Source organism: Eretmochelys imbricata, chromosome 19, assembly GCF_965152235.1.
Source record: "Eretmochelys imbricata isolate rEreImb1 chromosome 19, rEreImb1.hap1, whole genome shotgun sequence".
In the NCBI taxonomy this organism is placed as follows: Eukaryota; Metazoa; Chordata; order Testudines; family Cheloniidae; genus Eretmochelys; species Eretmochelys imbricata.
This window is the reverse complement of record NC_135590.1, coordinates 5,654,088-5,756,925: the sequence shown is the minus strand read 5'-3', so window position 1 is coordinate 5,756,925 and position 102,838 is coordinate 5,654,088. Positions and strand designations below refer to the sequence as shown.

Here is a 102,838-nt window from a genome sequence, read left to right as displayed (position 1 = left end):
CAGATTGACAGCTGTCAGTCACCTAGCATCACACCTGGCTGGGACAAGGGGGGAGCTGGGGTGCTGGTTGTTTGCAAGGTGGGGGGAGAAAGGTTTGTTGCTTCCCAAATCTTTACCAGGCTAAAGGTACAAACTTCCTTGGTTCCCTGCATGTCAGATAACCAAGGTGAGGGCTCCCAGCAGGTTAGGTAGGATCAAGGCTGCAGCAGGCTGCAGGTTAGGCAGGATCAAAGCCCAGGCTAGCAGGGAGCTTGATAAAACTGGGACCCATGCTCCCAGCAGATCAGGCAGCGGAAGCCAGCTGCAAGCTCTGTGCACACTTAATATAAGACCAGGCTTTGGCTGCTACTGTTGCCATCTGTCATGGTTCTGTTGCTGGGGTCTTTGCTATTTTCCTTTCCCAGCTCCCGGAGTCAGGTGATTCCCTGAGACGCTCAACTTCTGTTTAGAAAACAATGTAAGTTTCTAGCCCTGCTGGTTGCAGAGAGAAACTGGAAAACGGGACCCCTAAGTGCTCCCCCACCAGGAGAAGCAGCTGCTCTTTATTCTTTGTTAAATCCCACGATTGCGCAGGGCCTGGCTTACGAGGAGGTGATACCAGTTTTGCCTGCAGGGTCAGGCACAGCCCACCCAGGTCAGCAGCAGTGCAAGGCCGCTCCCAGCCTAGCCCGGGCAGCAAGAAGCAGCCAGGAATGTGCTGCAGCATGTTCCCGTTTAATCCCCTCAGACTGGAGAGGGGAAGCAAGAACACGGCGGTGCAGCCAGCTGCCCTTGTGGCCTGCGGTCCACTGACCAAGGCTTTCTCGCATGCTCCTCGGCAGCGACACAGACTCAGAGCAGAATCAGGCCCGACATGCCAACGCCTTGCCCTGCACCACTGCACGGACTCCAGGGCTGCAAGCCAGGGGGGAGTCTGGCCCGCGGTGTGGCATTTGTGTGGGGCTGGGACTGGAGGGGCCCAATCCTGCATCAGGAATCCCCCGCACTGGAATCATCCAGCGCTCCATCCAGCAAGGGGCTGCGGGCCAGATCCCTGCCATGAAAGAACTGCACATATTGACCCCCATTCTGCTCTGGCGGCCTGCCGGCACTGGGGCGTTGTGCACCACTATAACCCCGGGGCCCGATCCTCCAACTCAGGGTGCCCAGCGGAGGCACGTCCACCAGTGCAGAGTGGGTGGGAATCGACACCGCCGTGAGGGGCATCATGTCACACTCACTCCGCCCTGCTGTAAGTGACAGCACAAGGGGCTGAGCGACAGAGACTCAGGCCTCCAGCCGCTGCGCTGGGGTAAAGGCTGCAACGTGGCCAGCCCAAGCCTCTTTCCACGCAGCAGCACCCCATCTACACTAGGGCTTTGCATGGGCGTCACTGCACCATTGCAGCCCCCGCCCGCAGTGACCCAGGTATAACTGCACAGACCCAGGTGTCAACACAAGAATTGGCCCCTGATTTAGTTAAATGGGTGCAAACCCCTGTGGGGATGCTCTGAATCTGGTGTAAGAGCAGCTTATTCCTGTCCATCTCTGGCCCCCATCTCTGAACTCCTCACCATCTTTAATGGATTTATCCCAACTCCCTGTGAGGCAGGCCAGTGCTATTATCCTCCAGATGGGGAAACTGAGGCACAAAGCGACTAAGTGATATTCCTAAGGACACCTAGGGGGTCTGTGGCAGAGCAGGGACTCGAACCCAGGTCTCTTACATCACAGCCTCTTGCCCTAACCGCTGGACATTCCTACTTCTTAACCCTGTGTCTAATCAACGCAAGCTCAAAAAGCCTGGTTGTAACCAAAATCATTGTCCACACACTCATGCACCAGGTCAGTTAAACCAGTTTTAAATTGCCCCTTTTGTTATACCAGTGCAGCAACCCCTGGAGACAAGCCCGGAGCCTACCGACATCTCTGCAATCGCGGGCTAGGCTACACCGAAAACAGAGTCCGTTATTTCTGTGGGAGGCTGTGCCTGGAACATGCTGGTTTCGGATTCAGAGTGTCCTGTTTTGCTGTAGCTTGAGGCCTTTTTTGTTTTGTTTGTTAAAGCTTAAACCATTAAAAACTAAATGACGCAGGATCAACTGGATTTAGGCTCCGAAGTCACTTGGGCACTTTTGAAAATTTTACCCTTCAACTCACTCAAAATATGATGCTTTTAATTCAAAACCAGAGCACCCAGCCCCCGTTTGCACCAGTTTCGCCAAAGCGGGGGATTAAACCGATTTGTTCTTTAGGTGGCAACTTGAGGGTGGATCAGCCCCGAGAGCGGGATTCACCCACCCATCCAGAGTGCAAATAATTGGAAGTGTGTGTGGCTTTTTGCCCCGCAATGCACCATCCCAGGGATGTTCCCTGCAGCTCTTCCCCTCACACCAATCCCTGCTCAGAGGTTTTATTCGCCTTCCTCTCAGCATTGTTCGGGGACATGTCAGAACTTAGCTTCCCTCTCTCTGTCTCTTTGATCTGCAAGGGCCAGTGTAGTATCCCAGACTGCAGGGCAGGACTGGGGGGAACTGGCTGAGCTGTGGGTGGGGAGGCCTGAGCTGGGGAAGCAGGGGGCTATGGGACTAGCAGAGGATTTCAGGGCAGGATTGAGGAGACAGCAGCAGAGCTATGGAGGAGAAATTAGTCCAGTACCTGCTCACGCTGCTCCTGGCTCCAGCCTGCGTTCAATCCTTCCCTCTCTTTCATATTCACTTGGGTTATAGCAGTCTTGCCTGTAACTCCCTGGCCAGTCGTCCTGATAGGGGGGTTGAATGTGCATCTGAATGTATGCAGTGCTGTGATCTAGGACTTAGACAATGTGATGAGTTTTCAGGGCTCAGCAGCTAAATTAGGCAGGGAAGGGGAGGAGAATGGAGGTCAAAAGGCAGGGAAGGAATTTCAGTCTATCTTTGCCAGTGCCTTTGCTTACTGCAAGGTAAGCAAGCTGCCTTCTTTTCGTTAGCTTAACCCTCTGACCTAGCTCTAGGACATCACAGAAACAAGCAGCATGGAGCGTAAATCCTGGCGCAGCAAAGCTAAAGCGGACTCAGGAAAGTGCTTGGAATCTGGTGGCCGGTGGCAATTAAACTCCAGCATACAGTAGCATTGCTGGGCAACCGTAAAACACCAGCGGTGGCTGCATTTCACTGCTGGACAAGCCTTCCCTGGGCAGCATTGCTGTGTGACTGTAAAACAGCAGTTATGTCCCACCCCAGAGGAAGCTGCATTTCAGTGTTGGGTGAAGTCATCCCTGCAAATGCGCGGCCAAATCCGGATCCCATTCCCATTCTTGCAACCCTGCTGAAGTCAAGTAGGGGGTGTAACATGAGGGCAGACCTTGCCCCCGGTCTGTAAAGTGTGGTGCATATCCCCTGGTGGGGAAGGAAGTCTACAAAAGGGGGAAATCAGCTTCCCCCAGCAGCGCAGCAAGGAAAGGCTAGTGGAATTCTGCTTTCCAGCCCCAGCCCAAACATACCCTGCCTTCGGAGCTTAGCAGCGGGCTGTTCGGGGCTGTGTTCTTTCCTCCCAGCTACACCTCTATTAAACACACTAGGGATAAGTTTCAGAGTAGCAGCTGTGTTAGATAAACACCCATTTTTTCATGGTCTATGTGTATATAAATCTCCTCACTGTATTTTCCACTTTATGCATCCGATGAAGTGAGCTGTAGCTCATGAAAGCTTATGCTCAGATAAATTGGTTAGTCTCTAAGGTGCCACAAGTCCTCCTTTTCTTTTTACTAGGGATAAGGAGTCTAGGAGCTCCCCCAGTCCCTCCCAGTAAAAGCCCCCCCCGCAATCTTCCCACGACACACAGCCCCCATCAATAGTGCATCTACCCAGGAACGTATGAAATATTTGCAAAGCCTTCCAAAGTTCACCCCAGCTGAGCCAGCCCCTCTGGGCTGGGACCGGCTGGCAGCTGATCCTCCTGGACTGCAACCAGCTCCGAACCTAAATCAAAAGCTGAATCCAGGTCTTCAAGAAACAAAATCGTCTCTCATCCTGTTCCCCTAAAGCAGTGAGAAATCCATGAAGCTGATTCCTTCCCTCCCCTCAACCTCCCGGCTGCTCCATGCAGAAATCAGCTGCCCACAGCTCCAGCAAAACCCACAGGGAGGAGGCAAAGCCCACTAGAGCCCAGCTCCCTGCCAGGAAAGAAGAGGATTTTACCTGCAACTTGCCTGTCCCCGCACAGCAGCAGTCTGGGCTCGCCAGCAAAAGCCCTGTCGTCCCCCTGCAGGACAGAAACTCCTAACACAGGCAGAGCGGCTGAGCCACTCCTCTGGGCCTGGCTGTCTCTCACACACTGGTGCAAAGGGGCCCGGGCACTCCTTATGTAGCACACGCCTTCCCACCTCCACTCATCGCTGTCAGCCAGCCTTCCCGGGCTCCAGGGGGAAAGGCTGCCGCGTCCACATGCGCAGCCCAGAGCAGGGCTCCACATTCCCAGACAAGGGATGGGGTTTCGGGGAGCTCATTGGCCATTCGCCTTGGCTTAGGGGACGGTAGCTGGGCACGGAGATTTATCTCCCAGTCCCAGCACTCTTTCTTCCCCTCTTCACACCCCAAGTAACCCTCGCCAGCACAGGTACAGAGCAATCACCAGACTGGATCAGAACCAGGCTCCACCTAGCCCAGCACCAGCGGCTGCAGACGAAGGCGCAAGAAACCTGCCTGCACGAGAATCAACCCCCTACGGCATACCCCCTCCGAACCAGGCACAGGCCCCGAAAGCTACACTGCCCTACCACATCACAATAGCCTTGCGCCCAAAATAACGCCCCGGGGTGTGGCCGCGCTGCAGCTTTTTCCTAGATACAGTGACCAGAGGGCAAGTGTGAAAAATCGGGACGGGGCTGGGGGGTAATAGGAGCCTGTATAAGACAAAGCCGCGAAAATCGGGACTGTCCCTATAAAATCGGGACCTCTGGTCACCCTATTCCTAGAAAATATGCAAGGTGGGCAGAATTTCGATGGCTAATCTAGGTGTTTATTTTCAAGCATTTTTTTCTATTTTTATTGATTTAAATTTTCCTAGTCGTGGGAAATTACGGAGGGGCTCGGACAATTAGTGAACGGCTCCAAACGTGACAGCTTTGGAAACTGCTCAAACACAGACGGTCAGCATCACACCTCAAAACACACCCAGCAACTACCCCTAAAGTGACAAATCCGCCCTGGCTTTACTGTTCAGGACCCTGGCCGGTCCTTTTGTAACAAGCCTAGGGCAGACATGGCGGGATTTGGACTCTAAATTCTCAAACAGTGTTTCTCTTCCTGTGCCTGTCTGTAGATTTTGATATTATGTGTCAGTTTGGGGGTGTGCGGCGAAATCGATATTTATCGACATTTACCAAGAAAAATCGAATCCTGCCAAGCCTAAGGATACTCTACGGCAGTGGTCCCGGGGCATGTCTTCACTCCAGGGAACAGCTGCAGATATGTTGCTGTAGCACCCGGAGTGTAAATATTTCCTATATTGATGGAAGGGGTTTTTTCAGTCAATGTAAATAATCCACACCCCTCATGAGCCACGGTAGCAAATATCCACACGAGGGGTTTGCATTTTTTATACCCCGAGCGATTCAGATAGGTCGATCAAGATTGTAAAGTGTAGACCAGGGCCTGGTTAAGAAGGAAGCCCCTTGTGAGAAGGAGCAAGACCCTGCTTCTACCAGTGTAAATCCATTGACTCTAGTGAGGTTATTTCTCATTTACACCAGTGTATGTGAGCAGGCCCACGAGGGGTGAAGTGGTAATTCATGTCCAGACTGCGTGGGGCGTCAATCAACAGAGGGAGCAGCCTCCATCTGTCCATCTACATCCCAGTCTCCAATATGTACCAACAAGTGTCCCCACTTGGATAGGGCCCCTGCAAAGATGGGGCTAGTCCAGTCCCCAAGTGGGGATGCAGCCAGGTTTAGTTGCTAGAGCAGGGGACTGGAAGTCCAGATGCCTAGGTTCTATGCCTCTGCGTGACGTTGGGCACTTCCTTGCTCTGTGGCTCAGTTCCCCCCCCCCCTTTGTGAAACAGGGATATCGTATTTATTTACTCACCTTGGTGAAACACTCTGAGACCCCCAGATGAAACAGGCAAACAGGCCAGCTGGCCCAGAAGAGATGTTAGGGCATGTGAGCGACAAAGCGATGGCCCTTAACGAGACACCGCTCACAGTTAGAGCGAGTAGCAATGATAGCTCTTGTCAGGCTGAGGGGTGTGAGCTGAGCGCGGCTGCTCAGTTCAGAGGCAGTGTGGAAGGTAGGGCTCATGCGTCTAAACGTCTTCCAGCGGCTCACTGTAAATTACATGGACTGATTTTCAGACCAGCTCAGATCCTACTGAGGCTCCACGTGAGGGGGCAGATTTTCAAGAGCACTCAGTACACTGGGTTCTAAGAACCTTTGAAAATCTGGCTCCTAGTGTCCCGTAGGCTCAGGTATCATCAGGTAACTTCCTCCCTTACATGTGTCTTCAGCATCTTTCACTAGACCACCCTTACGGACTGTTAATCCATGCCCCCTGCTAAGCAGCAGGCCATCACCAAGGCAGCTGTGAACAGGAGTGGTGTGGATAACACTGGTCTCCATTTGCTCCCAGCCTCTTAGCCTGTGTCCAGGGATAAAAGGTGTGATGGAAGCAGGTGTTAACCAACATGCTAGAACAGTCCAGTGTAGACAAGGCTTTATCGTGGTCAAGTTATAGTTTAGGGGCAGCTTAGGGTTTTCCTCAACCAGCTAATGTGTTGAAACTATGACCTAAGATCTTGGGACTCAGGAGCCCTGGGTTTCAGTCCCACCTCTGCCACCAGTCTGTTGGGTGACCTTGGGCAAGTCACGCCCCCCTGTGCCTCAGTTTCCACATCTGTAAAATGGGGATAATGATATTGACCACCTTGATCAAGGGCTTAGAGATCTATGGAGGAAAAGCACTATATGAGAGTTAGGTGTTGTTATTAGAGCGTGTTAAAGTCACACCTGCATCCCCACTGGCTCCCTCCCTAGTAACACATTGCCTGTGGCTCCCCTGAGGGGTACGGAATGGGGGACTGCTCGATCCAAGAACAGTCCAAGATCCCCGCAAAGGAGCCAGAAAGCTGTGGTTTCAAGGCAGGGATTCATCTCGACCCCAGCTTGCCCGCCTGCCTGCTGCAGCCACTTTGCCACCATCCCCCTACCTGGCGGCTTGCAGTGCCAGTCTCGGGTTTCAAGGTTCAGGGGAGTGTGTGTGTAACGCCAGGGCACGGCTTGTCTGAATCAGATTCTGTCGTAATAGAATTAACTGCAGTGAGAGGGAACTTGACCTTAGAAATAAACTCCGTCCTTGAGGCAGAGATAGAATGCGGCCGGCTCTGAAAGTGAGGGTCTGAAAGAACTAGCTGGAACCAGGCACAGTGCGGGCAGGAGCCATGCTGGCTTCCTGAAGATAATGCTGCCAATGCACCAAGCCTGGCCTGCAACAGCCTTCGACATAGTCCAATCCTGGACTCCCTACACACAGCTCAGCTGCACCCCAAGCCTCATCTGCACCCCCATGCTATTCCCATCCTGGACTCCCCACACATAGCTCAGCCGATGTGCCCCAACCCTGGCCTGCAGAAGCTCATCCCAGTGGCGAGGTGGCCCAGCTCCTTCACGACCCCAGCCTCTAGATGCCAAAGGTTCGTGCATTAAATCCCCCGGTTTAGCAACCCTTGGGCCCGGGCAGAATGTCACAGAGGGGAGGTGCGCTGCTGTCTCAGCTTCCATGGGTGCAGCTGCTGGGTTTCACTTTCGGTGGTAACTGCTGAAGGCCAGGAAGCCAGCGGGTTCAGTCTGGCTGAGTCTGGCCTGGAGGTGATGCAAGCTACGGAGATGTGCAGATTAGTTCTACTTGTGTCCTTATGTAAGCCTTCTTCCAGGTAGAGCCAGCAGCAACAAGGGCCAGGTTCAGTATCTAGAGGTTCCTTTTCAACAATACAACAGAAAACTGGCTCGAGCCCCCACCCGGTGACCTGGGACAATTACACACCACCCCCTGGGCACCTCTAAGAGGCCATACTTCCCCTCTTGCAAGCACAGAGTCTGAATGTAGCAAAAACTTTTAATAAAAGGGGGGAATTAACACAGCATTAATTTGGGAAAACACTGCAACTAGGGCTCCTAAACACAAACCATGAGCAAAAGACCCACCCTCAGGTAAGTTGGGCAATGTCCTTTTCCCCTCAGGGTCTTAAGTCCAGCAACCCAAAAGTCCCTTTCACATGCCCGTCCCTTCTCCGTACCCCACTCACAGTTGCTGGCCTGCGCCAGTGCAGCCCCAGAGTTCAGAGGTTCATCCACAGAGTTCGCCTCCCACCCTGGGGGGAGGGAAAGCTCAGTGGTTTGAGCATTGGCTGGCTAAACCCAGGGTTGTGAGTTCAATCCTTGAGGGGGCCATTTAGGGATCTGGGGCAAAAATTGGGGATGGGTCCTGCTCTGAGCAGGGGGTTGCACTAGATGACCTCCTGAGGTCCCTTCCAACCCTGATAGTCTATGATGGCGGCAGAAAGGAGGCACCTTACACGCTGCACTGCTCAGGCACTCGCTTGTCACCCCAATGGCTGATTGCCACACCTCTGCAAGGCTCTGCTCTGGCCCTCTCCACCAGCCACCCTGCTGGCCACTTCTCTCCACTGCCCAGCTGGCCCTGGCGAGTGGCCAGCTGGCAGAGAGACAAGATGTATTCAGACCCCCCACACACACACTTAGCACCGCTCTCAGCAATTTCAGCTGTTAGTGGGGGGAGCCTCACTGCTAGTGCATCTTTTGCAATAGAGACAGGTCCCAAAGGAGGTCAATTACCTCGCCCCAGGTATCAGTGATCTCAGCTCTGCAGCAGTAACAAGACTCTCAACTGAAGCTAAATTAGCTCTTTGAATTATACCATGAAGAGAGGAAGGATGAAAGAGTGTCTAGTCCCCTTCAGCAAGACCCACACCACCAACTACAAATCTCTCTCTCTACTCATTGGGCTTTGGAACCCATGTCCCCTGCTAGCGAGTGCCATTCAGCTGAGGGTGAGTCCCTCCATTGGGGTATGCCAGGTACAGTTCTGCAGCCCTTGGTTCACACAACTAGGATAACAACCCTTTATTACTCCTGCCCCAGCAACAAGGAGGCTGGGGATCCAACACTAGCCACAAGTGATCATTAGGCAAGCAATCCCATCATGCTGAGCACCTAGGCTGGGTGAGTGTGTGCATGCAAACGAGATCAGCTTCTGAACCCTTTTTCCACAGCTCACCACTAGATGTGAGGGGAGAGCTCATTCAGACTCTGCTTACACTTACGTCCCACCTGTCATCACCATGGTAATCGAACCCCTAATGAAATCTTAGTAGCACTCAGTTGGACCGCTGCTGTCAGTCTATGAACTTGGCAGCCACAGGAGACCCTGGCGCATGGACCCATACAAGTAACCCTACATAAGCCTCCCTAGACACATCTCTCCCACAGGACACGATCAAGCCATCACCCACGATGCATTGCTGTTTGCACTCCGCGCTGCATTTACATTTCGGACAGTCAGACCTGGAGCCATTTTGGATTTGGAATCCCTGTCAGTTTCGGGGGGCGGGGCGATCTCTACAAAATCCCAGGGGGCTCCCCCACTTCCCAGTGATGATGATGTAATAGCAAAGGCAGCATGGGGGTTCAGCTTAAAGGTTACAAGCAAACAAAAGCATTTGGGGATAGCACAGAAGGGTCCACAAGCCAATCAGAAATAAACGGAAATAACCCTGATCGCGTCTTCCTGGACATTGCTTGATCTACTTACATATCTGAGGCTTCGACAAAACCTGCTGTGGGCTCTTGACTGGTGCAGCCCAACACGAAGCGGCTGTGTGACCCAGTTCTTGCACCGGGACAGCCTCGCTGCCAGTTCACAGCCCTGAGCGACACCCACCGGATCTCGTGTGCACCGCGATGCCCCTTCACTTTGCTGGGCATATGGCAGCTGCGGCGTTGCAGGGCGCTTTAGGGAATAAAATGCAACAAGAGGGGGGCTGGGGATGGGCGTCAGCTGTTGAAACCAGCGATGCTGCGAGCTTTATGGCCTGGGTTCTGCCCGGGGTGAGTGGAGGTGACACACGCCCCACTGAGGAGCGAGCCTCACGCCCCTTGCAGGGGGACTCCCTTATTCCCAAATAAATGCAGAGTCCCTCCTCCACCGGCTAAGGGGGTGCTGAACTATGCACCCTGCTCTCCACGACAGCACTCACTGGAGGCCTCCTGCAGAGGCCTGGTCTCCGATGAGCTCTGAAAGAAAATAGGGGCTGACGGTCTGGGTGGAGGGGTGCAGGGAGCCCGCTCCGGCCTGGACGATAATCAGCTGTGCTGGGTTTGTTGGTACAGCCCCCCCTGCAGCCTTGTCTCTCGTCCGCTCAGGACCCCTCCTGCCTGTCCGGCGCTCGGGCTGCCCCCCACGAGCCATCACACAATGGCCAAGTCACTGGAGCAGCTGCCCCGGCCTGCGCCGTGGGGCGGCTGTTGCACAACGGGCCGGTAACCCTTCGCGGGGGGCGTTACTGTGGAATAAAGAAGGTGATGTGAAACTGAGACCACAGAGGCCCTCTGTAAAGATCAGGGGTGAGCCGAGGGGCCCCGAGACGGCAAAGGAAGCAAAAAGATGAAGCTGAATCATCTCGTGCCAACGTCTCCTCCGCCCAGTGAGTTTGCAAAATGCAGAATGGGCCACACTGAGTCACACAGGGTGGGGGGCAGCACAATGTCCCGTCAGCTGGTGGGTGGGTCAGCCGAGGGCTGTAGGCTGGGTGAGAACAAGCTGCACTCAGTACCCCGATGTGTCACTTCCGGGGGACACTGAACCAGCCTCTGTCAGCCCTCCAGCGCAAGGACAGCCGGGTCAGACGCCCAGTGGCTCCAGTGAGGTGGGGATGGGGTCTGTATTTGGAGCTGGTGACGGAAGGGCCGGGTAGCGAGGTGTCTGGGGGCGTTTCGCAGCAGGGTGACTGGGGCCCTTGCCAGGTATTGCTCTCTGCTGCCACTGGGAGGGGCCTGGCCTAAGAGCTAGGGGGAGAATGAATGAATGAATGAATGAATGAATGGCAGACAAGCCTACAGGATGGAAAAGGTGGCTCAGACCAAAATAATAAATAATAATATGACCAGCTTCTCCATTTTCTGACCATCCTGCCCTGCTGCACCTTGTAACGAACACAGAGCGGTCCACAGGTCAGGTCTGCTGCATGCTACAGCAGGGCGCAATGGCTTGGCCATAGAGCCACGAACCTACAGGCCCCTCCCAAGCACGGGAGCGGAAGGAGACAAAGACATGGAAGCCTCGGGGCCGAGATCCCCTCACACCCGCAGCCAGGCAACAGCTGGAATGAGCAGCATACACAGGGGAAGAGGAAACAGGGGAAGAGGGAGGGTGGGGGCACAGGCATCCAGCTGAGAGGGCAGCCCAGCTGATGGGAGGAACAAATCCAGAGCCTTACTGGGGATCCCAACCCATGGCTAAAGGACTGGACTGGGACTCAGAACATCTGGGTCCAACCTTGTCTCTGCCACTGACTCCCTGCGTGAGCTTGGCCGACTCACTGTGGCCGACTCACAAAAGCAGCTCCCACGCTTCCCTGGCCACCTCCTTTAGATGCCGACAGGGCAGTTGTTGGACGTGGAGCCCTTTAGAAAATCTGGCCCTTAAATGCCTCTGTGCCTCCGTTTCCCCTTGTGTGAAATGGGGATAATAACCCTTCCCTGCCTCATGGGGATACGGGGGAAGGGGACGGGGGTTATGAGGAGGAATGCTCGGGAGGTGCTCGTGTACTCCACTGATGGGGGCCCTCGGTGGGCTAAGCATCTAGACAGACAGGCTGTGGGCCATGCACAGGCCAGTTCGGACCCGACAGGCCCGCTCCCGTGCACTGAGCTAGACAGCTGGCTCCTCGGAGGAACTGCTGGCAGACAACGTGTAATTAACCTGCAAAGTGCTACGGGTGACTGTAAATGCAAAGGCTCCAAAAAGGACCAGGGCTTTCTCTGACTAACGGAGGTGTTGATAACCGGGAGCGCGGCTATCCCTGAAATGGATTTTTACTGGCTCCCGCTGGAGCAGATCACTGTTATATCAGTGAAAAAGGTTCACAGTGATTCTCTTCAGTACACAGCAGTGTACTGAGAAGGAATTACACAAGCGGCAAAGGGTTATATGAATCACATAACTTCTGTGTTCGACATTAAGAGCTACACATTGTTTTAACAAGTGTTTTACTTTTGTTTCTTTACAAACATACACAAACAAGCCCTGCACTAGCCTCACGCAGTTTCTGCTTGGCAAACAGAGAAGGTGGTTACCAATTTTATAGATGGCTTCTTCTCTCCTTGTTAGTTTTTTTTTAGCCCTCTGGTCTGTTTCGGATTCCCCCGAAGCAAGGCCTTGGTTACTTTGAGTCCCCTCTGGTCTACAGTCCTCCTTGAGCCCCCGGAGCAGAGTTTTGGCTACTTTCTGTAGGAGCGTTGCTGTTTTAAGCGTTAATTAAGGAATTCCAGCCACACTAATTTACTTTGCTTGATTTTTATACTTTTTTTTTAAAGCAGTTACACGTCTTAAAAGCATGCCCAGTGGGCGTGTGGTTACTCCTTTTTACTTGATTGGTGTTTTAGAAGGGGCTGGGGCGAGGTACCGAATGAAGATCACCCCACGTTTACTCACTTATGAATTATTCACTCTCTCTCTCTCTGCGTGACATCCTTACTGTAAGGTCACTATGACCAGGTCGACCTGTACTCCATGCTGGAACTTTATACAAGTGATCTTTTCTTTTGCACGGGCCTCTGTTTGTTGACTAATAGATTTAATATCAATCGCGTACACACAGGCTTCGCCAGTTCTTTATCAAATTTGCTTCTGTTTCAAGGGAACCTGCTCCCAGGATCCTCTGCAGCCATTCAGCCATGTTTAAGTTATGTCAAGTTATGCTCACACCATTCATTCAGTATGGCCACAATACTATGGCACCATCCCAACGGGAGGTACCTACAATGACACCAGCGCTGAGAAAATGTATGTGAAAGACCACACCATGGGCATGCTTCAGGGCAGAAGCAGATTGCCCGATGGGGGCAGGAGGAAATGGCCCGCTCCTGGGACAGTATTGCACAATGAGGTGCCTCATGGGAATGCCAGCCCTTTCTCTGCAGCATCCGGCTGCATCCCAGGTACCAGGTTAGATGGGCCTGTTCATGCCTTCCTGAGCTGGCGCCTCGGTGTTCTTTTGGGCTGTGCGTATAAGGGCACCTCCATCCTGGGAGGAAGTTGCATGCTTCGTGTTTGGAGCACAAGGCCAACAGCCCTGGGTCATTCACTTGCCCGATCCTTGACTCTGCTTGCATGCGACAGCACACAGGCCCAGAGCCGCAGATATTTAGGTGCTTAACTCCCGCTGATTTCAGGATCTGGGCCTTAGCTCTTATACAGGCTTGTCTCAGCCACAGATCTCAAAGTGCTTTACAAAGGACGGGACAGTGTCATGAGGGAAACTGAGATACAGAGCAGTGATGTGACTTCTCTGAGGTCGCATGGTGAGTCAGTTGCACAGCCAGGAGCAGGCCACTGGAATTGCCATCTGGCTCAGACCAGTGGGTCCATCCAGCCCTGTTGAGAATCCCCTGCAGTTAGGGGATATGGTGCCCTTCAGGGAATTTCCTCCTGACCTTCTGAATTAGAGATTAGCTCATGCCCTGAAGCATGAAGGTTTAGATCTCTTCCCAAACTCCTGGTTATTTTTTTTAACCCTCACTCTCGTGACTCTCATTAGCCACACAACTGGCCAGTCCCGCTGGGGAATCCTGCTAAATGCTTGGCCCCGAATAAGTCCTGACGCGCAGCCCTGGCTCCCAGATTTAGGCGTGGAGCTGCTTGCTGGAGACAGCCACCCAGGCAGAACGCCCCCTGTGGGAGCTGGTCCAGGTCCCTGCGTTTGAGAGGGGACCTGCTCGGCCACGGGCCAGACGGGGCCCAACGGGGTGCAGCACAACTGCCCGGGGCTGAACTTGGCCCGCCGTGTCTTCCTGCACAACAACAGCTCCTTGAAGTGACTTCCCGTGCCGAGCGCTTCCCGGTCCCTCCCTGCTGCACCGGCCTCGGCCGGCCGAGGACACAGCTCAGGGAAGGGACGGGGTGATCCTGATGGGATGTGCCACAGGAAGGCATGGCAGGCTAGGCCGAGACCCGCAGGCTCCGCCGCGCATACTTTTTCGGTGACAAGGAAGGGATGGGAATCCATGGTGAGTCACGTCTTTCCAGGCGCCCCTGGGGGGACAGAGCAGTCCCTGACTCCAAGGAGATCCCTGGCTTTGCTTTAGTTTAACTCTTTCACTGCTGCTGGGCTGAACTCCATGGCTGTTCCCTATCTGACATCGGTTGGGGGCAGGGGGTGTGCATGTGGGAGATCATCCAGCACACAGGGGGTTAAACAGCTTTAACAAGGAATTTCCCTCAGTCGGCCAAGTCGAATTTATATTCTCCGGACCCAGGACATTCCCAAAGCCTGTTACCAGAATAGCTTTAGGGTCAACGCCTTCCCCCAATGACTGAGATGTCCCTTCCAGAATTCCCCATTATTCTGGATAGCCTGATAGCCTCAATCTGGAGAGCCCTGTCCGGTTCACAACAGGAGCCATTTGATCAAAATCCTGCTCAGCGTGAACCCCTGCTCACACATCCCATAGCAACAACAGCCTTGCCTTCATAAAGCCACGTTCATCCACTGACTCACTGGATCGGCTCATTTCACCCACCACTGAAATGCAGCCACCTCTGGGATGGAAGGTGGCAGCTGTTTCACAGCACACAGCACGGCTGTGTTCCAGGCCAGGAAAGGAAAGGAAGAAGAATTGAATTGAATTGAAATGGCAGGACACTGGGCCGTGGACAGCGCTACGCTGGTGGGAAGTGACATGGGATTTGAATGATCACACCTGCTCGGGATCTTTGTTTTCTGTCTCATTGGAAAGGCAACACCTCTGGTACCACAGCGCCACCCCACTGGGGCTGCTGCAATACCAACTCGGAGGGCAGAGCGCCCCCCTGCTGTATCACCGATCCCACTGCCTCCGGCCGCGGGTTTCCCAGCCAAGTGCCGCCCCAGCCTGTCCAGCTCCCAGCTCGAGCGGCCCCCAGCTGCGGAACGCGTTACCTGGCGTTTACAGCAGGCGCCCGCCGGGACGCAGCAGACTCGTGATTCGGCCCCTGTGCGTGCTGGGGGTGGACAGGTTAACGACTCACACAGAACAGGCCGGGCGCTGGCGTTTCTGCTGAAGAAAGTTGAGGCATCGCCGAAGCATTTTGGCTCTTTCCAGGCCCCTTCCTGCGTTTGTGCCCAGCGCAGAGATCAGTCCAGATACCACCATCCCTGCAAGGGTGTGAGAGCTGGGCAGGGCGCAGGGCTCTGGGCAGGGGCAGGGTGAGTCACGCTTCCTGGCATTTTCCGGACTGTCAGCCAGATCCGTGCTGCTGGGTAGCCCTGGGTACCCTGGGGCCTCTGCCTCAGATCTAGACCCACCTCATCTACTTCCCCACACAGCCTGTCAGCGGGGTGCATGTCTGATACCCGGTGCTGGTCCCAGCCTCTCACTCCCCCGGCCAGCACAGAGGAGGGAATCTCAACAGCGACCCCTCCAGCTGACACAAACAGACGGAACGGCCTCAATGGAAGGTCTAGTCTCCCTCAGTCTCCCTGTCCCAAGGGTCGGTGAAGAGGGTTACAGTCAGAGGGAAACTGAGGCAGGGGAGTCTCAGCCAAAGGAGAAGGAACCCAGGAGACCGACACACCCTGAAGGGAAGCTGGCTGATCCAGGGTGACTCTGGGCTAACAAAGGGCCTTTACGAGCCGCTTCTATCCTGCCAACTTTTCTGCAGAGGCCCTGAGAGTGTGACAGGGAGCATGAGAGAGTGCGTGAGCGAGGGATGGAGGGGTGGATACAGCAATGGATGTGGGGCATTTAAGGCCAGAAAGACAGCTATGATCTTCCAGCCAGGCCTCCTAAATAAGGCCAGAGAACAGGGGACAGTGCTTCCTGCAGCAAGCCCTTCAGTGGAGTACAGCTGGGGACAGACAGACAGACGAATGTACATCGGGCGAGAGAGAAAGTGAGTGTGTGTGATGGGGCTATGCATGCTGGTAGGTGGAAAGCTCCTCTCTGCCCCCCACGCGCCCTGGCCAGAGTGAAGTTGGGGGCCAGACACCCCATCTATATCCCAGCCAAATGGTGTGGTCCCATCTCTCTCCCCCCGCAAGCAGACGCATCCCACGTGGGCAAGCAAAGGTCACTCCCCACCAGGCTCCGGGTGCTGCTCCGGAGCAATCAGGCAGCCTGTTCTCCCCACCCGCGGGCGAGACAGGGATCATAATCTCTGCATGCACCAAGCACCTGGGCGGGCGGGCAGGCTGCGGCCAAACAATGCTGCGTGCGGGGACTAGCTGCTTTGGGGAGGGGCTCTCTGAGATGGCTTGAGACAGTGGCCGGCAAAGGCTCTCATGGGGAGGAGGGCAGGGGGAAGGGCTTTGTCCTCGTCCAGATTCACCCCGGACTTGCCCCTCCATTGCGCCATCTCCTGTGCACTGCTTGCCATCGGACAGACCCCACTCTGCCTCCACCTCGTCCTTTTGCAGCCTCACGCGGGGTCCGTTCCCCCGGCGTGGTCCAGAAGCCCCAGGAGGGGAGCAGAACCAGCCCATCCCAGCACTCCACAGGCTCCAGACCCCTGTGCTTAATGGGGCACCGTGGTGGTGCTCCAAACCCCGCAGTTCGAAGGGCAGCCCCGGCCGGGCTTGCAGAAAAGGGGATGGGGGGAGTAGGCCTTGTGACAGCAAAACGCACAGGGGGAGAGCAAAGGCAAAGGCCCTTCGTGGAAGTCTGGGGAGCTGACGTTTGCCGGGACCCGGGCTAACCACTGTGGGTGAGGGCATCATGGCCACCCGTTCTGGTGGGGAAGCAACTCGCCACCTACTTTGGGGGGTCTGCAAAATGCCCCGCGGGGCACCGGCGAGGTCCTCAGCCTGGGTGTGTCGTTTGGTCCTTGGGCATGTCAGATACGGCCCCCTTCAAGCAAGGCACAGAGAGGAGACAGGGCCATGCAGTGGGGGACGCTTTACTGATCACACCTGCCCAGTACGGCTCTGACCAGCTCTGGCTAAAGGCCCATCCCAGCATGCCCTGCGCTTCCTTTGCAGTCTGGGGTGGAGCACCTCAGACAGCCCCCCGGCTGGCTGCTCCGAAGTCCTCATCCCGGATCGAGAGGGAATATTACAGGAGTTTATCCATTTACCTCCCCAATCTCTCCCCGCCTCCCCCAGAGGGCGGCCCGATGCAGATGAGCCCCACGACACGGTGACTCGGCTCTCGGGAGCATCTAGCACCCCGGCTCTCTGGCCATATTCAGCTTATCCTTACATCATGCAGGATGGGTGTGATACCACACCGCGGCCTCCTGGAGGGCTTAGTGCTCATGCCCAGCTGCTCCGGCTGCACTGAGGGCACCCCGCAGATTTGCTGAGCGCTGCTGGAAAACAACCCCAGCCTCTTCCCGGAGCCCCGGCAAAAGTTCACGGCCCCAGCGGGCTGGTCAAAGGCAGCTATTGTCCCTGCCAGGCCGATCCGCGGACTTGGGGGGGGCGGACGCGGGGGCTGACTAGTTAAGCGAGTTCAGGAAAGAACATTGTTGGAACGTGAAGGACGTGGCATGTGGCAGACTTGTTCCTAAACAAGCGGGGAACATATGTGCTGGCTGGACACACGGCCCCGGACAGGGCGGGCAGGGTATTGACCTGGAATGGTTCCCCTTTGCGAGCCAAGCAAAGGGATGTCTCCTGTGCTCCCCCCAGAGCATCCACCTGCCCTTGGGTTTGACAGGAGTTGGCGCAAGCCAGGCCGAGGCTGGGGGGGGGGGAATTTGCAGTAGCTCTGGCCCAGCTGCTCAAAGGTATTTGGGTGCCTAACTCCCATGAGGGCGGTGGAGGATCTGGGCCTCTGTGCAGCTGTCCAAGCAGGTTGGCGGGAGCTGGTGGCTCGGCCCTTTACGACAGTCTTGGGGCGGGTGTGTGTGTGTGTGGGGGGGGGACGGACGATGACGACGGGGGCTGCGAGGGATGCCCGTGCGGTGCGAGAGGCAGGTGTCTCTCCCATGCAACCGCTGGGACTAACAATTCATGCGGGCCCTGATCCGCCGTGAGGAGCCTTCTGCCCTGTGCTAAGCTCTGGGCTGGTTGTCCAGACCTGCGGGTGGAGCCCCCACCCCCCATCACACCCATGTAAAAGTCAGCCAGGCTGCACGCGTCCAGCTCCGTTCCTACACAGCAGCAGCTGGAGGAAAATAAGGATGGTGGGGGGCATACAGCCCTGCTGCTCTCCATCCTTTGGGGCGGGGGAGGGATTCCACCTCCACCCTGCCTGAATGAGCCTAGAAACTGGAGCCCCTTGGAAAGGCAGGAGGGCAGGGATGAGCTGGAAGCCTGAGCACACCTGGGAAGGAGCTTCCAAGCCTCCATGCTAGGAACAGCCGCCCCCTACCCCGGCTGATTGATCCTGGCTGGTCCGGGGCCTGGTGGGGGGGCCACGCTGCCGGGCGCCAGTCTGGACAGGCAGCTGGTCTGCCCACCTCTTTGCCCCGGGCACTATCCCCCTCGCCAGCAGCCGGCTCTGGGAATGCCAGTGAAACTGCCCCTTGTCTTTGCTCCATCGTGGGAAGCTCTCACTCCAGGGCCGTGGATGCTGCTCACGGCCAGGCACCATGCAAGAGGGAGGGAGAGACTCACAAGGGGAGGTACGTTCTGTTTGTAAAGCAGTACCAGGATCGCACCGTTTTGCTGCATGGTGCCAATGGGTTGTGCACTGCACCATGCATACTGCGCCGCTATGCCACATTGCGTTGCTCAGTGGGGTGTTGCATTGCGTAGCATTGAGTCGCACAGTGAGGTGTTGCTGGGCGTTACAGTGAGTCAACTTGTGTTGCTCAGTGAAGTATTGCTGGGTGTTGCATTGTGTAGCAGTGCGTTGCTCGGTGGGGTGTTGCATTGTGTCGCTTTGCGTTGCTCAGTGCGGTGTTGCATTGTGTCGCTTTGCATTGCTCAGTGCGGTGTTGCTGGGTGTTGCATTGTGTAGCAGTGCGTTGCTCGGTGGGGTGTTGCTGGGTGTTGCATTGTGTCGCTTTGCGTTGCTCAGTGCGGTGTTGCTGGGTGTTGCATTGTGTAGCAGTGCGTTGCTCGGTGGGGTGTTGCTGGGTGTTGCATTGTGTCGCTTTGCGTTGCTCAGTGCGGTGTTGCTGGGTGTTGCATTGTGTAGCAGTGCGTTGCTTGGTGGGGTGTTGCTGGGTGTTGCATTGTGTCGCTTTGCGTTGCTCAGTGCGGTGTTGCTGGGTGTTGCATTGTGTAGCATTGCGTTGCTCGGTGGGGTGTTGCTGGGTGTTGCATTGTGTCGCTTTGCGTTGCTCAGTGCGGTGTTGCTGGGTGTTGCATTGTGTAGCATTGCGTTGCTCGGTGGGGTGTTGCTGGGTGTTGCATTGTGTCGCTTTGCGTTGCTCAGTGCGGTGTTGCTGGGTGTTGCATTGTGTAGCAGTGCGTTGCTCGGTGGGGTGTTGCTGGGTGTTGCATTGTGTCGCTTTGCGTTGCTCAGAGCGGTGTTGCTGGGTGTTGCATTGTGTAGCAGTGCGTTGCTCGGTGGGGTGTTGCTGGGTGTTGCATTGTGTCGCTTTGCGTTGCTCAGTGCGGTGTTGCTGGGTGTTGCATTGTGTAGCATTGCGTTGCTCGGTGCGGCGTTACTGGGTGTTGCATGGGCCAACAGGGAGCTGCGAGGACTCGCGTTCCACCTCACCGTGCACTGCTCACTTGCATGGTGGAGCGTTGCACACGTGACCTTGTGCAGGGCCGTGATGCTGGGTCCGTCGTGCGGTGTTGTGCTCTGGGGGAAGCAGGTTGTGCAGTCTCCTGCTTCTTCCCTCACCCCAGTTCCCAAGTATCCTCCACTCCCTCCCTGAACCATAGCCAGCAATTCGCACCCAGGCAGGCTCCAGGCATGAGGCTGCATACCCCAGCCTGCAGCAGGCCCACGCTCTCCTCACTCTCCCAGCCGTCGCTGGCCGTTCCCCAAAGACCCGATGAGCAGATCGAACTTGCCAGCAGCCCGAGCAAAGGTGCCTCCCCCCGCCCCGGGGGACACAGGCCAGCCTGGTACTTGTGCAACACCCTCTCCGGTGGGATGAGTGGCCCTGACCCCTGCTCAGCAGCGCCAGGCAAGCAGGGCATTATGTGCCAGGGCAAGCCAGAGAAGAGGTGGCGCTCGGGTGAGCCATCTACTTGAGACGCAGACGGCGCCCTCGGGCAGTCAAGGAATGCCAAGTGCCCAGTGACTGCAGCAGGGGATGCTGGGAAGGTGCGGATACCGGGATGGGGTGGGGAGAATTGGTCCAGGTGCCTTTGCACCTGGCCTCCTTGGTGGAGGGAGGCGGGGTTCACATTCTTGAGATTCCTCAGCCCAGCGCAGCTCCCTTGTGGCTAGTCGCTCACCCCGCTGCGAGCCCTGGGGGATGGGTCTGGAGCCCTCCGTGCGCTGCACCAGGGGGACGTGCTTCTTTGCAACAGCCCCGGGCTTCTGGCAGGGCAGGGGCTTGTTAAACAAGACGGGGCATCTCCGAGTTACACCACCAGCTCCTCCGCCAGGTGCTGCCCCCCACCACAGAGCCAATGGTGTCCATGTCCCAATCCCGGCAATGGGGATTGTCCCCCCTGCGGGCGTGGCTGGCTCCGTGTCTCCTCCCCATGCTAGAAATACCCTGATGGCGCGCCCAGCCGCCCCCCAGGTGCGTCACCCCAAGGGAGAAAGGGTGGCCTACCAGAGCAGGGAACGGAGAGACAGGACTTCATGCATCCGATGAAGTGGGCTGTAGCTCACGAAAGTTTATGGTCTAATGATTTTGTTAGTCTCTAAGGAGCCACAAGTCCTCCTGTTCTTTTTTCAGGACTTCTGGGCTCTGTTCTAGGGCTTTCTCGTGTGACTTTGGGTGAGTTACTCTCCATGCCTCTGTTTCCCCATCTGTAGCTCAGGGTCCTGATGCCCCACAGGGGAGGGGGCTTGGGTGGTTAAATCAGCGTCGGCAAAGGGCTTTCAGCGCCCCAGATGCAAGGGGCCGTTATCTAATAAATACAACGCTTACTGTGGCGACGGGGGCTGGGAGTAGCTCAAGACCGGGGGCCTGATTCTCTGGCGGTTCAGGCTACCTGTGACTTCCTTTGGGCTGAGTGACCAACACCCTGCGGGGGCGGGGTGCAGCTGGCCTGGGACCCCGCAGTGTTGCCCTCTTCACTCTGTCCAAAAACAGTATAGGGCCGCAGTGACTCTGCCGTGGGTCTGGGGCGCCACCTACTGGGGGCAACAAAGAAGCGACTGAGGGGAGTCCACCCCCGGCCCCTTCTGGCCCGCAGCACCCCTGTGGAGGGATTGAAGAGGAAGAAGGAGGCAGGCAAGCAGCCGTCTACGTAAAACTTTAATGAAACAAATAAGTTAATAAGTTAGTAAAGTGAGGTAACTATCTTCATCTCGGAAACAAGGGTCGCTGGGAATCGCCTGGAGGGGTTTCCTACTTCTTCTCCTTTGGCCGAAGCCTTGGCCCCCCCGACCGCATCCCCACCCCGTACAGACACGAGACACGTCTGCCCAGGCAAGGGGGCCGGCGTATGCTCTCCTACGCCACAGCGCGATGGGCGCCGCGATCGGGGCAGGGGCACGGGGTGGAGGGTCTCGCTGCACAAGTCAAGAGACATACTAGAGCATGCAAGCAGGTTGGGATGAGACCGGCTCTGGGCAGGGGTCTCCGTGGGGGCAGGCGGCATGCACTACCTAGGCACGAAATGCAAGTGGGACTCAGCTGAAGGGGGAGGGAGCCCCCCATGCCTGAGCTCCGGTGCACGGCCCTGCAGCAGGCGTCTCTCCCACCCCGACGCCGGTAGATCCGGGGAGCTGGCTGGGAGCTGGAAGGTGTGGGGACAGGTTACTCTACTCACGTCCCCCGCCACCCTTTAGATACCCGCTGGGGCGGGCGAAGGGAGAGGGAGGTCCTTTTGACCTACGCCCCCACCATTACAAGAGGGGCTGTGAAGGTCAGGGAGCCCCCAGGGGTGGTGAAAGGAGGCATTGGTGGGGGCAGGGTCCGGCGAGGCCCCCGCTCTGCCAGGGAATGGCACAGCCGCATGCCTGTGCAGGAGGGCGCATTCCAGAGCCAGGCTCTCAGCTGAAGCACTTGCAGGCTGGACAATTGCCCAGCCATTCCCAAGAGCCACCCCTTGTTCTAGCCTCCTTGCAGGCCAGAGCTGCCCCTTAGCAGCCTCTCGGGGAGGGGGGGAGAGGGAGGATGCAAACTCTTCATGTCGAAATTCAAGAGCTGCTCTTGGCCACCACAGAAGGCTGGTGCCTGATGTAATTTAACTGCAGGGAGGGGAAGCGCTGCCCAGCTCTGCAGGGGTTTGCCTTGGACCGAGGGGCAGGGGGACAGAGCGTGCACGGTGACCCTGGAAGACATTTAACTGCACAGGAGGGGTAACGTGCAGGCACGAGAAACGCATCCCACCTCTCCTTCCAGGCAGAGATCCTGTGTTATGGGAAGTCTATTACCCCCCCCCCACGCCTCCTCCAGCCCCAGCCCCAGCCCCAGCCAACCCCATGGCAGCACCAGCAGGTCTGGGAAAACGGTGGTGTTTGGATTGGGAAGAGGGCTCCGGGTTCAAAGCCAAATCAGTTCCTAGATGGATTTGATGGCACTGAAATCTCTGGGCCAAAAAAATCCCTCTTATGCCAGAGCCTGTTCCTGCTGGATTTCAGTCACACCCCCACTAGAAAACAGGCCGGGGAAGGGGTTCTGACTCCAGGCCTGACCCAGTCAGCTCCAATGGATACTGAATATTCCTGACCACAGAGGATGTGCAAGGGAAATGAGGGCTCTTTCAGGAGCCAGAGTGGGGGCTAAGGCCCCCATCCAGTAGTGAACTCCTTTATGGAGCCCCTGGGGGACCAGGGTTTGAAATTAATGGGCTATCAATGGGGGACAGGGTGGAGGGTAGGATCTATGGGCAAAGCCCCAGCGTGCTGAGAGGCACTTAAGCTGGATGACTAAGGACAGCAGGTCCCCAAGTGAAGCCCCGTGCCCAGCTGATGGGTTAGGCAGTAGAAGGGGGCAGAGGAGAGAAGCGATCCAGTTGGGGAACCACCTCTGGGAAAGCGAGGTCTGGAGATATTGGGTACCCTAAGCTACTGATGCCTTCCGTGCCACAAGGAGACGTACGGAAGCCACAGTGGGCAAGGCAGGCTGCCTGAGCTGGGCAGACTAGACGTGGAGGGGGGAAAGAAGAGCTAACACGAAGCTACAGCATCCTTACCCTCCTCCTGGCTGTGCCGACACCCACCTATGCACCTCCCCCCCCCCCCCAACAACAGCCAGGTGCAATGGACCAGATCCAGGCCTGCTGTTAACTCCACAGACTCATGCAACAGGGCTGCATTTGGTCCAACGGGCCAGTTACCCCCTTTCAAGTCAAGGGCCTGATCCAAAGTCCATCCGAGTCTGTCCGCCAGGCTCCAAAGGAGCAGCGTTCGCCCCGTGAAACCTCACTGACTTGAGCAGCCCAGGATCCGGCCCCAGGGCAAACACCTATTGCTTAGGCTGACGGGCTACTTGTCCGCCTCTCCTGTCGGGATCGAGAGTTGCATATTGAAACACTGCTGCATACATGCGGCCCTCCGTGCATGCAAACTGCTCCGCAGACGGTTCCACTGGGCTTACTGAGTTACCATCATGGCTGCAGGAATCGGAGCCCCTGCTTGCTGGGAGATAGGAAACCCGGGAGGGAGGCAAAACTTGGCCATTCCCCAGCGATTTCCTCAGTCCAGAAGAAAGCACATTCAATTGAGTCACAATGCCCCTTGTGTAGCACTGGATGGTAAAGGGTTACCGAGCCTTGCATAGCTGTTAGTAAGCACCCTGCTCCGGCTCCCGGGAGGGGCAACGGCGTAGACCCTCAGGGATGCCGCGTACGTTGGTGAAGAGGTCAGAACTGCCAACCTTGGAGTTGAGACGCTCTCGGTCATTCCATACCCTGTGTCAAAGCTCATTCCAAGGACGGTTCCCGGAGAGGCGCCCAGAAAAAAGACCGAGTGACAAGGCGCACTGGCCCGTTGCATCGCTGGCCAACTCGCCCTCCCGCTGCACTGGGGCAGCACCACCCCAACCAGGGATGTGCCGGGAGAGGGGGATTTCCTCTGCAGAAAAGACGGCCTGCAGAGGACAAAGTCTAGAGAGGCTGATCCTATAAATAAAAGAGCTTCTTAGATACCAGGTGTTCTCTCGTCGGTTTTGTAGGTTTAATGCTTTAAGAAACTCTCTCTCGGCTGCATCCCCCGGGGTCCCAGCCCCAGCTGGCTCCCAGGTGCTGAATACTAGTTGCTTAATAATTCCGGCTTGTGCACGGTCAGAAGGAAGACTTGTTCAAGTAAAATCAAGGTGAGGCTCATAGTGCATCAGGACACGTTAGATGAGGCCCCGTGGTCCCCAGCCCAGAACCTGGCTGGGTTCACGGCTTGGTCTTCTTGCCTGCTAGCTATCAGTGTGTCTGTCTACAAGAATGTTCACCACCAGGCTCAGGACCGGTCCCCCAGCTCTGCCCCACTTGTGCTGGGAACCCCTCTCAGTCCATGTTGGTGCTGGCCGACCTGGAGATGTTTAAGGTCTGCGCGGACACTGAGATGTCCTCGTGCTCTACGGGGCTGTGGTAGTCGGAGGTGATGTCCGGGTCAAAGCTGGGGATCTGCGTGGCGGCCAGGGTAAAGGAGTTCATGGAGCCTTTCCGCAGGCACTGGGAATAGAGGCCCAGTAACAAGTCCAGCTTGTGCTCTATGGATTGCACCTGGAGGGGACGGGGAAGAAGAGGAGGGGGATTGAGCCAGGCCTGATGTAATTGGAATGGGGATTCAGCGTGTGGGGAAGCAGGGGCTCCCCGGATTAAGGGGGGACCAGGTTGCATGGTGGAGCAGAAGAGAGGGCTGGAGGGTGCAGTAGTTTTTCACTTCTAGCCAGTTGGGTCCAAATCCTGGTCAAGTCACATGTGAAAGAATTTTACTAACATGATGAACTGAACTCCCAGTCCTCTCCTTTGTCCATTAGACCCCACTCCCCTCCCGGAGCTGGGAATAGATCCCAGGAGTTCAGGCTCCCAGCTCCCCTCTCTAACCTCTAGACTGCTAAAGAAAAAGAAAAAGAAAGTAACATGACCTATGGTCTATCTTCTCTTTACAAATCAACTGTAACAACCCCAGGATGTGGATGGTCGGACAGGCAGCCAGCTGGTTTCTCTCCGGCTGACACACACACATACGGGCATGGCAAACGTAGGGGCTGGGCCGCATGTTTGGGAGCGTGCACGGTGCTGCACGTGCCCCCCGACCTCAGCCTTACTTGTTTCTCCACTTTGACCACTCGGCCCATCATGCTAAGCTCGTCCACCAGGTCGACCTCCAGGGACTTTTCTCCCTTCTCTCGGGTCTTCTTATCGACCGCAATGGCTCCCCTTCCCACGATCTGGTCCACGCTATGGGTGAGAAAACAGGACGAGGGGGAAAGCGGGAGCTCAGAATGAAAGGGGCCTTATTGCCAGAGAGAATCAGGCTTGGAGAAGGAAGACCCAGAAATCAACGGGAGTTCGGCCGGTAGGTACCTTGGAGGGTCTGGGCTGCCTGGCCTCCTACTCCCTGTCACTACAGGTTGGGGGGGATGCACATTTTCAGCCGGAGGGCTGAACGAATAATTTCAAGCCGTTTAAGGGGCCACCACCTCTCTGTTTTAGGGTTTTATCCTGCTGCCCATCACCACAGCATCTGGGTACCTTCCTTGCAAAATCAATAGCAATAGTGGGATCCCTGGAGTCTCTGGCACGTCTCCCTTTTTGGGGTCAAAATTCTGCTTAAAGCAAAGGGTTTGGTTTTGATTTTATCCTTTTTTGGGGGTAGGGGTAGTTGGGGTTTTAGAGGTAGAAGGGGTATCAGTGTAGGGTGGCAGAAGGGGGGGGTCAGGGTAGGGGCTCAGTGTGGAAGGGGAGGTCAGTATTGGGTTTTGGGGTGTCAGTGTTTAGGGGTACAGGGGGGGTTCAATGTCAGGGTTTAGGGGTGTATATGTTGGGGTTTAGGGATGCAAGGGGGTCAATGTCTGGGTTTAGGGGGTCAATGTCTGGGTTTAGGGGAGAAGGGGGTCACTGTCAGGGTTTATGGGGTCGGTGTCAGGGTTTAGGGATGTCTGCACTGGGGTTTAGGGGTTCAAGAGGTCACTGTCAGGGTTCAGGGGTACAAGGGGGGGTCAGTGTCTGGGTTTAGGGGTGTCTGTGTTGGGGTTTAGGGATACAGGGGGGAGCAATGTCGGAAGCACGATTCTTATTGTACAAGCCGCACTTTCGCTCGCCCACTTCTAAGCCCAATGTGAACGACTCCCCTTCACCCTGTCACCCTCCTCTGCGATTTTCTGGGCTTGCCCGTCCCCCACCCACTTGCTATCTCCTGCTGGACCCAAGGCATTGCCTGCCTCACCGGGCTGGCTGGGTTCGTCCCTGCAAGATGGCACCCATTCCGTCTGGGCGGCCCCAAAGCGAACCGCGCCGGCAAGAGGTATTTTCCGTTCGGACTCAAACACCAAGTGTTCTCCTGAACTCAGTCACCTCGGGATACACCCTTGTGCTCGGGATACTCTCAGAGAAGGGCACGCGATGTGAATCTGACCCTTGTCCAGCTGTCGTTGGCTCCCCAGATGGGCTACCTCCTCCGGGAAAGCGCTGACCCTTCTCGGCCTTCAGTGGGGTTCGGGCGCGGCACGTCTCAAAGCGCCAGCCTCTGCTGGTTACGCTAAAGGGTGAAGGCCCAGATTTTTAATGGTGTTTCGGCTCTGCTGTGCCCGGCACTGTGATGCCGAAGTTACTTAGGCACCCAAGCCTCACTTTCAAAATGATTTAGGGACCAAGGCACCTCAATCCCATGGGCTGTCAATGGGATCTTGGCTCCTACCTGCCTATGTCACAATGCACATACCTTTCAACGGCTGCGCCTAAGGGCTAAATCCAAAGTTCACTGACAGCCAGCGGCCTTTGGGCCAGGCTGGGAGCAGAGTCAAACCTCTTCTCTGCACCTGCCCTGCCCTGGGTGCGTGGCGGGGTCAGAGTCACTCGCCCAGCGTGCGTGACGTCAGCTATTGAATTATGCGGCTCCACGTCCCGCCTGGCCAGGGGCTGCGGAAGCAGCTATGGGACAGGCCCCTGTGGGCTGGGCAGCGGGAGCCAGCTCACCGTGACTGGAGGCTCTTGATGCGGCCCAGCATGTCGAGGTGGCCGGCTGAGTACTGCTCAATGACGTCCTTGACGTCGTAGGGCCGCAGGGTCTCCTTGAACTTCCTCTTCGCAACCAGGAACTTCAGGATCCTGCCGGGACACAAGGGGTTGCCTGAGAGAGGGGCGGGGTGGGGACAGGTCTGAGCAACAGACTTGACGCGGGTCATGGCCCAGCTATCTCAGAGGCCCTAGGACCCACCAGGACAGCTGAGGTCAAACAAGGCCGCAGCGCCCTCTTTAAGCCATGGTCCCCAGAGATGGGACAGTGGAACTCCCCACCACTGGAAGTCTGGATGACTCCAGGGTTTACCATCTTCAGTGTAAGAGCGACCTCTTGGCACAAGGGCTTTCCCCTTGGAGACCATGACCACAGAATGGTCTGTCATCTCTTCCAGCTCTCTCAGGGTGCAAGTTATACTCTTTGAAGTGACACGATTGCACCCCTGACGCCCAGAGGTGCAGTGTGCGGCTAGCCGTGTCTGTCCCAGCTGCACTCTTTTCAGAGCCTGGGAACAAACAGGCACACTGCAAGTGTTGGGAGAGGAGGGGAGACGATCTCTCTGGGCTTTGCAAGATGTTGAGAGCAGTTACCGGATCTTGGCACCCTGGGCCGCTCTTCTCTTGCCGTGGGAAATAACCTGCCTGCCTGTTTTCCATGACAGTGAAACCTGCTCTGGGAAGGAAGCAGAGGAGAAGAGAATAACCCAGCCTCTAACTGGCTCCCTGAACCCTGGCTCGTCAGTCACAGGCTCCTTGTCAAACGACTAGCTGCAATGCTGCTAATGCAGCGGAGGGAGAGATGCTGGCGGAAAGGGCTCATTAGCAGGGCCGTGATGGAGAATTTCATAACTCCGCAGACGGAAGGATGGGGTGGGGGAGCATCTCTTGTGCAAACAGGCATCGTGAGCTAGCACAAGCCACTTGGGAACCACGGGCTTGCGCTCTTCCAGCTTGTGTTAAGTGGCTTCAATTAGCTGGCGATGTTAGACATGCATACGCTGCAGGATCAAAGGCCGGCGCTGCAGGAAGGCATGCATACGCTGCTGGACTGGCCAGGGCTAGGACATGTCACAGCATGGAGGAGAGCCTGCTGTTAAATCAGGAAAAGGGAAAAGGCCAGGGTAAGATTTCTCCAAAGCTGCCCCCCGTTCAGTGCCAGCAAACTGCATGCACAAGAACTGTCAGCCGGCAGGTAAGTGTCCCGTCTGTGGGTGCAAAGAACTATTGCAATGGTCAGGTCACAGCAGCTGGTCTTGAAAAATGCAGAGAGAATTGCACCCGCAACTGTTCGCATCCATGATAGAACCCAGGAGTCCTGACTCCCAGCCTCCTCCCCGCTCTATCCCTAGACCTCACTCTCCTTCCAGAGTTGGCAATAGAATCCAGGTGCCCAGCCCTCTGTTCTGATCATTAAGGATGTGTTCTGAGCTCACAGCATCTACTTCACTCCTGTTAATGCCCCACGTCACCTCCCCGTTAGAGAGCCAATGTGTTGTATGGGGGGGGTATTTCCACATATCTTCCCCCACCCTTTCTCCCAGTCTCCCCCACCACGCTACAACAGCATTGCTACAGCCTCGGTGCCCCAACCCAGCCAGAAGAGGTGGCTAGAGATCGCAAGGTCCCTGTTCCAGTGGCATGGCCATTAACAATGGCTCTATTCAGGGCGGCTTCTTCAGATGGGTGGGGAGCGGCCAGGGAGGCCTGGCTTGTGTCTGCAGTACGGCACGTGCATGTGGGTTTTAAGACCGGAAAAAGAATTAACCCAGGCACATAAAAGCAGGAAAGCTTCTGCAACCAAACCAGCGTCTCCACCCACCCTGCTCCCCGTCCGCCTGCTCCTTTCGATCCTGGGTGCTGCATAGCTCAGCTCCCCGGGCTCAGGTGGCTACGCTGAAGCCAGAACATGCCTGCTTAGCAGAGCCAGTCATTTGTGTCAGGGACCCTTATCGGGGAACAAACCTGTTGGCAAATCAATGAAACAGAAAGAGGGGGCGAGACTGGCCAGCCCTCGGCATGCACGGCTCTGGCACGCAGGTGCAGGGAGTTCCAAGGATGGCAAGAGCCCACCTAGACAAGAACCTCAGCCTGCCCCTCCCCGCCAGACCCTGGACCCTCTGAGGCTTGGAAGGAGCAACAGTCAGGCTGGCACGGAGACAAGGGGAAATGCCATTTGCTGTTGGCACACACTGGATACGTGAAAAAGAACGCCACCCTGGCTCAAAATTCCCAGCATCTGGCTCAAAAGGGGCCGGGGCTGGAGCGCGAAGAGCTGGATGCTGCTGAGGGCTGGTGCATGAACTGTGGAACGGGCCACTCTATCGTTTGAGGGTTTCAGGGCAAATTGTTAGCACGGCCTCAGAGGCTGGGCACAGAGCTCGCCTGCTCTCCTCCCGTCACCCTCCCCACTCGCTGGCTACCCTGACCAGCCCGAGACCTATGGAGGTTAACAGCCAGACAGGCACGAGTTCTCCTGCCACGGCAGCCAAAACCCTAATGAAGAATCTCCAAGAGCCCACCCAGGGGCAGCTGCCTGGGAGAGGCCCCAACCCAAACCTCCCGCAGGATGGAGGTGGCCAACGATTGCCAGGCCTGCTCCCTGCCACGGGCTGAGAACTGGTACCGGTGGGCGGGTGGGCGCAGGGATGGCTGGCGAGCTGGACTCACCTGACAGCCCGAATGAGCGTTTTCACAGCTGGCATGATGTCCTCGAAGGTCAAGTCACACTGGTAGCCCTTCTCCTCGGTGCTCTCCTCCACCAGGCCGTCAACTGAGGACAGAAAACAGGGACTTCCCATAAAGGGCTGGGGATGCTTCCCCCTTCCCAATTCAGGTGTGTTTCACGGGGTGCAAATCTCCCTTAGAGCAATCCTCACCCCAGTCCTCTCTCCGCCCATGCACGGGTCTGGGTTCAAGGTCTCCTTTGGTTCACCATGAATAACACGGGTTCTACATGGTTCAGCCGCGGGTCCTGTGGCATTTACCACCAGGCTCCTCTCTAGCGCCTCCCAACCGATGACCTTCCAGCATGTCAGCGTCTTCACAGGCTCCCCATCCCCCTCTTGGGTAGGCCCATCCCCAAGCCACAGAGGAGGAAACTGAGGCATAGAGTGGCAGGTGACTTTCCTTGCACAGCGAGTCAGTGGCCAAGAAGCCTGGCGTCCTGGCTGCCACTCCTGCGCTCTAGCTACACAACTGCCCATGGAGGGCAGTGGGGGGTCCATTCTGAAGGGCAACTCACATTCGAAAGACTTGGGTGCAAAACAGAAATGGGGGGCGGGGGAAATGGGACTTACCCTCCACTGGTGGCCGAGGTTTGAGCCTCAGCGATGCCCGGAACCTGGTGCGGTCATTGAAGCTCCAGCTCTTCTGCACCTTGGTGGGGCTGGAGGCCTCCTGCACGTTCTCAGTGCTGGGGGAGCGGCGCATGGGCGGGGCCAGGTGCTGCTTTCCCCGGCTGCCCTGCCTCTGCGAGTTGTTCAGGCGGATGCGGTCCTTGATGCCCATTTTGTTGCTGCGGAGTGGCGGGGAGGAAGGACAGCCGGCATTAGCCTGGGGAGGGGGAGCTGCCGCCGGGCACCTGGAGGGGCACATGCAGCTTCTTCCTACTGGATCGGGCCAGACCCCGAGCTCTTTGCTCTGGCCCTCTCCAGTAAAGCCACGTGGAGTTTGCCCAAGGGAAGAGCTCAGGCTTTGCCCTAGTGTTGGGGGCTCGTGAATGGGGCTCGCCTGAAGCTGGCCCCGGCCACAACGGCACCACGAGCGCCTTGCACAAGTGAGAATCCCTGGATCCAAAGAGCTTGGAGTTAGGCAGGGAAGTCAGATCCTTGTTGCAAACTTTGCAGCTAGGGTGCAGACTCCAGTGGCTGGTGCAATGTGTGTGTGTGTGTGCGTGATTCAGGAAAACACTTCAGCAAGCGCTTAAGTCCTGTTGACTTTAATGGGCTAAAAGCCCCGTCCTTCAGTGCTGCTCTGGGTAAGGGCCCTTTGTGAATGCAGATGGTTTATGGTGCGAAAAGCCCAGCGCCTGTATGCGCGGAACGGAAGGAATGATTGCCCCGATTATCTAACAGGGGACGGGCGTCTGGGTATTTTAGTTGAAACATTTTTCTGGTAGCAAAGAGAGCACCAGTGGGGAGGGGACACAGGATGGGGAGGAGGGTGGAGAGACACAGACAGAGCACATGGGAGCTGGAAGAGAAACCACCTGGTATGAAATGAAGATGAAGATAGACTGGAGACAGCAGGGAGGGGAGGAGACAGACAAACCCCTGCTTCTGGCAGGGCTTTCGGCACAAGGCTTCGCTGAGATAGCGAGCCGAGCCCCGAGGGCACTGCCCCTACGAGTCAGGGAAGATCCTTGTGTCTTGGATGTACCGAGGTGTCGCGTGTCACTGCAAAGCAGCCTGGGGAAGCAGTGGCATTGAGCTAACTCCAAGCTATCAGTAGTGACACCAGCCCCGCCGATGCCCTGAAGCACGTCCAATGGGGAAAGTCACCTTCACCACTGCCTCACTCAATCAGGGCCTTGCAGCCTACAATACCCAGCTGATTCGCTTGTCTCCACCTTCCCACCTCTCACCCTGGACTAAGAAGCCGGGTCAGGATCTCAGCAGAGGACTAGACAAACCAACACGATGTGCTGATGGCTAAACTCTGCCCAGCCTGCCGAGGGGGAAAGAGACCCTTTGGCAATTCATTATTTGGGTGGGCCAGGCCCTAATTTCCCTCCATTGGAATATCTTCCAAATTCTCACCCCTTTTGTGGTTGTTTTTTAAATCTGCCCCTCTGCGGAAGGTATGTATTAAAAACAGACCTCATTTATGTAGGACCTACACCAAAACAATGTTCTGTGCTCACCCCTTGTGGCTGGAGAGCCGCAGCAGTTAGCTCACCCACACAATCCCGATGGCCATGGACAAATGAGAAAATACAGCAAAAGAGACTTATGTTTGCTGCGACGGAGATGGAAAATTAATAAGGGTCAAAACGAGGGTTAGAAAAGAGACACAAATCAATAAGGAAACACATTCCAGAGAGGGTGTTGGCAGACAATGGAGGGCGAAGACAAGTAGTCTGATTCTTGTCTCTGACACAGGGGTAGATCAGCTGCTGAAGTCAGCCAAGTTCCCCTCAGCGCACACAAGAGGAGAATCAGGGCCTGGTTTTACTATTCATCATCATTTGTACTGCAGTAGCCCTTAAGAGGCCAGGGCCCAACATTGCCAGGCACTGCCTACACCTAATGGCGGCCTTTTTGCAGGATTCCCTTTATAATTCATGATGTGGACGATGTCTGGAATTGTCCTTGCTGTGGTGGGTTTCCAGACTGCAGTGACATCCTCATAAAATCCAGTGGGGCCCAAAGGGTGGATGGGGTAGTAAAGACAAGTACGGAGGGGAAGTCAGCCCGGCCTCAATTCAGCAAGGTTTGGAGCGAGAGGAAAGCAGAGGGGGAGAGCCCATGAAGGCCAAGTGAGCAGAATCTCAGAAAGGCTCATGTCTAGGGTTTGCTTGTAAGACAAAACCCTCATCGGAATCGGGGAGGGGGAAGAAGGTGGAGGTGCTAAGGGACAACGGGAGTTTGCAACACAGCAGGACTCTAAGCCCCAGACCCAACCTTAGTACTTACTGCACAGGCTGAAAACAAAGGGAAGGATGAGAATGGCGACAGCCACACGTGACGTGGAACGGGACAGGTGTGCCAGGCCACTGGAAACATGGTGAGGACGTGTTTGGACGTGCAGGTTTGGGGGAATGGGCCTGGCACAGCCACAGAGGGCTCAAATCAAACAAATCTTCCCATGAGCAGCATCATGTTCTGACTCCAAGCAGCTGGCTCCCCGGCGCACAGAACATCCATCACAGGGAGCAGTCGCCGGCCTGGATCCCAAGCCCATCTGGACCTCAGTGGGCTTGGGATACGGCTCACAATGCAGAGCTTCCACTGAAGCTTGCATCCCTCTCCCACAAGCCGGTAGAGAAAGCTGTGTGGACGAGCGAGGGATACCCCGCAGGCCTCATCTGCAGCTTCTGGAAGCCTGGCGGGCTCTAGAACGTTTGGGAGTTTGTCAGGTCCAGAACCTAGAACCTTTTAGAACTTTGAGAGGCTCCGGTTTTGCTCCGGGATCAGGGAGTGGAGAGAGAGGTGGCGACACAAAGTTCTAGAAGTTCCCGCTGGGTCGTAAACCTCCAAAAGCCCCGCCCAGTTCCAGAACATCTCTTGAATCCCTTTCCCCACCCACCCAAACCTGTCCGAGTTCTACCAGCACGTCGCGGGCAGATCCCCCGCATGCCAGCAAGCACGACCGCCACATACCATGCAAAAACGGAGGCAGAGCCCTACAGCCCATGATCAATACTGAACAGGAGGGGCGGGGCCTGGTGGTTTGTCATCAGCGATCGGTTCGGTCTCTCGATCGGCCCTTTCGCTGTGGAGAGAACAACATGACCATTTCCGCTTCGGTCTCTTTGGAATGGAAAGGCAGGGGGAGGGACACTAAGTTTGAGCCAGAGACGGGAGACAACCCGCAAACATCCCCCAATCCCCGGAACGCTTTAGAGCGTGGCCCATTGCAGGATTCAACCGCTCACAGAAAAACATTTTCAGGTTTTCATCCAGATCGGGAGGGGGCGAGAGGGGGGGGTCCTGATCATTCTTGGGGAAAATAGATCACTTTGCACACACACACACACACAAAGTTTGCGACATTCACCACCACAGTGCCCTCCCCTAGCACTTTTCATCCGGGGATCTCAAAGCACTCTACTATTAATTTAATCTCATCTCTCCCCCTGGAGGTAGGGAAGATTTATTACAGATGGAGAAACCGAGGCACAGAGCCATTAAACAGTCTGGTCAAGGCTACAGAACAAATCAGGGCTGGGAATAGAACCCAGGTGTCCTGACCCGCTCTTTACTCCACTAACCTTCTGATAGGAGGGACAGTTGAGCCTTGGTGGTTGGAGCATCTGCATTCCAGCAAATGGGAATTAAGATAGAATATCAAGGTTGGGTCTCCAAACCCTCTGCCCAAAGGCCTCGGGACTTCAGTTCTCCCCCACTCCTCAAGACCGGCTTGATCCCAGACAGGAGTCTGGATCAAACACGAGACAGAGCGCCCTTGGCCCAGCCCAGCCCAGCCCAGCGGAGATTAATCACCCCTGTTCAGATTCATCATGGATTTTGGCCAGGGCTCCCTCTCTCATCAGTGCACGATGGGCAATTCACTAGCCTTCCAAATGGCAGCATCTGGTCCCGGGGCGTGGGGTTCCCACTAGCAATGGCATGACCTCTGTCTGAGGCCAGACAACCCACGAACAGGACACCCCCCCTCCGTGGCCAGGAGTGGGCATAGGGCCTGCCAGGCAAAGTCGTAGCACATACACAGCTCAGTAGCCACTCAGCTAGCACGGAATAAGCCCGGCCAAAGAGATGCTGGTGGCCCAGGGCTTGGCACTCTCTCCCCACAGCTTCTCCATAGCCGGTATCCTCGGACGCGAGCTGACTCGCCCTACGTTACACAGCAAGCCAGTGCCAGGCCAGTGAGGTGGCTGAACCACACGGCCATCCTTGCTCCCAGGAGAAGCCAGCTCAGGGGGCTACTCTGTATACTTGTAGACTCTGATGCAGCCGGGGAAGCTGCCCCTCTTCGAGGGTTGCACTGTAGGTTGTTCTGCCGCACCCAGCAGTTCTGGCAGCTCCTCCTTCCCCTAAGCTACAAGCTGCATGCAACTCTACCCACCAACCCCCGTTCTTCCACCAAATGAGGGAAGGGGGCTGGGTTTTATCCTAACTGGATAGGACAGTGCACACTCTTCTGCCCCATTGCCTGGGAACTGGCTCCCAGCCGGGTGGGGAAGGGCAGAAACTGGGGTTAATACGGCCGCTCTGGGGACCCTAAAACCTCACGAGCAGAGCTGGCTCCAAAGCAGAATTTCCACCCATTCTGAGATTTGGAAATGTGGTTTCATCTCAAAGCGGGTCGAGAAGCAAAATCTTGGAATTTTTCGCCCAAGGAAACGTTCCAAAATGTTTCATTTCCACCTAGTGAAAACGTTTCGCGGCCACTTCGTTGTTCTGACTTTTCTATCCTATCATGAATTATTAACATAAACCTGCATACGTCTAAATGAAAGGGCTGGAGACTTTCCTGCTGAAAGGGCAACGGAATCAATAACGTTCCCACAAAATGGTTTAGTTCGGCTGACGCAGCACTTGCAAGTGGAAACTGATTCCACTGGAAAATTTCCCACTGGCTGCGCTTCTGAGTGTCCATTTGCTAATCCACGATGGGGTGTTACGTGAGATGGGAGGCAGAAGTAGAATTCAAGGGGCTGTAGTAGAGGGGCAGATTGCAGAGAGCGGGGGCTCATGGTTCTCATTTCCTCCCCAAGCAGTTGAACGAAGCAATCTAGAATAGCTAAGAGTCATTCCAAAAATGGTTTGTATTCATACACCCACAGAACTGCCGCAGGGTAGATTTTCAGCACAGCATTTCATGGGGTTATAGGCAGAGATGGAGAACACACTCAGACAGATTTGGAATTTGCAGAACTTCCTCCATCGGGTTTTGATCTTTTGCAGAACAAAACCCCAGTGTGGTTGGGGTGCGGATCCAGGTTTTATCCAGACTCCCAAGGTGTATTATGGGGGTTGGATAAACACTTGCACAGTGCTTCCAACACATTCAGCTAATCCACTGTCATGATGCCAGTCAGCAGCATCCCCATTTTACAGATGGAGAAACTGAGGCACAAAGCAGTGAAGTGACTAGTCCAAGGCCACAGAAGGGGCCAGCATTAGAGCCTACCCTGTACTCTGATCACTAGATCACAAGCTTCTTCCAATGCTGCAAGTTTTGATCCATCTCTACTGATACACCTAATTCCCCCATACAGCTGCACTGGAGATGCACCAGTCTACGTACAGGAGAGCAGGCATATCTCCATTACCGCAGCCCTCGTTGCAAGGCACAGAGGGACCATCATGCACATCCCCAGCAATCTGCTGCATTCCACATGGGCTCTGCCCCCAAAGCAAAAAGAGGCCCCCAAACAAGTCATGGGAAGCGTATCCAAGCACGCGATACCTCTGTTTCCAGCTGGCGGGAATCCGAAAGAAATTCCGTTTACTACTAAAGATCTGGCTAGAGGGTCAAGAATAAAAGATACAGAAGAAAAGAAAGAGAAAGTTAGTGAGACAAAGGGGTGCAGTCCAGGGGGCAGCCTCGGAACCCGGCTCTGCTGAGGCCTGGAGCAGTGGCACTGGGCGAGGACATCGCCACCTCCTGGCTGGGAAAAGGAGAGCAGCGTCCAGCGAGAAGCATCCCCCCGGCAGCAAAGCCACCAATGCAAAGGTGAGACTGGACCCTGCGAGTCCTGTTCCTTGCGGGCTCATGTGGATACGAAGAGCGTTGGGAGGGTGCTCTGTCGACGAGAGAGGGCTGTGTACATGGGAGGAGATCGTTAACAGAGAAGGTGCTAGCAGGTGGCCCTCAGGAATACATGGCATAATCTGGTCCTACAAAGCCCAGGCGAACAGATTCTCCCTTGCAGCTCTCTCCTCTGAGCTCTTCAACGTGGTGTCAGCGGTGGGCTCTGAGCCCTCGAGGGCCCTGCCCATACCCTTGTCAAGGTTTGATGCATCTCCCCTAAAGAGCCCCATTTATCGAAACAAAAAGCCATTGGACAATTTGACTGGCGGGCAGAGCCCTGGGCCACAGTTAAACACCCTCCAAGGAGAGAGGGCCAAACAGCGGGCACCAGCTAGGGCACGCCTCTCCTCACCCCCACGTGAGGCCCCGCAGAGACCTCTGGCCTTCCGAGGCAGGCGTGACAAACCACCTGAACTGCAGCCAAGCGACCCAAGATGCTGTGACCCCGGGGTGTTTGGGGCAGGAGTGACCCCACCAGTGATTGCTCCGAGGAGAGACAAATGGTTTTCCCTTCTGACCTTACCCTGCAGGGGGCGTCATGGCAGTTCCCTAGATTTTATTTTAAGCTAAGATCTTACTGATGGCGTTGACCGACCAGGGCCCCCTAAGGTGCACTGGGTAGGTCCCGTGGTACAGTTTGGAATCGGCTAAACCGCACTCGTTGTGTGTAAGAGGCAAAGAGCACAAAGCACTGTAGTTTGTGTAGGTCCTACATAAACAACACCACATTTCCCCCTCAGGAAGGAGGGAGGGGGTGTGTCAAATTTCTTAGCAACGGAGCTCTCTGTAAAAACAGGTCGTTAGATGGATATTAAACAAAAACAAAACATTTTGAATCTGAGCAACTCCCCGCATGCCCCCCGACCTCCAGGCTACTGTAGCAATCTTAGGACAGATCAAAATTTTGATCACAAGCTACTTGGCAACATTTCTTTCAATACCACACAGGTCATTTTCCACTGGTCCCCCCAAATGGGTTCCCTGGCCCCGAGTACATTTCCTGGAGCAGCAGCTGAAGAAGGTCAAAACCTCTGGAGGGAACCTACCGCATGGTGACTCTTTGGGCGGGGGGTGAGAGGGGGAAGGGAAATACTGGCACTGTGGCTTTAAGAGGAAGGTTACCTGAGACGTAAACACCTGGGGGGCGGTGCGTCTTCCTCTTTCCAGCTTCTGGGAGTGAATGGGGATGCAAGAGAAATGGCAGGGAGGTGGAGAGGGGAAGGAGAGAAAAAGAAGATGATAATGTCATGAGAGGCGATGTTAGCATAGGGGCCAGGTGGGGGGGACACACAGATCCTTCCAACAGCATCTCACCTAGGCCCAGTCCGATCGGGGGGCCGTATGCTATGTTGGACTGGCCCATTGAGATTGCAATACCTGTAGATTTCCAGATACCCTCGAGCACGCCCCCAGCCCGAGGCCCCACCACTGGGAACGCTGGTGTTACAGTGATGGGGTTCTCTCATCTCAGCGCCCAGGGGGTGGGCAGCAATTGACTCAGTGCTCCCTTGCCCCCTTTGATTCGGCAGCCCAGAGTACCCAGGCTTGTGGGACCGCAGTGCCATGCTCAGTTCCTGTGCATTGCCTCCAGGGAAGCAGGCCAGGAGTGTGTGGGGGAGGGCTGGATGGCATCTTCTCTAGATGACAGGAGGACAAGGAGAGAGATTCATCCTGCATTTCGCCCTAGGGCCCAGGGAGCTGGCTCCGTGGGAACAGGAACGAACTCGCAGCGTCTCCAGAGACTTGCAAACGAACCTTCTGGGAGGTTTGACCAAAGTTCCATTTTTCAACGTTCAGTAATTGTTCATGTTCACCGTGCCTGGTGAAAAGGGAGGGAGCGTCACCATGTGCTGGAGAGGTTCTGACCTGGGTGTCTCCAGCCTGAACGGAAGCAGGGTGCAGTGATCATCCCAGCACTCAGCCCTTCGCATCCCAAGACCTCGATGCTCTTCACAGATGTTGGGGGTCAGTGTCATTCCCCCCGTTTTCCAGATGGGAAACTGAGGCTAAAGGCAATACAGGAGCAGAATTCCTATTGTCCAACCCCCAGCCGTGGGCTCTAACTACAACGGGCTGCCTCCTGGAAGCTTTCCTCGAAGGAAAAGCCAGTTCTTGTTAGGCTTCCGTCTCACTTTGCAGACCGCTCTGAATTACAGTCAGTTTGAACCACTGCTTTGAGGTTTGCCTGGGGCTATTTAGTTCTTTTTGTGTTCTTCCAAACACAGCATTACTCCGGAACCGCAGGTTTCCTGGATGCTACCTTCAGACACTGAATCTGCTGCAAGTGAGCACATGGGGCAGAAGGCAAAGCCAAGTCCTGGCATGCAGACTTCATCATGAGCCCCCACTGTCTCCTCTACTGCAGCTCCTAGTCACAAAGCCCCAGGGTCATTACTTCACCGCTAGGGCCTGATTCTGCATTCACCGCACACCCACATCAGGAATGCAGGATTGGGCCTATTCGGTGTCACCACAAGGCAATCTCTGTCTTTGCAGGACACTTACTAGATGGATCCTTCAGTGTTTTCCTCAATTTGGAGCTGGAGGGCCGGTTATCAGGTGGTTTCGCTCGGATCCCTGCTAGGCACAGTGGACCAGCCCTCTGCAGAAGCATGACATGACTAAAGAGTAGCTGAAGGCGAATCAGGGCCTTGTAATTATGGCTCACCAAAGAAACCGGAAACGAGTTAGCTGAGCCCATGAGCTCAGAAAGGTGAGAGGTCTGGGGGAGTTAAGTGGTTGGGATAGTCTCCTTCCCCCTCTATTCCTGGCATCATGCATCAGCTCTAATGAAAACTAGAGCAGTCCGGTGCTCCGAGAGCCGAGCCAGCTTCTCCTCATTTAACGGGTCCGTCCCTGCTCCTCGGAGTCCCACAAATCCTTCTGAGACATCATGACGCACCTGGGTCAGAAATGGAAGAGTGCTTCGCACCATCCAGGCGACACATCTGCCAAGGGGCCGAACCCAAGAACCAGCTGCGATTTCAGAGGCTGTTTGACACACACCTGGGTACTTCACAAGCATCGTAGACTGGCTGTGTACTGGCCAAAATAGTGCTCAGCTCCCAGAGGCCAGGGCCTCCTGCTCCATTCTCCCCCATCCAGCTGAGAGCAACTGCTGGCCGGTGTCTTCCATGTTGCATCTCCCTGAACCTCCCGTCGCCCAGAAGGTCCCAATACGAGCGCTCTGGGGGGTGGGTTTCTTCCAGCTTCTTAAGCCCTGGAGTGGAAGGAAAATCTTCCATTCACCAGCTTTTACGTTCATTTTCATCCTAGCCCAGGGCTCTGTAGTGCTGGTATTGACTAGAGACGACCGGTGACATGCCAGTGGCTCTTGGAGAGCCACCTAGCCAGGCCCCACAGCAAACGCGCAAGTCTCCATGGTTAGCCTGATTCCACTCCATGATGCTAATGGGAGTTAATAGACCTTCCAGCTCTCCGGATCTCCCCATCCCCGTCACGGTGGGGGCACCCCTTCTGTGGACTCCGGATTTATGCTCATCAAATGCTAGGGTGACCAGACAGCAAGTGTGAAAATTCGGGACAGGGGCTGGGGGATAATAGGAGCCTATATAAGAAAAGACACAAAAATCGGGACACCTGGTAACCCTATTAAATATGCCACTCCTAATGGTGCTTTCTAGAGAAAGGCACTTGCCCACTTCAACCAAAGGCTGCCACAGATGAAGGAAGGAGGCCTGGCAAAGAACATCCCCCTGCACAGGTCAGCTGGAGTCGGGGAAGAAAACTAGGAGAGGAATTAGGACCCGGCAGGAGCAAAGCCCAGGGCAAGTCACGGGAGTGTGTATTACCCTGTGGGGCCACTAGAGAACAGCAGGGGAATCACATGCTTGGGATCCATGCAACCCTAACCCTCATACCCTGAGTGGGGGGATGCAACACCCTCACAAGCGACCTGTTCCCCCAAGACCAAAGCTAGCTCAGGACACTAGAGAGAAGCGATTTCCTTGTTCTCAGGGAACAGCACCTCCAGTCACACAGGGAGGGGCTCCTCAGAGCACTCAGGCCCCCTCCCCCCCAATTTCAATGGGAGCAGAATTAGGCCAATGCCGAGTGCTTCTGAAAATCCCTGCTGGCCTGTCCTCCAGCCTGTGTCCATGGCCTACAAACTCGGTGCTCTGAACCCAGGAGGTCCCCTCCTCCTCTATCCTGCGGAGCCGCTGGTCATCACAGCTAGCTGCCTCTCACTCCGCAGTACCAGCTTTAGCTCCTTCCTGCTGCGATTACCGCAGCGCTTTGGGCTCTGCCTCCGACTTTGCGTGACTTCTAACCCAAGGGGAAGCCGTGTCGCCAGAGCGGGAGAGCCTCCTTCCTTCCTAGCACCCACTCCTGCTCACGAATTAACCTCCACAGAGCATCCCTGTGTATACACCGTTACATAGATAGTGTATTAAGAATAATACGTAAGCAACCAATTAATCGCACGCTGTCATGGAGACATCACAACCCATGGACACCCAGCACTTCCAATACCTCACACTAATAATACCTAGCACTTTGCATCAGATCTCAGAGCACTTCATAATCTTTTCATGTATTTATCCTCACTGCACCCCTGTGAGAGAGTCCTTCCCACTTAGCCCCATTTTCTAGATGGGAAACTGAGGCACAGACAGACTAAGTGACTTGCCCAAGATCACACAGGAAGCCTGAGACATAGCAGGGACTTGAACCAGGTCTCCCAAGCTTTTCTCTAGTGCCCTAACCTTTGCACCGTCCTTCCTCTCTGCTGGAAGTTTCAAATGCATGGTTCCATTCTGCAGCACACTGGAGCTGACCTGCCTTGGCATTTGTCACTAGGAGCCTCTTTGAAGAGAGGCTTTCTAAAGAGACATTTGGAAAGGAAACAAGCAAGAGGAGATACGTGAGAGGTAAAGAAAGTATAGAACAGCATAGTGCAAAGGGCAGTCTAATTTACCCTTTCCCATAATGCCAGGTCAAAGAGGCGCTCAGTGACACGGAAAGGCAATATGTTTTAAAAAAAAACAGATGCAAGGAAATTCTTTTTTTAAAACCAGCACTTGGTTAACCTGTGGAACTCACTGCTATAAGACAGCTTGAGGCAAATTCCTCAGTAAAATTCAGAGCAGAATTAGGCATTTCTATGAATCTGATCACTAGCTAGGATTAAAGTTTCATCCATTTCTCCTACTTCAGGGTTTTGCCATCTCAGGTGGTAGCTCAGGAAGAAATTGACCAGCGAGATATCGTCGCACAATTAGGGGCATGCTGCAAAATTAGATGCATGTTGGGGCATTTGCTTTTTCACCTGCAGCATCAGGTGTTGGCCATGGATAAGGGAGCAGAAGGGCCATCTGTCTGTTACACTGCGTTGACATATACAATTCCCGGAGTTAGCTAGAATGTATCACACATTTATTCAGGGTGTGCACCTATGCATATGCTCAGGTCGCCCATTTAAAACGTCCCGGGTGATGTTACTGCACACTAGGTAGGTTTGAACGTTATGAGCGAGTCTGATGATAGGACGCTGCACGGACTCTCAGCGTCCGTCTGCGTGGCAGTGGGAGGTGTGGCTGCAGCTGGAGCAGACAGACCTGCGCTGGTTTTAACTGCAAGATGCACGGACGTGGGCTTCTGCAGCACAAGGACTCAGGCTCCGTGGTGCACTTGTACAGCCCAGCCTGCCACATCAACATTACCATCTGTAGCTATGCTAGCATGGGTGTGTCTACTCGAGCTGCAATCCCAGTAGTGTAGACAGACCCTAAGAGCCATGGAGCATAGGGAATGCTAGTTATTTTGGGCGATTGGAATCCTAGCACCTCGGGCATTCTATTGGGATTCTGGATTCCCCCCTGGGTGCTGGAGAGCCCCTGGGAACACAGAAGACAGCCAGGTGGATTAGGGGTGATCTGTGCACGAGTGTGTGACCCCCTTGCGTGAGTTGTCTGTGGGGACTGAACCTGCGACCTTTGAATCTGAAAAGCACAAGTCTCTAGTGCCTGCACTAAATGACTAGGTCCGTCAGCTAGGATTCATTAGCAGACACATAAACCTCAATACATGGTCCAGCCACTACAGGGAGACCAGGAGCCAGCCAGGGGTACATCTGCCACCAACACGGACAAAAGCCAAACCGCGCTCAGGAGACAGGAGGAGACCAGCACTGGCAACAAACACGCGCACAGGGCCAACACTGGGGGGAAGAGACAAAGGACACACCAAGGAGCGGTAGCTGGGGGCACCCTACCTTTCCCCAGAGCAAAAAGCAGGGGCGATGGTTTTCTGGCCAGAGGTGAAGGAGTGATATGGTGGTGGGGCTCCATCAGGCAACCTTTTCACCTCTGAATTCCTAACTCCTCCGTTGCGGACTCGGTGCAAATGCTCAAACATAAGGACCAGCTCTCTGGGGGTGGGTTCAAATAAAAACACGGAGAAATTAAACCTTCCAAGGCAAAAAGAAATCAAAGCCACATGAATGAACAAAGCAGGGATCCAGGCAGGTGTAAACCAACCCCACCCCCAGACTTTAAAGACAGTTTCTTAGCAGCTTCCATCAGGCCTTTGCAGGGGTCGAACTGGGCCAGCTTGTGCTAGCTGGGGGTGGGTGGGTGGGAGGGGGCTGGTACATTCGTGTGTTCCACAATCTCAGCTTTCATTTTTTAAAAATAATTAAGCCTCTAGCCTTATGGTAGTGAAGATACCCTGCAAAATGTGACATGAAGGAATTATGTCTGCCTGAGCCTGCGGACAGCCCAAGACAATAGCTTTGAGAGAGCTTCCCCATTTAGCTCAATGAATTGGTTATTCTGAAGCCTAGTGATGGAAGTTTAAATGTCACCTTTGTTAGGTGTCTCACAAGAAAGAAGAGGAATGATCCAGTCATGAAGATTTTCACAATCTACAGTGAGTGGTGTCTCATGTTATCGTGAGTGGGCAGATCTGGGAAAGGACCCCCATGTTTTCAGGCAGTTTGATCGCTGGGATTGCTTACAATGAGTTTGGCTGCAGGCAGACACAGCTGGGTCTGTCCTGATTTTTCAGTGCTCTGCACAAACTCAGATGATGCAAGAGAGACCGTGACTCATGCTGCATGTCTGAGAAGACCCTTTGCACAGAGACGTAAATCGTGCAATGAAACAAACGGGCCTGATGCGCCTCTTGCTCCCCCTGGCTGTAAATCAGAAGCAGCTGCACTGCTGGAAAGCCAGTGTCGGGGAGCGGAGGGGCAGCCCCCCTGTTTCTAATACTCTCTCCTGCAACTGACCCGATGTAGAATTCTGGCCCTGCTTATGCCAGTGGTGGGGGGGCACATCATGTACCTTAGAGCACAGAGCTGAGCTTGCAAGGCACGATCTCATTTTAGCATGATACGGTTGATGCTATAGTCTCTAGCCTTGATCCAAACCCACTGACAAAGGTGGAATGACTCCCGTTGATTTCTAAAGGGCTTTGGGTCAGGCCCCCAGGTGTCTTAATGCCAGTCGCTGAATGAGTGGCAGACCTGGCAGCTTTTTGCATCTTCCTTCTGAATATTTCACATCTGTGTGCCGTCTCTCCCAGGTACTTGAGTGCCTCCCAATTTTCCAGATATTTATCCTCGCCACACCGCCGTGCTATGGTAGGGATGGGAAACTGAGGCACGGGGAGGCTAAGGAACATGCCAAAAGTCTGTGGCAGAGCAGGGACTTGAACTATCATGTCAGAGGGCCTTCCTCTCTCTCTCAAACTGTGAAATAGCATGAGAGCATAGGTGTAGTTTGACTTCTACATTTGGGGGGGAAGCTCCAGTCAGGCCAATGGGGCCTCATGTTGGGCGGAAAATTCTGAGCCTGCCTGAAGCTTGCAGTTCAGGGGGGCAACACCTCCCCCCTCCCCTTTAAACTACACCTATGTCTGAAAGATGCTGAACTTTGGGGAAGTTTGGATCCAACTCTGGGCTCTTCCTCTGATGTTTACTTTAAAAACAACCGGCACACTAAACAGTCTTCTGAATGGGACAGGCTCAAAAGTGACAGAGAAGCTAATGGGGATTCTAACTTATGGCAGTTCTTTGCAGTTTGATACCTCGGCTCAGTTTCTGCACCGTGGTGCTGCACAGAAGGACAGATCTTCTCTTGGGTGCTGCTGGGAATTGAGGGATTTGTGTTTCAGGCTGCTAAGAATTCTGTCTTTGTAAAATAAAACCACGGGTCATCGCACAGAAACAAAACCACCCACTGCAGAACAAAGCAGACAAAACCTAAATCCATGGTTAGCAGTGGAAGGGGGGGGGGGGTCAAGCTCTGGGGGTAGGCATGTTTCCTTCCCTGACTCAAACATGCCGGTGTAAAGTGGGGCAATTTTATTATTTGCCTAATATCAGTGCACTTGGCGCTGTACAATTTACAACACAGAGCCAGACCCTGCCCTGTACAGACCAGCAACACAGATACATTGTGGATGGACACAACTGGACAATCCAGAAGCAATGACAATCCAGGGTGTTGTCTCCCTACACAACGCTATTTCTTAGCGTCAGAGGCCTCGGGAATTCCCCTTCCAACAGTATATTCCTAGAGGATGCAGGGGGAAGGGCAAAGGAGGTGGGTCAATTTAACAGGGGAGGCAGCATCCGTGGATACCCAAAGGGCCTTTACCTCCTTCCTCCCTTACACAAACATTGTCTTTTCTACTCTGCCCCCCACTCCCCACAGGTGACCCATGGGGCTGGCCTGCAGCCAGTCAATCCCAGGTCTCAGAGCGCCGAGCAATCCTCCCGGCTCCAGCTAATTTCAACAGCAGCCACCAGCGGAATCCATCCACTTCGGTCCCATCACCAGCAGGGCTCCAGCTTAGCTGGGAAACGCTATGGGAGGGAGAGAGACAGAGCGGGCAGGGCTGGAATGGATGCAGAGGTCGTGGGTCTTCGAAGGGAGCGGCCCCTGAGCGTGATGGAGGATGATGGAGGAGGAGGTCAGGAAGTTTAGCAGCAGCTCCATTCCACCCCTGCGCCCCACAGAAGCTAGCTCTGCAGAAGACAGAGGATGATGGGGGAAGAGCAAAGCTGATTTCGCCCTTTATGAATGGGCTGGATAGAAAGTTCAGCTCCGCCTCCTCTCCCAACCCACCTTGATGAGAAGGGGCTCCGTTCTGGGGAAGCTATTAACTGCAAAACCTTTATTTGGCAACCCAAGCACCCCTATTCCTCCCCTCCCTCCCCCACCCATTTAAGTTAAGTTATTTCCACTGTCCAAAGGAATTCTGGTCCTCATGGCTGTGTATATAGATTTGATGGGCTAGGAGGCTGGGAAATGCCAGCATAGGAAGGGTTAAGAGAAATCTCAGCCTGACTGTGTGTTTCAGGTCTCGGACCATCGAGTCAACTTCGGGGCCTTGAGCCTGGTTCCGACTGCACCGACACCCAGGTTACCCCACTGACTTCAGCGGGACGGCTCTCGTTAGCCTCCCGTGCAACGGGGGAGAACAGACACTGGCTTGCAGCGTTTGACATCTCAGCTCCAGGGGTGCCTCGAAGTCTGGAATCATAGACCAGGGTCCAGTCCGTGCCTCACTTTCCCGCCCTCCTCCCCAGAAAGGATGCTAGGAATTCTACCGCTAGATGCCCACAGTACGTGCCTCGGGAGAGCATGCGGAGTCTTGCCTCATTAAACCGAGTGGGCTCTGGAATACATGCCTGATGGCACCAGCTCTGATAAACTGTTCTGTCTGGAAGGACATTTGGGCATCACGGTCACGTGACCAGTTGTCAAGGTGCAGAGATTCCAGCGGTTCCCTCACAGGGACGTCCCTAGAGAGACTGCATCTCCAGAGAGTGACCATGGTGCACTGGCTCTGGAGTTTTGATCTGTCATGACGCTGGAAGGGTTAACTCCATCAGCTAACCTGGGACTCGGCCCTCTCCCTCCGTCAACGCCCTTGGTGCCGGGGGGATAATTCTGTACCCTGCCTCGGTGCCCCCCGCCCCGTCCTTTTCCGGGGACAGCAATGGGAATCCAGCCTCCCCAGCAGCACAAGGCATCTCCACCACCTCTGCTGTGCCCGGCAGCCAGAGGGCTGGCTGGGAAGGCAGCGATGAGCAACACCAGGCTACATACCCAGTTCCTGGGGCAAAGCTGCTCACATCCAAACTGCTCCCAAACCCTGCTGGGTCGTCCAGGATGCAGGGCCGAATCCTGCTCTCGCTTGCCCTCAACAGACACCGAGGCGATTGACCTTCAGAGCCCTGCATACTCCTCTGCTCTCGGATGAGTTGACTGCTAGATGGCAGGGACCACCCTTTCCCCTCCCCACACAGCACTCAGTCTGTGGTCACCCGTGTGGGGCGGCACCTACCTGAAGGATGGGAGAATGCTGTCATAGTAACACCAGGTGGCGGTCAGGTAGGCTCGGCTCACGTCTGTCGAATACAGGCGCCAGGCTGCCTGCACCAGAGAGAGAGGGATGGTGCGGCAGACATGGCACAACTGGTCGTGTCCATGGAGGAGACGCCAGGAACTGGCAGTGCAGGGAGAGGTGCTGTTGGCAGGACCGAGGGGCACTGGGAGGGCGGTGCCAAGGGATGCTAAGGGGTCAGTGGGTGAGTGAACGGGGAACCCAGGACTGGAATAGTTGTGAATGCTGCAGGGTCAGGCCAGAGGTGGCTGGGCACAGCTGTGCACGTGGGAGCTTGCTGTGCCCTGCTCTATGACTCGGGGTCGAGGTCTGAGGCTGCAGGCAGGAGTTCTCATCCTGGCATCTCAAAGCAGCTTTGTCCTGAGGTGCGCTTGCCCCCACAGGCCCTCTGAGGGCATCAAAATTCACTTCCAGTTCCACCCCCGCCCTGGAACAGACCCCGGTGCGGGGATCCAATTCTGCCCGAGCAGCAAACAGCAGCCGCAGGCCGTGAGTCAGCACCTCTTGCTGCCACCTGGAGCCCATTGATCCACCCCCCCCACATTCCTGCGGGGGTGCATCGGGTGCATTAGCACCCCCTGTCCTTGGACGGTGCACATGCCTCTTCCCCAGCCAGACGCCCAGGCTGCGGGCTGGGGAACGGTCAAAAAGGCTCAGAGCTGATCGGAGGGGAGCACAGGAAAGAAGGGTGTGGGGGGGATCCCCCTGGTCATTAAAATACTAGGGTTGGGCAAATGCTGCTTACTCCCTGGTGCACCACGGGGCCAGCTAGGAAAGCAGTCAGCGGGAAGCTCTCCACTGCTTCGCTGGGGATAAGGTGGGGACAGCACGGGGCCTAGCCTCCCCCCCCAGCAGCTCCGCCCGCGCCAGACATGGTGACGTGAAACTGGCGTAGCTGGAGTGGAGAACCCGGCCTGCTGCTCTTCTCACCCACACCCCCACACCTTCCTGTTTCAAGCTTTTCTCCCCAGGCTAGCCTCTCGCTGAGGCTTCAGGTAACACTCCCAAGAAGCTGGTGCCATTAATTAAGGAGCGATCACAATGGGGAGCCTTATCGGAGACCTCGCAGCCTCCCATCTGCACCCACGGCACATCTGTGCCTGATGAATGCTGGACAGCAATGGCCAGAGTTATTGGGGTGGGGGGGTTGCCGCGTGTCCTGGCGATTGCTTTGTATTGCAGGGCGACGGGCAGGTGGGGCCCTTTGTCTCACCCCATGCCCAACTCCATTAATTAACGTCAGGCTTTTTCCTTCCCCGCCGCCAAGATGAAAGGAGGAGCAAGGCTGCATTCAGAGGGCCGGGGAGCTGTGAAAGCCGGGGCCAACTGACTGGCTGGCAGCTGCAGATAGACCAGGGGCACCGGGGGCTTCCTTTTGTGCGCCTGTTCTCTGAACTGGGGAGATAAGGAAGGATTCTGAAGTTTCACTTCTCTAGCAAGCTGATCTAGACAAGGGGACTGATTTGCCAGGGCCCCCCTCCGCAAGCTCGGGGGCTCGGCTACAGGCTACCTCACCAAGGTACATGTCAGATGTGCTGAAGCGTGCAAATCCGGACGGAGGGGCCCTGGCAGAGCTGTGCGCATGGAGAGCCCAAGGCTGGAAGAGCAGGGGGGCTGCAGATTAAGGTGTATCTGCAGAGCCGTACCTTCCGGAGCAGAAAGGGGGGGGGGGGGAAATGACGGGTATCTGCAGAGTGGGGAGGCACCAGGTTGGGATAGCAGGCAGTGCTGGGCTGAATGTTCAGATTGAGGGGCATTGGCACAATTGTGTTTATATGGGGGAGCCGAAATCTGCAATCGCAGAGGGGCCAGGCTGCATGTGCGGATCGAGGGGCATTGGCAGAGCTGTACGGGGGGAGCTGAGGGGCAACCTGCAGGCTGAGCTAGCGGGCCATCAGCAGAGCTGTGTAGTGACTCCAGACCAAGGTGGAGGGTGGGGTTTCCCCAGAGAGAGGCGCAGGTGTCCTGCGGTACCTGGATCAGGTTCGCTGCCGGCATCCGCCTCTTCTCAAAGTGTTTCTGGCGATGCTGCTCCTGGACTTTCAGGGCAAAGCCGGAGCCCAGAATGCCCTGCAGGAGAAAGGGGCCAGCATGCGTGAAATGGGATGGAGAACCTGCCTGGCCCCGTGCGGCAGCTGGACAAACTGCCCCGACACAGTCTGATCCCCACAGACCTGCGGGGTCCTAAGGAAGCATCCCTCTGTCATCCCAGCATGAACACAGACTGCTCAGAGTCTGTGGGAGGAGAAGGACTCCAAACTTGCCAACGCCCCTCATCTGGCTAGCAGGACAATCCACTCTTTGGGAGGGAGCAAAGAGGCCCCCCAAAACTAGGACTCTGTTGGGTCTGCCAGACCCTCTCTCCTCCCCCAGGGGCCTGGCAGCTCCAGAGATCAGCGAGGAGCCAGCAGTCCCTAGCTGGAGACATTGGGGCAGGGTGGGGTATTGGGTGCCACCATTCTGTCTGGCATTGCTCTTCTCTTGAGGGACGGGAGGAAGAGAGAGAAGGAGAGAAAGGAAGGAGAAGAGAAAAGAGAAAGGAAGAGAGAAAAGAAAAGAAGGAAAGTGAAAAGAAAATGAAGGCGGAGAATGACCAATGACATCTCTAGGGCAGGGTCTATTCTGGAGTCTCAGCCGCTGGGCAGGGTCCCTTTAAGGAGCACTGGAGGGTAGGGGGTACTTCCAGCTGTCTGCCCTCCCCAGGGCACCCCCGACTGCCAGCATGAGCAACTAGGGACCCAGAGGCCTGGCTCTCCCCCCACCCTCGGCAGCGCCAGGCGTTACCGGGATGCCGCGAGGGGCTACTCACAGCAGGCAGAGCGAAGAAGGAGATACCCAGGAGCGCAAAGCCGGCCGCCAGCACCCTGCCCAGCCACGTATTGGGGGTCTTGTCCCCGTAGCCGATGGTGGTGAGCGTGATCTGCGGGGGGAGAGAACACAGAGAGGCCTTGACAGAGCTCTCCTCGCCCCGCCCCCCACCCAGCCCGCGCCGCGCCCCCCCCCAGTGGGAGCAGGGCTCTGCAGCCGCACTTACTGTGCCCCACCACAGCGAGTCAGCATAGGTGGCGAACTCCGTGTTGGCGTCTTTCTCGGCCAGGTAGACGAGGAAGGAGGCGAAGATGAGCACCAGGAAGCCGATGTACCAGGCTGTGATCAGCTCCTGCCAAGGGCAGGTGGGGAGGGCAGGGGAGGAAAGCCAAGATGGGGTGGGGGTGAAGGCCCAAAACACGACACAGCACAATGCAACGTCCCCTCTGCAGAGCGCCCGGGACGCCGCCCCAGCCGGAGCTGAGCACTTGCTACCGGCAAAGGGGCAGAGAGGCGCCACCGGCAGGGAGCTGCTCACACGCAGCAGCAGCTGCAGAGGAGAAGGCTCTTGCGCACGCATTGAGAGGTCACCGGCACTAAGTGACTGGAGGGGAACGTTCCACGTGGTTGACTGGGGCGAGGCCATGGACGGCTGGGTCGGTTCCGAAAGGAACGGGGAGACATAGGAGGTTAACAGGGGAAGAGCGGAAGGACGGCTCAGTGGTGAGGGTGCCCTCCTAGGACTAGGGCGGACCGCTGGGTTCAAGTCCCTGCTCTACCATAGATGCCCCTGTGCAATCTTGGACAAGTCACGCTGTGCCTCAGTTTCCTCATCTGGACGATGGAGATCATAGCCCCACTGTGAGGTTAAATACATTCAAGCCTGCGAGGTGCTCAGATACTAGCGACGGGGGCCAATAGAAGGGGCCAGTCCCGACCTATTTGCACTGTACAGGGGAACGGGCAATGGCCACGACAAAGCACGGGGGAGGACTGGACTAGCCGGGGTGCTGCAGGTCAGGGTGATGGGGAGCCCTGGGCAGAGCAGGGGACTCTCGGCCAGGATTGAGCGGCAGGGGCAAAGCTGGAAGCACCAGTCCACACTGTGCCCGGCTCTGCCCTGTCTCTTTTACTACCGCCTGCCTCCCGTGGCGCCGATGCTGAAACCCAGCCCCACCCCCGGGCCAGCGCCCTCCTCCAGCTCACCTTGCTGTGGGCGTAGACCACTGAGCCCAGCAGCTTCCAGGTGCCCCCCCTGCGGTCCATGCGCACCATCCGCAGGATCTGGAGGAAGCGCATGCTGCGCAGTGCCGAGGTGGCGAAGATGTTCCCCTGTGTGCCGGCGGCGATAACGGCCAGCGAGGCGATGAACACGATGAAATCTGCGACCCAGAGCACAGGGAACGGGGGAGGGGTTAGCTGCCTAGCAGGGAACGGGGAGGGGGTAGCTGGCTAGCAGGGTGGCAGGGATGGGGAGGGGTTAGCTGGCTAGCAGGGTGGCAGGGATGGGGAGGGGTTAGCTGGCTAGCAGGGTGGCGGGAATGGGGAGGGGGTAGCTGGCTAGCAGGGTGGCGGGAACGGGGAGGGGGTAGCTGGCTAGCAGGGTGGCAGGGAACGGGGAGAGGTTAGCTGGCTAGCAGGGTGGCGGGAACGGGCAGGGGGTAGCTGGCTAGCAGGGTGGCGGGAACGGGGAGGGGTTAGCTGGCTAGCAGGGTGGCGGGAACGGGGAGGGGGTAGCTGGCTAGCAGGGTGGCAGGGAACGGGGAGGGGGTAGCTGGCTAGCAGGGTGGCAGGGAACGGGCAGGGGGTAGCTGGCTAGCAGGGTGGCAGGGACAGGGAGGGGTTAGCTGGCTAGCAGGGTGGCGGGAACGGGCAGGGGGTAGCTGGCTAGCAGGGTGGCAGGGAACGGGGAGGGGGTAGCTGGCTAGCAGGGTGGCGGGAACGGGGAGGGGTTAGCTGGCTAGCAGGGTGGCGGGAACGGGGAGGGGTTAGCTGGCTAGCAGGGTGGCGGGAACGGGGAGGGGGTAGCTGGCTAGCAGGGTGGCAGGGAACGGGCAGGGGGTAGCTGGCTAGCAGGGTGGCAGGGACAGGGAGGGGTTAGCTGGCTAGCAGGGTGGCAGGGAACGGGGAGGGGGTAGCTGGCTAGCAGGGTGGCGGGAACGGGGAGGGGGTAGCTGGCTAGCAGGGTGGCGGGAACGGGGAGGGGTTAGCTGGCTAGCAGGGTGGCGGGAACGGGGAGGGGGTAGCTGGCTAGCAGGGTGGCGGGAACGGGGAGGGGTTAGCTGGCTAGCAGGGTGGCGGGAACGGGGAGGGGGTAGCTGGCTAGCAGGGTGGCGGGAACGGGCAGGGGGTAGCTGGCTAGCAGGGTGGCAGGGAACGGGGAGGGGGTAGCTGGCTAGCAGGGTGGCGGGAACGGGGAGGGGTTAGCTGGCTAGCAGGGTGGCGGGAACGGGGGAGAGGTTAGCTGGCTAGCAGGGTGGCAGGAACGGGCAGGGGGTAGCTGGCTAGCAGGGTGACGGGAACGGGGAGGGGGTAGCTGGCTAGCAGGGTGGCAGGGACAGGGAGGGGGTAGCTGGCTAGCAGGGTGGCAGGGACAGGGAGGGGGTAGCTGGCTAGCAGAGTGGCGGGAACGGGGAGGGGGTAGCTGGCTAGCAGGGTGGCAGGGAACGGGGAGGGGGTAGCTGGCTAGCAGGGTGGCGGGAATGGGGAGGGGGTAGCTGGCTAGCAGGGTGGCAGGGACAGGGAGGGGGTAGCTGGCTAGCAGGGTGGCAGGGACAGGGAGGGGGTAGCTGGCTAGCAGGGAGGCGGGAACGGGGAGGGGGTAGCTGGCTAGCAGGGTGGCAGGGACAGGGAGGGGGTAGCTGGCTAGCAGGGTGGCAGGGAACGGGGAGGGGGTAGCTGGCTAGCAGGGTGGCGGGAACGGGGAGGGGGTAGCTGCTTAGCAGGGTGGCAGGGAACGGGGAGGGGGTAGCTGGCTAGCAGGGTGGCGGGAACGGGGAGGGGGTAGCTGGCTAGCAGAGTGGCGGGAACGGGGAGGGGGTAGCTGGCTAGCAGGGTGGCAGGGAACGGGGGAGGGGGTAGCTGGCTAGCAGGGTAGCAGGGACAGGGAGGGGGTAGCTGGCTAGCAGGGTGGCAGGGAACGGGGAGGGGGTAGCTGGCTAGCAGGGTGGCAGGGAACGGGGAGGGGGTAGCTGGCTAGCAGGGTGGCAGGGAACGGGGAGGGGGTAGCTGCTTAGCAGGGTGGCAGGGAACGGGGAGGGGGTAGCTGCTTAGCAGGGTGGCGGGAACGGGGAGGGGGTAGCTGGCTAGCAGGGTGGCAGGGAACGGGGGAGGGGGTAGCTGGCTAGCAGGGTAGCAGGGAACGGGGAGGGGGTAGCTGGCTAGCAGGGTGGCAGGGACAGGGAGGGGGTAGCTGGCTAGCAGGGTGGCAGGGAACGGGGAGGGGGTAGCTGGCTAGCAGGGTGGCGGGAACGGGGAGGGGGTAGCTGGCTAGCAGGGTGGCAGGGAACGGGGAGGGGGTAGCTGGCTAGCAGGGTGGCGGGAACGGGGGAGAGGGTAGCTGGCTAGCAGGGTGGCAGGGACAGGGAGGGGGTAGCTGGTTAGCAGGGTGGCGGGAACGGGGGAGAGGTTAGCTGGCTAGCAGGGTGGCAGGGAACGGGGAGGGGGTAGCTGGCTAGCAGGGTGGCAGGGAACGGGCAGGGGGTAGCTGGCTAGCAGGGTGGCAGGGACAGGGAGGGGGTAGCTGGCTAGCAGGGTGGCGGGAACAGGGGAGAGGTTAGCTGGCTAGCAGGGTGGCGGGAACAGGGGAGAGGGGTAGCTGGCTAGCAGGGTGGCAGGGAACGGGGAGGGGGTAGCTGCTTAGCAGGGTGGCGGGAACGGGGAGGGGGTAGCTGGCTAGCAGGGTGGCAGGGAACGGGGAGGGGGTAGCTGGCTAGCAGGGTGGCAGGGACGGGGGAGAGGGGTAGCTGGCTAGCGGGTATTGTGGTTCTAGGGACGCAACCTTTACCCCCTTCAAATGCAGGTGGTTGGAACTGCGGGAAAAACAAGCCTCGAGATCCCCACTCACCAGCAAAACCAACCTGTGCTCCCCGCCCCCAGTTACACCCCTCTGGGGGAGCCAGCCCCAATACCCCTCCCCACTCACTAGCAGAGCCAGCCATAACCTCCCCCTCGAGCTGATAGCACAAGCCATGGACCCCCATCCCTGGCAATTAAAACATCCCTATTTTCCATCCCCAGTGCTGACAACCTCCCTTTGAGGGCACTGCAACAAACCTCGCCCAGATCGCATCCAGTTCGGGGTTGCAGACACACACACACAAAGGATCCTGGCTTTGCCCAGCACGGGATACATCCCACCCCACCTGCCTAGGAGCTCGCATGGGTCTCATCCCCAGAACATCACATCTGCCAAGGACACATCTCCCCGGACCGGCTTCTGAGCACTCCTGGAACAGGCTAGCAGTGGGGGGAAAGTCTATCACTGGTCCCTCCCCCTTCATGTCCCGAGGTTTCCATTCTCCCCAGACTGGCCCTACATGGCCGTCTGCCCTTTGCAAGTGGGTCAGTCTCCGAGAGCCCGGACTGCACAGCTGATAATACCCCAGAGTGAGGGGAAAGGCCACTGGGTCAGAAAAGATTATCCTCCTTGGCTGGTCCCCTCGCCCTGGCCACTTATGGTAGGAGAGTGTCACAGTGATGGTGGTGCGGCTACAACCCTACAGCAGGAGGCAGTCAATGCCTCGCTCTAGTCTCTGGGCTGGACGAGCTCTCTCCACCATCCACCGGGCGTTTTGGGGAGGGGGACCATCCCGCTGCCCTCTTCGGAAGTTCTCCACTTTTGCAATTCCCTCCCCCTCCGGATGTGACCCGGTGTCCCTCTAATCGCATTGATCAAAGCCACAGACCCTTCCCTGCCTGCCCAGGGCTAGCCATCGCCCCCAAATAGCGACCAGCGCCACCCCAAAGGGGCATGGATGGCGCAGGAACGGAAACCCCCCTGCCTCAAGCCCACTTCAAAGTGAAATCTAAGCCCCGGTCGGATCCTAGAACCCCTGCTCTTCTCTGGAACTCGGCCCGACCCAGACCCGCTGCCAGCTCCTGAAACGCTGGGATCAGGCCCAGGAGGCACAGAGAAAAGGCTTTACCCCACCCTCAGCCGGTCCTGTCCGGAGAAGTACCCACATCAGGTCCTTCCCCAAACAGCGGCCTGGGTTCCAGCTGCTCTGAGGTCTCCCCCCACCCCATCACTGAGCAGGACACTCGGACGCAGCGTGAAACAGGGTGCATCGGGCGGCTTCCCTCACCCACACCTACCTATTACGCAGAAGGGTTTCCGGGCAAAGCGGAACCGCCCCTGCCAGCCCCGGTAACGGCAGCAGCAGCCAGCTGCCCAGATGCGGATGATGTACTCCATGCCGAACACCACAATCATGACAAACTCCTGCCGGAGTGGGGGTGGGAGGACAGAGAGAGAGAGAGAGAGAGACTGGGTTGGTTAATCTGGGAGGGCCCGGAATGCAGCTGCCTGTAAAAGCCTCTGGGACTGTGTGTGAACCTTCATTTGAGTCACGCCTGAGGGGGTCAGCTGGCTCCTCATTCCCTTTGCAGAGAGGCATCCTCCAGGTGACCCCTGCCCGGCTAGACAAACCTGCACAGACCTTGCAGCCAGAAACAGGAGCCTGCAGAGGGCAGAGGGACCTGGGGACCTGCCTCCTAAGCATAAAATCCCTTCCATTTCCGTCCTAGGGCCAGCCCTGCCAGCCCCACTGGCCCCATGTTTGCAGCAAAGGCTCTCGTGGGTGCTTGCTGCAAGGCTCGGTGCTGGATTCAAGTCACCCTCACCCGGGTGGTTCTCAGGCACCCTCAGCACGAGCGTGGACTGAAATCAGCTGTGGAGCAGGCAGTTCTCCCAGGGACTCCACGGGGCTAATGCTGGATAATGGAACCCCCGATAATGGATCCTCTCGTTAGATCTCTGGGCTGGCTGGAGGGAGCTGGAAACGTGACCAGAGCAAAACTGCCGATCCAATTGCAGAGGGGCCTCCGGTTCGCTCTTGAGCGATAAGTGTTGAGAACACGGGGGCAGGTTTCCGTCTCTCCCCTGGGGCAGAGGCTACACTAGACAATCCAAGGTGATGGGGATGAAGGAATTGCACCCAGCCCTGGAGGATCTAGATGCCGGGATCCTGCCTTGTTTGACATCATGAGCCCAGATCATCCTTGCCTGCACCCCGTGGTCATTCATGCTACCTAGCAGGGACATTGGAACAATTGGTACAGTGCGGGTGCTGAGAGCCACTGAACCAAACTGTAAACCCTGGATATAATGGAAACCACTTCAAGCCAGGGGTGCTGCTGCACCCCCTGCACCCCTAGTTCCAGCACCTATGCCACCAGGATATGTCTACACTGCAATAAAACACCCACGGCAACTTGGGCTCAGGTGCAGGGCTACAAATTGTGACGTAGACATTCAGGCTCGGGCCGGAGCCCAGGCTCTGAAGCCCTGCAAGCGGGGTGGATCTCAGATCCCGGGCTGCAGGCCGAGCCCAAACGTCTACACTGTGATTTTTAGCCCCTCCGCCCGAGCCCTGTGAGCTGACCCAGGCTCTGCAACTCGGTGCTTCGGGTTTCTTCGCGCCGTGTAGACGTGCTCCAAGAAGTGGCGGCAGAACACCAGCCTTCGCCGCGATAAGACGCGCAGTCCTCTAACGCCGCACCAGCAACCGGGAGACCCGCTGATGGGATGTTAACCATTGCGCCATCTCACCGGGCTCGGGACAGGTGGCAAAGGCAGTGGTGGTTTGTCTGTAACAACCCTCTCGTCACTGGGACCATCAGCGAGAAGAGACCGTGAGGCAAACGCCAGTGTAGACAAGGGGGGTGCATGCATGAGTGTGTCCTAGACATTTTCCCAGCCAGGCAGGTAACTCACCTGTGCGAGTTACACCAGGAAGGAAAGCCAGGTTAAAACTGATCAGGTAAGAGCGTTCACATGCAAAGTTGCACAGATTTTTTTATCACCCCTGGAGCTAAACTGGTGCAATCACTGTGTGTAGGAGAGACCTACGTTCCCCACCCTCACAGCTGGCCTCAGTTCACATCCACTCCTGCTGGCCTCTCGGAGGAAGCGTGCGAATGGGACATGAAAGAATTCCCTAAGCCACTGTGGCTATAGCCCAGGTGTGAGAAGAGGGGGAAACTGGGAGCACCACGGCTAGCTAGGAGATAAGAATAGAGGGGCTTATAAAGTCCCCTCCTTACCAGGGCCCAACCTCAAACCCACGCCAATCAATGCAACGATTCCCATGGACTTCACTGGGTTTTGGCTTAGGTCCTTAGGAAACCAGAGCTTCAATGCTGAGCAGCTAAGCAAACGGCTTCACGCCTCCCTGTTCACCGGGAAAGTCAAGGAGACGAGCCAGGAGCCCTCAACTGCGGAGCTTTTCGGAGCCGCCCTGCTACTCCTGCATGTGCCCAGCTTAAATATATGTGGGTAATTTTCTTCCACTGTCAGCATTGTACTGCTTTGCCTCCTACCTTTTGTACACTCCAGCCCCTATTTTGCTTACTAGCGAGAAAGTCACAAGGACCTTCCTAATTTAGTCTCCATCACAGTCGAGAGAAATCCAGTGTCAGCTGTTTCTGACAGTTCGGGGGAAAGTTGCTTTTTTTAGGTTTCTTTCCCCCTCCCTTTCCAGTTGTTTTTTTTTTTTGCATGTCCATACATTTGGCTATAGGCTTCCCAGACACATTCCACTGGAGCGTCTCCATTTAAAAATCCTCCAGAAGATTGTGCAGCTCCGCTGCGCTGCTTTTGCATTTATTGCAACAGTGAATCACTCCTGCAAACCTCTCGCAGCAATGAGAGCCGTGGCAGATTGGCCTAATGGAGGAGGCTGCAGAATGGGTTCTCTTGGGTTCGAGCCTCAGCTGTGCCACAGATCTTGGGCAAACCAGGTCACTTGTAATTCACCTGTGCGAGTTACACCAGGAAGGAAAGCCAGGTTAAAACTGATCTGGTAAGAGCGTCCACATGCAAAGTTGCACAGATTTTATATCACCCCTGGAGCTAAACTGGTGCAATCGCTGCGTGTAGGAGAGACCTACGTTCCCCTCCTGTATGCTGACGCTAGCCTCAGTTCATATCCACTCCTAATGGGAGATGAAAGAATTCCCTAGGGCATCGTGGCTACAGCCCTGGTGTGAAAACTGGGAATACACGACTCGTTAGGAGATAAGACTAGAGAGGTTTATAAAGTCCCCTCCTTACCAGGATGAACAGACATTGGTTGGCTAGTTTCTGATGCTCTGGGATGGTGGAGAACACGGACAGCACCAAACAACTGAAGACTAGGAGGAATCTGAAAAAACAAATGATTGGAGCAGATTAGCAGGCATCGATCCAGCAGCCTGGCGGTACAGCAGGTGCCGTGAGCCCATCTGGATGGGTGAGACGCAGTCCATTCCAGCCCCTGGTGCCCACCATCGCTGCCAGCTTCCCAGGATCAGCTGGGACGCAGCCATGCCCAGACCTTACCCTGCTCTGCATTCATTCTGGGGCGACTGGATACTGCTGCGGGAGAGGGAGGGCATTCTGGCATTTCAGGCAGATGCAATCAGCCCAGACACCCTGCCTAATCACGAGTCCCACATGGGGACCAGCTATCCCAAATGCCCAGCCGGTACCAAGTATGCCAGAACCAGCTGCATCGTCCAGCCAGACTTTGGTAACACCTGCAAGACCAGGAGTGTGCGGGGAGCTCGTCCCGAATTAGACCCAGGACGGCAGAGGCTTAATGAAATCACTAGCACGTAGCAGCACCCGCGTAAGACTGGCAGGGTCTTTGCCTGCCAACAGCACGGCTTCTGGAGCTGAGCACGGGCAAAATCAGTGGGGTGTAATCCGACATCTCGATTCCAGTTCAGAACCTACACAGTGTTTCTTCCTGCCAGGAGCCCTGCTCAGGACCCCAGGGATCGAGAGACCTGACCCCTGGCCTGGCTTGCTCCAGCTCCAGCACATGGCAGCATCATTCTACCTTCACACCCACAGTAAGGCGCCCGCCAAAGGCACGCATGACTAGGACTGGAATAAGGACCTCAAGGGCAAGCTACCAAAGCTGTCCATATAAACAGCAGCTTCCCCACTCAAGGGGAAGGTGCTGAGGGATAACAGCAAGGGACAGTTGCTGTAGGTGATTTGGGTGCTGGGGGGGCGGGTGAATACTGGCTCAGAAGGGTTAAAGGCTTCACCTCTTTCGTTCTACAGGGCGTGAGGAAGGAGGAGGGAATTTCAACCCCAAACGCTATTCTGAGCCGCAAGGTTTTACTATCCTTTGACAAGATACCGTGATTGGAAGCTGTCCGGGGCCGGGACTGTCTTTCGCTCTGTGTTTGTGCAGGCCTGAGCATGGTCCATGCTTGACACTACGTCAGTGCAAAGAATAAAATCATCATCGTACGGGACAGGTTTCCCCAGCAAAACTTTAACAAACCGGATTGACCTGCAGGGGACACATGTGGCCCCGAGATGGCAGCAGAGAACAGGGGAGCTAGTGGGCCGCAGGGGGAAAACAGGAGGCTGCTTCCGAAAGCTACAGCAGATGGATGGAGGGACCCAGGCCGGGGATGCGGGGTGCTGCTCAGGTATGGAGCCAGAGCTCAAATCAAGGGAACATGAAGAGATTCAGTTCGGCCTCTTCCGAGGAACCTGGGTGGGGCATGAGGTGCCGAGACATGCTCCAGATGTTCTGTTCTCGGGTAACTCAACTGTGGCTTCCTTTTCCAATCTGAAACATGCCCTGGGCCTAGCCCAGGAGAGCAAGGACCTAATGAAGACAGAAGTGGGAAAGGCCCATTCACTCCCGTAGTCCTTCCTCGGGGCTAGCCCAGAATCATTCCCCGCAACGCATTCTCCAGGCTACAGGGTCTCGAAAGGTGGGGGGGGAAATTTGCCATCATTGCCTTTGGGACACTGCACCCGGCAGCTCTCTCTGCCAGGACATTTGTAAACTGGATTCAGCCTGGATTTCCCCCTTCAGAACATGTCAGACCAGCCGCCCCGTCTAGCCCTCCCTGGTCAACTCTTCCACCCCCGTCAAACTGCAGCGGACAGTCCGATGCATATCTTACAATACACCTATTACCATGGGACGCGGGGGGTTGTGTTTGGGGTGGGGGGGATATCTGGTTTCCAAACAGTGATTCAGGGCCACGCTCAGAGCAGATGTAAGCAGCCGCAGCTCTGCCAAAGGGAGGAGGCCCCTGTTTCCATCAGCTCTAGGTGTGGCCTATGAGCACGAGCAAAACCAGGGCTGGGAAGGCAGCATAAGCCCGTGAAATGCTCGAGCTCGCCATTGTGCAGCCCCAGCATTTCTGCTTTCCCTTTCCCCGCTGTGGGGACCAGAGCTCCATACATCCTGAGCGTTACGCAAGGAGAAGCTCAGCCCTTAAACACTGGGGCCTGGGGGCCTTTTCATCCTAAATGTGGAGTCCTAGCCCGGTGGCAGCCTTCAGCTGCCCCTTAGATCTCGATTTGCCTTTCTAGGACTCCTTCTCCCATGGGGCTACCGAGACACACACTGTCCCATGAGCGAGGGAGAGAACTTTAGCCGGGAGGGTGGGGGGAATAGGGGACGGAGCTGGGGTGTCCCTCCCTTTCACTGATTGAAAGCGTAGCATCTTTCCACCGGAATCATGCTTTGCATTTTCTAGAGCACTGTCGGGGGTGGGGGGAGGGGTGCTTTATGAACATTAATTAAGCTTCACAAACTGCCCTGCACTGCGGATAAACATGATCCTGGTTTTACAGAAAGGCCAAGGCATGGGCGGGGAAAGGACTTCACACAATGGATCCAGAGCACACAACAGAACTGAGCAGTCCTGACTCCCAGTTCCCTGCGCTAACCCCGAGACAAAACTCCCTCCCCCGAGCTGGGGAAAGAACACAGGAGTCTCACCTCCCAGTCCCTTTCTCTTACCCCTAGACCACATTCCCATCCCAAACCTGGGGAAAGAACCCAGGAGTCCGGAGTCTCTTGCCATACCCCTAGACACCACTAGCTGTAAACTAAAAGTTCTCCAAAGTAGTTTATGTTTAACACAAAGACAAATCCCACATCTTTTTAACTTCCTGAAGCTGCATTTGCCCTGCAGTCGCTCACCCTGGGTCTCCGGGGTCTCAGTCCCACGCTCACTGAGCAGACTAACACTAAACAGCCTGGGGAATCCCTAAGTCAGGGGTCGGCCACCTTTCAGAAGTGGTGTGCCGAGACTGAATGCATCCGATGAAGTGAGCTGTAGCTCACGAAAGCTTAGGCTCAAATAAATTGGTTAGTCTCTAAGGTGCCACAAGTCCTCCATTTATTCACCCTAATTTAAGGTTGCACGTGCCAGTCATACTTTTTAACGTTTTTAGAAGGTCTCTTTCTATAAGTCTATAATATATAACTAAGCTATTGTTGTACGTAAACAAGGTTTTTAAAATGTTTAAGAAGCTTCATTTAAAATTAAATTAAAATGCAGAGCCCCCCGGACCGGTGGCCAGGACCCAGGCAGCGTGAGTACTACTGAATATCAGCTTGCTGCCACTTTGGCACGCGTGCCGCAGGTTGCCTACCCCGCCCTCAGTCATTACCCCAAATGGCGGCCGAGGAAAGCGCTGAGCGCCAACCAAAAAATGAAACCAGCCAATAATATTCCGGCTTTGGAAAACTGTCGGAGTTGGGCCAGTACGTTAAATATTTAATCACAAGAGAGACGTTCCGGCGTCCCCCAGGGGAGGGCCCCAGGAACCCGCCTGCACGGTGGCAACTTGCTTCTCATGCCATTCCTGGGCAAACGAGAGAGTGTGCCGGGGAAGAGGGCGAACTGAGAAGGCAGCAGAGAGGAAGACAGGGTGCGAGGGGGCGGCCACGTGGGCAGAGAGGAGTTACCACAACCCTGGGATTCTCCTCCGTCCTACAGTCTGGGACAAAGACAGGCTTGCCTGAGTATGCGTGTAAGACAGTGCACTACACAGCATTACTGGGCAGTGCAACCCCCCCATTTCCTGGGGGGTCAGGGCAGGGGGAAGCAGAGAGGGGAGTCTGGGGCATGCCCAGGTTTGCAGGAGTGCGTGGATAGAATCCATGGCGGATTTCAAAGTGCCGTCTCACCCCAGGTGAGTTTCACAGACCTAGGCACAGGGAGATCGAGCCGCACGCCCAGGGTCACCAGGGCGAAGTCAGCTGCGGAGCTGGCAACGGAACCCAGGAGTCCTGAGAGCAGGCCTGGCCTCCAACCACTTCCTTCGTGAGCAGCAGTCTCCTCCCGCGCAGGAGGATGGGGGCATTTCAGGTGAGGACAGAATTCCCCATGGGAAAGTCAGCGCAGGCAGGAGGAATGACTCCTCCCACCTCCACATCTTGAGCCTCTGCCCCCGCGCTGGCCTCGCACAGATAGTTCAGGCTCCGTGCAGCCGGCCGAGCCAGGAGCTGACTTTGTGCTGCCGATCTGGCCAGCGTAGACAGCGTTCGCGTGTGCCGTAGCCATTCGACTGTTGGCTCGTTATGGGTAAACGCCAGCAGTGCCTGCAAATCAACCAACCAACCGGGGTTTCAAGCATGCAGAGAAAAGGGCGAGTTAGGGGACTTGCACCCCATAGGCATCAGGACTGTGTTAGGAAAAATAGGGGAAGGGCAGCCAGACCCTTCTTCCACCCCTTCTCCAACGAGCATCTGGGAGTCAAGATGCCTGTGATGGTACAAAGGAGTGGCAGAGACGGAAAGAACCTTTCTGCGTTCACCTGCCTGGTGAAATTTCCCGATGTGTTTAACTCCTGTTGGCTTCGTCGTGAGCAGAGCAGAGCAGAGGGCTCATGGGAATCTCCCCCTAAAGCGTTTGGGTTTGGTTGGGTTTCCTCTCCCCCTTATGGAAAAGTCCGTGTTAGGCATGACACCGCATGGGTGTTCCTAGAAAGTAGTTGATTGCCTGCAGAAGCCAAGAGAGAAGGAGAGTCTCTCTGTGGGGGCCTGTTAGCCCCCCCACATGGAATCTTGCCGCCGGGGTGGGATTCTCGAGAAGAGTCCCTACAAAGGCCAACACGCTGATAGAAAGGGGGGCGTTTTCGATTCAGCAGCTGGGGACTTTTCCCTAAGGGCAGGAAGGTGAGAGGACTGGCCCTATAAGAGCCAAGGGGCTGCCAGGAGCCCTGCAGGCATTTCCTCTCTGGGAAAGACGGGTTAAAGGACGGGCTTTGTGAGCCCGGGTTACTGTTATTGGAGTGAGTCAAGCAGCAGGTTTCGAGAGAGATCGCACTGAGCCGGCTCTGGCAGGGGGTTAGATTAGGCTGCCGGCTTGGGGCTTCCGGCTTCCGCCCCAATACACCTTTTCCAGTCCGCTTGGAGCACTGCCAGGATCCAAACCTTGCCCCGGGGCTCCCCGAGTCTGAAGTCGGCCGCCTCGGATCACTTCTGGAATAAACGGTTGGGTGAAGAGAGAGCGAGCGAGCTGGAGGAGATAAACACCGAAGGCAGGTGGATCCTGCTGAGGGCTAGCCTGGCCCTTGCAATCTGCTCCGAGGCGGCTGTGCTAACAGAACAGCAGAGCAGGGGCTGAACTGCGGTGAACGAGCATAATCCGCTGCTCCCCGAGTCCTCTAGCTCTCTAGGGGATGCTGGCAATGCTCATGCTCTCCCTGGGGCAGCTCACTTCTCCCAGCTCCCTGCCTCACACGCTGGCGGGGAGAGGCCTAGACTCCACCCACACTCCCACCCTGCCTGCCCAGCCTGATGGGAGGACACACAGCAGCCCAGCAATAGCCCTTCTAATGGCAGTGTGGCCTAGCGGATAGAGCACTGCCAGACACCTGATGGAGACATGGGTTCTAGTCCCAGCTCTGGCAGGGACCGTGGGAGACTCACCTCCCTGAATCTCAGTTTCCCCATCTGGGGCTAATGGCACTGAGGCAAAGTAGCACCAGTCTCTTTGTATTGGTCTCTCTTGGAAGAGAAGCCAACACACAATCCATGCCCCTTCTTCCGCACCGCCTCAGACGGACCAAGGACGGGACATTCCCGCCGGCGAGGACCAGCTCTCCTCTCCGCCTGTGGGTGGCATGCTAGAGAAAGGCTGAACTGCAAGAACAGTCAAGAAGAGATGCATCAAGGGGATCTAACCTAGGCCACGCTGGTGCAAGATTGTTTCCTACAGGCTAGTTATGAGGCTGCTGCTCCGTTAAACCAGGGGAAGAGCTGGGAAACCCAGCACAAAAGCTGGAGCGAATGTTTCGCATGGCTCTTTAAATACACACACGCTGCTTCCTAGGCAAGGGCCTTCCGTTGCAAGCGAAAGGGGTGGGGAACAGGGAACCAGCCGTCCCTGAGAACACCAGAGACTCAATCGCAATGGGGCCTGCCAAAGCGCAAGCACAGAAGCACTCACGGTTGCTTCGAGTCCATTCGCCGGGTGAGTCCTGGGCCCCGTTAAAACAAAAGGGGCTTTGGCACATTTAAAAGAAAGAAGAAGAAAAAAAAGCCCAGAATCTGGAGACGTAGCAAATGGAACTCTCCAAAAATACATTTTTTCCCCTGATCCAGCGATTCTAAATATGGAAAGTGGAAGGCTCGTGCCGCTGGCTCACGTGACCACATACAAAGGGCCATCAATCTGCAGGAGCTGGCCTGGCGGTTGAGCAAGCTCCCCCTCCCTCCCCGCCAGCTTGTCTTGGAGCGGGCAGCGCGCCGCCCTGGAGACTCGAGTGTGCGAAGCACAGAAGTGACAGGAGCCGTATTGTGGGAGTTGGACGTTTTTCTTCCCCCCCTTGCCCTGGCCAAAATTCCCCAGAGCCAGATCCCCGGCTGGTGTAAATCCGCTGAACTCCGCTGACGTCGAGAGAGCTGCATTGGGTTCACACCCGCTGTGGATCTGGTGCCAGCGTTGCTCCGGACAAGGTGTCCATCTTTCCCTGGTGGCCTCATTACACCTGATCCTTCTATACTGGCTCCAGAAGAAGGAAAACTTAAAGCCCTGCCGAGAACTCACTTGGTGTCCCAGCCCATCTGTAGGAGACCCGGGCCCCGCGTGCAACTGACCACGCGTGGAGTGAAGCCCTGCGGAAGGGACATGGGAGGGCAATGACCCCCTACCCATCCATCGGCACAACGGGTCTTGTTTTCTCACGCTGCCCCTGCGATCCCCTTGAAGGGCTGAGTCCCGTAGTCCCCAAAACAGGGCCACACTGGTTCTTCCCATGAGCTCTGCTGGGATCCCGGCACCACTATCCACACAGTGCTGCGCCCCTCCCTGGCCACCAAACCCAGGGGAGGCTCCGGAGGGCAGCCTGGGAATGGAAACAGTGGAACGCTGCAAACCGCACACTCTCTGGGGCAGGGAGCATCCCTCTGTGTGGGACGTGCAGCTCCGAGCACGGGATGGTCTGGTGCGCCGTCTCTGGATGCTACTGCAAGCCGGACAACAAATTTATCATAACAGTAATGGAAACCAGACGCTCTCGGCATGGCCCACGGGGCTCAGCACTCGCCCTGTGGGGTCATTTAGGGGGCCCCTCAACCTACACAGGCTCTTTCCCCAACTTTGGCTGAAACCGCTCCAAAACCAGCTTCCCTGACAAAATAAAAACCCGCCGAGGCGAATCAATCAGTCTGCTAAAGATAGCGCCGGGGGGGATTCGGTCTCAGCCCCTCTGCTGGGAGGGCGTGCTGTTCCCTCGCTGACATTGAGTCTCTGTCGCGTTTCTCTTCTCTGTTTGCTGCTGACTTGGGGCATTAAAGCCGAATCAGCTGTAACGAGTCTCTGGGGCCTGAAACCAAATCCAGGCGTTTCCTTCAGCATGCTCGGCTCTAGGAAAAAACAAGGGGGATCTGTTCCTTCAGCGTGCCCTGCTCCGCTGCCTCGGCGGCACGGATGCCAGCGGTGGGCACTCAAGCCAGGTCCCCCGGCCAGCTACAACACCCTTGGCCAGATGCTTACTTCTGCCTAGCCAGAGGGGGTAGGTTTGTACCAGCTGGGGGTGAGGGCAGAGAAAAGCAGACCCCGGGAAGTGGGGGCGGGTGGCTGGGAATGCTAGGTATGTACCTGGGAGGCGAGCCCCTCCCGCTACGCTACGCTTTCACAAGCTGGCGTGGGTACGTCTCCTCGAGCCAGGCGGGGCTGACCTTTGCCCACGAGAAGGTGGAAGCAAGGAGATGCTGGAGATTCAGGTTCAAAACCCCTGCTGGTTGGTCCATTCACAACTCCTTCCTGGCAGAGCCCTCCTCCCGAAATTCCTGGGAAACGCCTGCCCGGCCCGTCGGTGTTTGAGCATCAATCTTTCCCCTGGCTCTTCCGGACTTGCAGCAAAATCACCATCGCCATAAACCCAACCTTAGGGGAGCTGCCTCGACTTGAGCGACAAGGAGGGGCGCATTGGGCAGAGGGGCATGCTTTCCTCTTTATTGAAGCCATATCCATGCTGGGATGAGAGCCGCTGGGGTGCCACCCCCAGAGCAAACCCCTAACTCGATGCGCTTTGTACAGCACAGTGTGATTTGCACAGGGGCAACTTATCTGGGCTCGAAACCAGCGTAAATCTTCACTGGTGTAAATCGAGCCTGCGCTAGGGGTTCTCACCGGTGTCTAAATGCAAATAAGTCCCACATTGCCCAAGACCCCAGTTCCAGTATTATAACCCCACCCCCTCTGCCTTACTGGGGGGCTGGGTTGTTGGTTTTTTTTTTGGCAGAACTGCTCTGAGTGCCTGCAAAGGTCAAAGGAAGAACGGCAGCGCCTTGAATCCCCACTTTCCCAGCCTGTCAGCAGAACATGAAACCCAGCCTGGCCTCACGGTGGCTGAAACCCGCCAAAGAAGCTCTAAAAAGAGAAGGAAACAGCTGGGCAAGTTTAAACCATAAACATTGGTGTTAGAGTGGGGGATGATTCCCCTCCTTGCAACTGCTGCATGTTGAAAGCGGAGACACCTGGCTGCTGACGGCGAAGAAACCAAAGCAAACAGGGCAACAGCCAGGATCCCACAGGGGATGAGGGAAGGGGCTGTGAGGAGCTGGTGGAGTTTGGGTGGAATCAGGCTCCTTCTGCAGGCGTCAGAGGGCTGAGAGCCCCCAGCGCTGGGGTTTGGCTGGGGTCCGAGGTCATCATGCTACTCACGCTTGGCATTTCCCTGCTGGTGCTCGGGAACGTTAAGCTCCCCAGTATCAGTATCACCACGCCCATTTTCACTGACAGGGAAACTGAGGCACCGAGCTGGAAAGCCACTTGCCCAAGGTCACACCACGCCTCTGTGGCAGGACGGGGAATGGAGTCCAAGCGTTCTGAGCACACACGTCCCCTGCTCTAACCACTAGGGAGCACTTCATGCCCGCACCGGTGTGAGGGTGAGTCCTTGGGAGGTCAGCATACCCCCTGGCAGCCTGGCTTGGCATGTCGCTGGGATTGTGACTGACACTTTATCTCCTGGGGTCTCTTCCCAGCCCACAACATTAACGCGTGGCTTAAAGCAGGTACATCTCTACACACACACTTATCGAGAACCTCCCCTTTGCCTGGCCTCCTCCATTGAACTGTCATTACAGGCTGAACTAATCAAGGGCTCTGGGCTTGGTTTTCAAAGGTGCCAAGCGTGATGCCAACGCACACACACGGGGCTGGGACTCCAGCCTCACCCTTTCACTAGGGACACACTTTGTCCCGACAGCACAGAACATCGCTCTCCCATTCCAGGGGCTCGGGGTGCTGTTGAAGATAGCAGCAGTGATGACAGGTGTGGTTCTGCCTCCCCGAGATTCAGGTGCTGGAAAGAAATGCCAACGTGCTTGTGCAAACGTGTCACCGACGGAGCAGTGGTGCAGGATGGTGCCAAGTGGCCGGAGCGAGTCACCGCTCCAGCATCAGAGTTCTGGGGTGCGTGAGGTGACGTGCCGGGACTCGGCCTGGCCTGCAGTGCCACGTGACCGGCACACAGCCTGGCGCAGCGAGAACGGGGAGTCTGATCGGCAGCCCCTGGTCCCAGCCCAGAAAGTGAGCGTCTCAGGTTTGCAACGAGTGTGATCACGCCTGGGCTGCAACGAGCTTCTTGCAGGGTGTTGCACCAAGACAGATTGGAGCTTCCAATGTGGACACACACATCCCAGGCAAGGGGATAACAGCAGAGACAAACCCAGCTGCGGTCTTTGCCCCTGGAAGCTTTGCACTTAAATATATGGGCTCTGGAGCTTGTTAGTTACCCTGTGAGTTAACAGCTCATTAGTTACACTGTGACCCAAACGGAGAGATCTTAAAGCTTTCCACTGCACGCACACGTGCATAAACACAAACACACACAAGCCCCCAAGACCTTTCCAAAAATTGCAAGGCTTAGGGCCACAGACAATCTTTCTCCCTGTGAATTAACAACAAAACCCCTTCCTTTCCATGCAGCATTTATGCAATTAACTCTTTCAGCATGTGGGAGTCAAGTCCAGAAGCAGGACAAACCGGAGGAAGCAGGAAGCAGCCGGAGGGATCTTTGCCTCTGGAAGCCCCTAATTCCCCATGGGTTCCGGCTCAGTCCCTCCAGCACCTACCCAGTGGCGTGTGCAGCCTAGTAGCAAAGACCAAGTTAGAAACGCAGCAGGAGAATGAATGTCCTTTTTAAGAGCCCCCATACAAGTCCCAGCTGGGTCTTTGGTTACCCTCTCTTGGCAGTTTCCACAGAAAGCTGCCAACTTAACTATTCCTCTGTCGCGACAAACATGTGAGTCACAACAGAGAGGTGCCCATCACGACATGACCCTGCACCGGCACATCACAAGACCATGTTATCTCATGACCCTTTCCCCAAATCAGGACTTGGAGGACACCAAATTGCCTGGCGGGGCCGGGGGGGCAGGACAATAGGCCTCCCTATCATATATGAGCAGTTTAAAAGGCAAAAGAAGATTTGTCTAAGAGGCTGATGCTGGATCCTTTCTGCTCGATGCATCAGCCATCGAGATTATACAATCAGAATTTCACAAGCAATTACATGAGTAATGAGGCATGATGCAGACAAGAATGCAGAAATCACTCAGCTCGGTCAGCTCCGTGCAAAGATTTGAGCTTCTCATTAACCTAAGGAGATGGGATTTGAGAGATGCTCTGGGCTCCCTTTTACTTTCTGATCACAACCCAAAGTTGGGGACAATCCCCGTCCCTGCAGACATCTGCCAAGGATCCCAGAGAGGTGGGATTGGCCCCGGATGATCAGACACGGGGTCGGATGGGGAGACCGTGACTGTGACATGGGGAGAAGTCTCACACTCACGCTGTGCCCGCGGTGTTGCAGCCACCCAGCAACGAGCTGCCGTGCCAGAGACATAGAGCTTAAGGCCAGAAGGGACCATCAGATCATTGAGTCCGACCTCCTGTAGATCACAGCCCACTACCCCCACCCCGAGCCCTTCAGACCCCACAGTATTACAGCCCTCAGGAGACTAAACTGCTGAATGCCACAGACCGCACCGATCCCCAAGGCCATCGCAATGGCCAGATAGGGCCAACCTCTCCAGACCCACAGGAAGACCCGCCGTCCCTAATGCCGGGCTTATTGTGAAGGCAGGAAATGGTATCCCCCTTCCCCCATTTCACGACTATGGTACTGAGTTTCTATAGGGTCAACTCAGGCATGGATGCGGCTAGCTGGGATACTGAGTTAGGGGATCATACTTCAGGGTAGGAAGTGAACACACCTGCCTCTTTGGGGTTCACCCATCCCCACTCTGCGCACAGGGCGGGTAAGGACAAGGAGCGCTAACCTACCCAGCGCGGATGTGCTTTGAACCCCGGCGGGCCGTACTGCTGCAGGGCAGCGTCGCGAGAGGCCAGCCTAAGGCAGGTTGGAAACATTCTGTATGTTCCCACATCATCTTCCCCTCCCACCCCAGCCCAGGGAAGCCTATTCGCTTCCCAGCCACGCACCCTACCACCATTGCGGGCCCTTTACCCAGGACGGCTGGGATGCTCACAGCACTGGCTGGTGGAGGCCGAGATTGGAATGGAAAAGTTCTTCTGTGTTGCCACTTAGGCTCCTGCAAAATGAGTCTGTTGGCCTTGTGCCCAGGAAGCAGACAAAGGGACCATCTCAGATGGATAAGGAGCACCTGAAGGCGGATTGCAGGAGTGTAATTGTTTAATACATGCACTAAGGGTGCATAAATTGTTTATACGAGCAACAACTCCAGAGCACTGAAAACAGAGACACAAGGCGACACAAAGATGCTGGAATGGACCATCCCCCTCTCTACAGACATCCGTGTTCCCCAATCAGTCTGGGTCCAGGGTAGGCCACCTGGGTATCTTCATGGCAGCAAGGAAGAGGAGGAGAGGAAGGAAAAGGTGATTAGTAGGAAAGGAGAGGGTGGAGGGCTGTACCAAGGGGAGGACAAGCCAAGAAGGGAAGGGGGGGGCAGCAGGAAGAGGAGGAGAGATGGAAGGAGGAGGCCACGGCAGAAGGAGAGCTGTGGGGAAAGGGGGAACAGAAAACAAATTCTGTCTCTCTCAGCAGGGACCCACCCTAGCATCTAACTTGGAATCGGCTTCTCTGGAGGGGTGGGGAAGGAGCAGAAGGTCTAGGATGTGGCCAGCTCTCCCCTCAACTCAGCAGGCCCGTGGAAGTCTAAAATGCTGTCCCACTGTGTCCACAATTAAATGATGTTCAGCTTTGCACCCTCGAATCAGCGGCAGGAGAAACAGGAGAGGCTGTCGAAAAACAGCGTGTGTATTTGGCCAGCAAAATGAATGCCCCAGGGACGGAGATTTAAACCCACACAATTGCTTTTAGAGAAAGGGACTCTGGGACACCTGGCCATGGCTATCCATGGAGAATACACTAGGCATACGGGACAAATCATGGTGCCACCTGTGACGAAGCGGGACTGTTCTTAATGTTTCCTCTGAATATTGTGGGGGTGCCTCAGTTTCCCCTATGCATTTCTTAAGTATCTAGGGGGTGGGATAAGGGTGTATGATCACTGCAGAGCCCTAGAGGGCAGGTGTGTGCAGGGGTCTGGACACAGAGAATGGCCGACACCCTGTTTCCTGGCAACTGATGGCCTGGGCCCTTCCCCCCTGCAAGGTGAGAGCTGAAGGGAACAAAGGAATCGGGTGCCCTCCTGGCCCAGGAAAGGAACAAAGCCCAGAGGAGGAGGGGCTGGAGGGAGTTTCAGTTTGAGGCTGGCTGGGACATGGAGTGAAGGGCAGACGTGGTTGTCTGGCTCACTGCTCCCCAAAATGGACCCAGCTGAGGGGTCCGGTTCTCTGCACCTGCAAGCTCTGTGTTAGACCATGTTCCTGTCGTCTAATAAACCTCTGTTTTACTGGCTGGCTGAGAGTCACGTCTGACTGCGGAGTTGGAGGGCAGGACCCTCTGGCTTTCCCAGGAGCCCCACCTGGGCAGACTCGCTGTGGGAAGCGCACGGAGGGACAGAGGATGCTGAATGCTCTGAGGTCAGACCCAGGAAAGTGAAAGCTGTGTGTCCTGCAGACAGGCTGCTCACAGAAAGGAGACTTCCCCAGAGTCCTGACTGGCTTTGCAGGGAGCATTTCCACAGCATCGCCCGGGGACTCCGTGACACCACCTTCCAAGAGAAAGCCAGGCCTAGCTGGCGCCAGGGACTGGCATAACTAGCTCACCATTGCAAGTTGAGAAACAGGCCCTCTGAACTAGCCGCAGCAGCTGTCTTTGGGATGAGGAGGAAAGGGGGGCACAAAATCTGAGACAGCGCTGTCCTAGCATCAGTGCAGAGAACAGGGAGCACCTCAGCCAGTCAGCTGGCTCCCGCTGCCAGCAAAGGGTCCCCTGGTCCTGTCCAAACTCATTGTCCCCTTTGGGGCAGCCTGTTTCCCACCTCATCCCACCCTGACTCGCTCAGCCGGCTTCCACAGCGGCCCTGTAATCCGAAAGTGGGATTAGTGTCCGGGAGCAGGGGAGGAGAGGCCCAGAAGGGGCCGACAGGAGAGGGAAGGGGCAGCAACATTGGGAAAACTCTCCCCGAAGCGGGTCACCCGCTAGGACTTAACATCTAAAGCCTGGCCAATACCCAAGCCTGGGTTTCTGGGAGCATCTAAGCTGCTTAGGGAGAGTCAGGCGGCTCGAGAAACGGCTTTGGGAGGGGCCTGTTGCAGTGAGGAAAATGCAAACCAAAAACATCAGGGAGGTGTCCAGGGGAGATTGTTGGGGGGGGGGGCAGGATTTTCCAGTTCTGGCCGTCTGCCCAGCGGGACACCTGCCCTCTAGACACTGAGACTTTTGGGTGCATGTTTCACTCAGGACAAGCTGCAGGACAGGAGCAAAGCATTGGGTGTGGGGAGGCTCCGGGACAGGGCTGAGGGCCAGCGCTTTCCTAGGAGTCACTCAGCAGCTGTGGGGTTCCCCCAAAATGGGCCCAGGCTGCACGATGGCTGAGCAGACACCGGGCAGGAGCCTTTGCAATGTGGGGGAGGCTCAGAGCGACCCATACACAGCGGGGGCGAGGGGAGGAGATCAGGCCTGATGGGGGTGGAGGAGCGCAGAAGAAAGCCCCCAATACCTTGGGTACAGGAGAGGCGATTTGGGATGAGACACCAGCCCAGACCACACTGAGAACAGCCTCGCCCCCTCTCAAGGGCTTCCAGGAGGGGAGCACAGACCAGGCCAGCTGAAGCATCACCTGATTCTCCCCTCTGCTCAGAGAGTCTCTTCTCACTGTAGCTGTCCAGTCCAGCTCGCCTGCACTGCAAAAGCACCCGCACAAATCCAGAGACCCCAACCAGACATTACCCCCCCGCCCCCGACTGGGCCCTGCTGTGCAGAGCAGGATTTTCACCTTCCTGGCTGTCAGAAGGCGAGCCTGGCACTTAATGTCAGGTCAAGAGCACAGGAGCTCAAAGACAAGGCACCTCAGGGGCCTGTGGGGTTAGTTCTGTCCCCCGAGTGCTCTGTCCCTGCCGGGAGGATGAAGAAAGCAGGGAGAGGCACCTAAGGCAGAGACACGGTTTGGGAGCCGGAGGAGAAATGAAGCCAATTAGCTCAATGGGGCTGCACCCCAGGCCCTGAGCGTGCAAGAAAGAGTATGCACAAGATGCCGTTGCACGTGCGCTAGCCAGCCGCAGGCCTCAGCATTCCTGAGCCCAAAGCGGAATTTCCTCCCAGTCGGGAATCAGCCACTCACCCGAACCTTCCACAGGAGCAGAGGTTTTCATTGATTGTAAAGGGAGCTGCCTAGATTTCAGACAGCGAGGCACATGGGAGTTAGGCGTCGAAATACCTTTGAGCGTCTGGGCCTAGGTTAGCATCTGCACAGTGCTTGGAAGATGTACCGGGCCAATCTCTAGCTGGAGGGTGGCTCATTGGCAAACAGTAGCCATTGGTTGGAGCTCAAATTCCTGCAGCTTTGTGATGGGCTGCAGGGAGACCACGTGTGCGGGGAACCCCAGCAGCTCCGATGTGGCAGAGGCTAGGGCACTCGCCTGGGTGTTGGGAGACCTGGGTCTAATTTCTTGATCCACTGGACTCACTGAGCCTCTGTGTCTCAGTTTCCCCACCTGTACAGCATTGCCATGACTCACAGAGGTAACGGACGGATAAATGCAGTAAAGAGTATGATGCTACAGCGGTGGGAACCATATAAGTGTCTTGGAATTCCCTTTCTGAGCCCAATCCCCTCACGATAAGAGGTCTTAGGTCCCGCTGGCTCCTCCCTTCCCCAAAAGGGGGTATTTCCCCCCAAAATGAACAATTACGAAGAGAACAGATGGGTGGGGCCCGAACTGGAAAGTTGCAACTCTCCTGACATTCATCCTCATTAGAGCAGCTGTCGCCAGATGCTCCCTGTCTGCATGGGCAGCGTCGGGAACCGAAGGGCGGACTCGCAGCACAAATGCCAGCATGGGAACAGGTGAGCCAGGGAACTGAAAGCTGCTAAGTCAGGGGAAAAGGAGCTGGACAGGTGGCGGGAGGCGGGGGACAGGAATGGCACAAGCTGGCCAGCTGAGAGGAAGCGCTGGGTGAGGCTGGGATGAAGATGAAGAGCTGATCTTCCTCTGGCTTACACAGTCACACCAGGGCAGGTGGTTTGGCCAGGGGTGGCAGGAGAGATTCCCCATCCACCAGAGGCTCTGCAGGAGCGTTTGGTTGTTCCGGGTTCCTACCTCCTGTCTCGTCTCCAGTGACCCCAGCACTGAGCCAGTGGGTTTGTGTTTGCCCCACTGTGCTCCCGGGCCTCTGACCCACCCCTCTCCACTGCAGTTACACAGCGGGGTGAGCAAGCCAACTGACTATCATCCCAGGGCCCCATTCACCATCCTGCCCCAACTGGGAGGGAGGGGCTGGAAGGGAGATGGGCAGAGCTGGATGGGCCCCAGGAGTGGAAAACCAGGGTTGCCGGTCAGGAGAAAAGTGCATCAGCAAAGTGGTGGGGGTCTGGGGCGGGGAGAAGAGTCAGGATCAAGCTGCACCTTCCCCTAGAGTGGGCTGGGAGTGGACCGAATGCTTCTGCAGTGATGACCAAATAGCTCCATGAGAAACTCTTCTACAGACACCGTGCAAGCCGGGATCGGGAGAGCGACGTCCAGCCCCATCCCATCAAGCACTAGCTGTGCCAAATTCCCCAGAGCAGAGGGCATGGCCAGCAGCACCAGGGCACGACGGGCATTTGCTGCCACTGGGGCTAAGGATTTGCTGCCAGGGCAAAATGGGCCAGCATCCTCCCCGCCGTGGAGGGCTGCATGGCTGGCCATGGCTGGTAGCGTGGTCCCCTCTGGCCACTGGTGCAGAGAACGGCTTAACTGCTAGCGCTGATGGGATGACCTTGCTTTCAGCTCCCCCACAGCACAAGGGACCGAGCTGGGTAAATGCAGGGGTCTGGCCTGTCTGCCCCAGCCACAGACCCACTTGCAAAGCCGGATTGGGGGGAAGCAATCGCTGCTGGTTGCTGTCAGCAAGGGGGAACTGCCTCTCTACAGAAGATGCCTCAGTGTAGGTGGGACGGGGATGTGAGGGAGTAATCGTCACAGGGGCTAACCTACCACGGGCCTGGCACTGGGCAGAATGACCCATGCGGACGGACATTCAGGACAAAATCACGTCACGCCTCTCACCTCAAAGGGATGCAGCTCTGAGTACAACTTCAGTGACAGCTGCTGGGGACATCCTCACCAGAACCCCTTCCCCACCTGCCAACCCGTAGGTGATGCCCCCTATCCACGCTTTGGGCATCCCCTGTCCAGACAGATGGGGGCTGCATTGCCCGACTCCTCCATGCTGCTGGAGTAAAGGCCAGCCCCGCGGGTGGGGGGAAAAGCCCCCCAAACCAAATTCACTTTCTAGCTCACACGTGCCTGAACCCAGAGGCTGGACGGCTGCTCAGCAGCCAGGCGCAGAAGGGATGGAGTCACAGGAGGATCTAGCTAGGGGAAGCCAATAAACAGACTGGGGCCCAAAATCTTTTTTCTCAACGTAAGAAGCCACAAAACAGGAAGCAGGGGGCACCGGGGCCATGCGGCGGCTTCCAATAAAAGCCACACACTCTGGGTAACAACTCAGCGGAGGGAAAACACTTCGAGCCTGTCTTACACACGGCTCAGCAAAGGGACAGATCTCCCTTTCGCAAATTTCCTGTTTTCCCTCCCCTCCTAGCTGCCCTAAGCTCACCCTAAGCGCCTGCCCCGCTGACCCAGGGCAGAGACTCGGCCTGGCTGAGAGCGGTTTCCTTCTGCTTTACCAGCATCCTCGGGACCTGATCTTCAGAGATGAGGGAGCTGAGCCAGTGGTCACTGGCCACGCTCAGCTCTGCCCTGCACGGTCGCACCCCACTCTTGCCTCAAGGCTCCATCCATCCATCCATCCTGGCACCCCCCGGTCCACAGCCCTGCCTCACAGATCTCGGCCTCGGAGCAGCACTGCCGAGCTATCTAGGAGCTCAGCTGCTTGCGTCCACAGTCCTGTCGCCAGGCTGTCGAAGGCGGAGAGAAGTTGTTTTGGGAGGCCCCCGGGGATACAGTAGGGGGCGCTCTCCCTGCCAAGTCAGTGCTGACCCCGAGGCACCAGCACCAGGCTGGGGGGCACGGTGCTGCAAGGGGGGGCAGGTCCCTCCCTCCGGGGGCTCCGGTCCCTCCCTCCGGGGGCTCCCCCCTCCAAGTCGACGCTGGCCCTACTGCGGTGCTGTGCTTCGGGGACGTGGCCCTTCCGCGGAGGTCCCAATCCCCTGAGCGCCGAGCACTCCTGATATGCTGCACAGCAACAGAGGGCATCCGATCCCAGCGGCCTGCCCCCGAGACTCCCCAGCCTGGGCCTAAGGCTGCCAGTCCTTCCGCACGGGGATTCAGCTCCCATGAGCACTGAGCCTTGTCTGCTCTTCTATAAACAGCATGTCCTATAAATCCACTGTCCCTAGCTCCGCCGCCCTTTTAGGAGAGCAGGAGACGGCAGCCGATCTGCTCGGAGGGATATAAATAATCCGCTGCGAAGCAAGCCTGTTTTGGCCCGGTAACCATGGCGAGGGCTGCTGCCTTGTTTATTCTGCTGTGCATTAGAGACTCCAGCCCTCGGCCTTGCACGGGCAGAGCTCCCCCAGGCAGCCAAGCTCCCTGCTACCGGCACCCACCAGCACTCAGGGGTCTCAGCGCCTGGAGCCTGTGGGCCACCTTGCCACTTGGTGAGGGCTCCCATTAACACGCCTCCTCACACTGGGCCCGAACCCTCTTCCTCCAGCAAACCTCACCCCTCTGAGCTAACTGAGCAACGCCGGTAGCTGACAGCAGTAGTAGGCTGTTATCCTAAACGGACCCGCCACCAGAGCTGGAGGATGTGACCACTTAGTGTGTTACCTTGGCACGGCAATATCTGAACTCAGGGGACGTGCTGGATTTTTGCCTCTGGCGATTTGGGTTCAAATCCTGATCGTGTTAGGAGACCAACAGTTTCACCTCTGTTTAGAAGGAAATTATGCACCATCCCCAACGGGCTTGGGACAGCCACTGGGGAGGAGATTTCAGTGCCCCATGGGTTCCACAGGCATCCACAAGAGGCAGGGTGCAGAGGGATGCCTGGTTGGCAGGGTCTGCATCTCTCTCACTACCAGGCCCCACCAGCCCCCTGCTCACAAAGGCGCAGGACTGCCGATCCGGGCCTTGGCTGCTACTCTGCAGCCTGTGGGGGTAGAGACAGCCCTGTGCATGCTGCATTGCGCCCCTGTGCCAAGCTGCCAGGGACAGGGGAGAGGGTTGCTCTTCGGTTGCGGAGCAGAGAGAGAAACCTCTTTGCAGTTGAGTGACAGAGCCTAGTATCCCCCAGAAGGGCCAGGCGTGTACAGACGGGACTGCTAGCTAGGTGCAATGCCAAGGAGCAGTGAGAACCCCTGGCTACTTCAGCCACCATGCAGTGGGAGGCTGCCCCACCTTAGCCACAAGCACTGGTTAAAAATAACAACGTCACACCTGCAGAAACCCGCTATAGAACTCCCAGCATGGAACGAACAGGGAGCCGGGAGACACCCCAGTTCAGCCTGCATGCGCAGCTCTGAATCAAAGCCAACAGTGATCACGTCTCTCTCCATTTACTCTCCCTCTAAGCTGCTCTTCAGTCTCGCCAAACAGTCCTGGTTCTGGGGTTTGCTCCGACCTGGGAGCCTCACGTCCCGCTGCATCAGGAGGGTCAGGGAGCTGTTAAATAAGGCAGGGACCTGCCCTGACCAGTTTATGGGGCTTGTGAGGTTTGGATTTCACTGCAGTTTGGATGCAAGAGTCCTGAGGATGGAGCGAGTTTTGCTTTGAGTTCATTCCAGTTCAGGATATGGGAGGTACCAATCCAGCGAGCACGTGGAGGGAACCTCACCCAGATCAAACCTGCCACCTGCTTCCCCAGACAGCGGAGCTGCCGAGATCAGTGCAGCTACACTCTCAGCACACAGAGAGGGTCATTCACCGTCACGGGAGCGACACACATGCTTAAGGCTAAGCACCGGCTTTAATACTTTGCAGGATCGGGGCCAGAGCGTCGGCACTTCACAGGATCAAGCCCTGAATGCACAGCTTGAGGCTCAGGATCATGCCCCCTGGTTACAGAGAGAATTAGCCATCGGATGAAACTGGGGCTCAACCCTCTGCTCTCCCTCCTCCAGCCCCAGGGCAGCTGTTGCTTCCTTCCACCTGCCGTGGCACTGAGCCCGCTCTTGTTTACTTTATCGTCCCATCGGCTAATATCGCCAGGCAAACCCATGGCAGGCAGCGAGATATGCAAAGCAGGGGCTCGCAGGGATGCTGCGCTTGCAGGCTCACTGCATGGCCTGCTGAGGAATGGAATCGCTGGAGAGAAATTCCACTCCTAGCTTCCCTGGGCAAACCTGGCCCAACTCCAGCAGCGTCCGCAGCGTTATCGTGGACACACGGAATCCGGCCCACTGCACCCAACAGCGCTTGAGACAGCCATAAATCTTCCCAGCCGTAGAGCGCAAAGCATTCGCCAAAGGAAGGCCAGTAGCCTTATCCTCAAAGAAAGAGGGGAGCAAAACCACAAAACCATCTCCCCAAGGTCAAACAGCAAGCCAGTGGCAGAGGCCCTCATAGAACCCAGGAGTCCAGATGCCCTGGCCTATAGCCAGTTCACTCACAGCCACATACACCCACACAATTGCTAAAAGCTCCAGCACACCAGGCAAGGTACATACTGATCGCATTAGTACTGACCTAGAAAAGGATGTAGACGGGTCTTTCAGGAGGTCTTCTCCATTCCCACCCTCCCTAGACCTCTCTGCGGTCCTGGAAAGGCTTAGAGCCTCGAGTTCGAGGATTGCCCACCTCTCAGTAAGGTTTGAATAGAAGTTATTGCAAGAGACACCCACAAGCATCTCAGAATCCTTGCTACTTTGCAGGGCTTCTCCGGGCTGCAGAGTGACATCATGTTGGAACATGGCCCAGAGGGAGTCATGGTTACTTACAGGATATTAAACATGACTTAGCATTCAGTTCAGGCATGGGCAGTCATGTTTAAAGTCAAGTGAGCTGGTCAGGGTCCATCCTGGTGTCCAAACAGATCCAGGCAGGATGGGACCAAACACAGAGAGAAAGAGAGAGAGAGAGAGAGACCAAAGTAAGTTAATACATTAAAAACTCAGCATCGTCAAGAACTTCTGGAGCCACATTTTGCTCTCCGTTCCAGGAGCGCAAACCTGGATTAAATCCATGGACTTCGATGGATTTACCACTATGTAACAGAGATCAGAAGCTGGTCTTTTTGCTGGCTGTTTAGCAACCCCCAGCTAGGAATTCTGTTAAACCTCCTGTAACTTTCCGATACACCAACTTAAAATACCATTACTGCAGTGCCAACACCCACAGTCTCCTCCTTAGACTGCAACCTCTTCAAGCAAGGACCGTCTCTCGCTATGGGTTTGTACAGCTCCTAGCACATCGAGGATTTAGGTTGAGGCTTCCAGCCGCTACTATGATGAAAGAGTAGCACATACCAGTAATGCCAGGAGTGGATCCAAAGTATTTCTAATGCTCACAACACCCAAGGACGCAGGCATCAAAGATTAAACCAAACCAGTGAACACTTAGGAGCAATGCCAGGGAAAGCTTCTCCCCTGGGAGCTGCCCTAAGCTATAGAACGGTTGTCAGGGACTGGGAGGTGGCCAGTCTGCTCTGGTAGTTAGAACCAGGAACGGGGAGTCAGAGCCAGGAACTGGGAGACCAGCCAAGGGTCAGAGCTAGAGTCAGAAGCCGGGCCAGAGATCAGCTCTGGAGAGGAACTAGGCAGGCACAGGCGAGAGTGCTGCTGTGGGCAAAAGCCCTGAGCAGCCAGTGAGCTGCAATCAGGAGATTCTGCAGCAGCCCAGCTGGGCCTATTAACCGGCCGGAGGGCTGAGCCATCTAGCCCCAGGCCCAGCTGAGGCAACTCAAGCCCATCATCCCTGAGACAGTTGCTCCAAGGAAGCAGGGAAAGCCCCATCACTCGGGACATTTAAGATTAGACAGGATGTGACCCTTGTAACCATCCAACTGTGCGGGAGGGGTGCCTGGATGGATCCTGACAGGTGTTGTCCATGACTCACTGCCATGGTGCTTGGCCAACCCCCTGCTTTACTCACGACTCCCATCTCTGCTAGCTGGAGAAGGATCGCTGAGAGCTGGGGGCAAAGAGGTCAGTGGCAGGGTGGAGGGGCTTCTCTGGGGAGAGGAGGAGACGTTCCCCGGCAAAGCTCCGCGGACCATTGGCCGGATCTGCAAGGAGCTGGGGACGTCACTGCTCTAGCTAGTGCCGAGTGAGGAAAAGTTCATCACACGGTTCTACTTCCCAGCCCCAGGCTTTGCTCCCACTTGAGAGTGGGGGAGGCCACCTTCGTGCGGCAGAGGAGCGCAGGGTGTCTCTCGCAGTACCCTGCTCGTTCTCTTCCCCAACCTGCTTTCCCCAGCCCTTATTTCAACAGCTTTGCATAGAGGCAGGTGCTTTCCAGGCCGGGCAAGACCCAGCAGCGGGGGTGCAGCAGAGATGGGGCTGCCCTAGTGCTAGCAGCTCCCTGGACTGCCCGGGAGAAAAGCCCCCGGTACCATAAGCATCAGGCTCCTTCCCAGAAACAAAGGACCCGAGCCTGATGCACAGAGACAGCTGCAGCGAAAGCCGCGCTCTCCTTCCAAGCCAGCCCAAACCTGCCAAGCAAAATACATAAAAATAGGGTCAGCGTAAGCAGGCCTGCTGGATGCTGTTCTGCAGCACGTGCTCCACCAGGCACCCAGCGCCAGGGCGTCCTGAGCGGGAAAGCGCAGGGGGGTTAGTGCTCGGATCCGAGAGCCCCGCCTAGCGTCCTTCCGCTTCCACCCTGGGACGGTGACGGGTTCCGTATCGCAATGGCCGTAACGGGATATGGAGCCTTGCGCCTCCGGGGGGAGGGATGGCGCAGAACCAGCCCAAGCCGGGACCGGGAGTCGTCGCTCAATTGCATGGAACTGCAGGGCCAAATCCAGAGGGACGTAGCCAGATTCCCCGAGGGCGCCAGTGGAAAGGAGCTTGGGCTGTGCCTCTCAGGCGGGACAGCAGAAAAGGCACTGGCCAGGGAGGGCAATATGGAACTTTACGCCATCTTGGCGCCTCTGGGATTCTGGCCTGCTCTGGGATAACGCGACATCTTGCCTTCCCTAGCCTGTGCCCAGGGGACAAAGTGATCACTGGAGAAAAGTAACATTGCACAGGGCCCTTGCAAATGAAGTTACCCAGGTGAGGATGGGCCCGGGAGGACCAGTGACAGACTGGTATGAGAGGACAGCCACTTAGAAGCAGGGTTTGGCGGGGCAGAAAGGAGCCGGTAGTGTGGCAACCCCCCCCCCCCCCCGCGTTTCCTCTTAATTTGGGGGGATATTACATAGAGCAGGAACACGCTTGGCAAACTACATACCCATAATTCTACCCACACACACCAATCTTGACCTTCTGCTGTTCCTGTCCTGCTAACACACCTTCATTTGAAGCCGCAACGTCCTCTGTCCCCATGCAGCCCTGCTTAAAAACCCTAACCTGCACTTCCCCGGCCCCCTGTCAAATCTCTCCCCCACCCCCCAAGCCTGCACGTGGAGAAAGGATGGAGCAGAAAGACCTAATGTTCTCTCTGTCCTAGGGAATGGGCACAAGAACACTGCCAAAACGCTGGCATCATTGGCATGGAGGATTCGGGAGTAAAACGTCCCGCAAAGCAGCTGCATTCAAAGGCTGAGAGGCTGCAGTTTCTGAAAGGTTGGCGAGCATGAGAATAGAGAACAAGGCTCAGGGAGATGCCTGGAGCCTTTCAGAAGGGAAGTAGGTTTAATTGGTTAACGAAGCATCTGAGGTGCAGGGAAAGGGTGTCTCTGGCATGGAAGACTACGATCCGGCGGGTCTGAGAGCCAGTGAGTTCCCATTCGATGCAGCCTGGTCTCACTGCCAGCCTAGGCTGGATTTGAACTGGTGACCTGGAGGCAAAAGGCTACGCTCAGGATCCAGTCGCCCTCTGAACAATCCAGGCTTCAACACAGATGGACCCAATTACAGAAGAACAGGAAGCGAGAGAAAGCAGATTCCTTGTGCTGACTCAGCCATTTTCCTTGCACTCCGTCCCAGGGGAATCTTGGCTTAGCACTAAAATATAACTCTTAAGTGTGCCTAAGTGTCATGCCTCTGCTGGGAACGGCACAGAGGAATCAAATGGGAGATTCCCCCCCCCCCCCCCCCATTGTAAATTGCATCGTTTTCTTTGTCCTGCAAGAGCAATGCCTATTGCCGCACCTGTTGTGCACAGGGGCCCGAGAGCTGAGCCCGGGGGGGTTTCAGGCGAGAGGTAACTCGCTGCACCGGAGCTTAGCAAAGGCTGGGTGTGGAGAGTGGAATCTGGCGGCAGAAGGGGGGCAGGGAAATCAATCCACAGTTTCCCTTTGTGGCTTAGTCACTTAATTTTACGCATTGGTGGCTATGAGTCTGGCCTGGGAAACTGCAGCATTGGCCTTTTGTTGTTGTTGGTTCCTGCCCCATAATATTTTTCACTCCAAGATCTTAAGTGCGGGGGAGTTAATTCAGGCCACACTCCAAGCAGATAATTATATTCTGCCTCTTCCTAAAATCCTCCTGGCCTGTCAAATGGATAAGTTGTTCCTCTTCACTTCCAGGCCAGAATTGTTGGGTAGTGGCTGTTAAACTGCTGTCAACTTCCACCCCAGAGGTGGCTGCAGCTCCATCTCTCTAATGTAGGTCAGTACACTTCTCTCTATTTCACAGATTGGGTGCGTGAGGCACAGAGAAGGAAGTCAATTGGAGAAGGTTACTGAAGGTACGTTTTCACAGCAAAAACCACCCGTGGCAGCAAGGCTCAGAGCCCAGGTCAACTGACTTAGGCTGATGCTCCAGGGCTAAAAACAGCCGTGTAGGTGTTCCGATCGAGCTCTGAAACCCGGAGCAGTGGGGCGGGGCTCAGACCCCAGGCTCCAGCCCAACCCGGAACATCTCCAAGGCTGTTTTTAGCCCTGTAGCACGAGGCCGAGTCAGCTGGCCTGGGCTCAGACTCAGAGCCGCAGAGGGTTTCTCACTGTGCAGACATATTCTGAGAAACTGTAACCGATCCCAGAGTATCTCAAAGGGCAGATTGGAGCTGCTTGGGCTCTTCTTTCCAGAGAAACGCAAAACCAAGGTACTCGTATGATATTTCTATCCAGGCAGAGAGGCTGCTGCTCCTGGCCACAGACCCTTGGAGAGAAGAGCTGAGATATGGGGCCAATGGCTAGGAAGCAAAGCAAAGGTAAATGGCTCCTGTGAGGCCGGAGGGCTGAGAGAGGGAATATTACACCTGAAGCATCCCAGCCATTTGATAGGCAGGGGATGGATGGGACACCAGCCAGCTGTAACGGGAGCCTTTCCTGGCAGAGTTACTGTGAGCGAGAAAGACGGGTATTGGGCACAAGAGGCTTTCAGATACACTCCCGATGACAACGATCCAATCCCAAATCCCCTCCCCACTCTGCATACGTCTCTCCCACCAGCCCCCTGGGACTGGAAAGCTCTCTCCCTTCCACCGGCATCCCCACCACTCCCCACCTCGAGGTAGGTTCCCATCACCCCATCCCTTTCTCAAGGCCACTGACCTGCCAGGACAGAGTGTCACAGGGCAGCAGCCTGGCTCAGGGAGGCTTGGATTAGGAAGCTGTCAATCTGTTCTCGTAAGGACCACCACCAGAGAACCGAAATGCCAGAGAGGGAGCCAGGAGAGTCACCCAAGTTTGACGGGGTGATTATAATCAAGCTGAAACCTGGTGCCAGTTTAGTGAGGGGTGTGCAAGCCACGGCCGGGTTTGGAGAGAGACAGGTGCCCTGATGTGTGGGTTTGGGTGGAAACTGGATTTAAAAATATAAGGAGGCTGTGGGCTAAGCTTTGACCTTTGGTTCGTTCAGATTCCAAATGAAACAAACAAAATCTATTTTTTTAAGAACTTGAGTGAAACACACAAAGACAAGGGTCAGCACAAGCCCCTTTGAAGTGAAACAGCCACATCTCCTATCCGCCCTGCCCCACCGCATGGGATGTGGGGGATGGCACAGGGACGGGGACAGCAAGACAAATCCACCTCCTGGGAGCTGAGCTGCCCTATATGTGGGCTCTGACCCACACGGAATCACAGAAGTGCAGGGCGGGAAGGGACCGCGAGAGGTCATCTCATCCAGCCCCTCCCACACTAAGGCAGGGGCTTGTCCAACCTAATCTTAAAAACCTCTTCAAAACACCGTCTCCGGCTGCTTGGATTCTCTGGGACGCGTCTGCTACCAGGCAAGAGTTTCTTTACATTCTCCAAACACCCAGTGCTCTGTCATGGACCCACATGGAAACCACGCTTGGCTGAGTACTCCTTATTTTAAAAACACTTTGGGCCTATCCTTGCCATGGGAGAACGGCCGAGCCCATGACGGAGCCAGTTAAGTCAATGGGAATCGTGTCTGGCCAAGTAGTGTGGGATCAGGCCATTTGAGAGTGCTTTTTAAAAGACCTGCATCCCTCCTTCTCTTGCGGGAATGAGCGGCTCTGGAGAGGACCCAATGCCCACACTCCTGGGCCGGTGGATGCCAGGTGGCACATTACAGAGAGACACACTTGAGCTCCAGAGGATGGAAACAGTCCCACATGGTCTCTGTCAGATGATGCAAGAGACACAGGTGCCAGCCTCAAGCTACAACTTCCCAGGCTCTCACAAAACCGCAGGAGCTAGGGAGAGGTGGGAAGAAGCCGCAGAATGAGCCAGGGTTAGGGACTGCCAGCCCAGCAGGCACTGCCGTAAATAACCAGTAACATACCTTTGGCCTATGAAATGCCAAACCGGCAGCCAGTTGGCTTACTCACTGTCTCTCCAAAGAGCCACCTCTACAACTCCCTCGGCCTCCCAGTGCTGGAGAGCGTGACTGTACAGCGGCTCCCCCTCCGCCCCCGAGGATACCAGAGTACTTTACAAACATCAGGCAAGTCTCCCAGCTGCCTCCTGATCCGCTCAGTATCCTCAGCCCCATTTTACAGACGAGGATGCCACAATACAGGAAGATTAAGGGACTTGATCAAGGTTTTAGAGTGAATCAGTGGCAGAGCTCAGCAGTCCTAAATCCCAGGAGTTGGTGAGCAGGAACAACATCCCCTCTCTTTACAGGGCAGTCCACGCCCCATCCTTCTCCTGGTTCATACCCTTCAGTGGCAGAGCTCTAACCTGCAGAGTCCATCCATCATTCCATGCGCCCTGACGGTAATGCGCGGAGAGGGACTGCTGAAAGTCAATCGGAGGAAGGACACCCTGTAAATATTTCATGGTACGCATTTACTCCTGGTGCTCTCACTCCCCTCGGCCCGTTCATTATAGAGCAAGGCCCCCGGGACAGAGAGCATGCACTTCCTATGGGATGAGATGTGATTTTTAAAACCTCAAGGTCTGCTCTTGCAGAGTCAGGAGGCCTGGGCTCCAGGCCGCGGGAGGCCACGGACTTCTCATCTGAGCTACCCAAATTGTTGGACCAGGATCTGCAAGAGTTTGGGGTGGGGGGGGTGTCTTAGGTCTGCAACTCTAGGGTCTCACTTTCACAGGCGCTGAACAACCCCTGATGACCCGCAGAAATCAGGCCCTAGGGTGGGGGTAGGGCGCCCAATCACTGAGTAACCCCAAACCAGGGGGCCTTAATCTCTCCGCTCCTCAGCGTCTTAGGGAGGATGCTTACCGGGGGTAGTGAGCCTTAATGAAGAGGAAGATGGCCTGACAGTTAGGTCACTACTCTGGGACTTGGGCCTGGTTCAGTGGAGCTGCTGTGACCATGCCTTCAGTGGTGGGCGGAGGTACGCCGGAGCTTATGCATGTTTAATCCCCTGCTCTCTCGCTTAAGAGAGCTTCTTCAGCGTGGAGCGGCGGCAGCAAGCGGAGGGGGAGTCCATCTGTTTGCCAACGTCCCGCACCAATTCAGCGGAGCCATAGGGGGACGAACATACAGACGGCGCACCGGGGGGCAGGGGGGTGGACCACGCTGCCGTGCAATTGCTCCCTGTCTCGTAAGCGAAGTACTGCGGCATCATTAAAAAGCAGCAGTGCCCAACTTCTCATTAGCGTGACGGTAGCATCTGCGGGTACGTCTCCATTGCACGCTAAGCCCAGGCTCGGACTCAGGGCTGAGCCCAACCCTCTTCAAACCACACACAGATCAGTCTGACTCGGGTCAGCCAGCACTCAGGAGCCAGGTCTTAGGATCTTGCTGGGGAAGGAGGGAGGCAGGATTGGAGCCTGGATCCCGCTCTGACTAGGGTCCAAACCCTGTCATTTTGCAGAGTGGAGCCAGGTCAAGCCTCAGACCCGAGTGAGAAGGTCTGTGTAGTGTGGACACATTAGCACGGCTGCAAAACCAGAGTCCAGCAACTGGAAACCCAGATTCACGATGCAGTGTGGACGCTCAAGCACAGGCTTGGAACCACCAAGTCCAGGTCCCGTAGACCTGGGCTCCGTGTGAAGCGTAGACAAACCCTTACTGATCCAGCTGTGCGAGGGGCCGCACTGTGCTAAGCAATGCAGACGGGCCCTGCCGCCAAGAGCTTGCAATCTAAACAGACAAGTACTTTTATCCCCATTTCCCAGATGGCGACACAGAGAGATTGACTCCCACAGAGAGCCCATAGCAGAGCCGCATATTGCGCCCCGCTCTCCTGAGCCCCAGGCCAGTGCGTTAACCCCACGGCTGTCCCTCCTCTGAGCTACCTCGGGCGAGGGACACAGGGCTGTCGTACGTTACGACGGGCACTCTGGCTTGGTCATGCTGCTAACGCTCTGTTTCCGAAGGGGCTTGACTGGCTGTTTGCAGCAGCCTCGCCAGGCCTATCGCTCGTGCTGCGTGCCTACTGCCTGCGTACTAACCAGCTGGCATCTCACCCAAGGGGCCTCCGGATAAAGGCCTTTCTGCTAACCGTGCCGGCAGCTTCCAGCCATCAGGTTCTTCGGCATGTTTGCAGGGATGCCATGGCACACACGGACGCTTGAGGTGTGTCTGCTCCCATCACGCCCTCTCCTCCTGCCATCAGAGCCTTTCCTTTGTTACAGCTGGGATTTCCCACCCCAGCCTGTCACACAGAGAAGGGAATTGACTTGACTCCCATCCAGCACATCAGTGGCAGAACCGGGAACAGAACCCACCACTGGCAAATTCCAGCCCTAAACCAGGCTCCTCCTCGGCTTGGTTCTCTTTCCTCCCAGGTTTGGGGGTTCTCTGTCTGGGGCTGATGGAAGGGTCACCTCAGTTCAGGGAGCCAAGGCCGGAGACTCACTCCCCTCCAAGGATGCACAGAGCCCCTGAGTGTCCAATTCTAGCTCTCAGGACAAGATCTCCCTGCATGGGTTAGTCTATCCATGGCCGTTTGTGTCACCAGCAGAGCCAGGCAACTCCGGGAGCCTGTGGAACTGGCCTGCTTTTGGGGGTTTGCTTCAAACTCTAGACTCAAACCCAGCGTGCGAGGAAGCTCATCAGTGGACACCAGCCTCAGCTACAGAGTTGGGACCCAGCTCAGAACTCACTTTGGCCCAGACCTCAGGGATATTCAGGTCACTCACAGGATCTGATTCTGAAGCCACAGCCAAAGTTTGCACTGAGAGGTCAGGTCTGATTTTGTCCCACCTCTAGTCGATTGAGACAAACTAAGTCTCAGGGGTGAAGTCGAGCCCAGTTTGTGCTGCTGAAAGATTCACGACTCCAACTCAGAAGCCGGTGAAGTTCTGAGATTTCTATGGGACTTTCCCTTTGGGCTCGTTCATGGGGCGGGGGGGGAATCAAGTAGATCACAACCAAAGAAAGCAGCCTGACAAAACACTGCAACACAAAAGCTGGTGGCTCATCCTGCCCCATTTGTGTCTGATTTTCTTTGACCGGTTGCTGGTTTGATTTTGCAAATGCTTGCGTCAAGGCTCTCTTTCCCCTACATCCTCCCAGACTCTCCTTCGGAGAAAAGGGTGCTTACACCCATACACCTCCCAAACCAGGCCACATGAACCACAACCAGCCCGGGGCAACAGGCACGGGTCCCCATCCACATCCCACCCAGCTAAGGGTCAAATTTAGTCCCTGCTGCCTGGCTTGTATGGGAAAGTGAGCCGCTGGGGCAGAGGAAATCGGCTGCTGCTCTGTGCAAGTCTCTACAGTAATAGGATGCAAGGGAATAATAACAAAAAGAACCACCAGAAAATATCAGCGGTCAGCAGCCTGGGTCCCGGCCAGTGTGTTGCAGCGTTTGGCAGGAGGGATCAGAAACACTTAACATCGCTGCCTGCCTCAGTTTCATCCCCCCGCGTTCACCTAGGTTGCCCAGGCAGTTCCAGGGTCCAAAAAGGGACATTCTGTACCTGCAAGAGACACAAGGTTGTCACTGTGCAGCCTGCTAGCCCTGTAGATTCACACCCTGGCTTGCCGGGCAGTAGCGTCCCGGCTAGACCAAGCCCCAAGCGAATCAGCAGCTCCTTCGCCCAGCTGCATGGTCCGTGCACAGACAGCTCTCCCACCGACACGGGCAGGTATTTAAGGCTGGTGCTGGGCAATGCCCAGCCAGGCTGAAATTGCAGTTTACAGGGGAAATGGTTCTTCGTTTCCGTGCAAGGAATTGCAGAAGTAAAAGTTCAAATCAGCAAACTTCAGAAGAACTGTTTGCTCATTGCTAGCTGGCTTCCTGTTCAAAGCACTGTGCAGATACAGGCCTTGATTTATCCCCCGGTCCTGGCAGCTTCTGCCCTGGGGGACCCAGAAGTGGGGCCCCCCAGGGATGGAAAATCCACCTGGGGATTGGGGCGGTAGTAGGACAAGGTGCTTGCAACCTTAGTAGCCGCACAGTGGATGGGGCTGATCAGTGAGGAGATATGTGGCCAAAGCCTCTGATTCAGAGCATCTCCCAGGTGGCTTCATCTTGTGGAGCCCCTGGCTGCAGAGTCAAGTTCCTGGGGAAGCCACCCCTGCCCTCCCCCAGATCCAGGGGTGAATCCCCTATTGGGCTGGGAGCATGTGTGAAAACTGCCCTGCACTAGCAAGGGTGAATCCAGCTAATTTCCCTTCAGGTCAATATTACCCCCATAATATAGATGGGGAAACTGAGGCACAGAGCTGCTATGTGAGATTCCCAAAGCCACACAGGAAGGCAGTGTCAGAATTGGGATTAGAACTTTGAACTTGTGGCTTGGAGGATACCACCAGACTGGACTTGCCCAGCGTCTCCAGCTAAGGGAGAGAGAGAAATGCTCTATTGCATTTTCTTGATCTTCTTTGTTGAAGCTGAATTACTTTCAAAACCCTTCCTAGGTACACATGTAAGGAGACAGGATGGGGTCCCACAAATGCAACAGCTCTCTGGGGCGCCAGGCTTTCATTAAGCAGCATAAGAGATGCACAAACAATTCCTACTAGGTTCCCATTTGCCTTCTCCCTCTGATCGCGTCCTGAACTCCAGACACACAGGTGAGATTTTAACAAGAAGGGCTGGAGGTAAAATGCATCAAATCAACACTAACAAGGGAAGCAAAGCGAACAGGTCTGCAGACTGCAGCTGAGCATGGGAGTGGGGGCAGTAATTTGTAAGGGGTTTGGTTTTGTTATTGTTTCAATCTTCTGTAATTTGCTCCTGGTCAAATTGCTCTTCTAATGAAATGCTCCTCTAGGAAAGCAAATTCTGCTGAGCCAAGTTTTCAGTGCCCGGAAGTTTCATAACCATTAACATAAGCTGGTAGGAACCCGGTTCTTTCAGAGCAGCAATATGGAAAGTGACTAGTCAACTGCAAAAGGGGGTCTGAGGTTCAGGTCTGGTGAGCACCCGAGGGGGGGAGAGAGAGAGAGAGAGCGTGTGTGTGAAAGTACTGGAGTTTGCAAAAAAAAACAGGACTGGAAAGCTTGCAGGAAAACAGAAGTCTCACCAGATCCCTGCCTTTGGCTGCTCGTGGCCAGGGAATGCCAGGCACTTGCAGGTAATTTTGACACTTCTGGCCCAGGAAGCGCAGTGGCAGCTGCTGAGAGATGTTGTGGGAAAATGTTTAGAGTCCGGTTCTTATTTCTATTGTGGTAGCAACCAAGGGCTGCAATGGAGCGTTCAGATTGTAAGCTCTTTGGGACTCTTTTTGTTCTGTGGTTGTACAGCGCCGAGCACCGTGGGGCCCTAAGGTGCGACCTCAGTCCATATAAACAGCCTCCGCAAAGCTTGGGGCCCCACTGTGTTAGGCACTGTACATACATCTAACAAGAATCAGTTCTTGCTCCAGAGGGACTCTGAACTAAGAGGACAAGAGAAGGAATTTTGTCCCAATTTACAGAGACTAAGGCCCAGATCCTCAGTTTACCAATGAAAAGAGACTCATATTTGAGACCTGGATTTGGGATCTTAAACCGGTTTTAAGAGAGGGGGAGCATTTCATTCCACAGCGTATAGTTCCATTTAATACCCTATTTCCACAGTCCTCCAAGATGACAGCGCCCAGGTCGATGTCACAAGTCAAGCATCTGTCCTCAGCTCTCCCACTGAGCCTGAGCGAGTCACTTTCTTTGCCTCCGCGCTGCCCTTTCGACGTGAAACGTTCCCAGAGTGCGACATGACAAGTAACTCCCCCATCTTGACGATGACATTATGAAAGGCAGGACAGACAGGAGCCGCCTGCACAGACAAGGAAATACTGGTAGCAAAACGCACATCTACATTAGGTGCTCGCTACCATAACTTCCTGGAGAGTTTATAGGGTCCCTACCAGGGTAGACAGAGCTTAAATTGATCCCATTCTTTAAAAGTTACTGGCTTCAACACCCTGAACACACAAAACACGTCCAAATCTACCCCAGAATAAAGGCTCTGATGTGTAAGATTCCAGCCCATCAGCAAACCTGATCAAGCTGTTGTGATCCTAGATACAGCTGTGCACCATGTCCCAACGCTGAGGCAGATGGGGAGAGCAACCAGACTGCCCAGCACGTGTGCACCTGTCCAGGGCACCTCCAGACCCCCGTGCGTAGCCCCTAAGAGGAGAGTGGAGATCCTATTTAGCCCACCGCTCTCAGTCTGCAGGATTTTAAGTATCTGGAGGACACGGAACAACTTTTAGGCTTTCTCTAAGTGCCATTCTAAGGTTTTCCCTTTGAGGGCCACATCGATTAGGCAGTTCTATGGGAGCACACAGAAACGCAGTCCCAATAGAGCTCTCCAAAGCGTGGAGAGCTGCAGCATTGGGGTGAAGCCGAGTCAACTTCCTGTATCGATCGCCAGCAGCGATGGTATTTATAGAAAGACGTCCACCAAAAGAGAGACCGGAGTTTATGTTGGGGGGGGTGAAGAAAGGGGCAGAAAGAGACATACTGAGCTCACCCCACCCTGCACACAGCTTTCTGGCCAGCTCGAACAATATATGAGAGGGACGTGATTGTACAGATTCAGACTGCAAGCTATTCAGGGCAGGGACTGCCTACTGCTCTGTGTTCGTGCAGCGCCTAGCACAGGGGGGCACTGCTCCTGGCTGGCCTGGAGGTACTACCTTCATCAACAAGATTCATAATAATTCAGGGCTTTGGAGACAATCTGCCCCATGCTAGGAGAGCATCCCCTGCCTTCGACATCAGTCCCACTGCCTCCCCCAACCCCCTTTGAGAAGAAAAGCGGTATCTTGTCATGTTTGCTAATTATTAGTGCTTTGTACGTGGGTAGCGCCCTACGGTCGCAGTCTGGGTCGGGGCTAGGAGCTGTACACACCTTGGGTAGTCGGTCCCTGCCCTGAAGACCTTGCAATCTAGAAGACAAGACAGCCAACCACAAAACAACCTCGTAGCAGCAAGAACTAGTTTCCAAGGCAGGGTGTGTAATCCTTTCCCTGAATCCCCATCAAGGTCTCTATGCCAAGTTTGTGAGGCAATAACACATCTCATGGTAAAGGTCACAAACAAGGGTCCTAGATGCAACTGACGCAGCCACAGACCAGGCCCGTTGCTGGAGCAGGTGTGACGGGGACCTTGCATCACGTACGCATGGGGCCAGGGCAAACCCTGAACTTGGTGTCCTGGAGAGTTTCATTGTGGATCACTACACCCTGCCCCCGCCTCACAAGCTCATTCGACAGGAGTCCCCTGGCGCTAATCCTTCCCAGCAAGGCCTGGCTGGGAAACAGAAGCTATTGCATAGGCCTGGAAGTGGCGCAGATGAGCGAAGACAGAGAGGGAATGCAGTCCCTCTTCCAGCAGATCAGAGTCTCGTTTGAAGGCTTCCAGAGCACCACGTGGGATGTGGCAGGAGGAGGATCCCGCTAGCAGGGAGCTCGTTCTCCAGCTTCCACGATGAGGAAGGGCATGTTTAGACGTCAGGGATCTAATGGGAACCAGGAAGGGTAGGTGGGTAGCACCCCAGTACAGCCCCTTGCTTGGCAGCACTGTACTAGGGGCTCTAGTGGATAGTCTTGTTCCACTGGAGTTATGGGGGGGGAGAGGGGGGGCTGGATGGCGTGTGTGTGTGTGTTGTGTGTGTGCGCACCACTCATTACTCTTTGAACGCAAGATTCTCCTTCCCTTTCTTCTTTCAGAGCACAGCAAAATCTGTGTAATACACGACTACCAGCCCTTCCACGCCAGCTGTCACCCTTCATTCCTCGCAGGAGGATCTTTGTTTCCAGCACAACATTTGCGCACACAACCCCCTCCTCCCCAACAACAACAAACAAAGAAAAAAAACCACCCCAGCGAACGACTTTGAGGGTCCCGAGAAGAGTTACAGATGGCAGACCGGCTCCTGTCTGATCTCCCCCCGGGGAATGCAGATGCCCTGTTATCAAGTGACAAATCCATCCTGCTACCTCACTAGGCTAGCTTAAATCAGACCCACTTCCCCCCCCCCGCCCCGCTTAACAGGCTGTGACTCGCACATTCAGTTCCCAGTTCGTACATTCTGTTACCACTGAATTATAGCTCCCCAAAACCAAGATGGGAGAGCACGGTCGTGACATCCTGGCTGCTTCTGACGGCCTGGCACTGTACCGGCGTGGCTCGGGCTCTTGCAGCAAGAGCTAAACACACTCACACGCCAAAAGGCGGGGGATCCACACGCAGCCCGGACAGGCTTGGCACATACATGTGCATAAGCAGGTATATAGCAGCCTGGACACGCAGCCTCACACTTACTGGTTGGTGCTGATCTTAGCTATTTTTAGGTGTGTGGGGGGGGTCTCCCACTCTCTGACGCCAAACACCTCCTGTCCTCTCCCAATCATGCAGCTCCAGCTGCTCACCCCCTCCACTCCAGTCTTCCATTCCCCACACCCAGCCCCACCACCTTGGCCCCCATGGCGGTACCTGCCAGCTCTGACTTATGGTGCCTGGAGTGCACTTCCTGCCTGGCTAAGACCATCTCGTGAAATGGGCCGGAGCAGCGAGAGCGCAGGTGCACCGGTGGCTGCCTGCTGAACTCCTTCCTGGGCCCACAGAAATCGAGCGCATGGTACAAAGGGAAGAACACGCCCTGGGCCTGCAGACAGAGCAGCCAGCTGCATGGCGCAGTGGGACCGGGGCTTAGCACAGGCATGTCAGTGGATATGCAATACTCAGCACTTCCACAGCACTCTTCCAGCCGGAGATCTCCACGCACTTTAAAAAAATGCATAGGGAAATACCATGCTTTCCATCTGTAAGATGGGGAAACTGAGGCCAGAGGAGGTGGGAGGGAACTGACTTTGCCCAGGGTCATGGGTAGAGCCAGGATCAGAAGGCAGGTGTCCTGATTCCCAGTCTGATGTAGTTCCTAGTTTCCCGGAGATATACTGACATGAGCAAGCCACTTCCTTTCCCTCTTCTCAGATTCAAATCCAGGGGCACTTTCTCTCAGCATGTTCGATCACGACACTTTCTCCCGGGGAGATTGCAGGCAATTTGGAACCAGAGTCTAATTGCTACCCACACGCCAAGTTAGCAAAAGATTCCCCAGGGGAGTTCAAATCGCTGCTCAAGCACTGAGTAAACCCTGTCTAGAAATATTCCTGCTTCTGAAGATCCAGCCGACAACGTAGGGTCAAACCCCTGGTTGGTCTGGGAGAAGCTTCTTGCAGCTTCAACTCTCCTCCTTGATTAGGCCCTGGCTGCGTCTCATGAGACACCGAGCTGTGGGTTAATGGCACTGCAAGCCAAACTACAGGTCCCCCCTACCCAAAGTTAGCCAGGCATAAAATAGAGAGAGTCTTTGAGAGCTTTCCCTCCACTCTCCCCACCCCATCCCCATGAAAACACCTGGAGCAAGTTAAGAGGGACGTGGAAGGAGGAAAAAATGAAATAAAAGAAAGCCAACCGCAGCTCGGGACGTTGGCACTGGTCTGTGAGCAGAGTGATCTCTGCAGAGAGCGCTCAGCAGGGTTTTCCCACGAGGCCTGAGCAGGCTTTGAACAGCGACTAGGAGACACAATCCCAGCACTTTCGCTTGTCCCACTTGTGGCTGAACCCACCGATAGACCTGGACACGGCCCCAAGGACATCCGGCTGGGGAACGCGCAGTGTCGCTGCATTGGACCCTGCTGCTGTCGGAGGAGAGCAGAGGAGCAGGCTACCCGCTCCCCATTCAAATCTGTCCTAAGGGCAGAGTAATGCTACAACTAAGAGTAGATCTAGGCAGTCATTATCCTCCAGCCCTTCTCACGCTCACACGCACAGCACAAGAGACAGGCCCTGCCCCGAAGTGCTCACAATCTAAATAGACTAGACAAAGGGGGGGGGGGGAGAGAGAAGGGCACAGGTTCACCCTAGGTCTTACAAGAGGTCAGTCTTGGAGCTGGGGCTAGAATCCTGGTCTCCCCAGCCCCACTGCTCTACCCACTAGCCCAAGCTGCCTCAGCAAACCTTTGGGTGCTTTGGAAGCTCATTCGCACGGCAGCATGGAGAATCTACGGCTCCTTCAAAGACATTCAGACTCTTTGAGCTTTAAATCAGAATATGGAAGGAGGGGGGAAGAAATCCACATACGCCTTGCATCGCGAAAAACGAAACGGGAAGGGACCTGCTGTCAGAAAGGGTCTAAATAGATATTTATTTACATGTGCAAACCTGCTGCTCTTTATCCTCTGTCTGAGGCACTCTGCACTTCACACACTCGCAGGTCACTCGCTCAGATTTCCAGCGGGTGTCCTAACAGGCCCCCCGTAGTGCTCCACTCAGCCAAGGAGTTCAACACCCTTCACAGAGACGAACGAGGTAGGCTGCTGCCCTCTCTTCCAGGCACGGGTGGTAATGCCCGGGCTGGGCTTCTGGGGAAACCAGTGGCACAGAGATGCAGCTCCCCTGCAAGCTGCACAAAGCCACGAGCAGCGGTAACACCTAGAAGAGAATCTCGCAGCGCTTCCACCCCGACACAGGCTCCCACCGCTTAACCACACTTCCCTTTCTGCGCACATGTTCCCCTCCCAGCCGCGTTTTTCAGCTCTCTTGCTTTGCAGAGCAAGGGCTAGATCCACAAAGCGAATTAGGAACCTCAATGCCTCTTCAGGACCCAAGCCCAAAATGTGGAGCCTTAAAGTCCCCACCCAGCTGCTGCCTAACCCCACGGGCACCTACACTCCTTAGACATCAAACTCCCCCTCACCCCCAATAAATTCCCCAGGGTGGCTACATTTCTGCCATCGGCATGTGCAATGCCACATAAATCCTGACACCCAGCTCATCTGAGTCCAGCAGCATCCTCACACTGGGCATTGCCCTACATATTTCACCTGTGGGGCCTGACCCGGGAGGTGTTTTCAGTGGCCACCCACCAGATCGAACCTCGCACAGAGCAAGGCTGCTGCAAGAGGAGATGAGGCAATGAACATCCAGTCACCGGGATATAGAGTCGATCTCTCTCTCTCTCTGGCCCAAGAAACCTAGAATATTTGTGCCGTGTGGCACAGCTCCAAGGAGAGGTTGAGAGAGACCTGCCCCAGAGCTCTTTACCCCCAGTGGTTGGAGCACTTGCTTGGAAGGCAGGATAGCCAAGTCCCTGCTCCACGCAAGGCTGTGGGGGTGGGAGGGGGATTTGATTCTGGGTCTCTCGACTTCCTGGGCGAGTGTTCGAACTGCTGAGCTACATGTGGCAAGGGGGACTCCTCCTTCGTGCATCCCTGAGGAGAAAGGGTGTAGGTGCCCAACTTCAGAAGGGTACGCATGGCTGTGAATCCCAAGCAGATGGAGGCATCCTCCCTCCAGCCCAGACTTTGATGCCTAACTCCCTTTGGCTTCTTCCCTTGGCTCCTTGGCATTTCCTCTTGGCTAGCTTAGGCAGGTCACTCAGCCACTGACTTTTGTGGGTCCTTTTTTAGGCACTTAACATGCCCCTTGCATGGAACAGGGAGACTGGGTGACTCCCGCCAGGCAGCAAGGCACGCAGAGTTGGCATTGCAGTGCCTAGTGTTTGAGTCTCCCTTACAGATCTAGCCCGATTCCAATATGCATAATTCCAGTGGCGTTCCACCCAGGGAGAGACCCTTTCATGGGGCAGACATTGGGGTTCCTAATTCATTCTACCTATGCAAAGAGTTTCCCAACACTTCTGCCAAGGGAGCTAGCACCCTAGGATCAGGGCAGGGAGTTTTCCTACTGCTGTTTCTTCCTTTGCCTTTGTATAACTAAAGAGAAATACGGTAAGAGCGCGCTGGCTGAAATAACCCACTTAAAAGAGGAAAAAACGTGCCTCTGGGACACAGAACACCTGCTCTTTGATTTATGGACCTCCTATTTACCCAGAGCACCATTGCAACTGTTTTAAGCACAAAAAAATCACAAGCTATCTAATTAGGCAGAAAGACAACTCGCTAATTTTCTGTGGCAAAGCCCCATTCCCCCAAATTAACACCAGCTGACACTGGAGCGACACAAGGTTTGGAGGCCTCCTGGTCCCCCTTTCGTTTCTCAATAATTACCCTTTCTGCTGAACCCAAGAAATGTCTGCACTGCACTAGTAAGGCACCGATCATGAATGCCTTGCATTCTATACAAAACCAATCATGTCACAGCCCGTGCTGAGCTGGTGTCCTCTAACGCAATCACTCTTCATTCCGTGTCTCCCCAGAGCACGCACACACAAGTCCGTTCCCTTCTAAGTCACCGTTTGATAAATGACGCTGGCTTCCCTTTGCCATCCCTGAGAATGGGAGTTTGTTAATGAAATTAACAGACTCATGTACATACCAGGCAGCTCACCCACCAGAGATCTGTTAAGTGAGGATTGTTTTTCTAGGGCCCAGCCCTGTAGAACCAAGGCATCACCACTCCTGCCTTTCTGAAAGTCAAGAGTTCTTTCTAGGACAGACCCTTGATTTGCATTTTAAGAAAAATAAACAGAAATAGTCAGACAAATGCAGGTGTTTCTTGTTTTCTCTCCAAGCGAGAATGGAGGGCAACTCATCCCATTTCTAGGTCTTTAGTATTATTATGTTTGAGCTGCTTTGATTTTTAAATTTTAAAATTCCAAACAGTCAAACAAAAACTTTAGGGTCAAAGTCTGAAGGGGGATTAACACAAATCTTTTGTTTCTTCAGAAAGAAGCTAAACTAAGCAACCAATATCCCTTGGGCCACAATACATACATCATTTCCCATGCTGGGAAAGGGTTTTTTTTTCCAGGGGTTCCATTTGCTTTCCTGGATTATCACAACTACGCTATACTTCATGACAGCCGCAAAACCTTCGGGCCAGTTAATATCTAGGGAAGGCAGACCCAGAAAGCAAGCCTGTGTTTATGTTCTGGGTTCATTCCAGGGCTTGGAGCTAATAAACTATCAACATTGTTATTTAACACTAAAAAAACCCCTACCTTTTTAATTTGAAGTCATGCAAAGCAGAAGATACTATCTCAAACTTGAAAAAGAAAAAAGAAAAGGAGTACTTGTGGCACCTTAGAGACTAAGGTTAGTCTGTAAGGTGCCACGACTAACCTTAGTCTCTAAGGTGCCACAAGTACTCCTTTTCTTTTTGCGAATACAGATTAACACGGCTGTTACTCTGAAACTTGAAAAAGAAACAAACTGAGAGGAAATGATCTGGGAGGTATTCTCACCTCGTCTGAGACTTGACACAAAGTTCAAACAATGGAGTGCTTTTTTTTAAAAAAGCAAGCCACAAAAGTTGTTTGTAACCCAACCCCCCTCCTCCCAAAATAAGATGTTAGTCGAAAACTCAATACACTAGTCAATGAAGTGGAACACAGACAAGGCTGTTAACAACATGTACCTGGATTTGAAAGGTGTGAACTGAATTCGTAGGAAACTAGTGCAAATTTTGGAAGAGTTTTGAAGCTGTATGCAAGCAGGTGTGGATTCTTTACATTCACATGGAGACAAGACAGAGGAACGTGGACCCCTGGGGACTCCCCCAGCAGGTTCTGCTGGCAGTTGAGAGCTCTTTGCAGGGGGTTTAAGGTAGAAAGGGGATTGACAAGAGAACTGGCCACCTGGAAGGAAGAGATGGATTGTGAAAGGTGGGCTGAAATGGCGGAAGGGGATCAGGACTAGAAGCTGGTGGATACTGGATCAAGAAAGGACTTCAGGGTTAGGATAGCATTGGTGGAAGAGGGGTGGAGCGGAGGAAGGACTGGAAAGAAGCTCGGGTAGGAATCAGCCCTGAGAGAAAGGATGTGGGCGAGGAGAAAAGGGGACTGGTGAAAAAGAGTGGAGAAGAAACCCGAGACTGGAGACTAGAAGGACCCCCATGGGGACCAGCATTGGGAGACGGGTACTGTCTATGCAGACTGGAGTGGTGCAGTGAGGACTGGGATGGGGACCGGGGATGCTCCCCTAGCCAGAACTCAGGCAAGAGCCGAACAGTTGTGAGGTGTGGATGGGGGGGTTATGCAGGAGCCACAGTACGCACACAAACACATGGCACTGGGGAAGGAGGATGAGGGACCTCCTGGGGATTAGATTGGTGGGCTGGTCCTTGGGAGATTAGGGGTCGGGATAGAGATGGGGGAATAGTTGATGGGACCCCTACAGATGAGCCAACCTGGCCCAGTACTGGGATGAAGGTGTGTAGATGGGGGAAGGGCTGGGGGGGCTCAGAGGATGGTGTTATCCTGAAGGGTCAGGCTGGGACCCCTCTCACATGCTGGACCCTGCCACCCCAGGGATGTGGTGAGGTTAGGGACCTAGGGGTCAGACAGGGCCACATGAAGGTGGGTGGATGGGTGTCAGGCTGGGGGCACCCAGGAGCCGGGGTCGAGGACAGGTTGGGGGGGGCCCAGGGATGGGAACCCGCTCCAGGCTGAGGGCCTGGTGGGACCCACATGAAGGCAGGTAGCTGGGTATCAGGCTGGAGGGAAAGGGGTAGGGCGCCCCCCAGGTGGGTGCCCGGTGGACTCACATGAAGGCGGGTAGCTGGGGGGGGCAGGCTGGGGGGCAAGGGGATGGGTGCCCGGCGGACTCACAGGAAGGCGGGTAGCTGGGGGGGGCAGGCTGGAGGGGACGGGGATGGGGGCCCAGCGGACTCACACGAAGGCGGGTAGCTGGGGGGGCGGGCTGGGGGGCAGGGGATGGGGGCCCGGCAGACTCACAGGAAGGCGGGTAGCTGGGGGGGGCAGGCTGGGGGCCCGGCGGACTCACAGGAAGGCGGGTAGCTGGGGGGGGCAGGCTGGGGGCCCGGCGGACTCACAGGAAGGCGGGTAGCTGGGGGGGCAGGCTGGGGGCCCGGCGGACTCACAGGAAGGCGGGTAGCTGGGGGGGGCAGGCTGGGGGGCAGGCGGACTCACAGGAAGGCGGGTAGCTGGGGGGGCAGGGGATGGGGGCCCGGCGGACTCACAGGGAGGCGGGTAGCTGGGGGGGGGCAGCCTGGGGGGCAGGGCATGGGGGCCCGGCGGACTCACAGGAAGGCGGGTAGCTGGGGGGGCAGGCTGGGGGGCAGGCGGACTCACAGGAAGGCGGGTAGCTGGGGGGGCAGGCTGGGGGTCAGGGGATGGGGGCCCGGCGGACTCACAGGAAGGCGGGTAGCTGGGGGGGCAGGCGGACTCACAGGAAGGCAGGTAGCTGGGGGGGCCCGGCGGACTCACAGGAAGGCAGGTAGCTGGGGGGGCCCGGCGGACTCACAGGAAGGCAGGTAGCTGGGGGGGCCCGGCGGACTCACAGGAAGGCAGGTAGCTGGGGGGGCAGGCTGGGGGGCAGGGGATGGGGCCCGGCGGACTCACATGAAGGCGGGTAGCTGGGGGGGCAGGCTGGGGGGCAGGGGATGGGGCCCGGCGGACTCACAGGAAGGCGGGTAGCTGGGGGGAGCAGGCTGGGGGGCAGGGGATGGGGCCCGGCGGACTCACAGGAAGGCGGGTAGCTGGGGGGGGCAGGCTGGGGGGCAGGGGATGGGGCCCGGCGGACTCACAGGAAGGCGGGTAGCTGGGGGGGGCAGGCTGGGGGGCAGGGGATGGGGCCCGGCGGACTCACAGGAAGGCGGGTAGCTGGGGGGGGCAGGCTGGGGGGCAGGGGATGGGGCCCGGCGGACTCACATGAAGGCGGGTAGCTGGGGGGGCAGGCTGGGGGGCAGGGGATGGGGCCCGGCGGACTCACATGAAGGTGAGTAGCTGGGGGGGCAGGCTGGGGGGCAGGGGATGGGGCCCGGCGGACTCACAGGGAGGCGGGTAGCTGGGGGGGCAGGCTGGGGAGCAGGGCATGGGGGCCCGGCGGACTCACAGGGAGGCGGGTAGCTGGGGGGGCAGGGGATGGGGGCCAGGCGGACTCACAGGAAGGCGGGTAGCTGGGGGGGCAGCCTGGGGGGCAGGCGGACTCACAGGGAGGCGGGTAGCTGGGGGGGGCAGGCTGGGGGACAGGGGATGGGGCCCGGCGGACTCACAGGAAGGCGGGTAGCTGCGGGGGCAGGCTGGGGGGCAGGCGGACTCACAGGGAGGCGGGTAGCTGGGGGGGCAGGCTGGGGGGCAGGGGATGGGGGCCCGGCGGACTCACAGGGAGGCGGGTAGCTGGGGGGGCAGCCTGGGGGGCAGGGGATGGGGTCCGGCGGACTCACAGGAAGGCGGGTAGCTGGGGGGGCAGCCTGGGGGGCAGGCGGACTCACAGGGAGGCGGGTAGCTGGGGGGGGCAGGCTGGGGGGCAGGGGATGGGGCCCGGCGGACTCACAGGGAGGCGGGTAGCTGGGGGGGGCAGGCTGGGGGGCAGGGCATGGGGGCCCGGCGGACTCACAGGGAGGCGGGTAGCTGGGGGGGGCAGGCTGGGGGGCAGGGGATGGGGCCCGGCGGACTCACAGGGAGGCGGGTAGCTGGGGGGGGCAGGCTGGGGGGCAGGGGATGGGGCCCGGCGGACTCACAGGGAGGCGGGTAGCTGGGGGGGCAGCCTGGGGGGCAGGGCATGGGGGCCCGGCGGACTCACAGGGAGGCGGGTAGCTGGGGGGGCAGGCTGGGGGGCAGGGCATGGGGGCCCGGCGGACTCACAGGGAGGCGGGTAGCTGGGGGGCAGGCGGACTCACAGGGAGGCGGGTAGCTGGGGGGGCAGGCTGGGGGGCAGGGCATGGGGGCCCGGCGGACTCACAGGGAGGCGGGTAGCTGGGGGGCAGGCGGACTCACAGGGAGGCGGGTAGCTGGGGGGGCAGGCTGGGGGGCAGGGGATGGGGGCCCGGCGGACTCACAGGGAGGCGGGTAGCTGGGGGGGCAGCCTGTGGGGCAGGGGATGGGGCCCGGCGGACTCACATGAAGGCGGGTAGCTGGGGGGCCCGGCGGACTCACAGGGAGGCGGGTAGCTGGGGGGCCCGGCGGACTCACAGGGAGGCGGGTAGCTGGGGGGGCAGGCTGGGGGGCAGGGGATGGGGCCCGGCGGACTCACATGAAGGCGGGTAGCTGGGGGGCCCGGCGGACTCACAGGGAGGCGGGTAGCTGGGGGGCCCGGCGGACTCACAGGGAGGCGGGTAGCTGGGGGGGCAGGCTGGGGGGCAGGGGATGGGGCCCGGCGGACTCACAGGAAGGCGGGTAGCTGGGGGGGCAGGCTGGGGGGCAGGGGATGGGGGCCCGGCGGACTCACAGGGAGGCGGGTAGCTGGGGGGGCAGGCTGGGGGGCAGGGGATGGGGGCCCGGCGGACTCACAGGGAGGCGGGTAGCTGGGGGGCAGGGGATGGGGCCCGGCGGACTCACAGGGAGGCGGGTAGCTGGGGGGGCAGGCTGGGGGGCAGGGGATGGGGGCCCGGCGGACTCACAGGGAGGCGGGTAGCTGGGGGGGCAGGCTGGGGGGCAGGGGATGGGGGCCCGGCGGACTCACAGGGAGGCGGGTAGCTGGGGGGGCAGGCTGGGGGGCAGGGGATGGGGCCCGGCGGACTCACATGAAGGCGTGGTAGACGAACGCCCAGCCGCGGGGTCTCTCCAGCACGTTGTACAGACAGTTCTGAAGGCGCCGATAGCGCTTGTGCGCGGCGGAGCGGGAGGCCGCCCCGCCGGGCGGCGCTGGCAGCGGGGTCCCCAGCAGCCCCAGGCGCCGGGGGCTGCCCGCGGGCGGCTCGCTCTTCTCCGTCTGCACCGCGGTCAGGGCGACGAAGTCCCCGCGCCGGGGGTCGCCGGGGATCGGGGGCGGCGAGAGCATGGGGAGGTCCCCCTCGCCGGGCGGCTGCAGCCCGGCCATGGCGCGCTCAGGGCACGGAGCGGGGCCCCCGGACGGGCCGGCCCCGCATGGCCCGAGCTTCAGGCGAGTCCGGGCCCCGGGCTGGGACGGAGGGAGGGGAGCTCCCCGCGCGCCCCCTGGCTCCCCGAAGGGGGCCCTTTGCTGGCGCTCCTGCCCCGGGCAGCGAGGGGACCGCGCGCCCCTGCAAGTCCGGGTCCGCCCGGTGCGCTCCGCGCAGGAGGCCGGGAAAGGAGCCCGGGACGTCCCGCAGCCTCAGCCCATCCGAAAGGGGCGGCGAT

At 56.5% G+C, this 102,838-nt stretch overlaps 1 protein-coding gene across 1 annotated transcript; it reads right to left on the bottom strand.

Moving 5' to 3' along the window:
* Positions 1 to 23,514: 23,514 nt before the first annotated feature.
* On the bottom strand, positions 23,515 to 102,560 carry KCNQ4 (potassium voltage-gated channel subfamily Q member 4). Its single transcript, XM_077837728.1, has 14 exons — positions 102,265 to 102,560; positions 58,281 to 58,371; positions 55,322 to 55,448; positions 51,212 to 51,387; positions 50,232 to 50,357; positions 50,007 to 50,144; positions 49,172 to 49,267; positions 47,138 to 47,226; positions 43,053 to 43,208; positions 30,676 to 30,959; positions 30,047 to 30,149; positions 27,338 to 27,469; positions 25,468 to 25,600; positions 23,515 to 24,919 (listed from the first exon to the last, which is right to left on the bottom strand). Exons 1-14 carry the CDS (start codon positions 102,558 to 102,560, stop codon positions 24,701 to 24,703), a joined length of 2,166 nt encoding a protein of 721 aa, XP_077693854.1. The 3' UTR covers positions 23,515 to 24,700.
* Between the last annotated feature and the right edge of the window lie 278 nt (positions 102,561 to 102,838).

Coding starts and splice junctions, on each gene's coding strand:
- KCNQ4 (XM_077837728.1), bottom strand. CDS start 102,560: ATGGCCGGGCTGCAGCCGCCCGGCGAGGGGGACCTCCCCATGCTCTCG. Junction 58,372..102,264: donor TTCGTCTACCACGCCTTCAT/GTGAGTCCGCCG, acceptor TTGTTTTTTCAG/ATTCCTCCTAGTCTTCAGTT. Junction 49,268..50,006: donor CCTTCTTCGCTCTGCCTGCT/GTGAGTAGCCCC, acceptor TTTCTCCTGCAG/GGCATTCTGGGCTCCGGCTT.